At 46.3% G+C, this 121,896-nt stretch overlaps 2 protein-coding genes across 2 annotated transcripts in view; both read right to left on the minus strand.

Moving 5' to 3' along the window:
* LOC129811188 (integrin alpha-2-like) overlaps positions 1 to 2,561 on the minus strand; it is a 38,137-nt gene extending 35,576 nt beyond the window's left edge. The window contains exon 1 of the mRNA XM_055862372.1: positions 2,125 to 2,561. Within this exon, the coding sequence (XP_055718347.1) occupies positions 2,125 to 2,173 (49 nt within the window). The 5' untranslated portion in view covers positions 2,174 to 2,561. The remainder of the gene's footprint in view (positions 1 to 2,124) is intronic.
* A 4,800-nt stretch (positions 2,562 to 7,361) lies between these two features.
* On the minus strand, positions 7,362 to 117,943 carry LOC129811217 (integrin alpha-1-like). The gene is made up of 30 exons (XM_055862380.1): positions 117,543 to 117,943; positions 89,123 to 89,243; positions 49,057 to 49,169; positions 47,220 to 47,308; positions 44,560 to 44,674; positions 41,128 to 41,255; positions 39,365 to 39,513; positions 38,800 to 38,950; positions 37,367 to 37,541; positions 36,950 to 37,023; positions 35,194 to 35,338; positions 33,063 to 33,205; positions 31,718 to 31,861; positions 30,266 to 30,526; positions 29,989 to 30,119; positions 26,722 to 26,897; positions 26,373 to 26,518; positions 21,811 to 21,918; positions 20,492 to 20,568; positions 19,762 to 19,888; positions 19,576 to 19,656; positions 19,391 to 19,467; positions 19,106 to 19,195; positions 18,813 to 18,921; positions 12,050 to 12,163; positions 11,750 to 11,854; positions 11,503 to 11,607; positions 11,290 to 11,385; positions 10,982 to 11,095; positions 7,362 to 9,735 (listed from the first exon to the last, which is right to left on the minus strand). The coding sequence occupies exons 1-30, from the start codon at positions 117,583 to 117,585 to the stop codon at positions 9,676 to 9,678; spliced, it is 3,567 nt and encodes a 1,188-aa protein (XP_055718355.1). The 5' UTR covers positions 117,586 to 117,943; the 3' UTR covers positions 7,362 to 9,675.
* Positions 117,944 to 121,896: the final 3,953 nt, after the last annotated feature.

Here is a 121,896-nt window from a genome sequence, read left to right on the forward strand (position 1 = left end):
GCTATGTGCACACTGCCCACAAAATGAGGTGGAAACTGAGCTGCACTTCCTAACCTCCTGCCCAATGTATGACCATATTAGAGAGACATATTTCCCTCAGATTACACAGATCCACAAAGAATTCGAAAACAAATCCAATTTTGATAAACTCCCATATCTACTGGGTGAAATTCCACAGTGTGCCATCACAGCAGCAAGATTTGTGACTTGTTGCCACCAGAAAAGGGCAACCAGTGAAGAACAAACACCATTGTAAATACAACCCATATTTATGTTTATTTACTTTAACTTGTGTGCTTTAACCATTTGTACATTGTTACAACACTGCATATATATATAATATGACATTTGTAATGTCTTTATTATTTTGAAACTTCTGTATGTGTAATGTTTACTGTTCATTTTTTATTGTTTATTTGACTTTTGTATATTATCTACCTCACTTGCTTTGGCAATGTTAACACATGTTTCCCATGCCAATAAAGCCCCTTGAATTGAATTGAATTGAATTGAATTGAGAGACAGACAGGGTGAGAGAGAAATACAAAAAGAGACTGTCCCCACTGGCCCTCTGTAAACCTTGCTGATTCTGTCCCAATGTGGTTCCAGTCGGCTGAATGCTTTGTGTGCAGCAAGCTGGATAACCCACTGCTCTGTGACTGACTGACTGACTGACTGACTGACTGACTGACTGACTGACTGATTGACTGACTGATTGACTGACTGAGCACCTCATTGGACACCGGCTGGGCAGCGGGGTCTCCGGTGAATCCATGTCTATTGGGAGTTCTTCCTTGTCAAGTCAGCTGGTCAGGACAAACTCTAGTCCCTGACCCAATCTATGCTGTCTTTTCACCTTCACTAACATCTCAAACAACAACCTATCATATGACATGATAGCAAACATAGTTTGTTTTGACTGTGAGAACGGTAGTCAGCTGCTCTCTGAGGAAACCCTAAGAGGAATCATGAAGCCATATGTAGCGTAGACTAACTTCAGCGCTCACTTCACAGCTAGCTTGAAATGTCACTAATGGAGCTATCGAATTGGATCCATTTTCTATAACTCAACCGGTTTGTACGTTGTCAAGCGCGCGGTTACGTGTGTTGGCGAGGTAGAGGAACCTGATTCAAGTCAGAGGCAGGTTCAGGGAGGTAGCACGATAAGCTAAGATACCACACGGTTACAAATACATCAATAAATATTACACTCTTAGAAATAAGGGTCCCTTTTGTGTTCCAGGAAGAACCCTCTGTGGAAAGGGTTTTACATGGAACCCAAAATGGTTCTATCTAGAACCAAAAGGGGTTCTTCAAAGGGTTCTCCTATGGGGACAGCCGAATAACCCTTTTTGGTTGTAGCTAGCACCTTTTTTTCAAAGAGTTTAATAGTAACTGTGGTTTATCAACTATGCTTTGCATCTCTTCAGGCAAGAGTCTAATATACTGTGGGAGACTGTGGTGTTTAGGCCATTGTTGCAGCATGTTGATCCACACACCTCTACAAACCTCTGCCAGAGAATAAGGTGTAGGTGCTCCCCCTTGGCACCGCCCATTGTAACCTCATCAAGATGATATATGAGCCTGGCTGGCATGAATGATTTTCATTGCTTCAGGCAACAGAATATCACATGGAGGATGTAAACACAGCTCTGACCTGACAACACATAAACATACAATAGAACCTGACCTAACCTTCTTCCCAACACAGACTGTAGAACACTTGCTCTTCCTAGCAGATAAATGGTCAGAAATAAAATAAATAAATATGCACTCCAAATACAGTATTTGATTCCTGATATCCATGATATTTAAAATATTTTAGTACCCCTCGATCTTCATCTATACTGGCATGATGTTTTCAAAGACATGGAAGGCTGACGGACCTAATTCAGAATGTCACTGGCAGATTGAAACAACATTGTCTTGTAGTCAGTTATCACAGAGGAGCCATTCAACACTGTTATACTGTCCACAGAGGGCCAAGTTGCCTAATATGAAGTCAATGGCTCAGTGTTGATTAGGAAGTAGATCACGCACTTGGGATATCTGTGGCACTTGACGCTCGCTCCATGCAAAATAAAGTTTTATAATCTCATACGGAATGTGCGAAAAAGTACTTACATTGGATGAAAATCAGCGTTAAAACAGTCCTCTTTGGATTAAACTCCATTGTTGCAAGAGTACAAAGTAGGTGATGAAAGCGGGCGCCTCTTCGATTCCCGTTTTTTAACTTCAGCGGACTTCTCACGGTTGGTAAAGTTCAGGACCGGGCGCTCCGGACTGTAGATATTGAGGACAGATAGGGTGTGGGTGTACCTACGTCACAGCCCACTACCTGGCCCACAATTGCAGTGTTCTTCCGAGGAGCGAAGGCTATAGCTCAATGATTGCGACATCTGGTTGGTTTGACCTTGCAAGGTAATATACTGTACCGTATGTAGTGCAGTATTATCGTCTCAAATATGTTCGTGCTGCGATAAGTAAATTATTACACAACATTAACTGACTTGCAGGAGTTCTGTAATTAAAATAGATATTTTTCGTGCATTGTAGTTACTTATTTTTCAATGTATCTTCCCCATTGTTCATGTATTCAAATGCAGGACTAAAATATGCCACGTTGATTTTTAACATGAGCTTTTATATGGAGAGAATGCCACCAACTTCACCAAGTCCATTTTAATATCCTTAATATTGACTTGTCTGAGTGAAAAGGCGCCTATGATGTAATTCTCTTCAATCCAGTATAGCCTAAAGCAGGGAACTTCAACAAGATTCAACCGCGGCCCGATTGTCTCTTGATCAGAGGTTCGGGAACAATTTGTAGACTACAAATTGAACTCAAGAATCCCAAATATATATGATATTTGACTAAAACGTAATAATTTCAAACCTTGCTTGCATTTGTATATGATTTGTTAGGCCCACCCGTGGGTGGAGCAACAGATCTTTCACAAAAAGCCCCTTCTCATTTTGTGGACTGTGGCTGATGGTGATGACATCTCACATGATGACTGGATAACACCACTGCAGCTATACAGTCACACTAGGGGATTTGGGGAGGTATGAGTGGACAACTATGTCTGGAACCATTTACTGTTATCTACACAGACAGGAAGTGGCACTTTATCTTCTTTATACTCATCCATTCAAGAGAACACAATTCTGTACACTCAACAATATACTGATAAACCAAATGGTATGAACGGTGACCAATGACTCATGTTGTAGTAACTTGTCTGATTTAGTATTGACATTACGTCTGTGTCCATACAAATGTTAACTGTATATGTTTCCAGAGAATGATATACTGCATTTCAGTTTGAAAGGTGACTCTTGGGACTATTTGTTACCGACACACCCACCCCTGCCTGACCCCAGTCCCTTATAGTTACATCCATGAAGATTGCACACACACCATTTCCTATAAAGCTCTCTCTAAAAGTCTCCAACTATTCGGTCAGGTAGTAGATCCAAATATTAATATTTCTCCCAACCTGTTTGGACAGAAAATGTGGTGAAGAAGGCGTCTCTTCAACCTCAGGAGGCTGAAGAAGTTTGGCTTGTCACCTAAAACCCTCACAAACGTCTACAGATGCACAATTGAGAGCATCCTGTCGGGCTGTATCACCGCCTGGTACAGCAACTGCATCGCCCACAACCACAGGGCTCTCCAGAGGGTGGTGCGTTCTGCACAACACATCACCGGGGGCAAACTACCTGCCCTCCAGGACACCTACAGCACCCGATGTCACAGGAAGGCCAAAAAGATCATCAAGGACAACAATCACCTGAGCCACTGCCTGTTCGCCCCGCTATCATACAGAAGGCGAGGTCAGTACAGGTGCATCAAAGCTGGGACCGAGAGACTGAAAAATAGTTTCTATCTCAAGGCCATCAGACTGGTAAACAGCCATCACTAACACAGAGAGGCTGCTGCCTACATACAGACTTGAAATCATTGGCCACTCTAACAAATGGATCACTAGTCACTTTATTAATGCCACTTTAATAATGATGTATACATATCTTGCACTACTCATCCCAGATGTATACACTGTATTTTATACCATCTATTGCATCTCGTCTATGCCGGTCGGTCAGGGCCCATCCATATATTTATATGTATATATTCTTATTCCATTCCTATACTTAGATTTGTGTGTATTAGGTAGTTGTTGTGGAATTGTTAGATTACATGTTAGATATTGCTGCCCTGTCGGAAACTAGAAGCACAAGCATTTTGCTACTCTCGCAACAACATCTGCTAACCATGTGTATGTGACCAATACAATTTGATTTGATTTGACCAGAGTATCAGGGTGTGTCTGTTACAATCCCAAACCAACAGATCTCTGAGTGACTGGTTACCCAGCATCAGGCAGGTGTGGTTGAATAGGGGAGCAGAGAGCCATGCTGAATTCTAGATTCAATTTACACAGATCATCACGAGTGCCATAGGCCTTCTGAACCACACACAGTCTTATTGAATAGGTCTGTATCCCTACAGACAATCCCAGCTGCACTATAGTAACATTCTGACCCATATGTTTGGTCTTAGGACACTGACTGATAGTGTACCACCGGGAAGAACCTGCTGAGATAAACACACAGCAAACAAGACCCATATAAAGACATTATTCCTTGAATAACAAACTCTTCCCCCCTCATATCTATAGAATTTTAGAGTCATAGTCAGTAGTACTATGGAAGCCCTGAGGCAGAGCAGTAGTCAGTAGTACTATGGAAGCCCTGAGGCAGAGCAGTAGTCAGTAGTACTATGGAAGCCCTGAGGCAGAGCAGTAGTCAGTAGTACTATGGAGGCCCTGAGGCAGAGCAGTAGTCAGTAGTACTATGGAGGCCCTGAGGCAGAGCAGTAGTCAGTAGTACTATGGAAGCCCTGAGGCAGAGCAGTAGTCAGTAGTACTATGGAAGCCCAGAGGCAGAGCAGTAGTCAGGGATCTCTCTCTCTCTCTCTCTCTCTCTCTCTCTGCCCCTCTCTCTATGATGTGTCTGTCTGTCCGTCTGTCTGTCTGTCACACACACACCACAGATTCCTAATGATATCCAAAAGCAAGTAAAATAGACAATACACAAAAGGGAAATAACAAGGAAATCTCTCTCCCTGTCTCTCTCTCTCTCTCTCTCTCTCTCTCTCTCTGTATCTCTCTCTCTCTCTCTCTCTGTATCTCTCTCTCTCTGTCTCTCTCTCTCTCTGTCTCTGTATCTCTCTCTCTCTCTCTCTCTCTCTCTCTCTCTCTCTGTATCTCTCTCTCTCTGTCTCTCTCTCTCTCTGTCTCTGTATCTCTCTCTCTCTCTCTGTCTCTCTCTCTCTCTCTCTGTATCTCTCTCTCTCTGTCTCTCTCTCTCTCTGTCTCTCTCTCTCTCTCTCTCTCTCTCTCTCTCTCTCTCTCTCCCTGTCTCTCTCTCTCTCTCTCTGCTGTATCTCTCTCTCTCTCTCTCTCTCTCTCTCTCTCTCTCTGCTGTATCTCTCTCTCTCTCTCTCTCTCTCTCTCTCTCTCTCTCTCTCTGTATCTCTCTCTCTCTGTCTCTCTCTCTCTCTGTCTCTGTATCTCTCTCTCTCTCTGTCTCTCTCTCTCTCTCTCTCTCTCTCTCTCTCTGTCTCTCTCTCTCTCTGTCTCTGTATCTCTCTCTCTCTCTGTCTCTCTCTCCCTGTCTCTCTCTCTCTGTCTCTCTCTCTCTCTCTCTGCTGTATCTCTCTCTCTCTCTCTCTCTCTCTCTCTCTCTCTCTGTATCTCTCTCTCTCTGTCTCTCTCTCTCTGTCTCTGTATCTCTCTCTCTCTCTGTCTCTCTCTCTCTCTCTCTCTCTCTCTCTGTATCTCTCTCTCTCTGTCTCTCTCTCTCTCTGTCTCTGTATCTCTCTCTCTCTCTGTCTCTCTCTCTCTCTCTCTCTCTCTCTCTCTCTCTCTCTCTCTGCTGTATCTCTCTCTCCCCTGTCTCTCTCTCTCTCCCTGTCTCTCTCTGTGTATGTCTCTCTCCCCGTCTCTCCCTCTCTGTGTGTATGTCTCTCTCCCTGTCTCTCTCTCTGTGTATGTCTCTCTCCCTGTCTCTCACTCTCTCTCTCTGTATCTCTCTCTCCCTGTCTCTCTCTCTCTCTCTCTCTGTGTATGTCTCTCTCTCTCTCTCTCTCTGTATCTCTCTCTCCCTGTCTCTCTCTCTCTGTGTATGTCTCTCTCCCTGTCTCTCTCTGTGTATGTCTCTCTCCCTGTCTCTCTCTGTGTATGTCTCTCTCCCTGTCTCTCTCTCTCTCTGTGTATGTCTCTCTCGCTCTGTGTATGTCTCTCTCCCTGTCTCTCTCTCTCTGTATCTCTCTCTCCCTGTCTCTCTCTCTCCCTGTCTCTCTCTCTGTGTATGTCTCTCTCCCTGTCTCTCTCTCTGTGTATGTCTCTCTCCCTGTCTCTCTCTCTCTCTGTATGTCTCTCTCTCTGTATGTCTCTCTCTCTGCCTCTCTCTCTCTGATGTGTCTGTCTGTCTCGCTCTCTCAATTCAATTCAAGGCGCTTAATTGGCATGGATAACATATGTTAACATTGCCAAAGCAAGTGAAGTAGATAATATACAAAAGTTAAATAAACAATACAAATTTACAGTTAACATTATACTCACAGAAGTTCCAAAACAATAAAGACATTTCAAATGTATTATTATGTATATATATTATGTATATATACAGTGTTGTAACGATGTACAAATGGTTAAAGTACAAAAGGAAAAAGAAATAAACATAAATATGGGTTGTATTTACAATGGTGTTTGTTCTTCACTGGTTGACCTTTTCTTGTGGCAACAGGTCACCAATCTTGCTGCTGTGATGGCACTCTCTCTCCCTCTCTCTCTCTCTCTCACACACACACACACACAATGATATCCATGGGTTTAACATTAGCATTGTCATGAATCATTAACCCAAACTGTGGGTGTGCATCTTTCTGCATGTCTACCTGTCTGTCTATGTTCATGTTTTGAGTTATTGTTCTGTAGGCACAAACACCTACAAAGAAAGGCAGATACCAGATGCAGAATCATACTGGAAGCTGTCTTACCCCTTTTCTCAGCTCGCAGTCAGAAACAATGAACCCCGTCTGTGTAATGGGGTCAGTATGCCTGCAGGGCCCAGACTGCCCACTGACTGAACAGGATCCAGATGAAAGGATCAACTAGTGTGTACAGTAATCCCAAACGCATGAGCAACCTATCTGCAGAAAAATAGCTCACCTGCTGCCTGCCCTGCAGAGGGAATGAACTTATGACTTCTTAGCATACAATGAGCACACACACACATCTGCTATACCACAATACTTATCCAGTGCTATGGCCATTGATGTCCAACATGATTAATTACTTTTTAAAAATGTATTTATTGGCATAAGATCCTTGACAGCTTGTGCAATTCTTTCAAATCTGTGCTGATCAGAGTACATACACATGACAAACCAGTGTATTAAACTAACAGTTCACAGCAGTGTGTATGACTGGAGTACATCAGTCTGAAGCAGTCCTCTCTCTCTCTCTCTCTCGTCAAAGTACAGTAGGTTTTTGTCCCACATGTGCCATCACACCTGATACAACAAACAAAATCCTGTGACAGACTGTTAACACATGAACATACATTATAATACATGTCAAGTTGCATAGCTGGACAGCACACAAGATTTGGTTCTGGGTTCCAATTTAATTCATCAGCAATCAAATCTTCAAAGCCTTGATCAGCTGACTATCACTGCTGAGCTGTGACAAATAAGCTCTCCAGAAGGGGACAGTATGGAGGATGACCATGTTAAGGTTATCTTACACATTTTACAGATATTTATTCATTTATTACATGTGCTTTCAACAGTAATGGGTGAGCTGATGAGTGTCTCTTATATACAATAAAAAGTCAGGGGTTACACCGGACTGCCTGTGCAAAATATGTAAATATGCAGAGGAATGTAGGCGGAGAGAAAGCAGAAAGGATGCATAAATAAAACATTTCTACTCACAATCATGACAGTCCCTAGTACTCTGGCCATAACAGAGACTACAGGGCTTTAGGCATAACCTGGTGTTCATATGCATATCAGACCAAATCACCCCCTGTGTGTAACATTCAATGGCCTAGTTTGCAGAGTTTGACCTTCTCTGAGACAAACATCTCTTTGTTTTGTGGTACTGACAGGTTTGAACATCAGGAATCAAGTTACACTCCGTGGAGATACTTTTTGGATTACTCTATGTGACTGTAGGCTACCTCACGAAATCACTCTCGCCCCAAAACAAAAGACAGAAAGAAAGATGAGTCCCAAAAAAAACATCTTAGCGAATGGATGCAAAATGCATTGAGTTCCAATACACATTTATCAAACATTTAAATTTTTATCAAAATATAAGACCAATATTTACATATTTTCATATTGTTTTTAAAGTATTTCATTTAAAAATACTACATTTGTTTGTTTTATCTAATTCATACTATCGCCATACTATCCCCATACTATCATCATTCTATCATCAAATTATCCCCATACTATCACCATACTATCCCCATACTATCATCATACTATATCATAAGTAATACCTGAGAAATGTAGGAGCAAATTACTTATTTTATCTCTATTACTGATATATAGAGCCTTGGTGATACATGCTGGACTTAACTTGATCTTGAATTATAGGAATTATTGCAAACATAACTTTATGTACAAGCTTTACATTACATTTACAGGACAATCAAAGTTTTTCCTAATACTGTAAAGGAGCAATCTGTAAATTCTCTGCCCCCGTGTGGTAACAAAATGAAACAAAAACTAGATTAAAGCCGATGTATTTAAGTCAATAGCAAATGCATCTATTCCTCCTCTTCTTTTATACTGAATATATATTTGGGGAGGGTACATTTGCATAGACCCCTTCAATATTCAAGAGAACACTTTTGTTCAAAAAAAATATATAGAATTTACAGATTGCGCTTGTAAGACCAGAAAAACACTCATGTGAAAATATCAGTGTTCCAAAAAGCAAACATTATGCTTAGAAGAGGATGAATATGTTAAAATATAGGTAATAACACGTATCAAAATATACCAAACAAAAATAAATACAGTACATGGTATAGATTTACAGTATATTCGTAAAAAAAGATCAAAAACTATAACACAGAATTCTAATCCATCGCAGAGTGCCTTGGACATTTGGACAACTTTGGTGTAATGCCATACTGTAATCTGAGGTGTTTTTAGTGTCTTTGGGATGTTGACGCTGTACGTGAACCTGAGAACGTTTTGTATAAAGCTGGTGTGGCTGCATATGATCAGGTCTGAGTCAGCGTGCCATTATCCTTACGGTCTTCTGATTTCCCTTCTAGCTTAGGTCTTTTAGGTCCAGGTCTTGGTACCCACATTGAATAGAGTGTACTGTACAAGTTCAATGTTTCCCCAGGCCTCTGTATTCACTGAATCAGACCAGGGTTTTAAGACTGGTAGATGGGCCACATCACATTCAGGTGAATGGTTGTTGAATAGCCATAAATAGACTGGCTTTTCTTCTGACCTGATGGTGTTCAGGAGAATTGGTTGATGGGGTATTTCCTATGGTATCTCCTCTGACTGACCCGAAGACAGACCTGAAGACAGACCTGAAGACAGTGGGGCACATCTGTATGGTGGTGGAAGGATTAATCCTTCATGTCCTCGTTCTCCATGTCCTCTATGGATTTTCTCTTGAAAAATCCAGCCTGGTGGAGCACAGAAGACAACAGTGAACACAACATAATCCAGAATTCACATCCAAACCTAAGTCTCAAGTTTGAGTTCAAGTTTAATAGATTTAAAAGTGTATTTCACACATGATCACACCATGTTGACCCTCTCCATAACACAAGCCTTGACCCTTACTCTCCGAAGGTGTCTCAGGGAGAGTTGGGATATGGTGACCCTGGCTGTGACCCTACTCTCCGAAGGTGTCTCAGGGAGAGTTGGGATATGGTGACCCTGGCTGTGACCCTACTCTCCGAAGGTGTCTCAGGGAGAGTTGAGATATGGTGACCCTGGCTGTGACCCATACTCTCCGAAGGTGTCTCAGGGAGAGTTGAGATATGGTGACCCTGGCTGTGACCCATACTCTCCGAAGGTGTCTCAGGGAGAGTTGGGATATGGTGACCCTGGCTGTGACCCATACTCTCCGAAGGTGTCTCAGGGAGAGTTGGGATATGGTGACCCTGGCTGTGACCCTACTCTCCGAAGGTGTCTCAGGGAGAGTTGGGATATGGTGACCCTGGCTGTGACCCTACTCTCCGAAGGTGTCTCAGGGAGAGTTGAGATATGGTGACCCTGGCTGTGACCCTACTCTCCGAAGGTGTCTCAGGGAGAGTTGAGATATGGTGACCCTGGCTGTGACCCTACTCTCCGAAGGTGTCTCAGGGAGAGTTGGGATATGGTGACCCTGGCTGTGACCCTACTCTCCGAAGGTGTCTCAGGGAGAGTTGGGATATGGTGACCCTGGCTGTGACCCTACTCTCCGAAGGTGTCTCAGGGAGAGTTGGGATATGGTGACCCTGGCTGTGACCCATACTCTCCGAAGGTGTCTCAGGGAGAGTTGGGATATGGTGACCCTGGCTGTGACCCTACTCTCCGAAGGTGTCTCAGGGAGAGTTGGGATATGGTGACCCTGGCTGTGACCCATACTCTCCGAAGGTGTCTCAGGGAGAGTTGGGATATGGTGACCCTGGCTGTGACCCTACTCTCCGAGGGCGTCTCAGGGAGAGTTGAGATATGCAAAAAACTTGAATTTCCAATTCACACATGCATATTAATACACACTTGTACATGTGTGAGATAGGCCACATAAGCACCCGCTAAAACATTATTATTATTAATAATAATAATAATAATTATTGTTCTATTTGGGAAGATACAATTTATAATGGATTATAAGTTCCCAAACAGACACAAGCAGACAGAAGGTTGTGAACACACACATACCTTCCATAGAGCGAAGATGACCAGTGCCAGAATCATCAGTCCTATTAGGATACTGACTATAATGATCCACAGTGGTATACCTCCCAAAGCCTCTTTAGAGACCTGGATCTTCACCTGGATGGAAACAACAGTGGTAAAACAAGCAAAGGACAAAAAGCAAACCAGCCCAATTTTGATATTTTGCCCAATTATTAGCAGAAAATCTCTTCTGATTGGTCTAAAGACCAATAATTGGTCAAAAGATCAAAATTGTGCTGCCTGTGTAAATGTAGCCGATCACATGAAAATGAATAGATAATTGCACTCACATCTCTGGCGTAATTGGTGGCACTCAACACGAAGAGATCCGTGTTCAGGTTCTCCAGAGTGGCATTAACAACCATATGAAGGCTGGAGAACTCTGCCTGTGGAGCCAAGAGCAATTCAATTCAGCACTCAATATACCAATACATTTGTCAATGAATAAATGTATCAATCAATCAAAAACAATGAATGAACAAGTGACACTTTACTGTACTCACTTTGATAAAGGTGGGCTTCCATACCCGGAAGGTAACATTGACCTGGCTGTTGTTGACATGTGGGATGGAGCAGATAAATGACTTACACGGGTGGTCCTTACAGCCCTGCAAAGGAGAGTACACATACATGACTTACACGGGTGGTCCTTACAGCCCTGCAAAGGAGAGTACACACACACACTCACGTACACACATACACTCATACTCACACTCATAGTCACACTCACACACAGTAGTGTTGACTCACCACCAGGAAGACACTGAGGGTCTCTTTTTTAGGATTGATGGTGTGCGTGTTGTTGTTGTTGATCTTTAAAGGGTTAATCAGGTCCCTGACGTGACATCTCACATCCTGTGGGAGAGAGAAAAGATCCATCAATCAATTATCAATCCATCACATTTGGATCAACTTGATCCACACCACCACAGTTCTGCAGAGTGTTTGACTTCACCGTGTGATTGTCTGTTGACTGGTAGAGAACCATGTGCAGGGGATACTGGTAGACTGTCTACCTCTATGGTACAGTACACAGTAGAGAAGCCTTACCTGTGAGGAGGTGACATGTGTCAGGTATAGCAGGATGTTCTCACTAGGTGATAGGTACGGGTACATCACCCTCAGCTTTAGAGGAGGAGTCTCCATATCCACATCCTTTTTAACCTGGAGACCAGAGAGAGAGACAGGAAGTCACAGGTCTTTCAGTCAAAAAGTAACCACATGTTGGTTTTTTCGAGCTTTGGCAACTTAGAATAAGTATCTTACTTTGGGTATATAATCAGTTAATTGCAGCCTTCTCAGTCACTTTTTATAGCTACTATACAGAGTTCCCTGAATTCCTATTGGACCTCGTAGTCATGGCAGATAATATTCACATTTTTGGTAACTTCAATATTCACATGGAGAAGTCCACAGCCCTCAATGCTGCTGAATCAGCCTACTTTATCAACCTGATTGAGGAGAGTAAAAATAATCAAACATTTATTTTTGATACAGTCGCAAAGCTAACTAAAAATAAGCATTCCCCAAGTGAGGATGGCCTTCAGTTCAGCAGTGATGAATTCATGAACTTCTTCGATCGTTCATGATCATTAGAAAGCAAATTCTTTGAGTATGCATATTTCACCAAAACTCTGTTTTCCTGAGTCTGCACAGAACTGCCAAGACCGTGGGATCAAAGTTTTTGTATCCTGTATCTCTCGCCACATTCATGAAAATAGTCATGGCCTCTAAACCTTCCAGCTGGCTACTGGACCCTATTCCAGCTAAACTACTGAAAGAGCTACTTCCTGTACTTGGCCCTCCAATGTAGAACATAATAAACGGATCCCTATCCTCTGAATATGTACCAAACTCACTAAACGCGGCAGTAGTAAATCCTCTCCCGAAAAAGCCGAACCTTGACCTGGATTTTTTGTTTTACTGTCGGCCTATATTGAATCTCCCATTCCTCTATTATTATTGTTTTTTAAAGTTGTTGCTCAGCAACTCACTGCCTTCCTGAAGACAAATAATGTATACAAAATGCTCCAGTCTGGTTTTAGACTCCATCATAGTACTGAGACCGCACTTGTGAAGGTGGCAAATGACCTTTTAATTGTGTCAGACTAAGGCTCTGCGTCCGTCCTTGTGCTCCTAGAACTTAGTGTCACTTTTTAAACCATCGATCACCACAATCTTTTGGACAGATTGGAAACCCAAATTGGTCTATACCAGCGGTTCTTAAACTTTTTCAGCCTGGGACCCAGATGAGAAATTCTGTGTTTTCCTGGGACCCAAGCTTAGAAAAACTACACATAAATATCTGTACATTTCATTGCCCTTATGCCTAAAACGAATGCAATATATACAAAAACAAATAACAATGAAATTAAATATCCATATTAATATCTATTAATGTTTATTTTCCCCCATTAAAAAAACTCTTACATATATCTGTCTAGGTTGGAACTGTTGCTGTTAAAATACAATAAATCATTTCCTTCTGAACTGGAATAAACTGACTGATCACATCACACAGATGTATAACAGAACACACACAGGCTTTTTGATAGTGCAACCCCAAGTAACAGTACAGATGAAAAAGGATCAGGCCTACTGTACATCTTACGGTGGAAATTATTGTTGAAAGAAAGTCTAGGTTGGAACTGTTGCTGTTAAAATACAATACATATTTTTTATTCTGAACTGGAATAAACTGATTGATCACATCACACAGATGTAGACCAGAAAACACACCCAAACAGTCCTAATGAGAGCATTTCTATTCTGGGCTCTGTTTTTGACAGTACAACACTGAGGTCATGCTCAGCCTTGAAACTGTTTCTGTACTTGTTTTATAAGTATGTCAGAGTTGAGAACCCTGACTCACACAGGTATGTGGTGCCAAACTGGACCAGAACATCTACTGCTAGCTCAGTCAGGCAGGAGACCGCTTCCTGCTGAAGTGTGTTTGCCTCAAAAAGAATCTTGCTTCAATCAGTTTATTCCAGTTAAGAATAACAATTATAATTGTATTTTAACAGCACTAGTTTTCAACAACAATTTATACAGTAAGATGTACAGTAGGCCTGACAATTGTTCATATTTCTTCATCACCTTACCTCACCTCGCTCATCAACTCATCCTTGACCGCTGGCTACATCCCTTCCGTCTTCAAGAGAGCGAGAGTTGTACCCCTTCTGAAAAAACCTACACTCGATCCCTCCGATGTCAACAACTACAGACCAGTATCCCTTCTTTCTTTTCTCTCCAAAACTCTTGAACGTGCCGTCCTTGGCCAGCTCTCCTGCTATCTCTCTCAGAATGACCTTCTTGATCCAAATCAGTCAGGTTTCAAGACTAGTCACTCAACTGAGACTGCTCTTCTCTGTATCACGGAGGCGCTCCGCACTGCTAAAGCTAACTCTCTCTCCTCTGCTCTCATCCTTCTAGACCTATCGGCTGCCTTCGATACTGTGAACCATCAGATCCTCCTCTCCACCCTCTCCGAGTTGTGCATCTCCGGCGCGGCCCACGCTTGGATTGCGTCCTACCTGACAGGTCGCTCCTACCAGGTGGCGTGGCGAGAATCTGTCTCCTCACCACGCGCTCTCACCACTGGTGTCTCCCAGGGCTCTGTTCTAGGCCCTCTCCTATTCTCGCTATACACCAAGTCACTTGGCTCTGTCATAACCTCACATGGTCTCTCCTATCATTGCTATGCAGACGACACACAATTAATCTTCTCCTTTCCCCCTTCTGATGACCAGATGGCGAATCGCATCTCTGCATGTCTGGCAGACATATCAGTGTGGATGACGGATCACCACCTCAAGCTGAACCTCGGCAAGACGGAGCTGCTCTTCCTCCCGGGGAAGGACTGCCCGTTCCATGATCTCGCCATCACGGTTGACAACTCCATTGTGTCCTCCTCCCAGAGCGCTAAGAACCTTGGCGTGATCCTGGACAACACCCTGTCGTTCTCAACTAACATCAAGGCGGTGGCCCGTTCCTGTAGGTTCATGCTCTACAACATCCGCAGAGTACGACCCTGCCTCACACAGGAAGCGGCGCAGGTCCTAATCCAGGCACTTGTCATCTCCCGTCTGGATTACTGCAACTCGCTGTTGGCTGGGCTCCCTGCCTGTGCCATTAAACCCCTACAACTCATCCAGAACGCCGCAGCCCGTCTGGTGTTCAACCTTCCCAAGTTCTCTCACGTCACCCCGCTCCTCCGCTCTCTCCACTGGCTTCCAGTTGAAGCTCGCATCCGCTACAAGACCATGGTGCTTGCCTACGGAGCTGTGAGGGGAACGGCACCTCAGTACCTTCAGGCTCTGATCAGGCCCTACACCCAAACAAGGGCACTGCGTTCATCCACCTCTGGCCTGCTCGCCTCCCTACCACTGAGGAAGTACAGTTCCCGCTCAGCCCAGTCAAAACTGTTCGCTGCTCTGGCACCCCAATGGTGGAACAAACTCCCTCACGACGCCAGGACAGCGGAGTCAATCACCACCTTCCGGAGACACCTGAAACCCCACCTCTTCAAGGAATACCTAGGATAGGATAAAGCAATCCTTCTGCCCCCCCCCCCCCCCCCCTAAAAGATTTAGATGCACTATTGTAAAGTGGCTGTTCCACTGGATGTCATAAGGTGAATGCACCAATTTGTAAGTCGCTCTGGATAAGAGCGTCTGCTAAATGACTTAAATGTAAATGTAAATGTAATCTGTACTGTTACTAGGGTTGCGCTATCAGTAGCTTGCTTGCTTTGGCATATTGTTAGCTATTAGCTGTGTACAAGGCCAGGGGATTGTTTGAAAGCGAAACTCACATCTACTACTACGAGAGTTAGTTAGTACTCCTTTATTTCTGCTTATTATCATCTGTTATAAAATGACAACAATGCCTTGCTAGCTGACTTACTTTTCCTCTGTCGAAGCACTGTTTACTGAAGCATTCTGCCCTGTTCTGAAAGAACTCCCTGGGTTTACCATCATGCTGTGGATGTTTGGTCAGGACGTGTTGTTTTATTAATTTGTTAATTATGAGAGAATCATTACTAAGCACTTCCACACACAAAACACACTGTGGGCGCTCCTCGTTATAAGTTTGTATGAAAGAGAAAGAAACTCATCGTTGTATATGCATTTCATGACAATTGAGCTCAGACAGAACTTGTGGCTAGCATGAGTCCATTTGATGACAGCGGTGAGTGATGGCGAGTGGGAATGACAAGTTAGTGGCTGACAGCGCATCATCTGCTGCTTGAATGACAGCGCTGCATCATGTGTGTCACAGAGTGATCTTGAAGAAAAATCTGGTAAACCGCGAAGCACACGGGCATCTCCCTCTCACACTCGCACAGCAGCTGTAACGGCAGCCTTCCCTCTCTTCACGAGAAGAGAGGGTGTAGCATTGATCGGACCAACACGCAACGTAGCCAGTGCTCAACATGTTTAATAAAACTAATAAACAGTGAACACTAAACACTTAACAAATAACAAAATAACAAAATAACAAAATGTGGCAAACCGAAACAGCCCTATCTGGTGCAGACAAAACACAGGGACAGGAAACAACCACCCACAATCCCCAACACAAAACAAGCCACCTATATATGATTCTCAATCAGGGACAACGATTGACAGCTGTCTCTGATTGAGAACCATATTAGGCTGAACACAGAAACAGATGAACTAGACACACACAACATAGAATTCCCACCCAGCTCACGTCCTGACCAACACTAAACAAGCAAAAAACATAAGAACTCTGGTCAGGACGTTACAGCAGCCAAACTGAGCAGAGACCGCTGCTTAAGCAGAAAGCGCACTGAACAGAGAGCGCAGATGCACTTGGCCAAACCAATTCCAGTAATTGATGAAATAATTATAAATTTACACTGACATTTACATCCACCATTAACAGGTCCCACTTTGGGTCGCGAACAATACTTTAAGAAAGGTTGGTCTACACAGACAAGTTCTTGCCTGGTTTAGATCTCATCTGTCAGTAAGATATTAGTTCATCTTTGTGGATGGTTCGTCTCTGACAAATCAATGGTAAGTTTCGGTGTTCCTCAAGGTTCCGTTTTAGGACCACTATTGTTTTCACTATATATTCTACCTCTTGGTGACTTTACCTGCTATGCAGATGACACACAGCTGTACATTTCGATGAAACATGGTGAAGCCTCAAAATTGCCTAGCCTGGAAGCCTGTGTTTCAGACATAAGGAAGTGTGATGGCGGCAAATGTTTTCAAATCAAATTGTATTAATCACATGCGCCGAATACAACAGGTGTAGACCTTACAGTGAAATGCTTACTTACAAGCCCCTAACCAACAATGCAGTTTAAAAAATATGAATAAGAATAAGAAATAAAAGGAACAAGTAATTAAAGAGTAGCAGTAAAATAACAATAGCGAGACTATATACAGGGGGTACCGGTACAGAGTCAATGTGCAGGGGAACCTGTTAGTCGAGGTAATATGCCAGCTCCCCTCTTTCTACTGTGATTCTCTGCCTCTGACCCTATAGAGTACCACAGTATGAAACACAGCACTTATTTTAAGTGTTTCTAAAATCCCCTATGGGAAAAATGAATGGAACCATTTCCCTGTTTGACCGCTAGGTTTTATGGGTATTATGATGCTTCCACTGTGGGGCTCTATTACGGGGACTGAATCACTGGCTTGCTAGTGCTCTTCCATGCTTTCCCTAGGAGGGGTGAATCACATCTTGCCAGGCATTTTTTGCTATACTTGACTTGAGTGGGTTGAGTCACTGATGTTATGGGTGAGATCTTCGTGGGCTATACTCCGCCTTGTCTCTGGGTAGTAAGTTGGTGATTTGTTGATATCCCTCTAGTGGTGTGGGGACTGTGATTTGGCAAAGTGGGTGGGGTTATACCCTGCCTGGTTGGTCTTGTCCAGGGGTATTCTCGAACGGGGCCACAGTGTCCCCCGACCCTCCCGTCTCAGTCTCCAATATCTATGCTGCAATAGACTATGTGCTGGGGGGCTAGGGTCAGTCTGTCCTATCTGGTGAATTTCTCGTGTCTTATCTGATGTCCTGTGTGATCTTCAGTGTGCTCCCTCTAATTATCCTAACTCTCTCTCTCCCCTTGGACCAGGCCTCAGGACTACCTGGCCTGACAACTCCTGGCTGTCCCCATCCCCAGTCCACCTGGTCATGCTGCTGATCCAGTTTCTGCTGTTCTGCCCGTGGCTATGAAAACCTGACCTGTTCACCGGACCTGCTACCTTATCCCGGACCTGCTGTTTCAACCCTCTCTCTCTCTACCACCCCTGCTGTTAGGTGCGGTAGAGAGCCAACTGACATTTACTCCTGAGGTGCTGACCTGTTGCATTCTCTACAACCACCGTGATTATTATTTGACTCTGCTGGTCATCTATGAACGTTTGAACATCTTTAAGAACGATCTAGCCTTAATGGCCATGTACTCTTACCCTCTCCACCAGCCACCTCTCAGAGCCTGGTTCCTTTCTATCCAGTACAGCCAGAAGAGGACTGGCCACCCCTCAGAGCCTGGTTCCTCTCTACCCAGTACAGCCAGAAGAGCACTGGCCACCCCTCAGAGCCTGGTTCCTCTCTAGGTTTCTTCCTAGGTTCCTGCCTTTCTAGGGAGTTTCCTAGCCACCATGCTTCTACATCTGCATTGCTTGCTGTTTGGGGTTTTAGGCTGGGTTTCCGTATAAGAACTTTGTGACATCTGCTGATGTATAAATACATTTAATTGAATTGCTCTTATCCCCTGGCCTTATCTAAGCAGGTATTACTACGGTCTACAGTATGTGGGTCTTACCATATAGATGATCTTGACCTCTTCTCCTATCACACTGGTGTGGTTGAAGACGCTGGGGTACTGCTCTCCCTCTTTCACTATGATGTGGTCCTCCTTCATATGCCTGTCGCTGAGAGATAGAGGGATGATGGATGGAGAGATGGAGGGATGAGACAGGAGATGGAAAAATGAGAAAGGAGATGGTAAGATGAGAAAGGTTTGAAAAAAGGTCATACTCTGATACTGTACCTGTATTTTTTATGTAAATAAAAATGTCCTGTTTTCGTGTTGTAGCTGCTGCTGTCTGTACTCACGCAGTGAATCTGAGTCCAGCCTCGTACTTCACAGGGATGGAGATTCTCACAGAGTTGTCATGGAGGGTGGTCTTCAATTCCTCACTGTCACTGTAGGAATGAGAAAAGTCATTGCATTAGAATTTTGACATTTCAATTTTTCTTCTTTGCTCACTCATTTATTTTAAATTGTTGAGATTTAGCATGGAACTCGGGACTCCCCGGAAAACACTAGCCATTGTTACTGTGTGGACTATCCTGGCTAAATAAATCAAATGAATGAATGAACACCATGGCCTACTGTACCTGGATGCAGTTACGTTGATCTGAATTTCTTTCCAGACGTGTGCAGGGTTGACTTCAAACAGGATCTCAAACACCTCCTGGAGGGAGAACAAGCAAAACCGATCAGTGGCCAAAATGAAACATGAAGTACATAGTGAGTCTTATGGTACGAGGATAGATACGTGTGATTGCAAGAATTGTCTTACCTCTACATTGCTTTTGAGGAATGGATATCCCACAGCACACTCAACTTTGGTATTATTCAGACTGCAGACTTTGTCATTGGCCTGCAGAGTAAACGGTTGAAATCACATATAATGTCAATGTCAAAACTCATACCGACGTCATGATTCCCAACATCCAAGAAATCTATGTAAATCAATGGATCTCACCTTGACTTTGACGTAGTTTATGTTTTCAGTAAAGCTGAGCATGACTTTGGTATTGTAGGCATTGTCTTGACTGTTTCTAATGGTAATGAGCACATGGAACTTTTCCTTGTTGGCTTTGATCACAAGACTGGAAAGAATAGGAAAGTTATTACTGTAGCAGGGCAGGTTTTACTGTAATTTTACTACTGTTGAAGGGCAGATTTTACTGTAATGTTATTACTGTAGCAGGGCAGATTTTACTATAATGTTATTACTGTAGCAGGGCAGGTTTTACTGTAATTTTACTACTGTTGAAGGGCAGATTTTACTGTAATGTTATTACTGTAGCAGGGCAGATTTTGCAGTAATATTATAACTGCTCCAGTGCAGAATTTACTGTAATGTTATTACTGTAGCAGGGCAGATTTTGCAGTAATATTATTACTGTAGCAGGGCAGATCTTACTGTAATATTATTACTGCTCCAGTGCAGAATTTACTGTAATGTTATTACTATGCCAGGGCAGATGTTACTGTAATGTTATTACCGTAGCAGGGTAGATTTTTACTGTAATGTTATTACTGTAACAGAGCAGATTTTACTGTAATGCTGTGACACTTCATCTGGACCAACACAAGAGGACGCTAAAGTACAATACAAGGGCAACATAGCTGTCAATGAACTACCACGCAACTGCCGTAAAATCATGACAGTTAGATGGATTGAAAGAATACAATCTTTGTGACAATACCTTTGTATACTTGGCACAGCCTTCAGGGATAGGTCAGCTATGCACTTGTCATCGCTCCCACAGTCCACCAAAGGAATCTGAATGACGTGAGCATGGTTACAAGCAGTATGGAATAGGCCACGTACAAGACAGTTCAATCAATGAAGCAGTCGAAAACTGCTTACATGTACCTACATGTACATATTACCTCAATTACCTCAACACCGGTGCCCCAGCACATTGACTCTGTACCGGTACCCCCTGTATATAGCCCCGCTACTGTTATTTACTGCTGCTCTTTAATTATTGTTATTCTTATCTCTTACTTTTTTTAAAGTTATTTTCTTCAAACTGTGTTAACATCCTGTTCTACCACGGTGTTAACATCCTGTTCTACCACAGTGTTAACATCCTGTTCTACCACAGTGTTAACATCCTGTTCTACCACAGTGTTAACATCCTGTTCTACCACGGTGTTAACATCCTGTTCTACCACTGTGTTAACATCCTGTTCTACCACGGTGTTAACATCCTGTTCTACCACTGTGTTAACATCCTGTTCTACCATGGTGTTAACATCCTGTTCTACCACTGTGTTAACATCCTGTTCTACCACTGTGTTAACATCCTGTTCTACCATGGTGTTAACATCCTGTTCTACCATGGTGTTAACATCCTGTTCTACCACTGTGTTAACATCCTGTTCTACCACTGTGTTAACATCCTGTTCTACCACGGTGTTAACATCCTGTTCTACCACTGTGTTAACATCCTGTTCTACCACGGTGTTAACATCCTGTTCTACCATTGTGTTAACATCCTGTTCTACCACGGTGTTAACATCCTGTTCTACCATTGTGTTAACATCCTGTTCTACCACTGTGTTAACATCCAGCCACATGTTTTGTCTCCCTCTGTCCCTCTGCCAAACAACTCATTAAAACTATGTGTGTGGGAGCTGCACCATTGGAACTGGATAACAGTCTGTCAGTGTTGTAGAGCCTCTGATAGGAACTAGTGATGGATGGAGGACAGCCGTTGGAGAGAATATTCACCCTCTACAGCGCTGGAAGGAGCCAGACTGTATGAGTGTGTAAAGTACTGATTACTGACTCTGCTTACACAGTGCCTATTCACTGTTGCAATAAATGATAGCTGAGGTCTAAAGTAAGGTAAGAAAATCAGATGTGTGCATGCACACACGTATTGTTAGCCAAGTACGGCCTGTAGTGGCTAAAGAGGGAAGCAAGCCAAGGTATACAAAATTCATGGAAAGCCAAAAGTTACTGGTGTGTGTGTGTGCTTGTGTGTTAAATCTGCCACATTGTGGTTAATTTTACCGTTTTGTTGAGTGACGTTGGTAAGTCTCCATCCAGGACGGGGCCTGTGTCCTCAGCCAGACCAAACTCTAGGGAAACCATGATTGGGTCCCTGAAGTCCAGATTAGCCTGAGGAGATAAAATCATTGTATGAACAGTGTATCTACTGCACACTCTTAGCTGTACTTAGACAAGCTTTTGCTAACTGTATCGTTTAAAAAAACATTTTTTTTTATCCAACGTCAGTATTTCTCATCTTATGTAGCAGTGGAGGCTCCTCAGAGGAGGAAGGGAAGGACCATCTTCCTCAGTGAATTTAATAAAAAATTAAAATTGTAAAACATTAAAAAAGTTATGCTTTTAGATTAAACTACGCAAAATATAATCATGTCACCAAATAACTGATTAAAACACACTGTTTCGCATTGAAGGTCTGCCGTAGCCTCAACAGCACTCTGTAGGATAGCAGGGTAGGATCAGAGAATTCATCTAGTACTGAAAGCATAAAATACAGCTAGCTGGCACTGCAGTGTATAACATGTGATGAGTAGATGGCTCAAAGAGAGAGAAAGACAATAGTTGAACACTTTTGAACAAATTCATTTCTTCCAACATGAAGGCGAAGCAAGAGAGAAATAGAGATTTTTTTAAATAGAGTCATTTTTATTCACTTTCAGTTTAATTTACAGTACTTAGTGTATCAAACAGGCCTGGATAGGACTGCCTTATAACGCCTCTCACATATTGTGCTCTTATAGTGTAAATGTTCAGAGAATTCTTGTGGGAAGGTAGAGATAGGACTACAACAGGAAAGAGTAACGTTCATCTTGAAAAGTTTGAAAAAGGCTTATCCTGCAAGGAGGATGTGATCTGATAAATATTATTCCCATTCCAAATGAGTTCCTTCTCCCGTGTCAAAGATTTCACATCCAATTAGTTTCGCCTACTGAAACACCGTGCTCAAACAGGGGGATGCTATGTTAGCTAGCTGACTATGACTTTCCAACACAACATTGGAACTCTTCCAAGTCAAGGTCATCTTTTGGTATTACTAATTTATTGCCACCAGGGCCCACCGGTGTAACTGCTTACTGACTGTACACTAAAGTTACTGCATGATTGTAGCAAGTTTACTAACACGTTAGTTCTATTAGATATACTAGCTATGACGTTACTTCAGCTTGATCAGGGGTGTATTCATTCCGCCAATTCTGTTGAAAAACTTTTCTTAAACTAAAGCAAACGGAACAAAGCGTGGATAAACATACCTGCATTTGTCCAATAGAAACTCTTGTTTGCAACTGTTGGACTAATGTTTACACCCTATATCAGCTAGATGCAGGCAAGAGTGTGCAAGGCACTATTGAATGTCACTGTCTGTCACCTCAAATTTGTCTCTCGACCTGTGTGCACACCTACGTCGTAAACTTTCATTCATAGGCTAGGTTGTAACAACCTCATGATGGGTATAGGGAAAATTGACTATCATGTAGTAGCCTAAACGTATCGCTGTTACATTGAACTGGGGGAATGAAATATGAATGACAGTCATCCAATATGTTTTAATAGAAATAAGACCATGCTCATAAAAAAATGTGTCCTCACTCATCTTAAACGGCACTGACCGCAACTGTTATGTACTGTAGGCTTCTGTATGCCTTAGATCTAATTCGCGGTATCAAATCAAAATCAAATCAAATGTTATTGGTCGCATACACATAATTAGCAGATGTTATTGCGGGTGTCGCAAATGTTTGTGTTCCTAGCTCCAAAAGTGCAGTAGTATTTAACAATACACAACGATACACATGTACAGTGGAAGTTTACATACACCTTAGCCAAATACATTCAAACTCAGTTTTTCACAATTTCTGACATTTAATCCTAGTAAAAATTCCCTGTCTTAGGTCAGTTAGGATCACCACATTATTTTAAGAATGTGAAATGTCAGAATAATAGTAGAGAGAATGATTTATTTCAGCTTTTATTTCTTTCATCACATTCCCAGTGGGTCAGAAGTTAACATACACTCAATTAGTATTTGGTAGCATTGCCTTTAAATTGATTAACTTGCGTCAAATGTTTCGGGTAGCCTTCCACAAGCTTCCCACAATAAGTTGAATGAATTTTGGCCCATTCCTCCTGACAGAGCTTGTGTAACTGAGTCAGGTTTGTAGGCCTCCTTGCTTGCACACGCTTTTTCAGTTCTGCCCACAACTTTTCTATAGGATTGAGGTCAGGGCTTTGTGATGGCCACTCCAATACCTTGACTTTGTTGTCCTTAAGCCATTTTGCCACAACTTTGGATGTATGCTTGGGATCATTGTCCATTTGGAAGACCCATTTGCGACCAAGCTTTAACTTCCTGACTGATGTCTTGAGATGTTGCTTCAACAACTACCTCTCCCCCTACTGTATTTATTTATTTTGCACCCCCTTATTTATATCTCTACTTTGCACATTCTTCCATTGTAAATCTACCATTCCAGTGTTTTACTTGCTATATTGTATTTACTTCGCCACCATGGCCTTTTTTTTGCCTTTACCTCCCTTATCTCACCTCATTTGCTCACATTGTATACAGACTTATTTTTCTACTGTATTATTGACTGTATGTTTGTTTTACTCCATGTGTAACTCTGTGTTGTATGTGTCGAACTGCTTTTCTTTATCTTGGCCAGGTCACCATTGTAAATGAGAACTTGTTCTCAACTTTTCTACCTGGTTAAATCAAGGTGAAATAAATAAATAAAATAAATATATTCACATAATTTTCCTTCCTCAGGATGCCATCTATTTTGTGAAGTGCACCAGTCCCTCCTGCAGCAAAGCACCCCCACAACATGATGCTGCCATCCCCGTGCATCACGGTTGGGATGGTGTTCTTCGGCTTGCAAGCTTCCAAACATAACGATGGTCATTATGGCCAAACAGTTCTATTTTTGTTTGATCAGACCAGAGGACATTTCTCCAAAAAGTATGATCTTTGTCCCCATGTACAGTTGTAAACCATAGTCTGGCTTTTTTATGAAGATTTTGGAACAGTAGCTTCTTCCTTGCTGAGCGGCCTTTCAGGTTATGTCGATGTAGGACTAGTTTTACTGTGGATATAGATACTTTTGTACCCGTTTCCTCCAGCATCTTCACAAGGTCCTTTGCTGTTATTCTGGGATTGATTGGCACTTTTCGCACCAAAGTACGTTCATCTCTAGGAGACAGACTGCGTCTTCTTCCTGAGCGGTATGATGGCTGCGTGGTCCCATGGTGTTTATATTTGCGTACTATTGTTTGTACAGATGAACGTGGTACCTTCAGGATGAAGGATGAACCAGACTTGTGGAGGTCTCCAATTTTTTTCTGAGGTCTTGGCTGAATTCTTTTGATTTTCCCATGATGTCAAGCAAAGAGGAACTGAGTTTGAAGGTTGGCCTTAAAATACATCCACAGGTACACCTCCAATTGACTCAAATGATGTCAATTAGCCTATCAAAAGCTTCTAAAGCCATGACATAATTTTCTGGAATTTTCCAAGCTGTTTAAAGGCACAGTCAACTTAGTGTATGTACATTTCTGACCCACTGGAATTGCAATACAGTGAATTATAAGTGAAATAATCTGTCTGTAAACAATTGTTGGAAAAATTACTTTAAGTCCTAACCGACTTCCCAAAACTATAGTTTGTTAACAAGAAATTTGTGGAGTGGTTTAAAAACGAGTTTTAATTTGTCCATCCTAAGTGTATGTAAACTTCCGACTTCAACTGTATAACCCGTACTGTTATCAGTAGTCCCTTTGGGAGGGCTGCATGTCAATTAGTTCTCCTCCTGGGAGGACATTGTGGGTTATGTGTGTCCCTATCAGACAGCAGAAAGCATCTATGTTCCAGTTGGGATGGACAGCATGTGATCTGTCTGGCTACATGGTGTACCAGATCACTAGGGGATATCTCCACTGGAATGCATTGTGTATGCACCCCCAACCATACACCAGCTCTCTCTCTCTCTCTCTCTCTCTCTCTCTCTGTCTCCACTTTCATGTTAAGAGCTTTCCTACCATGAATCAATTCCAGAGCAACTTGGCTTCCTACTGTACGTCTATCCAATACACTGGCCAGTCTACTGAGATACTAATAGCCATTTAGCCTGGTCCCAGGCTTTGTGCGTTCTTGCCTATCAACTCCTATGGTTATTGTCATGCCAAACATAAGAGTTGGCTATACAGCACAAACCGATCTGGAGCCAGGCTAAAAACTTTCTCTGATGCAATCATAATGAAAATTGAAACCCATATCCCCTCTCTGGTTCAAACTCTGCAGCCAGTAACACATTCAACTGTGTTCTACTAGTATGTAAGAGACAGAGTTTTTCTATGGGGCCGTTCTCTCTCTCTCTCTCTCTCTCTCTCTCTCTCTCTCTCTCTCTCTCTCTCTCTCTCTCTCTCTCTCTCTCTCTCTTTCTGTCTGTCTGTCAGTCTGTCTGTCTCTCGCTCTCTTTCTTCCTCTCTCTCTCCGCCCCCTCTCTATCTCACCCTCCTCTCTTCCTCTCTCCATGTTGACCAGGCTGATTGAGGAAGGATTTACTTGCCTTCATGGCAAAGGAATGCTCCAGACACAGAGCATCTATGATGTTGGCGGTGACCTGGACCTTCCTCTCACTCTTCTCGTCAGGGTTGACAAACGCTGCCCTCGACTTTGCCCTCAGAGAGTCCAGAGTCAGGTTGTACTTAATGGCTGAAACACAACAAACACTAAACTTTCTTATATTTCCCAGGTTTTCCAGAAATCCTGGAGAAAAGACTGTCTGGTTTACAGTTGATATTTTACTCCTTTAGTAGATGCTCTTATCCAGAGTCAGTTACAATCATGGCATTTAATTGAAGTGTTTACACTGTAAACATTCAAACATACTGGAAGTGTGTTTATCAGACTCTTACCTGTGCCCAAGTTAGTGTGGTCCTTCTCAGACTTGACACTGTAGTTAAAGCAGACCCTGGTCTTCACACACACGGTGGCTCTCTCACCCAGCACACAGTCTTCAGAGGGCTGCTGTAGGTTGATCTTGTTTGGGTCAAAGGTCATGTTAGCATAAAGCTCAGCAACATCCTTCGACCTGGATGACAAACAACAGAAATTCAGAAACTTGTAACTGGCATATGAAACTGTTACAATAATCAATGAACTGTGAATTAAACAATTTTTTTTTTTATCTACTAAAATATAAAGAGGAGAAGCCAAAACGGTATAGCTATAGTTCTTTATACAGTAAACCTCAAAATCAAATGAAAAGCACATTATTAATTTATTATGTAAAGATGTGTGCAAGCACTCTATAAACCACGTCGCCGGTCATTTAAATCTTCAACAAAAAGGGTCAGATGACAATTAGGGGAAAGAAAAAATAAATCTATTGAAGCTCCCTCTGAGGAGATCTGTGGTGCTCTCCATCCTGATTGCTTCAGGAAAGTATGTGATAAGAGGGAGAGTCTCTACAAAAGGATCCATAGCCAAGTTATACAGTGCATTCGGAAAGTATTCAGACCCCTTGAATTCTTCCATATTTTGTTACATTACATCCTTATTCTAAAATGGATTAAATACCCCATAAATATCAGAAAACGGAAATATCACATTTACAAAAGTATTCAGACCCTTTACTCAGTACTTTGTCAAAGCACCTGTGGCAGCGATTACAGCCTTTGTGTCCTCTTGAGTATGACTTGGCACACCTGTATTTGGGGAGTTTCTCCCATTCTTCTCTGCAGATCCTCTCAAGCTCTGTCAGGTTGGATGGGGAGCGTCGCTGCACAGCTATATTCAGGTCTCTCCAGAGATGTTCGATAGGGTTCAAGTCTGGGCTGTGGCTGGGCCACTCAAGGACATTCAGAGACTTTTTATTATTATTATTATTTATTTTTTCTGTGGTGGATCAGCTTTAATATTGCAGAAAGATTGTTGCTTCCATCAATGAAATTGTCTGCATCATTTCCAATCCCATTCAGTCCCATTCAGAGACTTGCCCCCAAGCCACTCCTGCATCGGTTTGGCTGTGTGCTTAGGGTCGTTGTCCTGTTGGAAGGTGAACCTTCGCTCCAGTCTAAGGTCCTGAGCGCTCTGGAGGATGTTTTCATCAAGAATCTCTGTGCTTTGCTCTGTTCATCTTTCCCTCAAACCTGACTAGTCTCCTAGTCCCTGCTGCTGAAAAACATCCCTACAGCATGATGCTGCCACCACCATGCTTCACAGTAGGGATGGTGCCAGGTTTCCTCCAGACGTGACACATGACATTCAGGCCAAAGAGTTCAATCTTGGTTTCAGTAGACCAGAGAATCTTGTTTCTCATGGTCTGAGAGTCTTTTAGGTGCCTTTAGGCAAACTCCAAGCAGGTTGTCATGTGCCTTTTACTGAGTAGCTTCCATCTGGCCACTCTACCATGAAGGCCTGATTAGTGGAATGCTGCAGAGATGGTTGTCCTTCTGGAAGGTTCTCCCAGGCTGACAGTTCTCCCAGTTCTGTCAGCCTGACCATCGGGTTCTTGGTCACTTCCCTGACCAAGACCCTTCTCCTCTGATTGCTCAGTTTGGCCGGGTTGCCAGCTCTAGGATGAGTTTTGGTGGTTCCAAACGTTTTCCATTTAAGAATGATGGAGGCCACTGTGTTCTTGGAGACCTTCAATGCTGCATACATTTTTGGTACCCTTCCCCAGATCTGTGCCTTGACAGAATCCTGTCTCAGAGCTCTACGGACAATTCCTTCGACCTCATGGCTTGCTTTTTGCTCTGACATGCTCTGTCAACTGTGCGACCTTATATAGACAGGTGTGTATCTTTCCAAATCATGTCCAATTAATTGAATTAACCACAGGTGGACTCCAATCCAGTTGTAGAAACATCTGAAAGATGATCAATGGAAACAGGATGCACCTGAACTCAATTTTGAGTCTCATAGAAAAGGGTCTGAATACTTAGGTTTAACGGGGAAAAAATGCAATAAAAATGTTTTCACTTTGCCATTATGGGCTATTGTGTGTAGATTGATGAAGGGAAAAAATTATGTAATCAATTTTGGAATAAGGCTGTAACGTAACAAAATGGGGAAAAGGGTATTGGGTCTGAATACTTTCCGAATGCACTCTCTCCAGCTGCAGTATCAAACTGTTAGGGCCACTGCCATGGATGCTCTGGAATTAGGGAGTGACTCTCTAACTATCTACAGTGACGTTCTGTTAAGCAGAGTAGTCACTCCCACTCTCTCTACAGCCATGCTCTGTTAAGCAAAGGAGTGACTCCCACTCTCTCTACAGCCATGCTCTGTTAAGCAGAGGAGTGACTCCCACTCTCTCTACAGCCATGCTCTGTTAAGCAGATGAGTGACTCCCACTCTCTCTACAGCCATGCTCTGTTAAGCAGAGGAGTGACTCCCACTCTCTCTACAGCCATGCTCTGTTAAGCAGAGGAGTGACTCCCACTCTCTCTACAGCCATGCTCTGTTAAGCAGAGGAGTGACTCCCGCTCTCTCTATAGCCATGCTCTGTTAAGCAAAGGGCCAAGAGCCCAGGAGGAAGGGCTGCCAAATCATGTTTTAAGAGCTTTGCTTCCTGGGAGTTGGAGTTTTTCACATAGCCCTTGGTCAGCTAGGCCTGTTCCAGCTGAAACTGAGTGGGCGGATCCCTGGTCCCTGTGGTATGAAATGTTGGCTCAACTCCAGAAGAGAAGAGAAAGAGAGGAGAGGACAGGACAGGTTCCATGAGAGAAGAGGAGGAACAGGGGTTTGAACAAGGAGAGGAGGGTGTTGTTGGCTCAACTCCAGAAGAGAAGAGAAAGAGAGGAGAGGACAGGACAGGTTCCATGAGAGAAGAGGAGGAACAGGGGTTTGAACAAGGAGAGGAGGGTGTTGTTGGCTCAACTCCAGAAGAGAAGAGAAAGAGAGGAGAGGACAGGACAGGTTCCATGAGAGAAGAGGAGGAACAGGGGTTTGAACAAGGAGAGGAAGGTGTTGTTGGCTCAACTCCAGAAAGGGACACAGCTGTATAAACCAAAGTGACAGTCTTTGATAGATGAGATAATGTTATAATACAGTTTTGTGAGATGATATTTGAGGTTACTGCTATTACTAATAGTTCAAGTGGAGTGTGTGTGTGCGTGAATGTGTGTGTGTGTGCATGCGTGTGTTTGATACTGAACGCTGAGGCACTAAACACTCACCAGAACAGAGAAGCCCCTCCCAGCCCTCCGATGGTAATGTCTATAATTCCGTCTCCGTTCAGATCCATGACTCCGTGGATCGACTGGCCAAAGAACTTAGTCTTCACCCCGTCTCCAGGGCCTGGGATACGCTGAAACCACACCAACACACACACTTTCAGAAGGCTAACATTAACGACTCTCACTTTTACTGTGTACTCTTAATACTGTAATATTGTAATCTTACTGTAACTTACTGTAGAACAGTCGGAGAACACATGGTCTTGTCCTTCTTTACCTGCACATATTTTTCCTTGATGGTCTTCTTGGCTCCATGGTAGACGTAGACTGCCCCTTTGTGGTCGTTCTCCAGTGGCGCCCCAATGGCCACGTCCCGGTTCCCGTCCAGGTCCAGGTCACTGACCTCTGCGATGGCGGTGCCGAAGCGGGCGCCACACGGGCCGTTGGTGTTGACGATGGTGCAACCGTGGGAGTGGGCCGAGGTACAACACGTCTGGTTGTCTGGCTTCAGCGTGGTCTGGTGCTCAAATAGGCCATTCTAGGTAGGAAGGGAGGGAGATGGAGAGACAGAGAGAGGGGGGGGTATAGAGAACTGTTGAGTAACAGATAGATGTTTGGTGCACATCCTTAGACTGCTGTGTCTCTGTCCCTTCATACTATAACACACAGATATATAATTCAGCAGGCTGAAGAAATTCAGCTTGGCCCCTAAAACCTTCACAAACTTTTACAGATGCACAATTGAGAGCATCCTGTTGGACTGTAACCCCGCCTGGTACGGCAACTGCAGACTGTTAAAAAGCCATCACTAGCCAGCTACCAACCGGTTACTCAACCCTGCACCTTAGAGGCTGCTGCCCTATATACATAGCCATAGAATCACTGGTCACTTTAATAATGAATCACTGGTCACTTTAATAATGTTTACATACTGTTTTACTCATTTCATATGTATATACTGTTTTCAATGCCACTCCAACATTGCTCATCCTAATATTTATATAATTGTTAATACTTCTTTTACTTTTATATTTGTGTGTATTGTTGTGAATTGTTAGATAATACTGCGCTGTTGGAGCTTGGAACAGAAGCATTTCACTACACCCACAATAACATCTGCTACATATATGTATGAGACCAATAAACTTTGATTTGATTTGATTTTAATTGTATTTCTATGATAACACACATACCCCCAAAGTGCACCAACAATATAGTAGTAAAGTTAAATAGTTACATTAATTATATGACCGTTTGAACATTATTTACTACCTGTCCCAGACCTGCTGTTTTCAACTCTCTAGAGACAGCAGGAGTGGTAGAGATACTCTCAATGATCGGCTATGAAAAGCCAACTGACATTTACTCCTGAGGTGCTGACCTGTTGCACCCTCGACAACCACTGTGATTATTATTATTTGACCCTGCTGGTCATCTATGAACCTTTGATCATCTTGGCCATGTTCTTTTATAATCTCCACCCGGCACAGCCAGAAGAGGACTGGCCACCCCTCATAGCCTGGTTCCTCTCTAGGTTTCTTCCTAGGTTCTGGCCTTTCTAGGGAGTTTTTCCTAGCCACCGTGCTTCTACACCTGCATTGCTTGCTGTTTGGGGTTATAGGCTGGGTTTCTGTACAACGCTTTGTGACATCAGCTGATGTAAGAAGGGCTTTATAAATACATTTGACTGATTGATTGATGAATTTGGTCAACAGAGTACACCACACACCGCATTGAGTTTGTAGACGTAAACCTGTCCCTGTTCCTCCCTCTCTGGGCCCATGAACATAGGAGCTCCCACCAGCAGGATGTCTGTGTAGGAGTCCTGGTCAACATCCACCGTCTGGAGCACGCTGCCAAAGTAGGAGCCAATCTACAGGAGATAAACAGAGGTCAATGTAGGAGACAATCTACAGGAGACAGATGGAGGTCAAAGTAGGAGACAATCAACAGGAGACAGATGGAGGTTACAGTAGGAGACAATCTACAGGAGACAGGCAGAGGTCAAAGTAGGAGCCAATCTACAGGAGACAGATGGAGGTCACACTACGTTATAATCACTCAGCCTGAAATAGAAACGCGGTGTGAGATGCTTTCATTTAATTAAGCTATAATGTCAGAGGGGATGTGGTATGTGGTATATACACTGAGTGTACAAAACATTAAGAACACCTGCTCTTTCCATAGACCAGGTGCAACTCAATATTAGGAAGGTGTTCCTAATGTTTGGTATACTCAGCGTGGAGTGCAACGTGGAGTCAATCAAATGTATTTATAAAGCCCTTTTTACATCAGCCCATGTCTATACAGCGCTGTACAGAAACCCAGCCTAAAACCCCAAACAGCAAGCAATGCAGATGTAGAAGAACGGTGGCTTGGAAAAACTCCCTAGAAAGGCCGGAACCTAAGAAGAAACCAGGCTCTGAGGGGTGGCCAGTCCTCTTCTGGAGTGCCTGGACACAGCCCTTAGCCATGGTATATTGTCTCATATACCACAGCTTTAAGCCACTCAGCATCCAGGGCTTGAACAACCCAGTTTATAATATAACTAGGCAAGTCAGTTAAGTTAATTCTTATTTACAATGACTGCATACCCTGGCCAAACCTGGACGACACTGGGCCAATTGTGCACCACTCTACGGGACTCCAAATCACAGCCAGATGTGATACAACCTGGATTTTAAACAGGGACTATAGTGACACCTCTTGCACTGAGATACAGTGCCTTAGACCACTGCGCCACTCAGGAGCCCACTATAATCTTAACCTCTACTGAATCTCAAACTAAGGTAGAAACACGATATGAGCTCATGCCTTGACATCAGGGACCTAATCTGAATTTTATACTTTCAAATACAATTAGGGACCTAATTGTAGTATGTCAGTGCATTTCTATCTAATGTATACGAATTATGTCCTCAACCAGTTTGTGTCGCGGTGGTTACAGAATGTATAGTCTCTTCCCACACTGCGGTGTCTAAACCTAACCCATGAGTTTGGCAAAGCAACCTACATAATGTAAAGATGTGTATTATGATGATGGTGGAAGATTGGTGAATGACAACTGAACACACCTGCTCTCCTTTCAGTACTTGTGTGACTGTGATGATTTCCCCATCCAGTTTGTACACGATGACTCTGCCTGTGTGGTTGTACCGCGGTGCTCCTGTGATGTATAATACACCATTAGGGGTTGAGGCTGACTGTACGGCATAACCTGCAGGGAGGGCAGACACACACACACATATTAGAGCAGTTTATGATCGCAGCTTAAGGACAGAGCATGTCCCTATTAGTGGGTTATTTTAGTGTGTCTTCCTCCTGGCATTAGTTCACTTTAGTCTGTGACCTTGGGACTATACGGTTCTATGTGCGCAAAGCATAGTTCTGAGATATTGAGCATACATGTTTTCACATACCAGATCTCAGAACTGTTTTGTAGTGAATTCTTCTTTCTTAACCCATTAAGGTCCTCACCTAAAGTGCAGAGTATCAAAATCCTGAGACATTTGTAAATCCGTTTTTTTTCGGGGGGTGTAATCGCAGATAGATCCTTATGGCTCTGAAATTCAATCTGGGTTGAGCCATATGGTTCTATTTGACACTTCTGAATTAGACATGTCTGTTTTCAAGAAAACTGTAGCTATTTGAATCCAGAAATGATAGAATAACACTATTTTACCACGATAGAGTCAGAACACATCATCGAATACATAAATAAATGCATTATGATCATCAGACAAATTACTGTTATCACTGAACAACGATGTGAAAACAGGGAGATGGCAAAGACGTGTTCTGATTGGTCCGTCTGTATTTGTTCAGGCTTGTGATTGAATTGCAGATAAAAACTTATAGCGCCAAGTTCAAATGAGTTTATGCAGACAGAACTTTCTAGTAAAAAATAATTTTACCTTAAAATGTACTTTAAAAAAATCTAACTTCACAGATATGAATAAGCATCTCAAGATCACTTATAGGTGACTAAGACATTTTTGCCAATAATGTCAGCTAGAACCTTATAGTCCCAAGATCTCGAGGAAGCAGTAAAACATTGAAGAACAGAGAGGAGTGTGTGTGTGTGTGTGTGTGTGTGTGTGTGTGTGTGTGTGTGTGTGTGTGTGTGTGTGTGTGTGTGTGTGTGTGTGTGTGTGTGTGTGTCACAGTGTCTGTGTGTGTCACAGTGTCTGTGTGTGTCACAGTGTCTGTGTGTGTCACAGTGTCTGTGTGTGTCACAGTGTCTGTGTGTGTGTGGTTCATTCTCTGAGCACTGTACCGAAGAGAGTTTTTAATGATCTGCTGTAACTCTGCCAGTGTTTGAGTTTGTTTGAAACGAACAACCACACAGATTGTTCTCGATGACACTTTAATTCAATAACATTATTCTTGAATCCCTCACAGCGTCTTCACTGTGGCCGAATGCCCCTTGTGCCCCCTACTGCTGGTCAGGTGTATTTATTTGAATGATAGGTATGATGTGCAATGAATGGATTGCATTTTAAGGTCGAAATGTGAAATTAATATGGTTGATTTTTAAGGTTTGGGAGAAGTGCAGTGAATAGTGCCACTTTTTAGGATGTCAACATAAATTAATGTATTTATTTTAATTTTGTCTTGCCTTTTAATCATTATATGTGTTATTGTTTTAACCATCAAGGACCACTTTGGAAACAAACATTTTAATTAATACTTTTAATTGATGTCCTCTGGGTCCACATTGTACATTTTGTTGTATCGGTTTGTTACCCAAAGTAAATTCAATTCAATTCAAAAAGTACTAGTGGGTGAGGTGTGCTACTGTTAACCCTGTGTGTCTGTTATTTCAGTTAGAGTATAAGCATGTCAGCATCCCAAAAGCCACCCTTTTCCCTATATAGTGCACTACACTTGACCAGGGCCCATAGCACTCTGGTCAAAAGTAGAGCAATATAAATGGAACAGGATGCCATATGGGATGCAGTCCATGTTTCTGTCTATTTCAGAGTAATGGTGCTGGACCTGTGCTGTTTATACAGGAGCTGGGAGGCACTAAGGACTTGCACCACTGTCCAGTTTCCAGTGCCAGTACAGGTTGTCATTGGACCACTGTCCAGTTTCCAGTGCCATTACAGGCTCTCATTGTATCACTGTCCAGTTTCCAGTGCCAGTACAGGTTGTCATTGGATCACTGTCCAGTATCCATTGCCAGTACTGATATGTACTTACCCACGTACCCCGCCAGGCTCTCCTTCCTCTCATCCAGGGGGTCTTGGAAGTCTGCGTTTAGAGGAACCACGGTACCCTGGTCGGTATGCATCACTACTGTCCCGTTCCACTCATACGCCCCCACAGCACCCAGCATCACACCTTCCTACGAAAGAGAGAATTAGTGAATGAATTAATGCCTTTTTATTTAACAAATGTAAATACATACTGAGTAGCCACACGTGAGTACAACAATAAAGTCAGATACAAAATTCAATAAAGTCAGATAAGACAACTTATTTCCATTGTGGTCCTCGTTATTAGACAGGCAACAGAATGACAAGCGCATAGAGATACTAGGCAGCTCATCTCCTGTCTTTGTAATGGCGTCTTCTGTGACAGCATTGGCAGCGCCATTGAGGGCCTCTATCCAACTCTATGGGACAGCTATGCTACAGCACAGGAAACATGAAGAGATCCCACAGGAAGTGGAAAAGTCTCAGTGGAGTAGAGCTAAATGGGACCAGAGTCACAATGCACCGTGTCAAGAAGACTCTTTTGCGGTAGATACAGGAAGACAGGGTAAAGTATTTCACAAGAGGGAGATGTTCTTTGAGTATGAGTGAGACTGGGGTTGGACACAGGGCTTACCATAAGTGCCATGGGATCTTTAGTGACCACAGAGATTCAGGACACCCGCTTAACATCCCATCTGAAAGACAGCACCCTACACAGGGCACCGTCCCCAATCACTGCCCTGGGGAACTGGGACACGAGGAAAGACTGCCTCCTACTGGCCCTCCAACACCACTTCCAGCAGCATCTGGTCTCCCATCCAGGGACCAACCTTGCTTAACTTCAGAGGAAAGCCAGCAGTGGGATGCAGGGTGGTATGCTGCTGGCCCGGTATGTCTGGGTCTATAAACATTGCGTAAGTGATATGAGGCATGGGCAGGGGAGGAGAATGCAGGGGAGGAAAGGTCAGGGGCCCTGATACAGCTTCAGCTGGGAGTGACGGTGTTTATACTAGGTGACGTAGGAGGAGGGGGAGAGAGAGACAGAGACGAAGGAAGAGAGGGGGAGAGAGAGAGAGACAGATAGAGCCGGAGGGAGAAAAAAAGAGAGAGAGAGAGCGACGCAGACTCAGGAGGACTGGAGGAGAGCATGTTTGCTCACACTCTGATGAATGCACCCAAAGTTTGGACATCCTTTCACAGAAAATACATATATTTTTAGTTCTTCCCTCTCTTCCCCCATAGCACAGCACAGGTCTCTCTGGGCTGAGAGAGAAAAGAGGGTCCTTACGTCTCCAGAACATTTGTTGGATCACAGTGAAACAGGGATAGATGAGATGGTGAATGACAGATAACACAACATACACCATCGTTCTGTACTGTATCTGACTGGAGGCGATCAGTGTGCAGTAACACATTCACAAACATGTGATCTCCTATAAACTGATCCCCATGGTAATATGCTGCACCCTTTAGCCCAGTTGACAAGTAGGAGTTAATACATTATTAAAATAAAGTATTTTGAAATATATATTTTTTAAATAAATTCTTGCAACTATTGCCTCTGGGGGTTTTGGTTTTTGGGAAAGAAGACTTGCATATTTTAAAACCCTTTTTCTTTGAACAGTGTAGGGCAGTGGAGTGCAGGGGTGGAAACAGGAGAAGAGGTGCGGGCACTGAAACTATCCTGGATTACAGTTAGAGTTAGTATGAGTTAGTTAGTAGGACAGAGGAAAGGAAAGCAGAGATAGAAACAGACTTACTTTAGAGGTGTGGGCACTAAATCCAGCCTGGGACATCTCCATCTCAAAAGACGAAGTGTAGTTACCTGACGTTGCTGTGGAAAGGACATTCACATTGATCGGTTATTACATTATTACATGGTTTTGTTATCACAATGGGTATTAAAGACCATGTAGAGATGATATGAATCTGGTCAATTTCTCTGATCAATTTCACCAGTATTTAGGCCTGTAGAGAGGAGGAAATCTAGTGTAGAGGTTAGCATTGGGCTTCAAGTACTGTCGCCCTGACCCAGAAATGCCTTGGCTTTTTGGGTCAGTAGTATTGATGGTGCTTATTGAATGATGATGTGCTATAGTGAGTAGGTGAGAATTAACACAGCCCTTTTTATCACCGAGTTCAAACATAGAACGTGATTAATGAGGGAGTCATCCTACCCTCCAAGGCAAAGATCCTGCTACCCAGGGCGTCTACGATGTTCAGCAAGGCAAACTCATCCGACACGTTGAAGAAGTGATCTCCCACAGGATCGCTGGAGATCGACTGGATCTCCTCAATGAATTTCTTCACCTCCTTGATGCTTCTGTTGTTCCTGTTGTAATCACCAAGCACCTAAAAACATATATTTATGTTTTATTTATCTAAACATTTATTTATTTATCCTACATTTTAAATGACGATATCAAGTCTGAGAAACAGTACTTAATATATACTGAGTATACAAAACATTAAGAACACCTGCTCTTTCCATGACATAGACTGACCAGGTGAATCCAGGTGAAAGCTATGATCGCTTATTGATGTCACCTGTTAAATCCACTTCAATCAGTGTAGATGAAGGGAAGGAGGCAGGTTAAAGAAGGATTTCCTTAGCCTTGAGACAATTGAGACATGGATTGTGTATGTGTGCCAATGGACAAGATAAAATATTTAAGTGTCTTTAAACGAGGTATGGTATTTTTTATTTATTTAACCTTTAAGATAATTTAACCTTTAAAATAAGAACAAATTCTTATTTACAATGACGGTCTACACCGGCCAAACCCGGACGACGCTGGGCCAATTGTGTGCCGCCCTATGGGACTCTCAATCATGACCGGTTGTGATACAGTCTGGATAAAAACCAGAGTGTATGTAGTGACGCCTCTAGCACTGAGATGCAGTTCCTTAGACTGCTGCGCTACTCGGGAGCCCACTCGGGAGCCCACTCGGGTATAAGGTGCCAGTCGCACCGGTTTGTGTCAAGAACTGCAACGGTGCTGGGTTTTTCATGCTCAACAGTTTCTCAAGTGTATCAAGAATGGTCCACCGCCCAAAGGACATCCAGCCAACTTGACCCAACTGTGGGAAGCATTGGAGTCAACATGGGCCAGTATTCCAGTGGAAAACATATGTAGAGACCAGGCCCTGATGAACTGAGGCTGTTCTGAGGGCAAAAGGAGGGGGGTGCTACTCAATATTAGGAAGGTGTTCCTAATGTTTGGTATACTCAGTGTATAGAATGTGGTCCATGTTAGAAATAGGACTTGAACCCATAACCCTGGTCCTGCCGCGGCTGGAAAATTCCCAGTTAGAGGATTCCCTTCCTGCTTATTCTCTCCTGATTCCAGGATTTCTGGAAAACTTTTTTGGGAAAGTTTTGCAACCCTTATCCTACCTTATCCTACCTGCACCAAGCTAGCGGACCATCTAAAATAGGTGATGGATGGTGTGTTTATTTGAAGTATGTCAAAGGACCTGGATGTGAGCTTGTCCTGACTACAAGGTCTGTTACAGCTCTGCTCTCACTGAGGTGAGGAATATGATGGATGAGGTATGGTGGTCATTGAGGTATTATGGCCTTACACTTTTGAGATGGCCTCATACTCACAGCGATACCGAACCTCTCGATATCGTCCTCCTCGCATTCTTTGATGACCTTGTCGAGGTTATAAAAGTCATGTGACTCTCCGTCCGTCACAATTATCATGACCTTCTTGACCCCCGGCCGCGCCCCTCGCTCCACAGTGAAGGCCTCTTTCCTGAAGGGACAACAGGGTCGATCAGAGGTCAAATGTCAAAGGTCATGGCATAAGTAGTGACATCCCTGTGATCATGAGATGTGAAAAATAGCATTTTACATCAGATCTAGTACAACAAAGGAAAAATTGTGTTTCCGCGTTCAGGACACACAAACCATTAGGCATTACAATATTTAATTTAATTGTATATCTATGACGCAAACACCCATTAATTCGAGACATTAAGAGAGAGCAACACCTTGAAAATACTTCATTCATTTTCACTCACTTCACACACAGTACAAGAAATAGACATGCTTAATTAACTGATTGGAACATTCAACTCAACTGAACTCAATTCAATTAAGTGGAATTGAAGTAAATTGAGCAGGACTAAACTGGACCAGACAACCCTGGTTTACTGTTGTACTGTACCTTGCAGTGTCAATTCCCAGGGCGGTCATAGTCTTGAAACCTGTTTGCTGGGGAAGTTTCTCCACTTTGGCCAGGAGGGATTGAGTGGTATCAAACTGGCTGAGGTTGACATTGTGAGTGACTTCCTCTCCATACGACACAATACCCACCTGGAACAGAAATCTTATATTCAGACAGACGGACACTCACTCCAATACTCATCTCATCTTACTCACTCTCTTCCCTTCAACCTCCTTTACCCACATCTCACTCTCTCCAATTCCCTCTTTTCTAACTGTCCCTTCATGTGACACACTTCAATGCTCCGAGACAGTCTGGTTTGGGAGTATTTGTGGTTTGGTCTGGTGATTCTAATGTGATGTCATTCTCTTTATAAAGCAGGGAGGATACTTCTCCGGCTATGGAATATGTGATCTACAAAGGGAGAACTTCATAGGACAATATTTTCCAGCGCCGCACAGAGGAAAATGGTTATTCCACCATTAAACTAAACCACTGTGAACCAGCTCCTCTCCAGGGTCCGGGGTATTCTGAAGAGGAATCTCTACATAATGCCCGTGGACATTAAACTAATAACAGTATGGATGATGATTTAACAGTGGTTATTGTCAGACTAATGAACAATGAATAGATGATCACAATAATCATAGAACTCAAAAGCAAGACGGTGACATACTACGCTGTTAAAAAATGAGAAGATAGTGAATTGCATCAGTAGAACGTGACGACCCAGTTTGTCAGTGGAATGTGACGACCCAGTTTATCAGTAGAATGTGACGACCCAGTTTATCAGTAGAATGTGACGACCCAGTTTATCAGTAGAATGTGACGACCCAGTTTATCAGTGGAATGTGACGATCCAGTTTATCAGTAGAATGTGACGATCCAGTTTATCAGTAGAATGTGACGATCCAGTTTATGAGGTTAATGAGCTGGTGGTTCTTTATATCCTCTCTATTTCCTTCCTCTATTCTCTATTCTATCCTCTATCCTAACCTTCTAAACCTATATTCTCTATTCTATCCTCTATCCCAACCTTCTATTCCTCTTTTCTCTATTCTACCCTCTATCCTAACCTTCTAATCCTCTATTCTCTATTCTATCCTCTATCCTAACCTTCTATCCCTCTATTCTCTATTCTATCCTCAATCCTAACCTTCTATTCCTCTATTCTCTATTCTATCCTCTATCCTAACCTTCTATCCCTCTATTCTCCATTCTATCCTCTATCCCAACCTTCTATTCCTCTTTTCTCTATTCTACCCTCTATCCTAACCTTCTAATCCTCTATTCTCTATTCTATCCTCTATCCTAACCTTCTATCCCTCTATTCTCTATTCTATCCTCAATCCTAACCTTCTATTCCTCTATTCTCTATTCTATCCTCTATCCTAACCTTCTATTCCTCTATTTTCTATTCTATCCTCTATCCCAACCTTCTATTCTCTATTCTGTTCTCTATATCAACCTTATATTCCTCTATTCTCTATTCTATCCTATTTCCTTACGTTCTATCCCTCTATTCTCTATTCTACCCTCAATCCCAACCTTCTATTCCTCTATTCTTTACTCTATTCCTCTATCCTAGCCTTCTATCCCTCTCTCATTCATGGGCCAGAGTAGTTGATACTGTGTTCTTAAAGGGTTCTTTGATGAAAACGTTCTACCTGTTTGGAACCATAAATGGTTCTTCTACAGTGACAAAGTGGACCTTCATCTAAGGTGTTACCCATGTTTTCTAGTGTACTGAAAGGAGAAATCACCTGGGACAGTTTAGCTCCAATTTCGATATTCTTCAGAAACTTGACCAGGAATTCAATGATGCTGGTCCAGGGCCAGATACTGTTGGAGCCGTCAAGAACCATGACAATGTCAAGCTCTTTGGCACACTCTGCAACACAAGAGGGGTTCAAATAATGGGGCAGTTATTATTGGTGTAACACAACCAATATACAGTATCACATATCACATACAATGTAGAAGTCCGTTAAAGAATATTACATGTGTGTTTTGTACATTATTGTTTAAACTATAGTTGACAGTTGACAACAGTTTTGACAATAAATGCATTAAATAGTTGGTTTGTGCTGTGGAGAGAGATGGAGAGAGGAGAAAGATGGAGAGAGGGGGAGAGAGGTGGAGAGAGGAGGAGTGAGGTGGAGAGAGGGGGAGAGAGGTGGAGAGATGTGAAGAGAGGTGGAGAGAGAAGGAGAGAGGTGGAGAGAGGGGTGAGAGGTGGAGAGAGGAGGAGTGAGGTGGAGAGAGATGGAGAGATGTGAAGAGAGGTGGAGAGAGAAGGAGAGAGGTGGAGAGAGGGGTGAGAGGTGGAGAGAGGAGGAGTGAGGTGGAGAGAGATGGAGAGATGTGAAGAGAGGTGGAGAGAGAAGGAGAGAGGTGGAGAGAGGTGAAGAGAGGTGAAGAGAGGAGGAGAAAGATGGAGAGAGAGGGAGAGAGGTGGAGAGAGGAGGAGTGAGGTGGAGAGAGGTGGAGAGATGTGAAGAGAGGTGGAGAGAGGTGGAGAGAGGTGGAGAGAGGAGGAGTGAGGTGGAGAGAGGTGGAGAGAGGTGAAGAGAGGAGGAGTGAGGTGGAGAGAGGTGGAGAGAGGTGAAGAGAGGTGGAGAGAGGAGGAGTGAGGTGGAGAGAGGTGGAGAGAGGTGGAGAGAGGTGGAGAGAGGAGGAGTGAGATGGAGAGAGGTGGAGAGAGGGGTGAGAGGTGGAGAGAGGAGGAGTGAGGTGGAGAGAGGTGGAGAGAGGTGAAGAGAGGTGGAGAGAGGAGGAGTGAGGTGGAGAGAGGTGGAGAGAGGTGAAGAGAGGTGGAGAGAGGAGGAGTGAGGTGGAGAGAGGTGGAGAGAGGTGGAGAGAGGTGGAGAGAGGAGGAGTGAGATGGAGAGAGGTGGAGAGAGGGGTGAGAGGTGGAGAGAGGAGGAGTGAGGTGGAGAGAGGTGGAGAGAGGTGGAGAGAGGTGGAGAGAGGAGGAGTGAGATGGAGAGAGGTGGAGAGAGGGGTGAGAGGTGGAGAGAGGAGGAGTGAGGTGGAGAGAGAAGGAGAGAGGTGGAGAGAGGGGTGAGAGGTGGAGAGAGGTGGAGAGAGGAGTGAGATGGAGAGAGGTGGAAAGAGGAGGAGTGAGATGGAGAGAGGTGGAGAGAGGAGGAGTGAGGTGGAGAGAGGGAGAATGCTACAACACAGCTCTCCCATCTAGTCCCTCTGAGACCTGTAAAAATATTTTTTACTTATATTTTATAAGTAATGTAATGGACATGCCTTTTAAGTGGTATGCTGGTATGGATATTGAAACACATTCACAGGCTACATTAGAACCCACTTAGAATTCATGTCCATTACTGTGCCTAAAACTACAGAGTGGTGAGGAGCTGTGGAGTTCACTGTACTGTTTACCTTCACTCACTGATCCCTCAGTGTGGAGAGAAGACAGAGATTACAACTCACTAAACTCGGTCCTAACTTGGGCATGCATGGGGGAGTTGAGAGACCGGATAGTAGTTTACGCTAAGCGGAATGTTCTTATGTACACAAGTGATGTCTCTCTCTGGCCACGTGGCTCTGAGGTGTGGGAGTGGAGGGATGCTCAGAGAGGAATGGAGAGTGTTGGGGCGGGGTGGAGAGAGATGGTGAGTAGAGGTTTGAGGGATAGTGTTTCTCTGGTCTGTGTTTTATTTATAATTTTTTATTTAACCTTCATTTAACTAGGCAAGTCAGTTAAAAACGTATTATTATTTACAATGACGGCCTACCAAAAGGCAAAAGGCCTCCTGCGGGGACGGTGGCCTGGGATTAAAATAAATAAATAAATACAATATAAATATAGAACAAAACACACATCACAACAAGAGAGACACAACACTACATAAAGAGAGACAACAACATAACAGCAAAACATGACAAAACAGCATGGTATCAACACAACATGACAACACAGCATGGTATCAACACAACATGACAACACAGCATGGTATCAACACAACATGACAACACAGCATGGTATCAACACAACATGACAACACAGCATGGTATCAACACAACATGACAACACAGCATGGTATCAACACAACATGACAACACAGCATGGTATCAACACAACATGACAACACAGCATGGTATCAACACAACATGACAAAACAGCATGGTATCAACACAACATGACAACACAGCATGGTATCAACACAACATGACAACACAGCATGGTATCAACACAACATGACAACACAGCATGGTATCAACACAACATGACAAAACAGCATGGTATCAACACAACATGACAACACAGCATGGTATCAACACAACATGACAACACAGCATGGTATCAACACAACATGACAACACAGCATGGTATCAACACAACATGACAACACAGCATGGTATCAACACAACATGACAACACAGCATGGTATCAACACAACATGACAAAACAGCATGGTATCAACACAACATGACAAAACAGCATGGTATCAACACAACATGACAAAACAGCATGGTATCAACACAACATGACAAAACAGCATGGTATCAACACAACATGACAAAACAGCATGGTATCAACACAACATGACAACACAGCATGGTATCAACACAACATGACAAAACAGCATGGTATCAACACAACATGACAAAACAGCATGGTATCAACATAACATGACAACACAGCATGGTATCAACATAACATGACAAAACAGCATGGTATCAACATAACATGACAAAACAGCATGGTATCAACATAACATGACAAAACAGCATGGTATCAACATAACATGACAACAACATTAAAATGTGTTCTGTGTTCTGTGCCTTGGGGTGGAGGGATGTTGAGAGGAATAGAGGGTGTAGCAGCACGGTTGCTCATGATTGACTTCGAAATTAGACGTCCATCCATGTCTTAAGGACATTGAGAGACGCCTTCAAAGCCCGCCACTAGGGGCAGTGTTGAGCGCGATGTAATTACCATCAAGTAGGCTTGGGTTTTGCTAGGGTGCTGTGGATCAGGATGGCAGATGGGCGTAAGCCGCGAACTCCGGCTCCGAGGGTCATGTGTTTAATAACCCTAACCCAATCCCAAACCTTAACCATTAACTTAACCAATTGGAATGAATGCCTAAACTTAACAGTGTAGTTGTTTCTGTGTGTAAAGGGAGGAGTGTGAGGGGTACTATCGTCTAGCTAGAGTTAGGGCGAACTTGTACCTTGCACAGCCGGGGCGATAGAGTTGAGCACCTGGAAGGTTGAGCTGACGTTGGTACAGACCCCAGAGATGTACGTCTGCTGACCACACATGTAGCCATACTGGGGACCACAGGCCTGGAAGACAAGACCACACACGTGCGCACACACACACTTGTCACGGCAGGATCTGAAACAGGGTTTGCCACAGGAAAAACCTTAACTCTTAGCCCAATAGGAAATGGTGTTTCATTTGGACTCAAAGTAACTCAAAGTAACTGTCTCTCTGAAGTACATGATCTGATTGGTTAAGACTCTCTATTCAACAGTCCTTATATGAGCAGTGAGGTATAAGCCCAGTAAAAAGGCAGAGGGGAAAGTTCTGGTCAGACCCGGGCCTTGTAATTAATCTCTTATAATGTCATCATTATAAATACTCAGACCCATCCATTCATTTAGAGAGAGAGAGAGAGAGAGAGAGAGAGAGAGAGAGAGAGAGAGAGAGAGAGAGAGAGAGAGAGAGAGAGAGAGAGAGAGAGAGAGAGAGGAGAGACAGACAGACAGACAGACAGACAGACAGACAGACAGACAGACAGACAGACAGACAGACAGACAGACAGACAGACAACTGTACAGTGTGTGTGATATATATGTCAGCTCTACATACAGTAACAACTGTACAGTGTGTGTGATATATATGTCAGCTCTACATACGGTAACAACCGTACAGTGTGTGTGATATATATGTCAGCTCTATATACAGTAACAACTGTACAGTGTGTAATGTATATGTCAGCTCTACATACAGTAACAACTATACAGTGTGTGTGATATATATGTCAGCTCTACATACATTAACAACCGTACAGTGTGTGTAATGTATGTCAGCTCTGCATACAGTAACGACCATACAGTGTGTCTGATATATATGTCAGCTCTACATATAGTAACAACTGTACAGTGTGTAATGTATATGTCAGCTCTACATACAGTAACAACTGTACAGTGTGTGTAATATATATGTCAGCTCTGCATACAGTAACGACCATACAGTGTGTCTGATATATATGTCAGCTCTACATATAGTAACAACTCTACAGTGTGTAATGTATATGTCAGCTCTACATACAGTAACAACTGTACAGTGTGTAATGTATATGTCAGCTCTACATACAGTAACAACTGTACAGTGTGTGTAATATATATGTCAGCTCTACATACAGTAACAACTGTACAGTGTGTGTGATATATATGTCAGCTCTACATACAGTAACAACTGTACAGTGTGTAATGTATATGTCAGCTCTACATAGAGTAACAACTGTACAGTGTGTAATGTATATGTCAGCTCTACATACAGTAACAACTGTACAGTGTGTGTAATGTATATGGCAGCTCTACATATAGTAACAACTGTACAGTGTGTAATGTATATGTCAGCTCTACATACAGTAACAACCGTACAGTGTGTCTGATATATATGTCAGCTCTACATACAGTAACAACCGTACAGTGTGTGTAATGTATATGTCAGCTCTACATACAGTAACAACTGTACAGTGTGTGTAATGTATATGTCAGCTCTACATACAGTAACAACTGTACAGTGTGTGTGATATATATGTCAGCTCTACATACAGTAACAACCGTACAGTGTGTCTGATATATATGTCAGCTCTACATACAGTAACAACTGTACAGTGTGTCTGATATATATGGCAGCTCTACATACAGTAACAACTGTACAGTGTGTAATGTATATGTCAGCTCTACATACAGTAACAACTGTACAGTGTGTGTAATGTATATGTCAGCTCTACATACAGTAACAACTGTACAGTGTGTGTAATGTATATGTCAGCTCTACATAGAGTAACAACTGTACAGTGTGTAATGTTTATGTCAGCTCTACATACAGTAACAACCGTACAGTGTGTGTAATGTATATGTCAGCTCTACATACAGTAACAACTGTACAGTGTGTCTGATATATATGTCAGCTCTACATATAGTAACAACTGTACAGTGTGTAATGTATATGTCAGCTCTACATACAGTAACAACCGTACAGTGTGTCTGATATATATGTCAGCTCTACATATAGTAACAACTGTACAGTGTGTAATGTATATGTCAGCTCTACATACAGTACAACTGTACAGTGTGTGTAATGTATATGTCAGCTCTACATACAGTAACAACCGTACAGTGTGTGTAATGTATATGTCAGCTCTACATATAGTAACAACTGTACAGTGTGTAATGTATATGTCAGCTCTACATACAGTAACAACTGTACAGTGTGTGTAATGTATATGTCAGCTCTACATACAGTAACAACCGTACAGTGTGTGTAATGTATATGTCAGCTCTACATACAGTAACAACCGTACAGTGTGTGTAATGTATATGTCAGCTCTACATACAGTAACAACCGTACAGTGTGTGTAATGTATATGTCAGCTCTACATACAGTAACAACCGTACAGTGTGTGTAATGTATATGTCAGCTCTACATACAGTAACAACCGTACAGTGTGTGTAATGTATATGTCAGCTCTACATACAGTAACAACCGTACAGTGTGTAATGTAAATGTCAGCTCTACATAGAGTAACAACTGTACAGTCCACTGGCTCTTGCAGTCCAGGGCTGACATCTACATTGTCAAGTGTCCTCTTACCAGAAAGCCTCCTTGAGGGTTGGTAATCAGCGTCGTTCCCATGGTCATGTTTTCCTTGACTTCGTGTAAGTTAGGGATTGTTGTGTTTTCTGGGAAAATATGGAATAAAGTCAATGAAAGAAAGAAAAAACAGCTGCTCAAATTCCTGTATCATTTTCCCATAGAAAGACAGACAGACCAAATCTCAAGCCCCTCTTTAACCCCTCCGGACTTCACTTTTAACAATGTGCACTATTGACATGTAGTTATTTATAGGATCGTTCATTACTTGAGCTGTGATCTATCTCTACAGTCTTCATATTTTGTTTTCCAGCATAAATACTGTAGTCTGGTAAGAGCATGACTCTAGCTATGCCAGGGTTGTGGGTTTTGATTCCAGCTGGGCTCACTGATACTCAAATGTATGCATGCTCTCTGTTGTAAGCCTGTTAGGGTGAACGTGTCTGCTAAATGGTATATCCTCTATGTATAATTACATGTTTTCTCTGTCTCGCAGCATTTTTTTAAAGTAATCTCATCACTAATCATGTAGGCTACTCTCATTATGTACTTTCTCTCTGTAGGTATTCTCATATTCACATAATTCACATCACCTCCAGTGGCTGAAGAACAAAGCGGCCATCCAGCTATAGGACAATACAGCCATTGTAAGACTGGCACTGTATATGACCAGATTGTCATGTGGAGGACAGATATCCTTATCTCTTACAACCTTTAGCAGGTTATACATAAACAATGCATTTTCTACAGATACCAAAACAACAGATAATGTTCATGTTAAATATATTTAAAATTATATCATGTACCCCAAATGTAATTGATTAAATTCCATTAAATTGATTTAGTAATCCTACTAAGCTCAACCCATGGGGCGGCGCACAATTGGCCCAGCGTCGTCCGGGTTAGGTGAGGGTTTGACCGGGGTAGTCCGTCATTGTAAAATAAGAATTTGTTCTTAATTAAGTGACTTTCCTAGTTCAATAAATGTTCAATAAAATCAATAATAAACCTTGCCTGCTGGAAGTGAGTCAGTATCAGGCTTGGGGTCAAATCCATTTCCTTTCAGTCAATGGAGTTTCCTTCCTTAATTTACTTTACTGAAATGGAATTGACCCCAACCTTGTTCAGTATTGAGTCAGCATCATTAGAAGGCCAGAAGCTGAAGCATGAAGCAGTGGAGTGGAGTCATATTGGTTATCTGGTTAGTTAATGATAATACAGTTGTGAGTGGATGAGAAGAGACATTAAAATCCTGTTTATGTAGTGTCTTCCTGTTCTGCTGTCGTGCTGCTGTGCTTCACGTCCTGTCCAGCACACTGCCAGGGAGGGAGGGAGGCAGGGAGTCCCAGACCAGAGCAGCACACCATACAATATTAGAGGCTATGCCTTAGATCAGCTAGTGCTAACAACTGGATCAGCTAGTGCTAACAACTGGAGGATCAATAACGCAGTTTCATTGACACACAAATACACACACACACACACGTGCGCACATATGCAAATGAAAACACACACACACACACGTTTGTGTAACTATCCTTGTGGGGACCAACCCTAACCCTTAACCTAACACCAAACTTAAACCTAACCCCTAACCCTTACCCTAATAGTAACTCTAACCCTAGTTAGTTAAAACAGGTCAGTAGTTAAAACACACACATGCAGACACACACACACACACACACACACACACACACACAAACACACACAAACACACACACACACACACACACACACACACACACACACACACACACACACACACACACACACACACACACACACACACACACACACACACACACACACACACACACACACACACACAGGTTCTCACCAGGCAGCTCCAGTTTGATACATTTAGGGTTTGGTCCTTGACCCACACGGCATTTGTAGACATCTCCAGTCCGTTTGGCTGGCTGGCCGGCCAGGGGAGAACCAATCAGCACCCTTTTAAGAGAGACAGAGGAGAGAGGTTAGCAGACTATTCCATACCCCAGCCACCATAAATTTGACAGGATTTGGTGACATTGTAAGCAACAACTGGAGATCACCTCATGACCAGGGCTTGAATTTTTGGTTTTCTCACTAACAAAACACTTTATAAGAAAATGTATCTGAAAAAGTGCCATGGAAAGTATACATTTGAACAATTAGGCCTACGATGTTTACTCATCATTACTTTGTTTACATGTTCTGAGTGAGTAACCCACACTCTGCGTTGCAATACAGCTTGTTAGCTGAGTGCAATAACAAACTCCAGCTGGGCTTGGTTCTTTCTCAGAAATCTTTTGGAGTAGGATACGAGTCTAAACTATGCTAGTTATCTGCTAGCATGTAAACAGTCCGCTAATTAACATTCCACCCTCCTAATGGCCCCTGATCACCTAAAGAGGGAGCCAGCAGAGGAAAACACACACACACACACACACACACACACACACACACACACACACACACACACACACACACACACACACACACACACACACACACACACACAACCATCTGAGAGAGAGAAAGCTGTAATCATCTCAGATCTCACAGCTACAGTTACATACTGTAAAGACATCTGTGCCTGACCCTCACTGACCTAGAACTCTGTCCAAGCACACTGACATAGCACACTGACCTAGCACTCTGTCCTAGAACTCTGTCCAAGCACACTGACATAGCACACTGACCTAGCACACTGTCCTAGCACACTGACCTAGCACACTGTCCTAGCACACTGTCCTAGCACTCTGTCCTAGCACACTGACCTAGCACACTGTCCTAGCACACTGTCCTAGCACACTGACCTAGCACACTGTCCTAGCACACTGACCTAGCACACTGTCCTAGCACTCTGTCCTAGCACATTGTCCTAGCACACTGACCTAGCACACTGACCTAACTGTCCTAGCACACTGACCTAGCACACTGACCTAACTGTCCTAACACACTGACCTAGCACACACTGTCCTAGCACACTGACCTAGCACATTGACCTAGCTGTCCTAGCACACTGACCTAGCACACTGTCCTAGCACACTGTCCTAGCACACTGTCCTAGCACACTGACCTAGCTCACTGACCTAGCACACTGACCTTGCACACTGTCCTAGCACACTGACCTAGCACATTGACCTAGCTGTCCTAGCACACTGACCTAGCACACTGTCCTAGCACACTGTCCTAGCACACTGTCCTAGCACACTGACGTAGATCACTGACCTAGCACACTGACCTAGCACACTGACCTTGCACACTGTCCAAGCACACTGACCTAGCACACTGACCTTGCACACTGACCTAGCACACTGACCTAGCTCACTGACCTAGCTGTTCTAGCACACTGTCCTAGCACACTGACCTAGCACACTGACCTAGCTCACTGACCTAGCTGTCCTAGCTCACTGACCTAGCTGTTCTAGCACACTGTCCTAGCACACTGACCTAGCACACTGACCTAGCTGTCCTAGCACACTGACCTAGCTCACTGTCCTAGCACACTGACCTAGCACACTGACCTTGCACACTGACCTTTCACACTGACCTAGCTCACTGACCTAGCACACTGACCAAGCACACTGTCCTAACACACTGACCTAGCACACTGTCCTAGCTGGCCTAGCACACTGACCTGGCTGAACTAGCACACTGACAAAACATACTGTCCTAGCACACTAATCTAGAACACTGACCTAGCACACTGACACAGTACACTGTCCTAACTGTCCTAGCACATTGACCGAGCACACTGTCCTAGCTGTCCTAGCACACTGACCTAGCAGACAGACATAGTACACTGTCCTAGCACACTGACCTAGCACACTGACCTAGCGCACTATCCTAGCTGTCCTAGCACACTGACCTAGCACACTGTACTAGCACACTGTCCTAGCACACTGACCTAGCACACTCACCTAGCACACTGACCTAGCACACTGTCATAGCACACTGACCTAGCTGTCCTAGCACACTGTCCAAGCACACTGACCTAGCACACTGACCTAACACACTGTCCTAGCACACTGTCCTAGCACACTGACCTAGCACACTGTCCTAGAACACTGTCCTAGCACACTGACCTAGCTCACTGACCTAGCTGTCCTAGCACACTGTCCTAGCACACTGACCTAGCTCACTGACCTAGCTGTCATTGCACACTGTCCTAGCACACTGACCTAGCACACTGACCTAACACACTGTCCTAGCACACTGACCTAGCACACTGACCTAGCACACTGACCTAGCACACTGTCCAGCACATTGACCTTGCACACTGTCCTAGCTGTCCTAGCACACTGTCCTAGCACACTGACCTAGCTCACTGACCTAGCTGTCATTGCACACCTTCCTAGCACACTGACCTAGCACAATGACCTAGCTGTCCTAGCACACTGTCCTTGCACACTGACCTAACACACTGTCCTAGCACACTGACCTAGCACACTGTCCTAGCACACTGACCTAGCACACTGACCTAGAACACTGTCCTAGCACACTGTCCTAGCACACTGTCCTAACTGTCCTAGCACACTGTCCTAGCACACTGACCTAGCACATTGACCTAGCACACTGACCTAACACACTGTCCTAGCACACTGTCCTAGCACACTGTCCTAGCACACTGTCCTAACTGTCCAGCACAGTGACCTAGCACACTGTCCTAGCTGTCTTAGCACACTGTCCTAGCTGTCATTGCACACTGTCCTAGCATATTGACCTAGCACATTGACCTAGCACACTGACCTAGCACACTGTCCTAGCACACTGACCTAGCACACTGTCCTAGAACACTGTCCTAGCACACTGACCTAGCTCACTGACCTAGCTCACTGACCTAGCTGTCCTAGCACACTGTCCTAGCACACTGACCTAGCACACTGACCTAGCTCACTGACCAAACTGTCCAAGCACACTGTCCTAGTACACTGACCTAGCACACTGACCTAGCTCACTGACCTAGCTGTCCTAGCACACTGTCCTAGCACACTGACCTAGCACACTGTCCTAGCACACTGACCTAGAACACTGACCTTGCACACTGACCTTGCACACTGACCTAGCTCACTGACCTAGCTGTCCTAGCACACTGTCCTAGCACACTGACCCAGCACACTGACCTTGCACACTGACCTTGGATACTGACCTAGCTCACTGACCTAGCTGTCCTAGCACACTGTCCTAGCACACTGACCTAGCACACTGACCTAACACACTGTCCTAGCACACTGACCTAGCACACTGTCCTAGCACACTGACCTAGCACACTGTCCTAGCACACTGTCCTAAGACACTGACCTAGCACACTGACCTAGCACACTGTCCTAGCACACTGACCTAGCTCACTGACCTAGCTGTCCTAGCACACTGTCCTAGCACACTGACCTAGCACACTGACCTAGCTCACTGACCTAGCTGTCCTAGCACACTGACCTAGCTCACTGACCTAGCTGTCCTAGCACACTGTCCTAAGACACTGACCTAGCACACTGACCTAGCACACTGTCCTAGCACACTGACCTAGCTCACTGACCTAGCTGTCCTAGCACACTGACCTAGCTCACTGTCCTAGCACACTGACCTAGCACACTGTCCTAGCACACTGACCTAGCACACTGACCTAGCACACTGTCCTAGCACACTGACCTAGCTCACTGACCTAGCTGTCCTAGCACACTGTCCTAGCACACTGACCTAGCATACTGACCTAGCTCACTGACCTAGTTGTCCTAGCACACTGACCTAGCACACTGTCCTAGCACACTGACCTAGCACACTGACCTAGCACACTGTCCTAGCACACTGACCTAGCTCACTGACCTAGCTGTCCTAGCACACTGTCCTAGCACACTGACCTAGCACACTGTCCTAGCACACTGACCTAGCACACTGACCTAGCACACTGTCCTAGCACACTGACCTAGCTCACTGACCTAGCTGTCCTAGCACACTGTCCTAGCACACTGACCTAGCATACTGACCTAGCTCACTGACCTAGTTGTCCTAGCACACTGACCTAGCACACTGTCCTAGCACACTGACCTAGCACACTGACCTAGCACACTGTCCTAGCACACTGACCTAGCTCACTGACCTAGCTGTCCTAGCACACTGTCCTAGCACACTGACCTAGCACACTGACCAAGCACACTGTCCTAGCACACTGACCTAGCTCACTGTCCTAGCACACTGACCTAGCACACTGTCCTAGCACACTGACCTAGCTCACTGACCTAGCTGTCATTGCACACTGTCCTAGCACACTGACCTAGCACACTGACCTAACACACTGTCCTAGCACACTGACCTAGCACACTGACCTAGCACACTGACCTAGCACACTGTCCAGCACATTGACCTTGCACACTGTCCTAGCTGTCCTAGCACACTGTCCTAGCACACTGACCTAGCTCACTGACCTAGCTGTCATTGCACACTTTCCTAGCACACTGACCTAGCACAATGACCTAGCTGTCCTAGCACACTGTCCTTGCACACTGACCTAACACACTGTCCTAGCACACTGACCTAGCACACTGACCTAGCACACTGACCTAGAACACTGACCTAGAACACTGTCCTAGCACACTGTCCTAGCACACTGTCCTAACTGTCCTAGCACACTGTCCTAGCACACTGACCTAGCACATTGACCGAGCACACTGACCTAACACACTGTCCTAGCACACTGTCCTAGCACACTGTCCTAGCACACTGTCCTAACTGTCCAGCACAGTGACCTAGCACACTGTCCTAGCTGTCTTAGCACACTGTCCTAGCTGTCATTGCACACTGTCCTAGCATATTGACCTAGCACATTGACCTAGCACACTGACCTAGCACACTGTCCTAGCACACTGACCTAGCACACTGTCCTAGAACACTGTCCTAGCACACTGACCTAGCTCACTGACCTAGCTCACTGACCTAGCTGTCCTAGCACACTGTCCTAGCACACTGACCTAGCACACTGACCTAGATCACTGACCAAACTGTCCAAGCACACTGTCCTAGTACACTGACCTAGCACACTGACCTAGCTCACTGACCTAGCTGTCCTAGCACACTGTCCTAGCACACTGACCTAGCACACTGTCCTAGCACACTGACCTAGAACACTGACCTTGCACACTGACCTTGCACACTGACCTAGCTCACTGACCTAGCTGTCCTAGCACACTGTCCTAGCACACTGACCCAGCACACTGACCTTGCACACTGACCTTGGATACTGACCTAGCTCACTGACCTAGCTGTCCTAGCACACTGTCAAAGCACACTGACCTAGCACACTGACCTAACACACTGTCCTAGCACACTGACCTAGCACACTGTCCTAGCACACTGACCTAGCACACTGTCCTAGCACACTGACCTAGCTCACTGACCTAGCACACTGACCTAGCACACTGTCCTAGCACACTGACCTAGCTCACTGACCTAGCTGTCCTAGCACACTGTCCTAGCACACTGACCTAGCACACTGACCTAGCTCACTGACCTAGCTGTCCTAGCACACTGACCTAGCTCACTGACCTAGCTGTCCTAGCACACTGTCCTAAGACACTGACCTAGCACACTGACCTAGCACACTGTCCTAGCACACTGACCTAGCTCACTGACCTAGCTGTCCTAGCACACTGACCTAGCTCACTGTCCTAGCACACTGACCTAGCACACTGTCCTAGCACACTGACCTAGCACACTGACCTAGCACACTGTCCTAGCACACTGACCTAGCTCACTGACCTAGCTGTCCTAGCACACTGTCCTAGCACACTGACCTAGCATACTGACCTAGCTCACTGACCTAGTTGTCCTAGCACACTGACCTAGCACACTGTCCTAGCACACTGACCTAGCACACTGACCTAGCACACTGTCCTAGCACACTGACCTAGCTCACTGACCTAGCTGTCCTAGCACACTGTCCTAGCACACTGACCTAGCACACTGTCCTAGCACACTGACCTAGCACACTGACCTAGCACACTGTCCTAGCACACTGACCTAGCTCACTGACCTAGCTGTCCTAGCACACTGTCCTAGCACACTGACCTAGCATACTGACCTAGCTCACTGACCTAGTTGTCCTAGCACACTGACCTAGCACACTGTCCTAGCACACTGACCTAGCACACTGACCTAGCACACTGTCCTAGCACACTGACCTAGCTCACTGACCTAGCTGTCCTAGCACACTGTCCTAGCACACTGACCTAGCACACTGACCAAGCACACTGTCCTAGCACACTGACCTAGCTCACTGTCCTAGCACACTGACCTAGCACACTGTCCTAGCACACTGACCTAGCACACTGACCTAGCACACTGTCCTAGCACACTGACCTAGCTCACTGACCTAGCTGTCCTAGCACACTGTCCTAGCACACTGACCTAGCATACTGACCTAGCTCACTGACCTAGTTGTCCTAGCACACTGACCTAGCACACTGTCCTAGCACACTGACCTAGCACACTGACCTAGCACACTGTCCTAGCACACTGACCTAGCTCACTGACCTAGCTGTCCTAGCACACTGTCCTAGCACACTGACCTAGCACACTGACCTAGCTCACTGACCTAGCTGTCCTAGCACACTGACCTAGCTCACTGACCTAGCTGTCCTAGCACACTGTCCTAGCACACTGTCCTAGCACACTGACCTAGCTCACTGACCTAGCTGTCCTAGCACACTGTCCTAGCACACTGACCTAGCACACTGACCAAGCACACTGTCCTAGCACACTGACCTAGCTCACTGACCTAGCTGTCCTAGCACACTGACCTAGCTCACTGACCTAGCTGTCCTAGCACACTGACCTAGCACACTGTCCTAGCACTCTGTCCTAGCACATTGTCCTAGCACACTGACCTAGCACACTGACCTAACTGTCCTAGCACACTGACCTAGCACACTGACCTAACTGTCCTAACACACTGACCTAGCACACACTGTCCTAGCACACTGACCTAGCACATTGACCTAGCTGTCCTAGCACACTGACCTAGCACACTGTCCTAGCACACTGTCCTAGCACACTGTCCTAGCACACTGACCTAGCTCACTGACCTAGCACACTGACCTTGCACACTGTCCTAGCACACTGACCTAGCACATTGACCTAGCTGTCCTAGCACACTGACCTAGCACACTGTCCTAGCACATTGACCTAGCTGTCCTAGCACACTGACCTAGCACACTGTCCTAGCACACTGTCCTAGCACACTGTCCTAGCACACTGACCTAGCTCACTGACCTAGCACACTGACCTTGCACACTGTCCAAGCACACTGACCTAGCACACTGACCTTGCACACTGACCTAGCACACTGACCTAGCTCACTGACCTAGCTGTTCTAGCACACTGTCCTAGCACAATGACCTAGCACACTGACCTAGCTCACTGACCTAGCTGTCCTAGCTCACTGACCTAGCTGTTCTAGCACACTGTCCTAGCACACTGACCTAGCACACTGACCTAGCTGTCCTAGCACACTGACCTAGCTCACTGTCCTAGCACACTGACCTAGCACACTGACCTTGCACACTGACCTTTCACACTGACCTAGCTCACTGACCTAGCACACTGACCAAGCACACTGTCCTAACACACTGACCTAGCACACTGTCCTAGCTGGCCTAGCACACTGACCTGGCTGAACTAGCACACTGACAAAACATACTGTCCTAGCACACTATCCTAGCACGCTAATCTAGAACACTGACCTAGCACACTGACACAGTACACTGTCCTAACTGTCCTAGCACATTGACCGAGCACACTGTCCTAGCTGTCCTAGCACACTGACCTAGCAGACAGACATAGTACACTGTCCTAGCACACTGACCTAGCACACTGACCTAGCGCACTATCCTAGCTGACCTATCACACTGACCTAGCACACTGTCCTAGCACACTGTCCTAGCACACTGACCTAGCACACTCACCTAGCACACTGACCTAGCACACTGTCATAGCACACTGACCTAGCTGTCCTAGCACACTGTCCAAGCACACTGACCTAGCACACTGACCTAACACACTGTCCTAGCACACTGTCCTAGCACACTGACCTAGCACACTGTCCTAGAACACTGTCCTAGCACACTGACCTAGCTCACTGACCTAGCTGTCCTAGCACACTGTCCTAGCACACTGACCTAGCTCACTGACCTAGCTGTCATTGCACACTGTCCTAGCACACTAACCTAGCACACTGACCTAACACACTGTCCTAGCACACTGACCTAGCACACTGACCTAGCACACTGACCTAGCACACTGTCCAGCACATTGACCTTGCACACTGTCCTAGCTGTCCTAGCACACTGTCCTAGCACACTGACCTAGCTCACTGACCTAGCTGTCATTGCACACTTTCCTAGCACACTGACCTAGCACAATGACCTAGCTGTCCTAGCACACTGTCCTTGCACACTGACCTAACACACTGTCCTAGCACACTGACCTAGCACACTGTCCTAGCACACTGACCTAGCACACTGACCTAGAACACTGTCCTAGCACACTGTCCTAGCACACTGTCCTAACTGTCCTAGCACACTGTCCTAGCACACTGACCTAGCACATTGACCTAGCACACTGACCTAACACACTGTCCTAGCACACTGTCCTAGCACACTGTCCTAGCACACTGTCCTAACTGTCCAGCACAGTGACCTAGCACACTGTCCTAGCTGTCTTAGCACACTGTCCTAGCTGTCATTGCACACTGTCCTAGCATATTGACCTAGCACATTGACCTAGCACACTGACCTAGCACACTGTCCTAGCACACTGACCTAGCACACTGTCCTAGAACACTGTCCTAGCACACTGACCTAGCTCACTGACCTAGCTCACTGACCTAGCTGTCCTAGCACACTGTCCTAGCACACTGACCTAGCACACTGACCTAGCTCACTGACCAAACTGTCCAAGCACACTGTCCTAGTACACTGACCTAGCACACTGACCTAGCTCACTGACCTAGCTGTCCTAGCACACTGTCCTAGCACACTGACCTAGCACACTGTCCTAGCACACTGACCTAGAACACTGACCTTGCACACTGACCTTGCACACTGACCTAGCTCACTGACCTAGCTGTCCTAGCACACTGTCCTAGCACACTGACCCAGCACACTGACCTTGCACACTGACCTTGGATACTGACCTAGCTCACTGACCTAGCTGTCCTAGCACACTGTCCTAGCACACTGACCTAGCACACTGACCTAACACACTGTCCTAGCACACTGACCTAGCACACTGTCCTAGCACACTGACCTAGCACACTGTCCTAGCACACTGACCTAGCTCACTGACCTAGCACACTGACCTAGCACACTGTCCTAGCACACTGACCTAGCTCACTGACCTAGCTGTCCTAGCACACTGTCCTAGCACACTGACCTAGCACACTGACCTAGCTCACTGACCTAGCTGTCCTAGCACACTGACCTAGCTCACTGACCTAGCTGTCCTAGCACACTGTCCTAAGACACTGACCTAGCACACTGACCTAGCACACTGTCCTAGCACACTGACCTAGCTCACTGACCTAGCTGTCCTAGCACACTGACCTAGCTCACTGTCCTAGCACACTGACCTAGCACACTGTCCTAGCACACTGACCTAGCACACTGACCTAGCACACTGTCCTAGCACACTGACCTAGCTCACTGACCTAGCTGTCCGAGCACACTGTCCTAGCACACTGACCTAGCATACTGACCTAGCTCACTGACCTAGTTGTCCTAGCACACTGACCTAGCACACTGTCCTAGCACACTGACCTAGCACACTGACCTAGCACACTGTCCTAGCACACTGACCTAGCTCACTGACCTAGCTGTCCTAGCACACTGTCCTAGCACACTGACCTAGCACACTGTCCTAGCACACTGACCTAGCACACTGACCTAGCACACTGTCCTAGCACACTGACCTAGCTCACTGACCTAGCTGTCCTAGCACACTGTCCTAGCACACTGACCTAGCATACTGACCTAGCTCACTGACCTAGTTGTCCTAGCACACTGACCTAGCACACTGTCCTAGCACACTGACCTAGCACACTGACCTAGCACACTGTCCTAGCACACTGACCTAGCTCACTGACCTAGCTGTCCTAGCACACTGTCCTAGCACACTGACCTAGCACACTGACCAAGCACACTGTCCTAGCACACTGACCTAGCTCACTGTCCTAGCACACTGACCTAGCACACTGTCCTAGCACACTGACCTAGCACACTGACCTAGCACACTGTCCTAGCACACTGACCTAGCTCACTGACCTAGCTGTCCTAGCACACTGTCCTAGCACACTGACCTAGCATACTGACCTAGCTCACTGACCTAGTTGTCCTAGCACACTGACCTAGCACACTGTCCTAGCACACTGACCTAGCACACTGACCTAGCACACTGTCCTAGCACACTGACCTAGCTCACTGACCTAGCTGTCCTAGCACACTGTCCTAGCACACTGACCTAGCACACTGACCTAGCTCACTGACCTAGCTGTCCTAGCACACTGACCTAGCTCACTGACCTAGCTGTCCTAGCACACTGTCCTAGCACACTGTCCTAGCACACTGACCTAGCTCACTGACCTAGCTGTCCTAGCACACTGACCTAGCACACTGACCAAGCACACTGTCCTAGCACACTGACCTAGCTCACTGACCTAGCTGTCCTAGCACACTGACCTAGCTCACTGACCTAGCTGTCCTAGCACACTGACCTAGCTCACTGACCTAGCTGTCCTAGCACACTGACCTTGCACACTGACCTAGCTCACTGACCTAGCTGTCCTAGCACACTGTCCTAGCACACTGACCTAGCTCACTGACCTAGCTGTCCTAGCACACTGACCTAGCTCACTGACCTAGCTGTCCTAGCACACTGACCTAGCTCACTGACCTAGCTGTCCTAGCACACTGTCCTAGCACACTGACCTAGCACACTGACCTTGCACACTGACCTTGCACACTGACCTAGCTCACTGACCTAGCTGTCCTAGCACACTGTCCTAGCACACTGACCTAGCACACTTACCTTGCACACTGACCTTGCACACTGACCTAGCTCACTGACCTAGCTGTCCTAGCACACTGTCCTAGCACACTGACCTAGCACACTGACCTAGCACACTGACCTTGGACACTGACCTAGCTCACTGACCTAGCTGTCCTAGCACACTGTCCTGGCACACTGACCTAGCACACTGACCTAGCTCACTGACCTAGCTGTCCTAGCACACTGACCTAGCTCACTGACCTAGCTGTCCTAGCACACTGTCCTAGCACACTGTCCTAGCACACTGACCTAGCTCACTGACCTAGCTGTCCTAGCACACTGACCTAGCACACTGACCAAGCACACTGTCCTAGCACACTGACCTAGCTCACTGACCTAGCTGTCCTAGCACACTGACCTAGCTCACTGACCTAGCTGTCCTAGCACACTGACCTAGCTCACTGACCTAGCTGTCCTAGCACACTGACCTTGCACACTGACCTAGCTCACTGACCTAGCTGTCCTAGCACACTGTCCTAGCACACTGACCTAGCTCACTGACCTAGCTGTCCTAGCACACTGACCTAGCTCACTGACCTAGCTGTCCTAGCACACTGACCTAGCTCACTGACCTAGCTGTCCTAGCACACTGTCCTAGCACACTGACCTAGCACACTGACCTTGCACACTGACCTTGCACACTGACCTAGCTCACTGACCTAGCTGTCCTAGCACACTGTCCTAGCACACTGACCTAGCACACTTACCTTGCACACTGACCTTGCACACTGACCTAGCTCACTGACCTAGCTGTCCTAGCACACTGTCCTAGCACACTGACCTAGCACACTGACCTAGCACACTGACCTTGGACACTGACCTAGCTCACTGACCTAGCTGTCCTAGCACACTGTCCTAGCACACTGACCTAGCACACTGACCTAGCACACTGACCTTGGACACTGACCTAGCTCACTGACCTAGCTGTCCTAGCACACTGTCCTAGCACACTGACCTAGCACACTGACCTAACACACTGTCCTAACCCACTGACCTAGCTCACTGACCTAGCTGTCCTAGCACACTGACCTAGCTCACTGTCCTAGCACACTGACCTAGCACACTGTCCTAGCACACTGACCTAGCACACTGACCTAGCACACTGACCTAGCACACTGTCCTAGCACACTGACCTAGCTCACTGACCTAGCTGTCCTAGCACACTGACCTAGCTCACTGACCTAGCTGTCCTAGCACACTGTCCTAGCACACTGACCTAGCACACTGATCTAGCACACTGTCCTAGCACACTGATCTAGCTCACTGACCTAGCTGTCCTAGCACACTGACCTAGCTCACTGACCTAGCTGTCCTAGCACACCGACCTAGCTCACTGACCTAGCTGTCCTAGCACACTGACCTTGCACACTGACCTAGCTCACTGACCTAGCTGTCCTAGCACACTGTCCTAGCACACTGACCTAGCTCACTGACCTAGCTGTCCTAGCACACTGACCTAGCTCACTGACCTAGCTGTCCTAGCACACTGTCCTAGCACACTGACCTAGCACACTGACCTTGCACACTGACCTTGCACACTGACCTAGCTCACTGACCTAGCTGTCCTAGCACACTGTCCTAGCACACTGACCTAGCACACTTACCTTGCACACTGACCTTGCACACTGACCTAGCTCACTGACCTAGCTGTCCTAGCACACTGTCCTAGCACACTGACCTAGCACACTGACCTAGCACACTGACCTTGGACACTGACCTAGCTCACTGCCCTAGCTGTCCTAGCACACTGTCCTAGCACACTGACCTAGCACACTGACCTAGCACACTGACCTTGGACACTGACCTAGCTCACTGACCTAGCTGTCCTAGCACACTGTCCTAGCACACTGACCTAGCACACTGACCTAACACACTGTCCTAACCCACTGACCTAGCTCACTGACCTAGCTGTCCTAGCACACTGACCTAGCTCACTGTCCTAGCACACTGACCTAGCACACTGTCCTAGCACACTGACCTAGCACACTGACCTAGCACACTGATCTAGCACACTGTCCTAGCACACTGATCTAGCTCACTGACCTAGCTGTCCTAGCACACTGACCTAGCTCACTGACCTAGCTGTCCTAGCACACTGACCTTGCACACTGACCTAGCTCACTGACCTAGCTGTCCTAGCACACTGTCCTAGCACACTGACCTAGCACACTGACCTAGCTCACTGACCTAGCTGTCCTAGCACACTGTCCTAGCACACTGACCTAGCACACTGACCTAGCTGTCCTAGCACACTGTCCTAGCACACTGACCTAGCACACTGACCTAGCTCACTGACCTAGCTGTCCTAGCACACTGTCCTAGCACACTGACCTAGCACACTGACCTAGCACACTGTCCTAGCACACTGACCTAGCTCACTGACCTAGCTGTCCTAGCACACTGACCTAGCTCACTGACCTAGCTGTCCTAGCACACTGACCTAGCTCACTGACCTAGCTGTCCTAGCACACTGTCCTAGCACACTGACCTAGCACACTGACCTAGCTCACTGACCTAGCTGTCCTAGCACACTGACCTAGCTCACTGACGTAGCTGTCCTAGCACACTGTCCTAGCACACTGACCTAGCACACTGTCCTAGCACACTGACCTAGCTCACTGACCTAGCTGTCCTAGCACACTGACCTAGCTCACTGACCTAGCTGTCCTAGCACACTGACCATGCACACTGACCTAGCTCACTGACCTAGCTGTCCTAGCACACTGTCCTAGCACACTGACCTAGCACACTGACCTAGCTGTCCTAGCACACTGTCCTAGCACACTGACCTAGCTCACTGACCTAGCTGTCCTAGCACACTGACCTAGCTCACTGACCTAGCTGTCCTAGCACACTGACCTTGCACACTGACCTAGCTCACTGACCTAGCTGTCCTAGCACACTGTCCTAGCACACTGACCTAGCTCACTGACCTAGCTGTCCTAGCACACTGACCTAGCTCACTGACCTAGCTGTCCTAGCACACTGACCTAGCTCACTGACCTAGCTGTCCTAGCACACTGTCCTAGCACACTGACCTAGCACACTGACCTTGCACACTGACCTTGCACACTGACCTAGCTCACTGACCTAGCTGTCCTAGCACACTGTCCTAGCACACTGACCTAGCACACTTACCTTGCACACTGACCTTGCACACTGACCTAGCTCACTGACCTAGCTGTCCTAGCACACTGTCCTAGCACACTGACCTAGCACACTGACCTAGCACACTGACCTTGGACACTGACCTAGCTCACTGACCTAGCTGTCCTAGCACACTGTCCTAGCACACTGACCTAGCACACTGACCTAGCACACTGACCTTGGACACTGACCTAGCTCACTGACCTAGCTGTCCTAGCACACTGTCCTAGCACACTGACCTAGCACACTGACCTAACACACTGTCCTAACCCACTGACCTAGCTCACTGACCTAGCTGTCCTAGCACACTGACCTAGCTCACTGTCCTAGCACACTGACCTAGCACACTGTCCTAGCACACTGACCTAGCACACTGACCTAGCACACTGACCTAGCACACTGACCTAGCACACTGACCTAGCTCACTGACCTAGCTGTCCTAGCACACTGACCTAGCTCACTGACCTAGCTGTCCTAGCACACTGTCCTAGCACACTGACCTAGCACACTGATCTAGCACACTGTCCTAGCACACTGATCTAGCTCACTGACCTAGCTGTCCTAGCACACTGACCTAGCTCACTGACCTAGCTGTCCTAGCACACCGACCTAGCTCACTGACCTAGCTGTCCTAGCACACTGACCTTGCACACTGACCTAGCTCACTGACCTAGCTGTCCTAGCACACTGTCCTAGCACACTGACCTAGCTCACTGACCTAGCTGTCCTAGCACACTGACCTAGCTCACTGACCTAGCTGTCCTAGCACACTGACCTAGCTCACTGACCTAGCTGTCCTAGCACACTGTCCTAGCAAACTGACCTAGCACACTGACCTTGCACACTGACCTTGCACACTGACCTAGCTCACTGACCTAGCTGTCCTAGCACACTGTCCTAGCACACTGACCTAGCACACTTACCTTGCACACTGACCTTGCACACTGACCTAGCTCACTGACCTAGCTGTCCTAGCACACTGTCCTAGCACACTGACCTAGCATACTGACCTAGCACACTGACCTTGGACACTGACCTAGCTCACTGCCCTAGCTGTCCTAGCACACTGTCCTAGCACACTGACCTAGCACACTGACCTAGCACACTGACCTTGGACACTGACCTAGCTCACTGACCTAGCTGTCCTAGCACACTGTCCTAGCACACTGACCTAGCACACTGACCTAACACACTGTCCTAACCCACTGACCTAGCTCACTGACCTAGCTGTCCTAGCACACTGACCTAGCTCACTGTCCTAGCACACTGACCTAGCACACTGTCCTAGCACACTGACCTAGCACACTGATCTAGCACACTGTCCTAGCACACTGATCTAGCTCACTGACCTAGCTGTCCTAGCACACTGACCTAGCTCACTGACCTAGCTGTCCTAGCACACTGACCTTGCACACTGACCTAGCTCACTGACCTAGCTGTCCTAGCACACTGTCCTAGCACACTGACCTAGCACACTGACCTAGCTCACTGACCTAGCTGTCCTAGCACACTGTCCTAGCACACTGACCTAGCACACTGACCTAGCTGTCCTAGCACACTGTCCTAGCACACTGACCTAGCACACTGACCTAGCTCACTGACCTAGCTGTCCTAGCACACTGTCCTAGCACACTGACCTAGCACACTGACCTAGCACACTGTCCTAGCACACTGACCTAGCTCACTGACCTAGCTGTCCTAGCACACTGACCTAGCTCACTGACCTAGCTGTCCTAGCACACTGACCTAGCTCACTGACCTAGCTGTCCTAGCACACTGTCCTAGCACACTGACCTAGCACACTGACCTAGCTCACTGACCTAGCTGTCCTAGCACACTGACCTAGCTCACTGACGTAGCTGTCCTAGCACACTGTCCTAGCACACTGACCTAGCACACTGTCCTAGCACACTGACCTAGCTCACTGACCTAGCTGTCCTAGCACACTGACCTAGCTCACTGACCTAGCTGTCCTAGCACACTGACCATGCACACTGACCTAGCTCACTGACCTAGCTGTCCTAGCACACTGTCCTAGCACACTGACCTAGCACACTGACCTAGCTGTCCTAGCACACTGTCCTAGCACACTGACCTAGCACACTGACCTAGCACACTGACCTAGCTCACTGACCTAGCTGTCCTAGCACACTGTCCTAGCACACTGACCTAGCACACTGACCTAGCACACTGTCCTAGCACACTGACCTAGCTCACTGACCTAGCTGTCCTAGCACACTGACCTAGCTCACTGACCTAGCTGTCCTAGCACACTGACCTTGCACACTGACCTAGCTCACTGACCTAGCTGTCCTAGCACACTGTCCTAGTACACTGACCTAGCACACTGACCTAGCACACTGACCTTGCACACTGACCTTGCACACTGACCTAGCTCACTGACCTAGCTGTCCTAGCACACTGTCCTAGCACACTGACCCAACAAACTGTCCTAGCTGTCCTAGCACACTGACCAAGCACACTGTCCTAGCACACTGACCTAGCACACTGACCTAGCTCACTGACCTAGCTGTCCTAGCACACTGTCCTAGCACACTGACCTAGCACACTGACCTAACACACTGTCCTAGCACACTGACCTAGCACACTGTCCTAGCACACTGACCTAGTTCACTGACCTAGCACACTGACCTAGCACACTGTCCTAGCACACTGACAGAGCTCACTGACCTAGCTGTCCTAGCACACTGTCCTAGCACACTCACCTAGCACACTGACCTAGCTCACTGACCTAGCTGTCCTAGCACACTGACCTAGCTCACTGACCTAGCTGTCCTAGCACACTGTCCTAGCACACTGACCTAGCACACTGACCTAGCTCACTGACCTAGCTGTCCTAGCACACTGTCCTAGCACACTGACCTAGCACACTGACCTAGCACACTGTCCTAGCACACTGACCTAGCTCACTGACCTAGCTGTCCTAGCACACTGACCTAGCTCACTGACCTAGCTGTCCTAGCACACTGACCTAGCTCACTGACCTAGCTGTCCTAGCACACTGTCCTAGCACACTGACCTAGCACACTGACCTAGCTCACTGACCTAGCTGTCCTAGCACACTGACCTAGCTCACTGACGTAGCTGTCCTAGCACACTGTCCTAGCACACTGACCTAGCACACTGTCCTAGCACACTGACCTAGCTCACTGACCTAGCTGTCCTAGCACACTGACCTAGCTCACTGACCTAGCTGTCCTAGCACACTGACCATGCACACTGACCTAGCTCACTGACCTAGCTGTCCTAGCACACTGTCCTAGCACACTGACCTAGCACACTGACCTAGCTGTCCTAGCACACTGTCCTAGCACACTGACCTAGCACACTGACCTAGCACACTGACCTAGCTCACTGACCTAGCTGTCCTAGCACACTGTCCTAGCACACTGACCTAGCACACTGACCTAGCACACTGTCCTAGCACACTGACCTAGCTCACTGACCTAGCTGTCCTAGCACACTGACCTAGCTCACTGACCTAGCTGTCCTAGCACACTGACCATGCACACTGACCTAGCTCACTGACCTAGCTGTCCTAGCACACTGTCCTAGCACACTGACCTAGCACACTGACCTAGCTGTCCTAGCACACTGTCCTAGCACACTGACCTAGCACACTGACCTAGCACACTGACCTAGCTCACTGACCTAGCTGTCCTAGCACACTGTCCTAGCACACTGACCTAGCACACTGACCTAGCACACTGTCCTAGCACACTGACCTAGCTCACTGACCTAGCTGTCCTAGCACACTGACCTAGCTCACTGACCTAGCTGTCCTAGCACACTGACCTTGCACACTGACCTAGCTCACTGACCTAGCTGTCCTAGCACACTGTCCTAGCACACTGACCTAGCACACTGACCTAGCACACTGACCTTGCACACTGACCTTGCACACTGACCTAGCTCACTGACCTAGCTGTCCTAGCACACTGTCCTAGCACACTGACCCAACAAACTGTCCTAGCTGTCCTAGCACACTGACCAAGCACACTGTCCTAGCACACTGACCTAGCACACTGACCTAGCTCACTGACCTAGCTGTCCTAGCACACTGTCCTAGCACACTGACCTAGCACACTGACCTAACACACTGTCCTAGCACACTGACCAAGCACACTGTCCTAGCACACTGACCTAGTTCACTGACCTAGCACACTGACCTAGCACACTGTCCTAGCACACTGACAGAGCTCACTGACCTAGCTGTCCTAGCACACTGTCCTAGCACACTCACCTAGCACACTGACCTAGCTCACTGACCTAGCTGTCCTAGCACACTGACCTAGCTGTCCTAGCACACTGTCCTAGCACACTGACCTAGCACACTGACCTAGCACACTGTCCTAGCACACTGACCTAGCTCACTGACCTAGCTGTCCTAGCACACTGACCTAGCTCACTGTCCTAGCACACTGACCTAGCACACTGTCCTAGCACACTGACCTAGCACACTGACCTAGCACACTGACCTAGCACACTGTCCTAGCACACTGACCTAGCTCACTGACCTAGCTGTCCTAGCACACTGACCTAGCTCACTGACCTAGCTGTCCTAGCACACTGTCCTAGCACACTGACCTAGCACACTGATCTAGCACACTGTCCTAGCACACTGATCTAGCTCACTGACCTAGCTGTCCTAGCACACTGACCTAGCTCACTGACCTAGCTCTCCTAGCACACTGACCTTGCACACTGACCTAGCACACTGACCTAACACACTGTCCTAGCACACTGACCTAGCACACTGTCCTAGCACACTGACCTAGTTCACTGACCTAGCACACTGACCTAGCACACTGTCCTAGCACACTGACAGAGCTCACTGACCTAGCTGTCCTAGCACACTGTCCTAGCACACTCACCTAGCACACTGACCTAGCTCACTGACCTAGCTGTCCTAGCACACTGACCTAGCTCACTGACCTAGCTGTCCTAGCACACTGTCCTAGCACACTGACCTAGCACACTGACCTAGCTCACTGACCTAGCTGTCCTAGCACACTGTCCTAGCACACTGACCTAGCACACTGACCTAGCACACTGTCCTAGCACACTGACCTAGCTCACTGACCTAGCTGTCCTAGCACACTGACCTAGCTCACTGACCTAGCTGTCCTAGCACACTGACCTAGCTCACTGACCTAGCTGTCCTAGCACACTGTCCTAGCACACTGACCTAGCACACTGACCTAGCTCACTGACCTAGCTGTCCTAGCACACTGACCTAGCTCACTGACGTAGCTGTCCTAGCACACTGTCCTAGCACACTGACCTAGCACACTGTCCTAGCACACTGACCTAGCTCACTGACCTAGCTGTCCTAGCACACTGACCTAGCTCACTGACCTAGCTGTCCTAGCACACTGACCATGCACACTGACCTAGCTCACTGACCTAGCTGTCCTAGCACACTGTCCTAGCACACTGACCTAGCACACTGACCTAGCTGTCCTAGCACACTGTCCTAGCACACTGACCTAGCACACTGACCTAGCACACTGACCTAGCTCACTGACCTAGCTGTCCTAGCACACTGACCTAGCTCACTGACCTAGCTGTCCTAGCACACTGACCTTGCACACTGACCTAGCTCACTGACCTAGCTGTCCTAGCACACTGTCCTAGCACACTGACCTAGCACACTGACCTAGCTCACTGACCTAGCTGTCCTAGCACACTGTCCTAGCACACTGACCTAGCACACTGACCTAGCTGTCCTAGCACACTGTCCTAGCACACTGACCTAGCACACTGACCTAGCTCACTGACCTAGCTGTCCTAGCACACTGTCCTAGCACACTGACCTAGCACACTGACCTAGCACACTGTCCTAGCACACTGACCTAGCTCACTGACCTAGCTGTCCTAGCACACTGACCTAGCTCACTGACCTAGCACACTGACCTAGCTCACTGACCTAGCTGTCCTAGCACACTGACCTAGCTCACTGACGTAGCTGTCCTAGCACACTGTCCTAGCACACTGACCTAGCACACTGTCCTAGCACACTGACCTAGCTCACTGACCTAGCTGTCCTAGCACACTGTCCTAGCACACTGACCTAGCACACTGACCTAGCTCACTGACCTAGCTGTCCTAGCACACTGACCTAGCTCACTGACGTAGCTGTCCTAGCACACTGTCCTAGCACACTGACCTAGCACACTGTCCTAGCACACTGACCTAGCTCACTGACCTAGCTGTCCTAGCACACTGACCTAGCTCACTGACCTAGCTGTCCTAGCACACTGACCATGCACACTGACCTAGCTCACTGACCTAGCTGTCCTAGCACACTGACCATGCACACTGACCTAGCTCACTGACCTAGCTGTCCTAGCACACTGACCATGCACACTGACCTAGCTCACTGACCTAGCTGTCCTAGCACACTGTCCTAGCACACTGACCTAGCACACTGACCTAGCTGTCCTAGCACACTGTCCTAGCACACTGACCTAGCACACTGACCTAGCACACTGACCTAGCTCACTGACCTAGCTGTCCTAGCACACTGTCCTAGCACACTGACCTAGCACACTGACCTAGCACACTGTCCTAGCACACTGACCTAGCTCACTGACCTAGCTGTCCTAGCACACTGACCTAGCTCACTGACCTAGCTGTCCTAGCACACTGACCTTGCACACTGACCTAGCTCACTGACCTAGCTGTCCTAGCACACTGTCCTAGCACACTGACCTAGCACACTGACCTAGCACACTGACCTTGCACACTGACCTTGCACACTGACCTAGCTCACTGACCTAGCTGTCCTAGCACACTGTCCTAGCACACTGACCCAACAAACTGTCCTAGCTGTCCTAGCACACTGACCAAGCACACTGTCCTAGCACACTGACCTAGCACACTGACCTAGCTCACTGACCTAGCTGTCCTAGCACACTGTCCTAGCACACTGACCTAGCACACTGACCTAACACACTGTCCTAGCACACTGACCTAGCACACTGTCCTAGCACACTGACCTAGTTCACTGACCTAGCACACTGACCTAGCACACTGTCCTAGCACACTGACCTAGCTCACTGACCTAGCTGTCCTAGCACACTGACCTAGCTCACTGACCTAGCTGTCCTAGCACACTGTCCTAGCACACTGACCTAGCACACTGACCTAGCTCACTGACCTAGCTGTCCTAGCACACTGTCCTAGCACACTGACCTAGCACACTGACCTAGCACACTGTCCTAGCACACTGACCTAGCTCACTGACCTAGCTGTCCTAGCACACTGACCTAGCTCACTGACCTAGCTGTCCTAGCACACTGACCTAGCTCACTGACCTAGCTGTCCTAGCACACTGTCCTAGCACACTGACCTAGCACACTGACCTAGCTCACTGACCTAGCTGTCCTAGCACACTGACCTAGCTCACTGACGTAGCTGTCCTAGCACACTGTCCTAGCACACTGACCTAGCACACTGTCCTAGCACACTGACCTAGCTCACTGACCTAGCTGTCCTAGCACACTGACCTTGCACACTGACCTAGCTCACTGACCTAGCTGTCCTAGCACACTGTCCTAGCACACTGACCTAGCACACTGACCTAGCTCACTGACCTAGCTGTCCTAGCACACTGTCCTAGCACACTGACCCAACAAACTGTCCTAGCTGTCCTAGCACACTGACCAAGCACACTGTCCTAGCACACTGACCTAGCACACTGACCTAGCTCACTGACCTAGCTGTCCTAGCACACTGTCCTAGCACACTGACCTAGCACACTGACCTAACACACTGTCCTAGCACACTGACCAAGCACACTGTCCTAGCACACTGACCTAGTTCACTGACCTAGCACACTGACCTAGCACACTGTCCTAGCACACTGACAGAGCTCACTGACCTAGCTGTCCTAGCACACTGTCCTAGCACACTCACCTAGCACACTGACCTAGCTCACTGACCTAGCTGTCCTAGCACACTGACCTAGCTGTCCTAGCACACTGTCCTAGCACACTGACCTAGCACACTGACCTAGCACACTGTCCTAGCACACTGACCTAGCTCACTGACCTAGCTGTCCTAGCACACTGACCTAGCTCACTGTCCTAGCACACTGACCTAGCACACTGTCCTAGCACACTGACCTAGCACACTGACCTAGCACACTGACCTAGCACACTGTCCTAGCACACTGACCTAGCTCACTGACCTAGCTGTCCTAGCACACTGACCTAGCTCACTGACCTAGCTGTCCTAGCACACTGTCCTAGCACACTGACCTAGCACACTGATCTAGCACACTGTCCTAGCACACTGATCTAGCTCACTGACCTAGCTGTCCTAGCACACTGACCTAGCTCACTGACCTAGCTCTCCTAGCACACTGACCTTGCACACTGACCTAGCTAACTGACCTAGCTGTCCTAGCACACTGTCCTAGCACACTGACCTAGCACACTGACCTAGCTCACTGACCTAGCTGTCCTAGCACACTGTCCTAGCACACTGACCTAGCACACTGACCTAGCTGTCCTAGCACACTGACCTAGCACACTGATCTAGCACACTGTCCTAGCACACTGATCTAGCTCACTGACCTAGCTGTCCTAGCACACTGACCTAGCTCACTGACCTAGCTGTCCTAGCACACCGACCTAGCTCACTGACCTAGCTGTCCTAGCACACTGACCTTGCACACTGACCTAGCTCACTGACCTAGCTGTCCTAGCACACTGTCCTAGCACACTGACCTAGCTCACTGACCTAGCTGTCCTAGCACACTGACCTAGCTCACTGACCTAGCTGTCCTAGCACACTGACCTAGCTCACTGACCTAGCTGTCCTAGCACACTGTCCTAGCACACTGACCTAGCACACTGACCTAGCTGTCCTAGCACACTGACCTAGCAAACTGATCTAGCACACTGTCCTAGCACACTGATCTAGCTCACTGACCTAGCTGTCCTAGCACACTGACCTAGCTCACTGACCTAGCTGTCCTAGCACACCGACCTAGCTCACTGACCTAGCTGTCCTAGCACACTGACCTTGCACACTGACCTAGCACACTGACCTAGCTGTCCTAGCACACTGACCTAGCACACTGATCTAGCACACTGTCCTAGCACACTGATCTAGCTCACTGACCTAGCTGTCCTAGCACACTGACCTAGCTCACTGACCTAGCTGTCCTAGCACACCGACCTAGCTCACTGACCTAGCTGTCCTAGCACACTGACCTTGCAGACTGACCTAGCTCACTGACCTAGCTGTCCTAGCACACTGTCCTAGCACACTGACCTAGCACACTGTCCTAGCACACTGACCAAGCACACTGTCCTAGCACACTGACCTAGTTCACTGACCTAGCACACTGACCTAGCACACTGACCTAGCACACTGTCCTAGCACACTGACAGAGCTCACTGACCTAGCTGTCCTAGCACACTGTCCTAGCACACTCACCTAGCACACTGACCTAGCTCACTGACCTAGCTGTCCTAGCACACTGACCTAGCTGTCCTAGCACACTGTCCTAGCACACTGACCTAGCACACTGACCTAGCACACTGTCCTAGCACACTGACCTAGCTCACTGACCTAGCTGTCCTAGCACACTGACCTAGCTCACTGTCCTAGCACACTGACCTAGCACACTGTCCTAGCACACTGACCTAGCACACTGACCTAGCACACTGACCTAGCACACTGTCCTAGCACACTGACCTAGCTCACTGACCTAGCTGTCCTAGCACACTGACCTAGCTCACTGACCTAGCTGTCCTAGCACACTGTCCTAGCACACTGACCTAGCACACTGATCTAGCACACTGTCCTAGCACACTGATCTAGCTCACTGACCTAGCTGTCCTAGCACACTGACCTAGCTCACTGACCTAGCTCTCCTAGCACACTGACCTTGCACACTGACCTAGCTAACTGACCTAGCTGTCCTAGCACACTGTCCTAGCACACTGACCTAGCACACTGACCTAGCTCACTGACCTAGCTGTCCTAGCACACTGTCCTAGCACACTGACCTAGCACACTGACCTAGCTGTCCTAGCACACTGACCTAGCACACTGATCTAGCACACTGTCCTAGCACACTGATCTAGCTCACTGACCTAGCTGTCCTAGCACACTGACCTAGCTCACTGACCTAGCTGTCCTAGCACACCGACCTAGCTCACTGACCTAGCTGTCCTAGCACACTGACCTTGCACACTGACCTAGCTCACTGACCTAGCTGTCCTAGCACACTGTCCTAGCACACTGACCTAGCTCACTGACCTAGCTGTCCTAGCACACTGACCTAGCTCACTGACCTAGCTGTCCTAGCACACTGACCTAGCTCACTGACCTAGCTGTCCTAGCACACTGTCCTAGCACACTGACCTAGCACACTGACCTAGCTGTCCTAGCACACTGACCTAGCACACTGATCTAGCACACTGTCCTAGCACACTGATCTAGCTCACTGACCTAGCTGTCCTAGCACACTGACCTAGCTCACTGACCTAGCTGTCCTAGCACACCGACCTAGCTCACTGACCTAGCTGTCCTAGCACACTGACCTTGCAGACTGACCTAGCTCACTGACCTAGCTGTCCTAGCACACTGTCCTAGCACACTGACCTAGCTCACTGACCTAGCTGTCCTAGCACACTGACCTAGCTCACTGACCTAGCTGTCCTAGCACACTGACCTAGCTCACTGACCTAGCTGTCCTAGCACACTGTCCTAGCACACTGACCTAGCACACTGACCTTGCACACTGACCTTGCACACTGACCTAGCTCACTGACCTAGCTGTCCTAGCACACTGTCCTAGCACACTGACCTAGCACACTTACCTTGCACACTGACCTTGCACACTGACCTAGCTCACTGACCTAGCTGTCCTAGCACACTGTCCTAGCACACTGACCTAGCACACTGACCTAGCACACTGACCTAGCACACTGACCTTGGACACTGACCTAGCTCACTGACCTAGCTGTCCTAGCACACTGTCCTAGCACACTGACCTAGCACACTGACCTAGCACACTGACCTTGGACACTGACCTAGCTCACTGACCTAGCTGTCCTAGCACACTGTCCTAGCACACTGACCTAGCACACTGACCTAACACACTGTCCTAACCCACTGACCTAGCTCACTGACCTAGCTGTCCTAGCACACTGACCTAGCTCACTGTCCTAGCACACTGACCTAGCACACTGTCCTAGCACACTGACCTAGCACACTGACCTAGCACACTGATCTAGCACACTGTCCTAGCACACTGATCTAGCTCACTGACCTAGCTGTCCTAGCACACTGACCTAGCTCACTGACCTAGCTGTCCTAGCACACTGACCTTGCACACTGACCTAGCTCACTGACCTAGCTGTCCTAGCACACTGTCCTAGCACACTGACCTAGCACACTGACCTAGCTCACTGACCTAGCTGTCCTAGCACACTGTCCTAGCACACTGACCTAGCACACTGACCTAGCTGTCCTAGCACACTGTCCTAGCACACTGACCTAGCACACTGACCTAGCTCACTGACCTAGCTGTCCTAGCACACTGTCCTAGCACACTGACCTAGCACACTGACCTAGCACACTGTCCTAGCACACTGACCTAGCTCACTGACCTAGCTGTCCTAGCACACTGACCTAGCTCACTGACCTAGCTGTCCTAGCACACTGACCTAGCTCACTGACCTAGCTGTCCTAGCACACTGTCCTAGCACACTGACCTAGCACACTGACCTAGCTCACTGACCTAGCTGTCCTAGCACACTGACCTAGCTCACTTACGTAGCTGTCCTAGCACACTGTCCTAGCACACTGACCTAGCACACTGTCCTAGCACACTGACCTAGCTCACTGACCTAGCTGTCCTAGCACACTGACCTAGCTCACTGACCTAGCTGTCCTAGCACACTGACCATGCACACTGACCTAGCTCACTGACCTAGCTGTCCTAGCACACTGTCCTAGCACACTGACCTAGCACACTGACCTAGCTGTCCTAGCACACTGTCCTAGCACACTGACCTAGCACACTGACCTAGCACACTGACCTAGCTCACTGACCTAGCTGTCCTAGCACACTGTCCTAGCACACTGACCTAGCACACTGACCTAGCACACTGTCCTAGCACACTGACCTAGCTCACTGACCTAGCTGTCCTAGCACACTGACCTAGCTCACTGACCTAGCTGTCCTAGCACACTGACCTTGCACACTGACCTAGCTCACTGACCTAGCTGTCCTAGCACACTGTCCTAGCACACTGACCCAGCACACTGACCTAGCACACTGACCTTGCACACTGACCTTGCACACTGACCTAGCTCACTGACCTAGCTGTCCTAGCACACTGTCCTAGCACACTGACCCAACAAACTGTCCTAGCTGTCCTAGCACACTGACCAAGCACACTGTCCTAGCACACTGACCTAGCACACTGACCTAGCTCACTGACCTAGCTGTCCTAGCACACTGTCCTAGCACACTGACCTAGCACACTGACCTAACACACTGTCCTAGCACACTGACCTAGCACACTGTCCTAGCACACTGACCTAGTTCACTGACCTAGCACACTGACCTAGCACACTGTCCTAGCACACTGACAGAGCTCACTGACCTAGCTGTCCTAGCACACTGTCCTAGCACACTCACCTAGCACACTGACCTAGCTCACTGACCTAGCTGTCCTAGCACACTGACCTAGCTCACTGACCTAGCTGTCCTAGCACACTGTCCTAGCACACTGACCTAGCACACTGACCTAGCTCACTGACCTAGCTGTCCTAGCACACTGTCCTAGCACACTGACCTAGCACACTGACCTAGCACACTGTCCTAGCACACTGACCTAGCTCACTGACCTAGCTGTCCTAGCACACTGACCTAGCTCACTGACCTAGCTGTCCTAGCACACTGACCTAGCTCACTGACCTAGCTGTCCTAGCACACTGTCCTAGCACACTGACCTAGCTCACTGACCTAGCTGTCCTAGCACACTGTCCTAGCACACTGACCCAACAAACTGTCCTAGCTGTCCTAGCACACTGACCAAGCACACTGTCCTAGCACACTGACCTAGCACACTGACCTAGCTCACTGACCTAGCTGTCCTAGCACACTGTCCTAGCACACTGACCTAGCACACTGACCTAACACACTGTCCTAGCACACTGACCTAGCACACTGTCCTAGCACACTGACCTAGTTCACTGACCGAGCACACTGACCTAGCACACTGTCCTAGCACATTGACAGAGCTCACTGACCTAGCTGTCCTAGCACACTGTCCTAGCACACTCACCTAGCACACTGACCTAGCTCACTGACCTAGCTGTCCTAGCACACTGACCTAGCTCACTGACCTAGCTGTCCTAGCACACTGTCCTAGCACACTGACCTAGCACACTGACCTAGCTCACTGACCTAGCTGTCCTAGCACACTGTCCTAGCACACTGACCTAGCACACTGACCTAGCACACTGTCCTAGCACACTGACCTAGCTCACTGACCTAGCTGTCCTAGCACACTGACCTAGCTCACTGACCTAGCTGTCCTAGCACACTGACCTAGCTCACTGACCTAGCTGTCCTAGCACACTGTCCTAGCACACTGACCTAGCACACTGACCTAGCTCACTGACCTAGCTGTCCTAGCACACTGACCTAGCTCACTGACGTAGCTGTCCTAGCACACTGTCCTAGCACATTGACCTAGCACACTGTCCTAGCACACTGACCTAGCTCACTGACCTAGCTGTCCTAGCACACTGACCTAGCTCACTGACCTAGCTGTCCTAGCACACTGACCATGCACACTGACCTAGCTCACTGACTTAGCTGTCCTAGCACACTGTCCTAGCACACTGACCTAGCACACTGACCTAGCTGTCCTAGCACACTGTCCTAGCACACTGACCTAGCACACTGACCTAGCACACTGACCTAGCTCACTGACCTAGCTGTCCTAGCACACTGTCCTAGCACACTGACCTAGCACACTGACCTAGCACACTGTCCTAGCACACTGACCTAGCTCACTGACCTAGCTGTCCTAGCACACTGACCTAGCTCACTGACCTAGCTGTCCTAGCACACTGACCTTGCACACTGACCTAGCTCACTGACCTAGCTGTCCTAGCACACTGTCCTAGCACACTGACCTAGCACACTGACCTAGCACACTGACCTTGCACACTGACCTTGCACACTGACCTAGCTCACTGACCTAGCTGTCCTAGCACACTGTCCTAGCACACTGACCCAACAAACTGTCCTAGCTGTCCTAGCACACTGACCAAGCACACTGTCCTAGCACACTGACCTAGCACACTGACCTAGCTCACTGACCTAGCTGTCCTAGCACACTGTCCTAGCACACTGACCTAGCACACTGACCTAACACACTGTCCTAGCACACTGACCTAGCACACTGTCCTAGCACACTGACCTAGTTCACTGACCTAGCACACTGACCTAGCACACTGTCCTAGCACACTGACAGAGCTCACTGACCTAGCTGTCCTAGCACACTGACCTAGCTCACTGACCTAGCTGTCCTAGCACACTGTCCTAGCACACTGACCTAGCACACTGACCTAGCACACTGTCCTAGCACACTGACCTAGCTCACTGATCTAGCTGTCCTAGCACACTGACCTAGCTCACTGTCCTAGCACACTGACCTAGCACACTGTCCTAGCACACTGACCTAGCACACTGACCTAGCACACTGACCTAGCACACTGTCCTAGCACACTGACCTAGCTCACTGACCTAGCTGTCCTAGCACACTGACCTAGCTCACTGACCTAGCTGTCCTAGCACACTGTCCTAGCACACTGACCTAGCACACTGATCTAGCACACTGACCTAGCACACTGATCTAGCTCACTGACCTAGCTGTCCTAGCACACTGACCTAGCTCACTGACCTAGCTCTCCTAGCACACTGACCTTGCACACTGACCTAGCTAACTGACCTAGCTGTCCTAGCACACTGTCCTAGCACACTGACCTAGCACACTGACCTAGCTCACTGACCTAGCTGTCCTAGCACACTGTCCTAGCACACTGACCTAGCACACTGACCTAGCTGTCCTAGCACACTGTCCTAGCACACTGACCTAGCACACTGACCTAGCTCACTGACCTAGCTGTCCTAGCACACTGTCCTAGCACACTGACCTAGCACACTGTCCTAGCACACTGACCTAGCACACTGACCTAGCTGTCCTAGCACACTGACCTAGCTCACTGTCCTAGCACACTGACCTAGCACACTGACCTTGCACACTGACCTTTCAAACTGACCTAGCTCACTGACCTAGCACACTGACCAAGCACACTGTCCTAACACACTGACCTAGCACACTGTCCTAGCTGGCCTAGCACACTGACCTGGCTGAACTAGCACACTGACAAAACACACTGTCCTAGCACACTATCCTAGCACACTAATCTAGAACACTGACCTAGCACACTGACACAGTACACTGTCCTAACTGTCCTAGCACATTGACCGAGCACACTGTCCTAGCTGTCCTAGCACACTGACCTAGCACACTGACCTAGCACACTGTCCTAGCACACTGACCTAGCACACTCACCTAGCACACTGACCTAGCACACTGTCATAGCACACTGACCTAGCTGTCCTAGCACACTGTCCAAGGACACTGACCTAGCACACTGACCTAACACACTGTCCTAGCACACTGTCCTAGCACACTGACCTAGCACACTGTCCTAGAACACTGTCCTAGCACACTGACCTAGCTCACTGACCTAGCTGTCCTAGCACACTGTCCTAGCACACTGGCCTAGCTCACTGACCTAGCTGTCATTGCACACTGTCCTAGCACACTGACCTAGCACACTGACCTAACACACTGTCCTAGCACACTGACCTAGCACACTGACCTAGCACACTGACCTAGCACACTGTCCAGCACATTGACCTTGCACACTGTCCTAGCTGTCCTAGCACACTGTCCTAGCACACTGACCTAGCTCACTGACCTAGCTGTCATTGCACACTTTCCTAGCACACTGACCTAGCACAATGACCTAGCTGTCCTAGCACACAGTCTTTGCACACTGACCTAACACACTGTCCTAGCACACTGACCTAGCACACTGTCCTAGCACACTGACCTAGCACACTGACCTAGAACACTGTCCTAGCACACTGTCCTAGCACACTGTCCTAACTGTCCTAGCACACTGTCCTAGCACACTGACCTAGCACATTGACCTAGCACACTGACCTAACACACTGTCCTAGCACACTGTCCTAGCACACTGTCCTAGCACACTGTCCTAACTGTCCAGCACAGTGACCTAGCACACTGTCCTAGCTGTCTTAGCACACTGTCCTAGCTGTCATTGCACACTGTCCTAGCATATTGACCTAGCACATTGACCTAGCACACTGACCTAGCACACTGTCCTAGCACACTGACCTAGCACACTGTCCTAGAACACTGTCCTAGCACACTGACCTAGCTCACTGACCTAGCTCACTGACCTAGCTGTCCTAGCACACTGTCCTAGCACACTGACCTAGCACACTGACCTAGCTCACTGACCAAACTGTCCAAGCACACTGTCCTAGTACACTGACCTAGCACACTGACCTAGCTCACTGACCTAGCTGTCCTAGCACACTGTCCTAGCACACTGACCTAGCACACTGTCCTAGCACACTGACCTAGAACACTGGCCTTGCACACTGACCTTGCACACTGACCTAGCTCACTGACCTAGCTGTCCTAGCACACTGTCCTAGCACACTGACCTAGCACACTGACCTTGCACACTGACCTTGGACACTGACCTAGCTCACTGACCTAGCTGTCCTAGCACACTGTCCTAGCACACTGACCTAGCACACTGACCTAACACACTGTCCTAGCACACTAACCTAGCACACTGTCCTAGCACACTGACCTAGCACACTGTCCTAGCACACTGACCTAGCTCACTGACCTAGCACACTGACCTAGCACACTGTCCTAGCACACTGACCTAGCTCACTGACCTAGCTGTCCTAGCACACTGTCCTAGCACACTGACCTAGCACACTGACCTAGCTCACTGACCTAGCTGTCCTAGCACACTGACCTAGCTCACTGACCTAGCTGTCCTAGCACACTGTCCTAGCACACTGACCTAGCACACTGACCTAGCACACTGTCCTAGCACACTGAGCTAGCTCACTGTTCTAGCACACTGACCTAGCACACTGTCCTAGCACACTGACCTAGCACACTGACCTAGCACACTGTCCTAGCACACTGACCTAGCTCACTGACCTAGCTGTCCTAGCACACTGTCCTAGCACACTGACCTAGCATACTGACCTAGCTCACTGACCTAGTTGTCCTAGCACACTGACCTAGCACACTGTCCTAGCACACTGACCTAGCACACTGACCTAGCACACTGTCCTAGCACAATGACCTAGCTCACTGACCTAGCTGTCCTAGCACACTGTCCTAGCACACTGACCTAGCACACTGACCTAGCTCACTGACCTAGCTGTCCTAGCACACTGACCTAGCTCACTGACCTAGCTGTCCTAGCACACTGTCCTAGCACACTGTCCTAGCACACTGACCTAGCTCACTGACCTAGCTGTCCTAGCACACTGTCCTAGCACACTGACCTAGCACACTGACCAAGCACACTGTCCTAGCACACTGACCTAGCTCACTGACCTAGCTGTCCTAGCACACTGACCTAGCTCACTGACCTAGCTGTCCTAGCACACTGACCTAGCTCACTGACCTAGCTGTCCTAGCACACTGACCTTGCACACTGACCTAGCTCACAGACCTAGCTGTCCTAGCACACTGTCCTAGCACACTGACCTAGCTCACTGACCTAGCTGTCCTAGCACACTGACCTTGCTCACTGACCTAGCTGTCCTAGCACACTGACCTAGCTCACTGACCTAGCTGTCCTAGCACACTGTCCTAGCACACTGACCTAGCACACTGACCTTGCACACTGACCTTGCACACTGACCTAGCTCACTGACCTAGCTGTCCTAGCACACTGTCCTAGCACACTGACCTAGCACACTTACCTTGCACACTGACCTTGCACACTGACCTAGCTCACTGACCTAGCTGTCCTAGCACACTGTCCTAGCACACTGACCTAGCACACTGACCTAGCACACTGACCTTGGACACTGACCTAGCTCACTGACCTAGCTGTCCTAGCACACTGTCCTAGCACACTGACCTAGCACACTGACCTAACACACTGTCCTAGCACATTGACCTAGCACACTGTCCTAGCACACTGACCTAGTTCACTGACCTAGCACACTAACCTAGCACACTGTCCTAGCACACTGACAGAGCTCACTGACCTAGCTGTCCTAGCACAGTGTCCTAGCACACTCACCTAGCACACTGACCTAGCTCACTGACCTAGCTGTCCTAGCACACTGACCTAGCTCACTGACCTAGCTGTACTAGCACACTGTCCTAGCACACTGACCTAGCACACTGACCTAGCACACTGTCCTAGCACACTGACCTAGCTCACTGACCTAGCTGTCCTAGCACACTGACCTAGCTCACTGACCTAGCTGTCCTAGCACACTGTCCTAGCACACTGACCTAGCACACTGACCTAGCACACTGTCCTAGCACACTGACCTAGCTCACTGACCTAGCTGTCCTAGCACACTGACCTAGCTCACTGACCTAGCTGTCCTAGCACACTGACCTAGCTCACTGACCTAGCTGTCCTAGCACACTGTCCTAGCACACTGACCTAGCACACTGACCTAGCACACTGACCTAGCTCACTGACCTAGCTGTCCTAGCACACTGACCTAGCTCACTGACGTAGCTGTCCTAGCACACTGTCCTAGCACACTGACCTAGCACACTGTCCTAGCACACTGACCTAGCTCACTGACCTAGCTGTCCTAGCACACTGTCCTAGCACACTGACCTAGCACACTGTCCTAGCACACTAACCTAGCACACTGACCTAGCTCACTGACCTAGCTGTCCTAGCACACTGACCTAGCTCACTGACCTAGCTGTCCTAGCACACTGACCTAGCTCACTGACCTAGCTGTCCTAGCACACTGTCCTAGCACACTGACCTAGCACACTGACCTAGCTCACTGACCTAGCTGTCCTAGCACACTGACCTAGCTCACTGACGTAGCTGTCCTAGCACACTGTCCTAGCACACTGACCTAGCACACTGTCCTAGCACACTGACCTAGCTCACTGACCTAGCTGTCCTAGCACACTGACCTAGCTCACTGACCTAGCTGTCCTAGCACACTGACCATGCACACTGACCTAGCTCACTGACCTAGCTGTCCTAGCACACTGTCCTAGCACAATGACCTAGCACACTGACCTAGCTGTCCTAGCACACTGTCCTAGCACACTGACCTAGCACACTGACCTAGCACACTGACCTTGCTCACTGACCTAGCTGTCCTAGCACACTGTCCTAGCACACTGACCTAGCACACTGACCTAGCACACTGTCCTAGCACACTGACCTAGCTCACTGACCTAGCTGTCCTAGCACACTGACCTAGCTCACTGACCTAGCTGTCCTAGCACACTGACCTTGCACACTGACCTAGCTCACTGACCTAGCTGTCCTAGCACACTGTCCTAGCACACTGACCTAGCACACTGACCTAGCACACTGACCTTGCACACTGACCTTGCACACTGACCTAGCTCACTGACCTAGCTGTCCTAGCACACTGTCCTAGCACACTGACCCAACACACTGTCCTAGCTGTCCTAGCACACTGACCTAGCACACTGACCTAACACACTGACCTAGCACACTGTCCTAGCACACTGACCTAGCACACTGTCCTAGCACACTGACCTAGCACACTGACCTAGCTCACTGACCTAGCTGTCCTAGCACACTGTCCTAGCACACTGACCTAGCACACTGACCTAGCACACTGACCTAACACACTGTCCTAGCACACTGACCTAGCACACTGACCTAGTTCACTGACCTAGCACACTGACCTAGCACACTGTCCTAGCACACTGTCCTAGCACACTGACAGAGCTCACTGACCTAGCTGTCCTAGCACACTGTCCTAGCACACTCACCTAGCACACTGACCTAGCTCACTGACCTAGCTGTCCTAGCACACTGACCTAGCTCACTGACCTAGCTGTCCTAGCACACTGTCCTAGCACACTGACCTAGCACACTGACCTAGCACACTGTCCTAGCACACTGACCTAGCTCACTGACCTAGCTGTCCTAGCACACTGACCTAGCTCACTGTCCTAGCACACTGACCTAGCACACTGTCCTAGCACACTGACCTAGCACACTGACCTAGCACACTGACCTAGCACACTGTCCTAGCACACTGACCTAGCTCACTGACCTAGCTGTCCTAGCACACTGACCTAGCTCACTGACCTAGCTGTCCTAGCACACTGTCCTAGCACACTGACCTAGCACACTGATCTAGCACACTGTCCAAGCACACTGATCTAGCTCACTGACCTAGCTGTCCTAGCACACTGACCTAGCTCACTGACCTAGCTGTCCTAGCACACTGACCTTGCACACTGACCTAGCTCACTGACCTAGCTGTCCTAGCACACTGTCCTAGCACACTGACCTAGCACACTGACCTAGCTCACTGACCTAGCTGTCCTAGCACACTGTCCTAGCACACTGACCTAGCACACTGACCTAGCTGTCCTAGCACACTGTCCTAGCACACTGACCTAGCACACTGACCTAGCTCACTGACCTAGCTGTCCTAGCACACTGTCCTAGCACACTGACCTAGCACACTGACCTAGCACACTGTCCTAGCACACTGACCTAGCTCACTGACCTAGCTGTCCTAGCACACTGACCTAGCTCACTGACCTAGCCGTCCTAGCACACTGACCTAGTTCACTGACCTAGCTGTCCTAGCACACTGTCCTAGCACACTGACCTAGCACACTGACCTAGCTCACTGACCTAGCTGTCCTAGCACACTGACCTAGCTCACTGACGTAGCTGTCCTAGCACACTGTCCTAGCACACTGACCTAGCACACTGTCCTAGCACACTGACCTAGCTCACTGACCTAGCTGTCCTAGCACACTGACCTAGCTCACTGACCTAGCTGTCCTAGCACACTGACCTTGCACACTGACCTAGCTCACTGACCTAGCTGTCCTAGCACACTGTCCTAGCACACTGACCTAGCACACTGACCTAGCTGTCCTAGCACACTGTCCTAGCACACTGACCTAGCACACTGACCTAGCACACTGACCTAGCTCACTGACCTAGCTGTCCTAGCACACTGTCCTAGCACACTGACCTAGCACACTGACCTAGCACACTGTCCTAGCACACTGACCTAGCTCACTGACCTAGCTGTCCTAGCACACTGACCTTGCACACTGACCTAGCTCACTGACCTAGCTGTCCTAGCACACTGTCCTAGCACACTGACCTAGCACACTGACCTAGCACACTGACCTTGCACACTGACCTTGCACACTGACCTAGCTCACTGACCTAGATGTCCTAGCACACTGTCCTAGCACACTGACCCAACACACTGTCCTAGCTGTCCTAGCACACTGACCTAGCACACTGACCTAACACACTGACCTAGCACACTGTCCTAGCACACTGACCTAGCACACTGTCCTAGCACACTGACCTAGCACACTGACCTAGCTCACTGACCTAGCTGTCCTAGCACACTGTCCTAGCACACTGACCTAGCACACTGACCTAACACACTGTCCTAGCACACTGACCTAGCACACTGTCCTAGCACACTGACCTAGTTCACTGACCTAGCACACTGACCTAGCACACTGTCCTAGCACACTGACAGAGCTCACTGACCTAGCTGTCCTAGCACACTGTCCTAGCACACTCACCTAGCACACTGACCTAGCTCACTGACCTAGCTGTCCTAGCACACTGACCTAGCTCACTGACCTAGCTGTCCTAGCACACTGACCTAGCACACTGACCTAGCACACTGTCCTAGCACACTGACCTAGCTCACTGATCTAGCTGTCCTAGCACACTGACCTAGCTCACTGTCCTAGCACACTGACCTAGCACACTGTCCTAGCACACTGACCTAGCACACTGACCTAGCTCACTGACCTAGCTGTCCTAGCACACTGTCCTAGCACACTGACCTAGCACACTGATCTAGCACACTGTCCTAGCACACTGATCTAGCTCACTGACCTAGCTGTCCTAGCACACTGACCTAGCTCACTGACCTAGCTGTCCTAGCACACTGACCTTGCACACTGACCTAGCTCACTGACCTAGCTGTCCTAGCACACTGTCCTAGCACACTGACCTAGCACACTGACCTAGCTCACTGACCTAGCTGTCCTAGCACACTGTCCTAGCACACTGACCTAGCACACTGACCTAGCTGTCCTAGCACACTGTCCTAGCACACTGACCTAGCACACTGACCTAGCTCACTGACCTAGCTGTCCTAGCACACTGTCCTAGCACACTGACCTAGCACACTGACCTAGCACACTGTCCTAGCACACTGACCTAGCTCACTGACCTAGCTGTCCTAGCACACTGACCTATCTCACTGACCTAGCTGTCCTAGCACACTGACCTAGCTCACTGACCTAGCTGTCCTAGCACACTGTCCTAGCACACTGACCTAGCACACTGACCTAGCTCACTGACCTAGCACACTGACCTAGCTCACTGACCTAGCTGTCCTAGCACACTGTACTAGCACACTGACCTAGCACACTGTCCTAGCACACTGACCTAGCTCACTGACCTAGCTGTCCTAGCACACTGACCTAGCTCACTGACCTAGCTGTCCTAGCACACTGACCTTGCACACTGACCTAGCTCACTGACCTAGCTGTCCTAGCACACTGTCCTAGCACACTGACCTAGCACACTGACCTAGCTGTCCTAGCACACTGTCCTAGCACACTGACCTAGCACACTGACCTAGCACACTGACCTAGCTCACTGACCTAGCTGTCCTAGCACACTGTCCTAGCACACTGACCTAGCACACTGACCTAGCACACTGTCCTAGCACACTGACCTAGCTCACTGACCTAGCTGTCCTAGCACACTGACCTAGCTCACTTACCTAGCTGTCCTAGCACACTGACCTTGCACACTGACCTAGCTCACTGACCTAGCTGTCCTAGCACACTGTCCTAGCACACTGACCTAGCACACTGACCTAGCACACTGACCTTGCACACTGACCTTGCACACTGACCTAGCTCACTGACCTAGCTGTCCTAGCACACTGTCCTAGCACACTGACCCAACACACTGTCCTAGCTGTCCTAGCACACTGACCTAGCACACTGACCTAACACACTGACCTAGCACACTGTCCTAGCACACTGACCTCACCCTTGCTTTGAGTGAGAGGTGTCTAATGGTGCCATTCCATCTGTGAATCATCACTCACCTACAGTAACCCAGGTTAAGCTCACTCACCTCACACCTACAGTAACCCAGGTTAAGTAACGTAGGCATCTAGGCACAATTTCTCTCTCTTTCTTTCTCTCTCTCACTCTCTCTCCCTTTCTTTCTCTCTCTCTCTCTCTGACTTTAAGGGAGGTTTGTGTAAATTATCAGCCCAATCAAGGCTCTGCTCCAATATCAACACATACTGCTAGCATATGTCTTAAAATGAAACTAGTGTCAGGCATGCATTCTATGGTATGGTATGTTAGCATGTGTAGTATTTGTGCACTAGAAAGTAACTGGAACTATCAGGTCTTGCTTTAACATGATCTTTGGGTGAAATTCCAAGTGTAAACATGCCTTCAAGTGGTATGCAAGTGTGGATATTGGAACAAACACATAACTTGCCCTCGTCACTCTTATACAGTGGTTTCAATCTGTGTACACGTAAGAGTAACTGGAGCCATCAGGGAATTCTCTACATGAACTCTGTAAAAGAAGAAAGCTGTGGGATCGTTCATCGTTCCTCATCACAGCTGCTCCTGCTGATTGAGAAGGGCTGAATTACTGTAACTGGTTCCATATGAGTTTAATAAGCCCATTCCAGCTGAATGTATGGGGATAGTTAGCTAGTTAGAGGTTGAGTCCCAAATGCCCCCCTATTCCCTATTTAGGTAGTAGTGTACTGTGTAGGGAATAGGGTGCCATTTAGGACACACCCAGAGGCCCACACTGTCAGGGCCTCCGTAGGAGAACTATAGGGGCCGACTGTCTCTCTCTCTGTCTGAGGGAACAGTACCTTTCTCTAAAGGGGGGCAGACGTAGTTTACTAGCATGTAAATATGTGTTCTTTGACCAATTAAGAGAGGGATCATGGTTTCATGGTGTCTTTACTGGCGGGCTGAGTGGATACTCTGGTAGGTTGTGTTCACTTAACAGGCGGAGGGAGGGACTCTTTATATGAGACAGACGGTGTTAGCTGATACAAGCGGGAATGGGATGGGGAGTTGGGGGTGTAGAACAACCTCTTTTTGTTTCTCTTTTCTTTACATACCAATTTTATTATTACAAAATCCTGTATGTTCAATATGTTAATTTCTCTAAAAATGAAAAAATTATGAAATTGTCAAATTTACAGGGAGGGACACATAAGTCACGATTTGATTGCAATCGGTATTGCAAGATACTGTATCTCAATGTTGAACTTGTTCAGCTAACAGGACTACTGTCAGGGTTGGGGTCAATTCCATTTAAATTCCAGTCAATTCAGAAACTAACCCAAATTCCAATTCCAAGTGAAAATGTTCCTCATTGAAATTCATTGAAGAGATTTAGAATTGGAATTTCAGTGTACTTCTTGAATTGATTGGAATTTAAATGGAATTGACCCCAACCCCGACTACCAGTACTGACTGATTTCAACCACAAGGCAGGAGAGATAAGTGGAAAAAGACAGGGGCCTTGTCCGAAATCTGTCTTGCCTACTACTTACTAAAACTACATACTGTGTGTGTACTAATCGTACTACATAATTTTTTGAAAAGCAGTGTTTAGTCAAAAACGAATACAGTGAGCAACAAATAACGCACTAGGCTCACCCATCATGAGAATGCGTTATCCAATGTGCACGCTATTCGTTACATTTATTAAAGAGCATCCTCTTATCTCATTATCAGCTGATGATAAGCTGCTGTCAAACACAGGTGAGTCTGGAAAGCCCATTCCCTTCCTCAAAAGTGTGCAGTGAATTCTACTCAATGAAAAGCCGAAATCTAAATTAGTATAACATCCTGGAATTGAAAGCATACTCAATTATCGAGATGTCACATACCCAACGTTCTATTTTCGCATACCTAAAATGCTACTACTTAGAACGCAAGTATGGGTATTCAGACATGGCCAGTGACAAGTGTTAGAGTGGGTTCAAATAGACCTGGGTTCAAATAGTAGTTGTTTTCTCTTGAAATACTTTCAGTGTTTTATCGAGCCTGTCTGGAGTGCCAGTTGGGCTGCGTTTGCTGTTTAAACTTTTGGGACTATTTCATTGATTCCATGGAACCAGGCAAGCTTAATCAAGTGCAGCTAAAGTATTTGAAAGAAAACGGACACTATGTGAACCCAGGTCTTGTGGATGATAACACGAATGGACTCACCACTTCCCCTCACTGTTCTCAAACTGCTGGACTGAGTATCCAAACATGTCCTCCAGCGGACCATTGAAAGTCTCCCCATTCTTGTCATCCACGTTAAATGACAACACACACGGTAGCAACACTGCAAGAAAAGAACTGTTGTTACTACAGAGAAAACAAACACTTTTATTTGAGAAAAGATCTAGATGCTGTCAAAAAGGTGATTTTCATGTGTTTTAACACTATGAGGTTCTGAAAATTATGATAATGCCATTTTAGTGTAACAGCTGTTTGAAAAGAACGCCTGAAATTTAAGCCTGTTTTGTTGGGATGGAGTTTTGCCATTCCATGGTGACATCACCAGGAGGTAAATTAGTTAGTAGACCATAAAAGAAAGAGAGTTCCAAACCTCTCTGCCAATAACAGCTAGTTTTCAGTGTTCCCCTCCCCCCTCAGACCACTCCCAGACAGTCCTAGCTAAATTCTTGCTTGAGAAATCGCTCTTTGCTAAGAAGCTATTTTTGTTTTTTTTAATTACCATTTTAATTGAAAACAATCACAGTAAGGTACGTAATTATTACCCAAAAATGATATGATAATGAGATAGAAATGTAATTTGGGCAAATATTGCAGTGTCAATGATCTTCCTTCATATTTACAGAGGAGTTATTGGCAAGCAGGAAAAATGTAAACCATCAATATGTTACACAAACTACAAGCACTGAAAAGTCAGCTGCAGAAATGCAGGATGAAAAACGGCTCACTTTTCCCACTATTAGCACCATTTTGTTATTACAAGTTCCATGGGTGGATCAGGATATCCCCCTGCATATCTTACATGTTCCTAAATAGGGTTTTTACTTGTGTTTTGTTGCCTTCACAATACAAATGTAATGTTTGTCATGCTAATAAAGCATTTCGAATTGACCCGTATAGAATACAGAAGGCAGTGAGATGGACATACTATAAGGAAATCATAACCACTGTAGAGAGAGAGAGAGAGAGAGAGAGATTTGTGACTTGTTGCCACAAGAAAAGGTCAACCAGTGAAGAACAAACACCATTGTAAATACAACCCATATTTATGCATCTTTATTTTCCCCTTTGTACTTTAACCATTTGTACATTGTTACATTGTTATATATACATTATATGACATTTGTAATGCCTTTATTATTTTGGAACTTCTGTGAGTGTAATGTTTACTGTTCATTTTTATTGTTTATTTCACTTTTGTATATTATCTACCTCACTTGCTTTGGCAATGTTAACCTATGTTTCCCCTGCTAATAAAGCCCCTTGAATTGAATTGAGAGTGAGAAAGAGAGAAAGAGAAAGAGAGAAAGAAAGAGAGAAAGTGAGAGAAAGAGAGAAAGTGAGAGAGAGAGAGAAAGTGAGAGAGAGAGAAAGAGAGAGAGAAAAGTGAGAGAGAAAGTGTGAGAGAGAGAGAAAGTGTGTGAGAGAGAGAAAGAGAGAGCCCTTCCTGTGTTCATAGAAGACAGATGAATGTCATCATAGAATGCTAAGAGAATTCTGTCTGTCAGAGACCCCTCTGCCTCCTCTGACCTCTAACATCTGACCCCTTCAAGACAATGCTGTCTTCACCAGACCTCCCCAGTCCGCTATTTAGCTACTGTGAACTATAGACCCACTAAATATCTAAAAATAGACTTTGAACGTCTCATTGTGCTTCCGCCAACAACGACACTTTTCATTTTTAGTGTGCCATGGAATTCCTCCAAGAAATGTATTCAATTCCTGGATTTGTGAGGGGATGTGAGGATTAGCAGAGCACTGCAACATGGGCCAAGAGACTGAGTAATAGAGGAGAGAGACAAAACACGAAGACCACCAAACACACAGAGAATGAACACTGGACACAACACAGACTTGTCTTCTAGTGATGAGGACTGAGCATCCCACAGCCAAACATCACAAAAACATACTGTACTGATGCCTACAGTATGGAGATCAGCTGTGGGAGTACACATTCACTTTATGCTACACTTGGAGGTGGACACGGCGCCATGCAGGAAGCCTTAACACTGGTCGATTATGTATTTGTCACAGACAAACAGAAGCAGACAGAAGAACCAGTGTACTGTACTGAGTGTCAGAGAGCAGAGCAGACATGGTTAATATGAATGGTCCACGTGCAGCCAGTTAGCCACAGGCCATCCATTCAAAGCTCACTGTAAGACTTCCAAGCCACTTTCCATTTCCAGTGCTTCATCTACTTTGTCTGCAGCATATTCTGTAGGTCTTTTACAGAGGACTCTTATTAAAATGTATTACGCTGTCTGTACACTGCAGCCACTTGGACACCACTGGCCTTTCTCCAAATGAGTCTGTTCGCACCAACTCTGACCTGTCCTGAGTTTTAGACAGCAGCATGAGATCAGGACCAGAGCAAGACCATATGCCCCTACGTGGTCAAGGTAATCAGGTTCTGTTTCCTATACACCACCTCCATGAATGCCCCTACACTACAGAACATTCCTAAGACCAGACTGGACTTTGTGAGTCATATTCAGGTTCTGTTTTCTATACACCACCTCCTGTCCTAGTCTAGTGAGCCAGACACTTCCTCCCCAACAATTCCTTTGTCAACAATTAGCCTGGGGACGAGGTTACTTCTGTCCAGTCCTGAGTTTGAATACCCTAACCAGTATGTGTCTGGGACCAGATGAATGGTATATGAATGGGCCTCTATATCCCCAAGACCAGACTGGATGGATGTGTTCCCGAGTGGCGCAGCGGTCTAAGGCACTGAATCTCAGTGCAAGAGGTGACACTACATTCCCTGGTTTGAATCCAGGCTGAATCACATCCGGCCGTGATTGGGAGTCCCATAGGGCGGCGCACAATTGGACCAGTGTCGTCCGGGTTTGGCCATGGTAAGCCGTCATTGTAAATAAGAATTTGTTCTTAACCGACTTGCCTAGTTAAATAAATGTTAAAATGGGTCATTGCCCTTTGATATTTTTGGGAGCAACCTTTTTTTGTAGGGAGCTGTTCATTGCACCGTCTCTGTCCTGTCCTGACTTTGAATGTGTCCGTGAGCATCAGCACGGATATCATGGCTGGTTATTATCAGCCTGTTGTCTTTGGGAGCATCTACTTCGTTTTAGGGTGCTAGATAAACATGATGAGCTTCCTCTGCAATCTCCGATGTGGCTTGTAAACAGGAGCCATAGCTGTGTCCTGATCGGCACCCTACTCCCTATGTAGTGCACTATACAGAGTCCATAAAGATCTGGTCAAACGTAGTGCACTAAATAGGGAATAGGGTGCCATATGGGACGCAGACACAGACACGGCCAGAGACACAGATATACCCTGAGGTGCCTCCCAGAACTGCCAATCTCAGATCCATCGTCTGGACACTTAGAACAGGATGGAGAAGTAAGTCATTACACATCCCATAATGAAATAATACACTAATGCATGCTACAGGGTGATAGGGTCAAACGGTGGTAATGCATGTTACAGGGTGATAGGGCCAAACGGTGGTAATGCATGTTACAGGGTGATAGGGCCACATGGTGGTAATGCATGTTACAGGGTAATAGGCCCACACGGTGGTAATGCATGTTACAGGGTGATGGGGCCACACAGTGGTAATGCATGTTACAGGGTGATAGGGCCACACGGTGGTAATGCATGTTACAGGGTGATGGGGCCACACAGTGGTAATGCATGTTACAGGGTGATAGGGCCACATGGTGGTAATGCATGTTACAGGGTAATAGGCCCACACGGTGGTAATGCATGTTACAGGGTGATGGGGCCACACAGTGGTAATGCATGTTACAGGGTGATAGGGCCACACGGTGGTAATGCATGTTACAGGGTGATGGGGCCACACAGTGGTAATGCATGTTACAGGGTGATAGGGCCACATGGTGGTAATGCATGTTACAGGGTGATGTGGCCACACAGTGGTAATGCATGTTACAGGGTGATAGGGCCACACGGTGGTAATGCATGTTACAGGGTGATAGGGCTTAACGGCCTAGTGCTACCCCCAGGCACACAAACATATCTGAACCAAATGAAAGACACACACGCGTGTGGTAGAGGATAACCATGGTCCTGATGGAGTAAAGGGTTTAAGAAAGGCCATCCTCAGGGCCCAAGTCAATTCAAGAAACATACTGGAGGATTTTTTTTAAATGATATTGCTGCTGATGCAGTATCATATAAAATGTTCCTATCCATTCCACCTTCCGTTCTGCCTGTATTAAATAAAGTCACCATCCCTGTATATCCATTTGATTAATGATGAGTACAGTTCATAGTTGAGAGAGAGACAGAGAGAGATTGTGAGAGAGACAGAGAGAGAGAGAGACAGAGACAGAGACAGAGAGAGAGAGAGAGAGAGAGAGAGAGAACTGCAAAGACTGGAACACCAGCCAGGTAAGCCTCCTCTCCTCGGCGCAGACAAGGTCAATCTCCTCTTCCCTCAGTCCATCCGTTAATCCAAAACACACACACACACACACACACACACACACACACACACACACACACACACACACACACACACACACACACACACACACACACACACACACACACACACACACACACACACACACACACACCTCCCCTCTCCCACGTCCACGCCAGAAAACACTGCTCATTTAGCTGATTCAAGATTTTCCACTGATCACATTCAGGTCTGGATGGTGTAGAGCAGTGGTTCCCAAACTTTTTATAGTCCCGTACCCCTTCAAACATTCAACCTCCAGCTGCGTACCCCCTCTAGCACCAGGGTCAGCGCACTCTCAAATGTTGTTTTTTTCCATCATTGTAAGCCTGCCACACACACACTATACGATACATTTATTAAACATAAGAATGAGGGTGAGTTTTTGTCACAATCCAGCTCGTGGGAAGTGACAAAGAGCTCTTATAGGACCAGGGCACAAATAATAATATAATAATAATCAATAATTTTGCTCTTTATTTAGCCATCTTACATATAAAACCTTATTTGTTCATTGAAAATTGTGAATAACTCAACACAGGTTAATGAGAAGAGTGAGCTTGAAAGGATGCACCTAACTCTACAATGTTGGATTGTATTGGAGAGAGTCTCAGTCTTAAATCATTTTCCACACACAGTCTGTGCCTGTATTTAGTTTTCATGCTAGTGAGGGCCGAGAATCCGCTCTCACCTAGGTACGTGGTTGCAAAGGCCATCAGTGTCTTAACAGCGCGATTTGCCAAGGGAAGAAACTCTGAGCGCAGCCCAATCCAGAAATCTGGCAGTGGCTTCTGATGAAATAAAATTTTCACAGAACCGCTTGTTGCAATTTCGATGAGGCTCTCTTGTTCAGATATTGGTAAGTAGACTGGAGGCAAGGCATGAAAGGGATAACGAATCCAGTTGTTTGTGTCGTCCGTTTTGGGAAAGTACCTGCGTAATTGCGCACCCAACTCACTCAGGTGCTTCGCTATATCACATTTGACATTGTCCGTAAGCTTGAGTTCACTGATGCGTGAAACAGTGTTGTTTGATGAAGGCATTGTCTGTGTATAATGTTTTTGGCTTTTTCCCCAGCATTGTCCCAGCCATATCCGCAGCAGGGGGAAGAATTAAGTCCTCCACAATAGTATGGGGCTTGCCTGTCCTAGCAATTCGGTACCTCACCATATAAGACGCTTCTAGCCCCTTCTTATTAATGGTATCTGTTGCTTTTATACATGTCTTACTACTCGAAAGTCGTCTTTATTCTCGCTCAAAAAACTCCTGTGGCTTATTTTTCAAATTGTTATGTTTCGTTTCTAAATGTCTGCGCAGAGTGAAGGTTTCCCGCGAGAGAATAACAGTTAATGTGATTGGATATTAATTATTTGACTAGGCTACCTGTATTTGACATTGTGTTGTTATTTCGCTGAACACTAGATGGTTTCATTTTATTTTTGGCAGTGAAACGAGGCTACTCAGGCGAGAAAAAAACCTCACCCAAATGTATAGCCCCGTTGGAAAATAAAAATGTTTACAAATGTTTTTATTTATTTTAATCACATTTTTATTTGGCGTACCCCCGGCGGCATTGCGTGTACCCCAGTTTGGGAATACCTGATGTGTAGGAGACATGCTGCACTGAGGGGAACAGAAGAGGAACGTTTCCTTCCACTGGCCAGCCCTGCCTCCCACTAAGAATATCACAACATCTTGCATGTGTGTCGCGTCTTTAGGGGATTGAATTGAACAAGCACAACACACACATGCACACACAATAAACACCACACACACACACACACACACACACACACACACACACACACACACACACACACACACACACACACACACACACACACACACACACACACACACACACACACACACACACACACACACACACACACACAATCTAGAAGTGACTTAAAACTCCTAGTGAGAGGCACTCAAATCCTTTCAGCAGGTCTCAGATGAAATCCAGTCCTCCTCTGATGTGGGGTGATATATATACCAACCAGACCGACACCCTTTCTGCGTCATGTCTGTGGTCGCCCCCGACCTGTCAGCCATGCTTAGCCACAATAAAGCCCACCTTAAATCAGCACTACAGGCCTGTTAGCCAGACGTAACCATAAAACTGATCCCCAATCAGTGTTAGAAGTGTGATCAGCCACACTTGACAAAAGTAAAACTAACTGACCCTGTTGAAAATATCAAACTTCAGGACTGGTAGCCATTAAGTGGAGCAACCTGACATTGATCTTACATATCAGTTCAGGTTAGGTGGTGAGGTGAGCCGTGGTTAAACTGATCCTAAGTCAGCGTCTGGTGTTTGACCCTCCGAGCCAGATGTGATCACTAACTCAGTTCGGGCTAGCGGTGAGCCGTGATAAAAAACTGATCCTAAATCAGTTCGCTATAATCTGATCATTCCGGGAAGCAGTGTTCACTAACTCATTCCAGGCTGTGGTAAAACTGATCCTAAATCAGTTGGCAGGCAGTGGTAGTCAGGGAAAGAATTAAGAGACGTCAGCAGCACAGTGATCTGCTCTCTAATGAGAAGGATAGTCTGACACTGCTTCTCTGAGACATATGTTGGCATGGACCAGGAGCACATTATCATACTCTCAATCCACCCCCCACCCCTCTCTCTCTCTGTTCCTCTCTCTCGTCCTGACTGCTTGGTCACTGTGTTCTGGGGAACACTCTCTTGGGTTGTTTTCTTTATTATGAGTTCTGATATTGGTTCTCTCTTAGGTTCTATTGGGTTCTGATATTGGTTCTCTCTTGGGTTCTATTGGGTTCTGATTTTGGTTCTCTCTTGGCTTGTATTGGGTTCTGATATTGGTTCTCTCTTGGGTTCTATTGGGTTCTGACATTGGTTCTCTCTTGGGATTTATTGGGTTCTGAAATTGGTTCTCTCTTGGGTTCTATTGGGTTCTGATATTGGTTCTCTCTTGGGCTCTATTGGATTCTGATATTGGTTCTCTCTTGGGCTCTACTGGGTTCTGACATTGGTTCTCTCTTGGGTTCTATTGGGTTATGAAATTGGTTATCTCTTGGGTTCTATTGGGTTCCAATATTGGTTCTCTCTTGGGTTCTATTGGTTCTCTCTTGGGTTCTATTGGGTTCTGATATTGGTTCTCTGTTGGGTTCTATTGGGTTCTGACATTGGTTCTCTCTTGGGTTCCTTTGGGTTATGAAATTGGTTCTCTCTTGGGTTCTATTGGGTTCTGATATTGGTTCTCTCTTGGGCTCTATTGCGTTCTGATATTGGTTCTCTCTTGGGCTCTACTGGGTTCTGACGTTGGTTCTCTCTTGGGTTCTATTGGGTTATGAAATTGGTTCTCTCTTGGGTCCTATTGGGTTCTGAAATTGGTTCTCTCTTGGGCTCTATTGGGTTCTGATATTGGTTCTCTCTTGGGCTCTACTGGGTTATGACATTGGTTCTCTCTTGGGTTCTATTGGGTTATGCAATTGTTTTTTACTCCAACTGGAGAGACTTTAACTTCTGCTGCGATCACTTCATTATGTTCACAGTAAAATTAATCTATTTGCTTAGGCACTGTTTTATGCGCCACCGCTGCGCCAATCAGCTCCCGAGTGGTGCAGCGGTCTAAGGCACTTCATCTCAGTGCAAGAGGTGTCACTGCAGCTCCTAGTTTGTATCCAGGCTGCATCACATCCGGCTGTGATTGGGCGGCACACAATTGGCCCGGAGTAGGCCGTCATTGTAAATAAGATGACTTGCCTAGTTAAATAAAAAATAAATTAATGTATTGTTATATGATTAGTCTACAAAGTCATCTCTACCCATAGATGTGGCTGTCTATTTAGAGTCCCTATAAATCTCAGTGGAAAGTCATTTAATGTGTGCGTAGGATGTAACAGAATGTGTGTAGGTTGTGCTCAAACACAGACGTGTCTTAGTATGCAATGAAGACAGGACTGAGAAAACATAAGATGAGTCCTATTGGTCAAGTGTTAGCTGGAATGGATGTAGGCAGAGGACGCTGTACATTAAACAAGAACAACATTGGCAGCCATACAGTAACATAATGCCTCAGAGTCAATTGGAACGTACCCCATTGACCCATTCATTCAACAGGGACTGTTCCCCATTAACCAATTCATTCAACAGGGACTGTTCCCCATTAACCAATTCATTCAACAGGGACTGTTCCCCATTAACCAATTCATTCAATAGGGACCGTTCCCCATTAACCAATTCATTCAACAGGGACTGTTCCCCGTTAACCAATTCATTCAACAGGGACTGTTCCCCGTTAACCAATTCATTCAACAGGGACTGTTCCCCGTTAACCAATTCATTCAACAGGGACCGTTCCCCATAGACCCATTCATTCAACAGGGACTGTTCCCCATTAACCAATTAATTCAATAGGGTCCGTTCCCCATTAACCAATTCATTCAACAGGGACTGTTCCCCGTTAACCAATTCATTCAACAGGGACTGTTCCCCGTTAACCAATTCATTCAACAGGGACTGTTCCCCGTTAACCAATTCATTCAACAGGGACTGTTCCCCGTTAACCAATTCATTCAATAGGGACTGATCCCCATAGACCCATTCATTCAATAGGGACTGTCCCCCATTGACCCATTCATTCAACAGGGACTGTCCCCCATTGACAAATTCATTCAATAGGGACTGTTCCCAATTTACCAATTCATTCAATAAGGACCGTTCCCATTCATTCACTGTGTGTCCATCTACAGTATGCACTGTATGTGAAGTCCATGGAGCTGCCTGCCATATCGGATTCCATATTGGAACTGGAACTTCCAAATCTATTCATTGGACCGCTGATTTTTAAAGGCCTGGAACATGGAATAGGAATACAAGTCACCACCCACGGAATTACATAATTCTCCCTGCTGGTTGTCAAGGATTTCATGCCAGAATCTTCCCCATCCCCAATCGTGCTTTATCACACACCCACAAACTCATCCTAACCCTCATCCAAATATTACTAACAAATGACTCATGTTCAAAGTGCTGATCACAAAGCTTTTCATCAGCGGAGCTAACTTGCAACACAAAGCTGGGATAGGAGTTAAGGGAGCTGCTGCGCTCGATTAAACATTTCAGAGAAATACACCCTGTGATGAGGTCACAGGGTTCACTTCTTCTATCTCCCTGTAGGCAACCTTCCACTCCCTTTAGGCAAACTTCCTCTCCTCGTAGGCAACCTTCCACTCCCTTTAGGCAACCTTTATCTCCCCTTTGGCAACCTTTCATCTCCCCTTTGGCAACCTTCATCTCCCCGTAGGCAACCTTTCATCTCCCCGTAGGCAAACTTCATCTCCCTGTCAGCAACCTTCATCTCCCCGTAGGCAACCTTCATCTCCCCATAGGCAACCTTCATCTCCCCGTAGGAAACCTTTCATCTCCCCTTAGGCAACCTTCCTCTCCCGGTAGGCAACCTTCATCTCCCCGTAGGCAACCTTCATCTCCCCGTAGGCAACCTTTCATCTCCCCGTAGGCAACCGTCATATCCCCGTAGGCAACCTTCATCTCCCTTTATGCAACCTTCATCTCCCCGTAGGCAACCTTCATCTCCCCGTAGGCAACCTTCATCTCCCAGTAGGCAACCTTCATCTCCCCGTAGGCAACCTTTCATCTCCCCTTAGGCAACCTTCATCTCCCCGTAGGTAACCTTCATCTCCCCTTAGGCATCCTTCATCTCCCTGTAGGCAACTTTCATCTCCGCGTAGGCAACCTTCCTCTCCCCGTAGGCAACCTTCCTCTCCCCGTAGGCAACCTTCCTCTCCCCGTAGGCAACCTTCATCTCCCCGTAGGCAACCTTTCATCTCCCCGTAGGCAACCTTTCATCTCCCCGTAGGCAACCTTCATCTCCCCGTAGGCAACCTTCATCTCCCCTTAGGCAACCTTCCTCTCCCCGTAGGCAACCTTCATCTCCCCGTAGGCAACCTTCATCTCCCCGTAGGCAACCTTCATCTCCCCTTAGGCAACCTTCATCTCCCCGTAGGCAACCTTCATCTCCCTGTAGGCAACTTTCATCTCCGCGTAGGCAACCTTCATCTCCCCTTAGGCAATCTTCATCTCCCCTTTGGCAACCTTCATCTCCCCTTAGGCAACCTTCATCTCCACTTAGGCAACCTAAAGCAAATTATCAGCAGTGTAATTTTAGAGAGAGTCAGTGAGCAGCAAAAGTTTGTGAGTAAACAGTCCACAAGAAACTGTTAACTGTAAATTGATTCATAAACCATAAGCATACTGTAGCAGATCGCCCTATTTGACAATGGTGTCAATGTGTAGACTATAAAATAAATGAAAGCTTTGTTATCTCAGCCAATAGACAATATTGCAGTTGGCCTCTCTCTTTCTCTCTTGTGCTCAACAGACAATGAGGGATGAGAAAAGAGAACATGTATTGTCTATCCTTTCATTTCATTAGATAGGCATTTTTGATTTCATAATTTGTCCATAGACAGTGACATTTTTATGCTTTGTTTCATAAGTCTCTAAGCATAAAAATCCACTTGCATTCCACTGCATTACAATGCTTTACACTGTTTCCTTTTTCTGCTACACTGGAACTGTGTTGTAATAATTTGGGCTCCCGAGTGGCGCAGTGGTCTAAGGCACTGCATCTCAGTGCTATAGCTGTCACTACTGACCCTGGTTCGATTCCAAGCTGTATCACAACTGGCCAAGATTTGGAGTCCCATAGGGCGGCGCACAATTGGTTCTGCGTTGTTAGGGTTTGGCCGGGGTAGACCGTCATTGTAAATAATAATTTGTTCCTAACTGACTCACCTAGTTAAATAAAAATCTGTACAACACTGTGAAGGTTGGATTTCACAGCGAGGAGATAACAATGCAGAACTGATTTCTTGCCCAGAATGAGGCATTTTTATGAAGTGGCGATAAAGACCGGCTACTGTACAATATCTACAAAAAATTAACTGGACCTTTCAACACAAGAAAAAAATTATAATAATCAAATACAGCTTCAAAAGAAGAGCGCAGTCAAGTGTACGTTTAAATTAGGCAGCATGCCGACCTATTCCCTGCCGCTCTCAAACAAAGAAATAACAGGATTCTTATAAGAATACCCACTATGCATCAGCCAATGGGAATACGTTTCACACATTGATCAATTAACAAACAAGGGAAACCATTCCATTATATACCTGTTCATATTATAAACATACATTTATTTCCATAGCACACACACTTCAATAAAGGTGCTACACCATGCATTAAGTACAAATTGAAGTTAGGGATATTGTCACGTTCCTGACCTGTTTTCTGTTAGTTTTGTATGTGTTAGTTGGTCAGGACGTGAGTTTGGGTGGGCAGTCTATGTTTTGTGTTTCTATGTTGGTTTAACGGGTACCTGATATGGTTCTCAATTAGAGGCAGGTGGTTTTCATCTCATCTGATTGAGAATCATATTAAGGTAGGTGGTGTCACATTGTTTGTTTGTGGGTGGTTGTCTCCTGTGTCTGTGTTTGTCGCGCCACACGGGACTGTCTCGGTTTGTTTGTTTGTTTTATGTAGTCTGTTCCTGTTTCATGCGTTCTTCGTGTCATGTAAGTTCATATGTTCAGGTGCGTCTACGTCGTTTGTTGTTTTGTAGTTTGTGAAAGTGTTTTTGTGTTTTTTCGTCTTTACTTTAATAAATCATGTCATATCACAACGCTGCATTTTGGTTCAATCCATGCTCCTCCTCTTCGGATGAAGAGGAAAGCCGTTACAGATATGAACATATACGCCCTGGGAATAAGCTACATCCGCATATCCCGTACCATGAAAAACGTTGCGCTCGAACCGACCCTCATTTCAATGTCAAATCTCTGACCAGGAAATGGATAGAACTCTTCAATCACAATAAACAAGGTAATAATTCAAATTTAGGTAGATTCAGCTTAACGTTTCATTTACTAAATATGATCACATTATAGAGGTAACTTCTGATTGTTACATACATGATAAGAAATAATAAAATGTTACTGCGTAGACACAACGGATTGGAACATATTCAAGGACAACAATGCCAACATACACGACTCCACAGACAGGTTCACATCCTAAATCAATTTATAGGAAGAGAACTGCATACCATCAAATATGTTTCTATTACACAGCAATGACTTGCCATTGTTCACTGGTGAGCTAAGGGCTCTCCGCAGTGTCAAAGAGGATTACCACAGGAGCAAGACCAGGGACCTCTATAGAGAGGCCAAGAAAAAGGTACCCTCATGAATTAAGTCAGCCAAACAGCAGTACAAAGACAGGATAGAGCAACAGCTCTCCAGCTAATTTTTATCAGCATGTTAAATGTGCAACCAGAGGGAAAAAAATTATAGACCACCTTTACTCCACACAGAGACGCGTACAAAGCTCTCCCTTGCAATCCATTTGGTAAATCTGACCATAACTCTATCCTCCTGATTCCTGCTTGCTAGCAAAAATTAAAGCAGGAAGCACCAGTGACTCGGTCTATAAAAAAGTGGTCAGATGAAGCAGATGCTTAACTACAGGACTGTTTTGCTAGCACAGGCAGATTCTTCTGATGACATTGAGGAGTACGCCACATCAGTCACTGGCTTTATCAATAAGTGCAACGAGGACGTCGTCCCCACAGTGACTACGTACATACCCCAACCAGAAGCCATGGATTACAGGCAACATTCTCACTGAGCTAAAGAGTACAGTTGCAGCTTTCAAGGAGCGGAACTCTAACCCGGAAGCTTATAAGAAACCCTGCTATGCCCTCCGACGTCAATACAGGACTAAGATCGAATCGTACTACACCGGCTCCGACGCTCGTCGGATGTAGCAAGGCTTGCAAACTATTACAGACTACAAAGGGAAGCACAGCCGAGAGCTGCCCAGTGACATGAGCCTACCAGATGAGCTAAATGACTTCTATGATCATTTCGAGGTAAGTAACACTGAAACATGCATGAGAGCATCAGCTGTTCCGGACGACTGTGTGATCACCCTCTCCGCAGCCGATGTGAGTGAGACCTTTAAACAGGTCAACATTTACAAGGCCGCAGAGCCAGACGGATTACCAGGACATGTACTCCGAGGATGCGCTGACCAACTGGCAAGTGTCTTCACTGACATTTTCAACCTCTCCCTGTCTGAGTCTGTAATACCAACATGTTTCAAGCAGACCACTATAGTCCCTGTGTCCAAGAACACTAAGGTAACCTGCCTAAATGACTACTGACCCGTAGCACTCACGAGTGTAGCCATGAAATGCTTTGAAAGGCTGGTCATGGCTCACATCAACACCATTATCCCAGAAACCCTAGAGCTACTCCAATTTGCATACCGCCCTAACAGATCCACAGATGATGCCATCTCTATTGCACCCCACACTGCCCTTTCCCACCTGGACAAAAGGAACACCTATGTGAGAATGCTATTCATTGACTACAGTTCAGCGTTCAACACCATAGTGCCCTCAAACTCGTCACTAATCTAAGGACCCTGGGACTTAACACCTCCCTCTGCAACTGGATCTTAGACTTCCTGACGGGCCGCCCCCAAGTGGTAAGGGTAGGTAACAACAAATCCGCCACGCTGATCCTCAACACGGGGGCCCCTCAGGGGTGCGTGCTCAGTCCCCTCTTGTACTCCCTGTTCACTCATGACTGCACGGCCAGGCACGACTCCAACACCATCATTTAGTTTGCTGATGACACAACAGTGGTAGGCCTGATCACCGACAATGATGAGACAGCCTATAGGGAGGAGGTCAGAGACCTGATCATGTGGTGCAAGGACAACAACCTCTCCCTCAACGTGATCAAGGAGATGATTGTGGACTACAGGAAAAAGAGGACCGAGCACGCCCCCATTCTCATCGACAGGGCTGTAGTGGAGCAGGTTGAGAGTTCCTTGGTGTCCACATCACCAACAAACTAACATGGTCCAAGCACACCAAGACCGTCGTGAAGAGGGCACAACAAAACCTATTCCCCCTCAGGAGACTGAAAAGATTTGTCATGGGTCCTCAGATCCTCAATAGGTTTTACAGCTGCACCATCGAGAGCATCCTGACGGGTTGCATCACTGCCTGGTATGGCAACTTCTCGGCCTCCGACCGCAAGGCACTGCAGAGGGTAGTGAGTACGGCCCAGTACATCACCGGGGCCAAGCTTCCTGCCATCCAGGACCTCTACACCAGGCAGTGTCAGAGGAAGGCCCTAAAAATTGTCAAAGACTCCAGCCACCATAGTCATAGACTGTTCTCTCTGCTACCGCACAGCAAGCGGTACCGGAGGGCCAAGTCTAGGTCCAAGAGATTTCTAAACAGCTTCTACCCCCCCCCATACACTGCTGCTACTCTCTGTTATTATCTATGCATAGCCACTTTAATAACTCTACCTACATTTACATAATAACCTCAATTACCTCGACACCTGTGCCCTCGCACATTGACACATTGACTCTGTACCAGTACCCCCTGCATATAGCCCCGCTATTTACTGCTGCTCTTTAAATATGACTTTTTGGGCGGTATTTTCTTAAAACTGCATTGTTGGTTATAGGCTTGTAAGTAAGCATTTCACTGCAAGGTCTACACCTGTTGTATTTGCCACATGTGACAAATACATTTGATTTGAAAAACACCTTTCGGACTCTTTATCCCTCCGCACTGGTGCGCCGCAAGGCTGCGTGCTCTCACCTCTACTCTACTCATACGACACCAACGACTGCACTTCCAACAACGCATCTGTCAAACTACTAAAGTTTGCAGATAAAAAACACTCTGATCGGTCTCATCACCGACAACGATGAGTCCATGTACCGTGGAGAGGTCGCCCGGCTAGTCGCAATAACCTACAAGTCAACACAGAAAAAACTGTAGAAATGGTGGTTGACTTCAGAAAACGCCCCCCACCATCTCTCCCCCTCAAGATTGATGGCTCAGCTGTCAGCACAGCTGAATTATTCAAATTCCTGGGCACAATCATCTCCCAAAACGTCAAGTGGGTGGATAACATCACAGCGGTCACCAAGAAGGCACAAAGGCATATGTATTACTTGCGGCAGCTGAAAAAATCTCCCTGACAATCCTGATCCGATTTTACAGATCAGTCCATCCTCACCTCCTCCATCACCATCTGGTTTGGGTATGCGTCTGCCTGCTGCACTATGCAATGGGGCAGGTAGCATTCTCCTGACATCCGCCAACCCCAGATTCGACCGTCGAACCGCCAACCCCAGATTCGACCATCATTCCAGACAACACGTTTCCACTGCTCCAGAGTCCAATGGCGGTGAGCCTTACACCACTCCAGCCGACGCTTGGCATTGCGCATGGTGATCTTAGGCTTGTGTGCTGCTGCTCGGCCATGGAAACCCATTTCATTAAGCTCCCAACAAACAATTGTTGTGCTGTTGCTTCCAGAGGCAGTTTGGAACTCGATAGTTAGTGTTGCAACCGACAGACAATTTTCCGCGCTACGCTCTTCAGCACTTGTTGGTCCCGTTCTGTGAACTTGTGTGGCCTACTACTTCGTGGCTGAGCCGTTCTTGGTCCTAGACGTTTCCACTTCACAATAACAGCACTTACATTTGACCGGGGCAGCTCTAGCAGGGTAGAAATTTTATGAACTGACTTGTTGGAAAGGTGGCATCCTATGATGGTGCCATGTTGAAAGTCACTGAGCTCTTCAGTAAGGCCATTATACTGCCAATGTTTGTCTATGGAGATTGCATGGATGTGTGCTCAATTTTACATACCTGTCAGCAAAGGGTGTAGCTGAAATAGCCGAATTTGAAGGAGTGTTCACATACTTTTGAATATATAGTGTATGAGCTGTCCTCCCCTCAGCAGCCTCCACTGGTATACCCACTGTACATGTGTATATCTGCTCATTCTCTTATAGCTCTATGCTCACTCTACCTAGTTGTATATAATGTATGCACACTTTGTGTCAACTCCGCTGTCTGTGTTCTGTCTCTAAGTGTTGTCTATCACTAGCAGCACCATATCACCAAGTAACATTCTGAGTATGTTGTCTATCACTAGCAGCACCATATCACCAAGTAACATTCTGAGTATGTTGTCTATCACTAGCAGCACCATATCACCAAGTAACATTCTGAGTATGTTGTCTATCACTAGCAGCACCATATCACCAAGTAACATTCTGAGTATGTTGTCTATCACTAGCAGCACCATATCACCAAGTAACATTCTGAGGATGTTGGATATCACTAGCAGCACCATATCACCAAGTAACATTCTGAGTATGTTGTCTATCACTAGCAGCACCATATCACCAAGTAACATTCTGAGTATGTTGGATATCACTAGCAGCACCATATCACCAGGTAACATTCTGAGTATGGTGTATATCACTACCAGCACCATATCACCAAGTAACATTCTGAGTATGTTGTCTATCACTAGCAGCACCATATCACCAAGTAACATTCTGAGTATGTTGGATATCACTAGCCGCACCATATCACCAAGTAACATTCTGAGGATGTTGTATATCACTAGCAGCACCATATCACCAAGTAACATTCTGAGTATGTTGGATATCACTAGCAGCACCATATCACCAAGTAACATTCTGAGGATGTTGTATATCACTAGCAGCACCATATCACCAAGTAACATTCTGAGTATGTTGGATATCACTAGCAGCACCATATCACCAAGTAACATTCTGAGGATGTTGTATATCACTAGCAGCACCATATCACCAAGTAACATTCTGAGTATGTTGGATATCACTAGCAGCACCATATCACCAAGTAACATTCTGAGTATGTTGTATATCACTAGCAGCACCATATCACCAAGTAACATTCTGAGTATGTTGGATATCACTAGCAGCACCATATCACCAAGTAACATTCTGAGTATGTCGGATATCACTAGCAGCACCATATCACCAGGTAACATTCTGACTGTGTCAATGTAATTAGTGAATATCGGTGATTCTGATTCCGAAACGCTCAACAATGGGTTTCGGCGCAAAACCATATGCTGACGCTCCAAACTCAAACTCTAATACATGTTTCTCATATTTTACAGGTGATCAGCAACAATCAAGAGGACATTTCTAACCCACATCATTATCAATAAATAGATGTGCTTCTCATCAACTGTAAATCATCTGTAACTATACAGTAATAACTTAGTGTAGGAACTGTGTGAACTTGAACTAGCTAACTTTTCTAGGGTTCCATGGGTCAAAGTTCAGGGGCATGTACATAAGCCAGGCAGATCAATCATGAAGAATGTCTAAATGCTTTGCAAGTAGGTTTCCCTGACCCAAAAGTGCAACACTTTAGAAAAAAAACATTTGTCTTGAAGAAAAAACTGAGTGTGTGTTGCATTGTTGCCCCCCTGGCCTAGATCAGAAGAAAAAATCAGAATTAAAAAAACATTTGTTTTGGAGAAGAACAACATGGTGGTGCAGTGGATTGCGTGTTGCCCTGCAGTAGCTGAGGACTGTGGATAATGTGAACGAGGTGCCCCGTGCAGCCTGTACATCATCTCAGTGTGATGCCACAGTGATGGATGGGTCTGGCCTCTTGCTGCTGGGGGTGAGAGGAAAGAGAGGGGGGTTGGGTGGCAGGTCTGATCACTGCTCTGAGGCCTGGTGCACAGATGATGCAGGGCTGAAGCACACACAGAAACATACACAGATACAGATGCACGCACGCATGCAGACATTTATGCACACACACACACACATACAGCCCTCAGGGGCCTTGTGTATCTGCTGACAGCCTCTGATCCTCTGTGTGTGTGTGTGTGTGTGTGTGTGTGTGTGTGTGTGTGTGTGTGTGTGTGTGTGTGTGTGTGTGTGTGTGTGTGTGTGTGTGTGTGTGTGTGTGTGTGTGTGTGTGTGTGTGTGTGTGTGTGTGTGTGTGTGTGTGTGTGTGTGTGTTTCTTTTGGTGGCGTGTTGATAGTGCATCTGGAAGACCAGAGAACACCAGAACACCAGAGTGCCATGGACAGAGTTTTCTGTTTTCAAAGCATTGAAGCATTGTGTAAAACAAGATTAACACAATCAAGACATACCAGAATTTTTTTTTTCCATGGCCGGATTATTACATTTCATCAGATAAAAAAGCAAAATGTCTACTATCCTATATCTTGACATTTGAAGAGCTTGACTTTCCTTCCCCTCAGAGCTTTGTGGAGCTTCTTATCTTTTCTCAGAGCTGGTGTTTGTTTGTGAACCTAACGACCCTGGTTGCTGTAGCTGGTGCCTGGCATCTCTCTAGCCTCTCTCCCACTGTTGTTGTTCTTATTGTTGTTCTAAAGGGAAGATAACCAACCTCCCAACCTCCCTCACCTCCTCACCTCCCACAGTCCTCTTCCCCTCCTCCTCCTTCTCACCCATCCTCCCCACCTCTCCTTCCCAGTTTTATGTGAGGTGGGTCTCTTGAGGCTCTGGGACCGGGGTCACCGGAGGTCACGACCTTGGGGTTGCTAGATGACTGGACTCTAAATGTGCCGTCACACCTGCTCCAGTCCCACCAGAGAGTCACGGTTGTTCTTTTAAAATAATTAAGGGAGAAACTTGGCTTTTAACCCTAATATGTTTCATTACATTGGGATTACTCCAACACATGGTGGAATCCAACACATGAGGAGACCAAAAGCACTGCTTTTTGACACATTGCTTCCTTAACCCGGAAGCCAGATGCACCAATGTATTGGAGGAAACCGTGTCCAACTGGCGAAACAAAGTAATTTTGCAGGTGCCCGGCCCACCACAAGGAGTCGCTAGAGCACAATTTGACAAGGAAATCCCGGCTGGCCAAACCCTCCCCTAACCTGGACAAGGCTTGGCCAATTGTGCGTTGCCTCATGGGTCTCCCGGTCAAGGCCGTGCTTTCAGTGTTGCGCGAATGCTGCCATCTATCCACAGTTTTTGGTTTGTTACATTTTAATCATCACAGTAGGAACAACATCCTCTATGCACTATCTGATGAGCCCAGTGTCAGAGTCAGTTTAGTTGTCAATGTTATTTCCAGAGGTGACCCAGAACATTTCCCAGTCCACGTGATCGAGAAACAGTCCTGTAGCATGAATTCTGATTGGTCAGAACAACGCTGAACAGTCCTTATCACGGGTGCTTCTTGTTTAAATTTCTGTATATATGCGGGGAAGAGCAGAATGGAGGCATGATCTGATTTGCCAAAGGGGGAGGGTCTTGTAGCTGTCATGGAAGGGAGAATAACAATGGTCACGCGTCCTCTCTCCACGTGTAACACAGGAGATGTGTTGGTGGAATTTCAGGAAATGTTTTCCTATAAATTCTACTAAGGTTTCCTGACCGCAAGATTGTCATATTTTACATTCAGCACAAAGGTTTTGATATTTCCAAACCAATTATTTGTCCGGTTAAATGATTGCAAGTGTATAGACATGAAACTCCTACAAAGCATTATAGTTGGCTGCTTCCAAGCCAGTAATTGTGTCTACTGGCATACAGTGATGTTTGATAGAGATTGTTTGGTATGCCTGAGCTAAACCCTTTCACAAGGTAATTTTTCTCAATGGCAAACATTACTCATCTGAGCTCTTAAAAGCTTTGTAAACACCAGTATATGGGATCTGTCAAGACATGGGATCAGCTTACAGTGGGCTAGGCCGCTTATTGTGACTGTGGACACACATGGTCTTGTTTATTTTACCTGATGTCTTGTTACAGTCAGTAGATACTAGACACTACATACTATTCCCTGGACACACATGGTATTGTTTATTTTACCTGATGTCTTGTTACAATATTTACATGTTGACTGTTTGTGGAGTCTCATGAAGTCATATTCAGTCAGATTTTTCAGTTCTCGTATTTCTTTTCTGGGACTGCCATACCATATTGATGTAACCTCTCAAAGAAAACCTTCTTGATATCTATACTCTTATAAAAAGGGTCCTATCTAGAACCTAAAAGGGTTCTTTGGCTGTCCCCATAGGAGAACCCATTGAAGAACCATTTTTGGTTCTAGGTAGAACCCTTTTGTGTTACATGTAGAACCCTATCCACAGAAGGTTATACATGGAACCTAAAAGGGTTCTACCTGGAACCAAAAAGGGTTCTCCTATGGGGACAACCGAAGAACACTTCTGGAACACATTTTTCTAAGAGTGTAGTTTCTAGTTCTCAGTAACAAACAACAAGCTGCTTGCTTCCAGTGTTTCATGTGAGCCAATAAAAGAGAAGACAGTAGACAGTGGGTCAGCCCGTCAGACAGCCAGTAAAGGAATGTGTTTTTTTAGGCTCCAAGTATGGAGGGAGACGTTCAGAGTGAGATCTTCTGGAAGATCTGGGGCTTCTGCCAGGGGATGCTCTGGATTTACGACCGACCAAGCAAAGGGGGAGAAGAGACCCTCAATGCCAGGGCCAGGGTTAAGGGGACTGAGTGGCAGCCTGTCTGTTGAACAAAGCTTGACCATCACTCCTTCTCTCACTCCACTGGTATACCCTGACCTGGGTTCAAAATGATTTCAAATACTTTTATTGAACTTGCCTGGAGAGCCAGATGAGCGGGTTTGCACTTTTGGGACGATTCCATTGAATTCACTGAATGAAAATAAATGACGATCTCATTTTTGGAATTTACAGTGCATATTAAATTAGCAGCGGTTGCAAACATCTACTGTATCTGCATAGTGAACTACTTATAGAGGATGATGCTGCTATGGGAGAGATTCAGACTGTCGGGCTGTGGGTTCAGTTCAGACTGGCTCCTCTTCTCCAGACTCATAAATACAGCCAGACCACTAATGTCTTCAGACAAACTGCCCAGCCTCCACCCCTTCACTCATCTTCAAACAGCCAATGAATTAGCTCTTTAATCAAATCAGCTGCAGCAGCATTCCATACATAAAGGAACCTTCAGACAGTGAAAGAAATTAAGAGTTAATTTACAAAATGCTATATGCACCAATTTTTTATATATATATACACTGCTCAAAAAAATAAAGGGAACACTTAAACAACACAATGTAACTCCAAGTCAATCACACTTCTGTGAAATCAAACTGTCCACTTAGGAAGCAACACTGATTGACAATAAATTGCAAATGCTGTTGTGCAAATGGAATAGACAAAAGGTGGAAATTATAGGCAATTAGCAAGACACCCCCCAAAACAGGAGTGATTCTGCAGGTGGGGACCACAGACCACTTCTCAGTTCCTATGCTTCCTGGCTGATGTTTTGGTCACTTTTGAATGCTGGCGGTGCTCTCACTCTAGTGGTAGCATGAGACGGAGTCTACAACCCACCCAAGTGGCTCAGGTAGTGCAGTTCATCCAGAATGGCACATCAATGCGAACTGTGGCAAAAAGGTTTGCTGTGTCTGTCAGCGTAGTGTCCAGAGCATGCAGGCGCTACCAGGAGACAGGCCAGTACATCAGGAGACGTGGAGGAGGCCGTAGGAGGGCAACAACCCAGCAGCAGGACCGCTACCTCCGCCTTAGTGCAAGGAGGTGCACTGCCAGCGCCCTGCAAAATGACCTCCAGCAGGCCACAAATGTGCATGTGTCTGCTCAAACGGTCAGAAACAGACTCCATGAGGGTGGTATGAGGGCCCGACGTCCACAGGTGGGGGTTGTGCTTACAGCCCAACACCGTGCAGGACGTTTGGCATTTGCCAGAGAACACCAAGATTGGCAAATTCGCCACTGGCGCCCTGTGCTCTTCACAGATGAAAGCAGGTTCACACTGAGCACATGAGCACATGTGACAGACGTGACAGAGTCTGGAAACGCCGTGGAGAACGTTCTGCTGCCTGCAACATCCTCCAGCATGACCGGGTTGGCGATGGGTCAGTCATGGTGTGGGGTGGCATTTCTTTGTGGGGCCGCACAGCCCTCCATGTGCTCGCCAGAGGTAGCCTGACTGCCATTAGGTACCGAGATGAGATCCTCAGACCCCTTGTGAGACCATATGCTGACACATGCACATTTGTGGCCTGCTGGAGGTCATTTTGCAGGGCTCTGGCAGTGCACCTCCTTGCACTAAGGCGGAGGTAGCGGTCCTGCTGCTGGGTTGTTGCCCTCCTACGGCCTCCTCCACGTCTCCTGATGTACTGGCCTGTCTCCTGGTAGCGCCTGCATGCTCTGGACACTACGCTGACAGACACAGCAAACCTTTTTGCCACAGTTCGCATTGATGTGCCATTCTGGATGAACTGCACTACCTGAGCCACTTGGGTGGGTTGTAGACTCCGTCTCATGCTACCGCTAGAGTGAGAGCACCGCCAGCATTCAAAAGTGACCAAAACATCAGCCAGGAAGCATAGGAACTGAGAAGTGGTCTGTGGTCCCCACCTGCAGAATCACTCCTGTTTTGGGGGGTGTCTTGCTAATTGCCTATAATTTCCACCTTTTGTCTATTCCATTTGCACAACAGCATGTGAAATTTATTGTCAAACAGTGTTGCTTCCTAAGTGGACAGTTTGATTTCACAGAAGTGTGATTGACTTGGAGTTACATTGTGTTGTTTAAGTGTTCCTTTTATTTTTTTGAGCAGTGTATATTTTTCACCAGAAATGATTGCTTATGGATATTTTGTGTGTAAAATGTATCTATTCTCAGATTTTTTATTCATAGATTTAAGACAATGTTTTTTTTTTGCTAAACGCTATATATCCATTGTTTAGCTGGAATGGAATGTTCGTATCCTGTATATTTGACTGTGATATGTGATTGTCTCACCTAGCTATCTTAAGATGAATGTACTTACTGTAAGCTGCTCTCGATAAGAGCATATGCTAAATGACTAAAACAAATGAAAAAAGTTTTACATTGATGTCACAAATGTATAATTTTTACATTTCTTTATAAAAAAATTACTTATTTGTTACATTTGTGTAAAACCTAGCATTATTTGTCTCTGAAATGAAAACCAGTGAATCTGTCACGTTCTGACCATAGTTCTTGTGTGTTTTACTTGTTTTAGTGTTGGTCAGGACGTGAGCTGGGTGGGCATTCTATGTTGTGTGTCTAGTTTGTCTGTTTCTATGTTTGGCCTAATATGGTTCTCAATCAGAGGCAGGTGTTTTGTGTTGTCTCTGATTGGGAATCATATTTAGGTGGCTTGTTTTGTGTTGGGGTTTGTGGGTGGTTGTTTCCTGTCTTTGTGTTCATTTCACCAGAGAGGACTGTTTCGGTTTGCCACGTTTGTTATTTTTGTATTTTGTAAGTGTTCACGTTATCGTCTTAATTAAATCATGTTGAGCACAAACTACGCTGCGTCTTGATCCGATCCCTGCTACACCTCCTCTTCAGACGAAGAGGAGGAAGGCTGCCGTTACAGAATCCAAGATTTTAAACAAATACATGTCTGTCATTGAACAACCGCATGACATCAATAGATAGTTAAAAAACACACCAATCTATTTGATAATTTATTGAAATAAAAAAGCAAATTTACCATCTTTTTGGAAGGAAACTCTAAAAATGTATTGTCACGACTTCCGCCGAAGTCGGTCCCTCCTTGTTCGGGCGGTGTTCGGCGGTCGACGTCACCAACCTTCTAGCCATCACTGACCCATTTTTCATTTTCCATTGGTTTTGTCTTGTCTTCCTTCACACCTGGTTCCAATCCCATCAATTACATGTTGTGTATTTAACCCTCTGTTTCCCCTCATGTCCTTGTCGGAGATTGTTTTACTGTCTGTGATTGTGCTAGTATGTGTTGGTGTGCGACGGGTTTTGTACCCACTTTGTTATTTTTGTATATTTTGGGTTTTTGGAGTTTGGTCAGCACTCATTAAACGACTCCGTTTATACCAAGTTCGTTCTCCTGTGCCTGACTTCCCTGCCACCAACACGCACCCATTACATGTATACTGTTGGTGGAGAGATGGGTGATACACTGTGGAGAGGGAGATAAACGGTGGGGAAGGAGATACACTGTGGGGAAGGAGATCAACTATGGGGAGGGAGATACACTGTGGGGAAGGAGATCAACTATGGGGAGGGAGATACACTGTGGTCCTATTTACACCTGCTGATATACGGCGATGGGAACAATCTCACTTCTCTAAAGAATGCTGAGGATTCGCTTCTCTGCATATTTTTGAGTGCGTTCCCTCAAATTTCAGTTGAAAGGCATAGTTCATTTGAAAGACATAAAACATTACTCCTTGATTGCGTATGTGAACAGATGTACAGATGTTCAATGAACACCCTTTGTAAGTATCATACCACACACATCTGTGAGTAACATGAATACGTGAATGTACACAATGTGTTATTACGAGTTGGCTACATAAGCCCTACTGTACATCCCATAAATTGATTAGCGACATTGAGACTGACAAAAAAAACATAATGACAGAATCTGAGATATAAGAAACAATCTGCAATGTATGAATACACACTCTTGTGTATCATGTTCTGCCTGATGTGTTACAACCACCGTGGCTAAAGATTATGAGCAAGAAGACCACCATAAATAATCCCTCGACACCTTCATCCTCAAGAACAAACATCACTGTAATCTACATGTCCAAAAGCTTTGTGTGTCCATTCTGTATAAGAGTTAGAACATCAGTGTGTGTGGTTGGATTGTGTGCGTGTGTTCTTACATTCATATGGCTAAGCATATCCGCGTGTTTTCAAGTGTCCAGAGTAAGTTGACTTGTCCCAGTCCCACACACCCCTGATTGAAGCCAGATGAGCTCTCCTCGAGGTCCCAAACCAAAAGCACCTGTACTCCCATCTCCGTTAGGAATTTATAAGGTTCAAATGCCGCCACTACAATAACCACATGTGGGCCCCTGGGCCACGCTGGAGCCGCACTCCTAGCTTAACATGGGATTTCTGAGTATGGCCCCAACCAGTAGGTTCCAGCCAAGCCCCCCTCATTCATAAACAATCAGGCAGCTCACAGAGGTAGACAAGGTCATTGATTGGTTCAATACTCAGGATGAGTAGCTAGGACAATAACCACTAAACAAAGCTCCTCACAAATGAATTATATTTAAGGAGGGGAGGGGTGAGGGAGGGGGCATGGAACTGATGAGATATGAGTTATCCCACTACTGTAGATTTGTTCCATCTGAACTAAAGAAGTCTAGGGTCAGATTCATTAGGTCATGGAACGGAAAATGTTTTGCAGCAGAAAATGTAAAAGTAGTCTCTCCCTGTTAACTTCTGTTTACTTCCATTTGGTGTTTAATGAACTGGGTCTGAGTGTGCAGTCAGTGGTCTGTGGGGAGAGGAACCAGAGCCTAAGTAGGGAGACTCTTGGTCTTTGCACCAAATGGCACCCTATTCCCTATTTACGGACCCTGCTCAAAAGTAGTGTACTAACTGAGGAATAGGATACCATTTGGGATGCAAACTTGGTGTGATGTGATAGCGGCTAATGTGAGCCTCTATCTCCAGCTGCATCTCTAACTCAATTCTCTAATGACGGTCACGAGCCGGTGACGAGCCGATGTCACATGTGAGCGTAGGAATCTGAGAATTAGAGGGACGCTCACACTGTTGACTTTACAGTAACAGAGGAGCATTTCAAGGTTTCAGACCCAGTCCCAGGTTGCGCCCCAAATGGCAACCTATTCCCTATGTATTGAACTACTTTTGACCAAGGCCCATAAGGCTCTGATCAAAAGTAGGCCATTATATGGGGAATGGTGCCATTTTGGAAGCAGACCCAGTCTCAAATACATTGTTGGTACTTTCCCCCCTTTTAGAACTACAGGAACATGACCTGAGAAGTTAATTCAGTACTGCTGGACTTATAACTGAGTGTTCAGTCACAAGTCACTGCGGGACTTCCCACACCAGCAACAGGCATATCTGTTTTCAAATACACACCGGTACAAAATAGGCTTTAAAAGTGTCTGAAAATTAAATGAGTTCATATTGATAAGCCCAGAGTTCCAAATGTGCAAACTTTCAATAACTGGTCTTTGGAATATTGAAAATGAAATGATACTGATAATTTATTACATCACCGGCAGTGTCAGAAATCCTACACCTGGTTGCGTGACATGAGGTCTGGCTTTGGACTATCACCACACAGGAACTCCATTTAATTCACTTCAGATTACTTATTATTACTGTAGGTACTTACCCATTTTATCCCAGCACTGATTGTATTCCGAAATACAAGACATCACAATTTAGACAAAAAACAAAATTGTTGATAAATATATTCCTACATAAGTTCAGGAGTAAAAAATGAACAAGTCACATAATAAGTTGTATAGACTCACTCTGTGTGCAATAATAGTGTTTAACATCATTTTTTCATGACTACCTCATCTCTGTACCGCACATATTCAATTATCTGTAAGGTCTGTCAGTTGAGCAGTGAATTTCAAACACATATTCAACCACAAAGACCAGGGAGGTTTTCCAATGTCTCGCAAAGAAGGGCACCTATTGGTAGATGGGTAAGAAGAAACAAAGAAGAAAACAACAGACATTGAATATATCTTTGAGCATGGTGACGTTATTAATTACACTTTGGATGGTGTATCAATACACCCCGACACTACAAAGATACAGGCATCCTTCCTAACTCAGTTGCTGGTGAGGAAGGGAACTGCTCAGGGATTTCACCAATGGTGACTTTAAAATTGTTACGGAGTTTAATGGCTGTGATAGGAAAAAACTGAGGATGGATCAACAACATTGTAGTTACTCCACAATGCTAACTTAATTGACAGAGTGAAAAGAAGGAAGCCTGTACAGAATTAAAATATTACAAAACATGCACCCTGTTTGCAATAAGGCAGTAAAGTGATGGTGCAAAACATTTGGCAGAGCAATTAACTTTTTGACCTGAATACAAATTGTTATGTTTAGGGCAAATCCAATACAACACATCACTGAGTACCACTCTCTATATTGTCAAGCATAGTGGTGGCTGCATCAGCTTTTGGGTGTGCTTGTAATGTTTAAGGACTAGGGAGTTTTCAGGATAAAAAATACATGGAATGGCGCTAAGCACAGGCAAAATCCTAGAAGAATTCAGTCTTCTGTCCACCAGTAACTGGAGGATGAATTCACCATTCAGCAGGACAATAACCTAAAACACAAGGCCAAATCTACACTGGAGTTGCTTACCAAGAAGACAGTGATTGTTCCTGAGTGGCCAAGTTACTGTTGTGACTTAAATCTACTTGACAATCTATAGCAAGACCTGAAAATGGTTGTCTAGTAATGATCAACAACCAATTTGATCTAGCTTGAAAATTTGTTTGAATATTAATGGACAAATGTTGCAAAATCCAGGTGTGGAAAGCTCTAAGAGACTTACCCAGAAAGACTCACAGCTGTAATCGCTGCCCAAGGTGCTTCTACAAAGTATTGACTCAGTGATGTGAATATTATGTAAATGAGAAATGTTATTTTCAAAAAACATATTTTCACTTTGTCATTATTGGGTATTGTGTGTGGATGGGTGAGAATGTTTTTTCTTTATCCATTTGAGTTCAGTCTGTAACACAATAAAATGTGGAATAAGTCAAAGGGGTCTGAATACTTTTTGAAGGCACAGCAAAAAGTAATCCAAGCCATTATAACTGTCTCAGAAGAAGTTAATAGGAACCAGGAACCAGGACAGTTCTAGTTCTACTTTTGTATGTTCAATGTTTCTCACAGGAAGTTGCACCACTCACTCAAGCGTCCAAATTAGGCTCCAAATCATAATTCATGCTGAATTCTACTGGTGTACACCCCCCCCCCCCCTGCCCGAGGTAAAAAAAAAAAAAAAGTATATTCAATGTAAAAGCAATTTACACCTAATGGATGCTTTTATGAGTCACGATGAATCATTAATAATTGAGTACACGGTTAATGTCTGTGTGCCTGTGGGACGCGCACAGGAACCTGAATAGTGGACACACACAAGTTAAAACATGCGCGCGCGACAGACTGTTCGCTTGTAGGTTAATAAACTGGTGGTAACATGTATATTCAGAGAAAATATCACCTACCGAGTGCTGTCGTTAATTTCAAATATTGCATTTGCCGGAGCATCTTGGAATAATCAGTTTCCACGGTGGCTGGAGCTGGTATTCTTCGACCCTTCCCGTCAGACGCGCAATATTCAACTGAAGACAGAACTCTCTAGAGGCGTGAGGGGTGATTGAAATAATCTGAGAATTAGTCTGGCATTTCCTGCATGCTAGCATCTGCGTTTGAAGTATTTTAAATTTACAAGAGGAACCCTGTAACTGTCACTTAAAGACGGGCATTTATTCCGTTTTTAAAAAGAAGTGTTATTATTCTCCTGGTCTCCCGGCACATCACTGCTCCATATCCTCTTCTGCTGCGTAGGCTACTGTGTGGAGTGGACGGGGCCGGGAGAAGAAGTCAGGACCCAAGACTTCAGTTCACTCTGATATCATAGGCACTGAGTGTGTGGGAGTTGGCTTGCCAAGTCGACCCATGGGAAAATCTTACCATGCAAATAAAACCAGTGACAGAGACGTCTGACTCTGGAAATAATAGCGGTTAGTTATTTTGGAATGGGGAATCGCTACCAAACCAATTTGTCTTGAAAATGTCAACCTTTTTTGCCAGTACTCCACCACCACCAGTGTTGTGTTCCATAGCCTGTTTCAAAAGATATTCATTTGCTACAACTTGTGGAATTAGGGGAAAATAGCAGGTGCCCCCAGCCCTATACCTAATACTTCACATTTAAATAGGCAACTGGCAACATTTTTTCTTTAACCCTTATTTTACCAGGTAGGCTGACTGAGAACACATGATCATTTACAGCAACAACCTGGGGAATAGTTACAGGGGAGAGGATAAATGAGCCAATTGTAGACTGGGGATGATTAGGTGACCATGATGGTATGAGGGCCAGATTGGGAATTTAGCCAGGACACCAGGGCTAACACCCCTACTCTTACAATAAGTGCCATGGGGATCTTTAGTGACCACAGAGAGTCAGGACACCCATTTAACATCACGTCCAAAAGACAGCACCCTACACAGGGCAATGTCCCCAATCATTGGAATATATTTTTTATTGACCTGAGGAAAGGGTGTCTCCTACTGGCTCTCCAACACCACTTCCGACAGGATCTGGTCTCCCATCAAGGGATTGACCAGGACCAACCCTGATTAGCGTCAGAAACAAGCCAGCAGTGGGATGACTGACAACTACCTGATAATGTCAAAGAAAACCAATTAACAATAAAAGCAACTGAGGTCACACGAAATGTTGATGGAACTATTTGCCAAAAAATTGCTCTATCATTAACGTGTAAAGAACATAACCTTTACCATCTCCTTATCGATAATACAATCTGTACAAATGACATTTGCTTTAATTTCTGGGCTGTAATAACAGGATAACATTAGTTTAAGATTTAGAGGTATGGGGGTGTGCTCCTGGCTTATGACAAGTTATGACAAGCATGCATAGTACGATGGTCGACTCTTACCTAACCCTAGTGACAGTTAATTCACTACGCTTGTTCTAGAGAAGATCCTTGTGGGTTTCTTATGGTAGACAGGGGGAATAACATCCAGAAATTAGGTTACACTCTTGTAAAAAATGGTTTTAAAAGGTTTCTTCTGCTGTGACCATAGGAAAACCTTTTTGGGGTCCAGGTAGAATACTTTTTGGGTCCAGATAGAACACTTTTTGGGTCCAGGTAGAACCCTTTTTGGGTCCAGGTAGAACCCTTTTTGGGTCCAGGTAGAACACTTTTTGGTTGCATGTGCCCTCTGTGAAAAGGGTCCTACATGGAACCCAAAGGGGTTATATCTGGAGCCAAAAGGGTTCTACGTGGAACCAAAAAGGGATCTTCAAAGGGTTCTTCTATTGGGACAGCTGAAGAACCTTGTTAGGTTCTAGATAGCACCTTTTTGTCTAAGAGTTAGCTGTATGAGGGGATTGGGATTAGCCTGGAAACCAAATTGATTTGTTCTGTTTATTAAGAGCATATCCGTTTTGATTACATGCAAGATTGTGACAACCTCCCATTGTTAAAATATCATAATAAGTAAGAGAACATGTAGCCACTGAAACCGAGAAGTGAGGTTGATTATTACCGCAAATTTTTCATAACAATTCTCAGATTGAGACTATTCCTTGAGCCTCACAGCGCTGTTGTTGTGGTGTGTGTGTGTGTGGATTTGGATGCTCGTTACATGAGATGTATTCCTATATACCTTAACTATATTTTCCATTTGGGAGGTAATGCCATAGTAGATACCTGCCTGTCTGTTTCTACAATCCCTCAGTGGCTTGAACATTGTGTGTCCGTTTCATTACTGTAAAATACTGTACATGTTAAAATGGCCAGCTTCAGTCAGCTGGTTCTAGCAATCCCTTCTGGTTAGTTCTAGTCGGGCAGCTTAGTCTCTCATTCACAGGACCCACACTTTTGTTAGTGTCTTATTGGTCAAGGTTACACCTAATACTTATCATCGCATCTCCTTCAGTCTATCAGTGGCCTTGATTCCCGGAACTTCAGTTTCAGTTAGTCTATGACTCCAGCATGCTGTGTGGTCAGAAACATGCTTTTGTCACGGCTCCTCCTCTGCAGTGCAGGGGGCGGTTCCTCCTGCAGGCAGAGGAGGGTCATTAGTGATTGGAGTCACCTGGGCTCAGGGTATTTAAACTGCTGATACACTAATCATCTCTCTCTCTCTCTCTGCTCCTCCAGGTATGATCCTGTTTTGTTTGTTCCTTTGTAGTTTTGCATAGTTTTCACTCAGTCATGTTCACACACACATATTCACGCATCCATGCATTTTACATACACCTTACATCATGATACTTCCACACCTCATTCCTTTTTCTTAGTTTAAAGTTAATAGTTTTGTTTATAATAAAGAACCTTTTAATTGGCCTATACCTGTTGTTCGTGTCCCCTCATTTTTGTCACAGGCTATGAGCCGGCTTGTGACACTTTCCCCATCCTGATGAGCACTTCCACGGTTTTCCATCCTGTTGAACTTTTCCTCCTGTAGACTGTATCCCTTTATGTCTGATGTTTAATTGTGCGTGCATCTAAACGACCACATAATTAAGGTCAGTTCTCGCTGGACATGATTCTCAGTTATCTGAACCATGAGTGGTCAGATGTGTGTGTGATGCCCTCACACAGTGACACATTGACATTGACTCTGAACCGGTACCCCCTGTATATAGTCCTTAATTATTTATTTTTCTTATCTGTTACTTTTTTTAAAGGTATTTCCTTAAAACTGCATTGTTGGTGAAGGGCTTGTATAAGTAAGCATTTCACTGTAAGGTCTACCTACACCTGTTGTATTGGGTGCATGTGACAAATACAATTTGATTTGTGTGTGAATGTGAACATCTTCTTCCATTAAGCTCCCCCTAACCTGGACATCCGCCTCATCCTCGTTCTGACCGGACGTTCTGTGGTGGTTGCTACCGGCCTTAAACCAGCACCTAAGATTTCTTATTACATGTATGGTCCTTCGATTCTCTACAACCCTTCCCCTATTTTCCAATACATATTTCTAGATGTTTCATACACACAGGAGGTAAATGTTGAGGTTCACTGCATCTGTTAGTTAACACATTGCAGATGACTGTTATTTACTCATGGCTCCTGTAACACACAGTGAGAATTAGATAGGTGGAAGACACAGGCAAGACTGTTGTGAACTATCAGTTATACATTTGAGTCATTTAACAGACACTCCTATCCAGTGGAATTTACAGTAGTGAGTGCATACATTTGTATTTTTTTAAATCATACTGGTCCCCTGTGGGAGTCAAACCCACAACCCTGGTTTTGCAAGTGCCAAGCTCTACCAACTGAGCCACACTGGACACACAACAGGACACACAACTACACTGCTCAAAAAAATAAAGGGAACACTTAAACAACACAATGTAACTCCAAGTCAATCACACTTCTGTGAAATCAAACTGTCCACTTAGGAAGCAACACTGATTGACAATAAATTTCACATGCTGTTGTGCAAATGGAATAGACAAAAGGTGGCAATTAGCAAGACACCCCCCAAAACAGGAGTGATTCTGCAGGTGGTGACCACAGACCACTTCTCAGTTCCTATGCTTCCTGGTTGATGTTTTGGTCACTTTTGAATGCTGGCGGTGCTCTCACTCTAGTGGTAGCATGAGACGGAGTCTACAACCCACACAAGTGGCTCAGTTAGTGCAGTTCATCCAGGATGGCACATCAATGCGAACTGTGGCAAAAAAGGTTTGCTGTGTCTGTCAGCGTAGTGTCCAGAGCATGCAGGCGCTACCAGGAGACGGGCCAGTACATCAGGAGACGTGGAGGAGGCCGTAGGAGGGCAACAACCCAGCAGCAGGACCGGTAC

The sequence above is a fragment of the Salvelinus fontinalis genome, chromosome 2 (genome assembly GCF_029448725.1).
Source record: "Salvelinus fontinalis isolate EN_2023a chromosome 2, ASM2944872v1, whole genome shotgun sequence".
Lineage (NCBI taxonomy): Eukaryota > Metazoa > Chordata > Actinopteri > Salmoniformes > Salmonidae > Salvelinus > Salvelinus fontinalis.

Coding starts and splice junctions, on each gene's coding strand:
- LOC129811217 (XM_055862380.1), bottom strand. CDS start 117,585: ATGCTCCGGCAAATGCAATATTTGAAATTAACGACAGCACTCG. Junction 35,339..36,949: donor TTAGTGCCCACACCTCTAAA/GTAAGTCTGTTT, acceptor TCTCTTTCGTAG/GAAGGTGTGATGCTGGGTGC. Junction 18,922..19,105: donor GCTGGACTCAGATTCACTGC/GTGAGTACAGAC, acceptor TCTATCTCTCAG/CGACAGGCATATGAAGGAGG.